General features: G+C 46.2%; 2 protein-coding genes across 5 annotated transcripts; one reads left to right on the forward strand and one right to left on the reverse strand.

The window, feature by feature from the left end:
* Window positions 1–7,236: 7,236 nt before the first annotated feature.
* On the reverse strand, window positions 7,237–34,782 carry LOC141271981 (uncharacterized). The gene is made up of 7 exons (XM_073682241.1): window positions 34,685–34,782; window positions 21,497–21,646; window positions 21,188–21,367; window positions 20,981–21,104; window positions 20,803–20,897; window positions 13,076–13,166; window positions 7,237–9,544 (listed from the first exon to the last, which is right to left on the reverse strand). The coding sequence occupies exons 2-7, from the start codon at window positions 21,572–21,574 to the stop codon at window positions 8,091–8,093; spliced, it is 2,022 nt and encodes a 673-aa protein (XP_073538342.1). The 5' UTR covers window positions 21,575–21,646; window positions 34,685–34,782; the 3' UTR covers window positions 7,237–8,090.
* Window positions 34,776–105,758, forward strand: LOC141271995 (uncharacterized). 4 transcript variants are annotated; one of them, XM_073682265.1, is made up of 7 exons: window positions 34,776–34,857; window positions 90,898–91,046; window positions 91,176–91,355; window positions 91,439–91,562; window positions 91,646–91,743; window positions 100,205–100,280; window positions 103,427–105,758. In XM_073682265.1, exons 2-7 carry the CDS (start codon window positions 90,969–90,971, stop codon window positions 104,533–104,535), a joined length of 1,665 nt encoding a protein of 554 aa, XP_073538366.1. In that variant the 5' UTR covers window positions 34,776–34,857; window positions 90,898–90,968; the 3' UTR covers window positions 104,536–105,758. The 4 variants fall into 4 exon arrangements, with proteins under 4 accessions (XP_073538366.1, XP_073538367.1, XP_073538368.1 ...); XM_073682266.1 differs by having other exon boundaries at window positions 103,469–105,758; XM_073682267.1 differs by having other exon boundaries at window positions 103,502–105,758.
* The last annotated feature ends 38,421 nt before the right edge of the window (window positions 105,759–144,179 follow it).

Consider the following 144,179-nt stretch of genomic DNA (forward strand, 5'->3'; position numbering starts at 1 on the left):
CTGCGTGGTGACAATGGGCCTCAAGGGTGTCTTCTGGCTGGCACGGTCCTTCCTCCTTAGGTGACAAGGGCCACAGTCTCTGCACCACTTTTCTACAGCCCCTCTCATGCCGACCCAAAAGAACCGTCCTCTTAGCAGGAACTCCAGTTTCTTCCAACCGAAGTGCCCCGCTCTGTCATGGTAAGCCCCCAGGACCATAGCTGCATCCCGCCTTGGAACCACGACTTGCCAGGTCAGCTCGTGCGTCCGGTGGTTGACAATCCTTCTGCACAGCTTGCCTTCATAGAGGAACAGCTTGCTCTTCTCTTTCCATAGCTGCTTGGCTTCCTCTGGAGCATCCGGATCCATGCGGGCATCTTCCTGGGTCAGCAGATCTTTCACTAGGCGGATGGCAGGGTCACTATCTTGGGTCTCGGCCCAGCTGTGGTGAGGTAGGGGATTGATCATCACGGTTGTTAGATCCTCCTCCTTCACGCGGTGGGAGTATTGAGCTGCTCCATACCGGTGAAACGCGGGGAGTTCTACCTCCTCCAGCTCTTCTGGGTCTTCGTCACTTTCAGGTAAGTGAGGCATTCTCGATAGGGCGTCAGCGTTGGCATTGGTTTTGCCTGCCCGGTACTTGATCACGAAGTCATAATTGGAGAGACGGGCCATCTACCGCTGTTCCAGGGCACCAAGTCTTGCATTGTCTAGGTGTGTTAACGGGTTGTTGTCCGTGTACACCGTGAACTTTGCGGAGGCCAGGTAATGCTTGAAGCGTTCCGTTACGGCCCACACCACCGCCAAGAATTCTAGCTTGAAGGAGCTGTAATTCTCCGGGTTCCTCTCGGTGGGTCTCAGCTTCCGGCTGGCGTACGCGATCACCCTTTCTCTGCCCTGTTGGTTTTGGGACAGTACGGCTCACAGTCCCACATTACTGGCGTCTGTGTGGAGAATAAAAGGCTGGCCATAGTCAGGGTAGGCCAGGATCTCATCCCCCGTGAGGGCCATCTTCAAACGGCGGAAGGACTCCTCTTCCGGTTTATCCCACTTGAAGGGTGGCTTTTGGCTTCTGGACTTAGACTGTCCGATCAGGAGGTCCTGCATAGGAGCTGCCATCTTAGTGAACCCGGGGATGAACATTCGGTAGTAGCCTACCAACCCGAGGAACAATCTCACCTCTTTGATGTTCGAGGGGCTTGGCCAGCTCTTGATTGCCGTGACCTTGTCAGAGTCGGGGGCCACTCCTTCCGCTCTTACCACGTGCCCTAGGTACTGGACCTTTGGTTTCAACAGGTGACACTTCGATGGTTTCACCTTCAGGCCATAGCCTGCCAGGGCTTCGAACACCTCGGCCAGGTGCTTTAGGTGGTCCTCGTAGGTCTTCGAATAGACGATCACGTCGTCCAGGTAAAGGAGGACCGTCTCGAAGTTTCGGTGCCCTAGACAGCATTCCATCAGCCGCTGGAAGGTCCCTGGTGCGTTGCAGAGCCCGAAAGGCATGCAGTTGAATTCGCTCAGTCCCATCGGGGTGGTGAAGGCGGTCTTCTCCTTGTCAGCCTCTGCCACAGGAACCTGCCAGTACCCGCTAGTAAGGTCCAAAGTAGAAAAGAAGTTAGCAGATTTTAGGGTGGCTAAAGACTCCTCTATTCTAGGCAGCGGATATGCGTCTTTGTGGGTGATACGGTTGATTTGTCTATAGTCCACGCACATCCTCATGGTGCCGTCTTTCTTTTTCACCAGAGCCAAGGGGGCTGCCCAGGGGCTACAGCTATCTCTGATGACCCCAGCTTCCTTCATTTCTCTTAGCATGCCCTTTGCGATCTGATAATGTGCAGGGGGTACAGGCCTGTGTCTCTCTTTTATTGGTGGGTGGCTCCCCGTGGGGATATGGTGTTCTATCCCTTTTACTCTGCCAAAGTCTAGCGGGTGCTTACTAAAAATTCTCTCGTACTCCTGGACCACCCGGTAGACTCCTTGTTTTTGGTGCAGGGGAGTGGAGTCAGCACCCACATGGAGTTTCTGGCACCAGTCCTCCTTTTGTTTCTGGGAGCCATTACCCTCCGCCTGAGGAGATGGAGGCAAGGGTTCCACGGCCCTGATAGCTTTGTGTTCGACAACAAACAGTTTGGCAAGTGTAGCGTACCTGGGTAAGTGTACCTCTCTCTCCCCAATGTTGAGAATGCGAACGGGCACCCTCCCATGGCGGACATCAACCACCCCCCTGGCTGTCAAAATGGTGGGCCTGCTGTCTGAGTACACGGGTTCTACCATGGCTTGGTAGTCTCTACCTCTCAACCCGATTGCAGTCCGACACCAGATCATCATTTCACTTTTGGGAGGCATGGAAATGGGGAATGGGTCACTCAGTCTTACGCTACCGATCTCACAACCAGACAGTTCTACCTGCTGCCGTCTCATCAGGGCTTTTATCTCCTTGTTGAGGACTCTCTGTTGGCTGGAACTAGCATTCACCGCCACCTGTTGTAGAATTACAATTACCTCTGAAAGACAATTTTCAATCACGTTAGTACCCACAGTTATTTTAGGATGACTTTCACGATGGTCAATGTCCACAATAATTACTCCCTGTGCCGGCAGTTCAACTTTACCAATCTTAATGGTCATCTCCTTGAACCCCATCTGCGGCACGGGTAAGCCATTACTGGCGATGATGCTCAAGTTACTGTCTGGATACCGTGTGATATCAGCATCAGTCCAACACTGCTTAAAAAGTACATAAGGGATAGTGGTTACTTGCGACCCGGTATCCAGCAAGGCGCTCATGGGGATACCGTCCAGCACCACGGGTAAAACCGGGCGCCCCCCAACGTACTTAACACACCAATTATAAGGGCCTGGTGATCTTATGCCTGGGGGTTGGCCCTCTGCCCCAGGTTGGACCCGTTTAAATTACAGTACCTGGAAATGTGTCCGGGCTGGTTGCATCGACGGCAAATGGGCTGTCCATCCTCTGCGTAGCGGTCTGTGGGCCTCCCTCGGAATGATGGGATCCTCCTCTGTCGACGCCACGGGACATCCTCCGGACTTCAAGCCAGCTCGATGGGTCTTGACGGATCCACTTGCAAAGCCTGGACGGTCCTGGTCAACGCCGCGACACTCCTGGTCAGCTCCTGGACTTGGTGGTGCAGGTCTTTCGACGGGGCTTGGTTCAGGGCCTGTGCATCAGCCCCCACGGGTCCATAGAGGAGGGCGCCGCCTCTTGGTGGTAGGTGAGAGCAGGGCGCCGGGGGTTTATAGCGCCACTGGTTGCAGATTCACGGAGCACCCTTATGGCCCTGTCCTTAAATTGGGCAAAGGTCAGGTCGGGGTTCTGAAAGAACATGAGGAGCAGTTGGGCCCTGTGGGCACTAGACAGCAGACCTTCTATGAATTGTTCTGTTAGCAGCTTATCCGTTTCCTGCACACTGCCAGGGTCAGTTTGTTGAATAGCCCTCAAGGCTTCCTGCAGATTTAGAGCATAGTCTCTGATGCTGTCCTGTGCCCGCTGCTTACATCCATAGAACCTCATTTTAATCTCAGCGGAGGTACGTGTGTCAAAGGTACCCCGCAGCCGGGCCAGAATACCCTTCACAGTCCTTTTCTCCTCAGTGGGCCATGATTTTACCTCCCTTTGGGCTGCGCCAGTTAACTGCCCTGTTAGTATGCTGACCTTCTGTTCCTCTGTCAGGGGGTAGACTTGGAACAAACTGTACAGCCTTTCCTTAAAGTCAGTTAGGGCATGGGGCTCCCCTGAGTACTTGGGCAGCTAGGCCGCTCCAGGGATGTAGGGCAGGGAAAAGGGCATCACCGCTGCTGCAGCTGCGCTGGTGGTAGTGGGTGCCTCCGTGTCCAACATCTTTCTCCCCCCTAGTCAAGCGTGGCCTACCTTCCGACGATCCTGTTCTGTAGGCCGCGGCTCCGCTGATGCCGCTCTGGACGAGGACCTTGCGTCGCGTCCTGGTGACGTCAGCGTCGCTCTCTCTCCCTTCCAGGACCTTGCGCAGCGTCGGTCCGTGGGGCGGAGCTTCAGGTCTCACGCGCTTCCAGCGTCCACGCCCCTCTTCTTCCCGCGCGGCGTCCTGAAGATGGCGTCCGACGGCGGGAAAACGACTTCGGATGGCGGGAAAACAGCTGAAGATGGCGGGAACCGACTGAAGATGGCGGGAAATGGCTCCGGATGGCGGGACCGGTGGTTGCGGGCACAATATCCTGCCGACTACGCCAAAGCTGACTCGCCCCCTGGGCCGTTGGGCACTCAGATCCGGGCAATAGGGGAACGATGGGGGTAGTAGTGGCAACCCGGTTCCGTGGATCAGGGTGGTCAGGCCAGTGGTAGTCTGCTATGCACTATTCATAATGTCCGACTATGCCACCAGTGGATTTGCGGTCATTAGGAACAAGCCGCTGCAAGGCAGACCGCTGGGGCTGATGATGTATGCAGCTGGGATGGTGTGACTCCCCACGAGAAGACTGCGGCCCCAGGGCAGTGTAGTGGATGGTGGGAGTGATGGTAGTGAGAGTCCCAGTGCTGATAGTGCTGGAGGAGCAAGGAGCACACAGACAACAGGTTGCAGGCAGGGTCTTTACTAGAACAGGTAAACTGACCCACAAACAGTCCCGGCTAGGAGGGGACCTGGATGTCTGAGAGCAATGGGGAAATTGGCCCTGGTCAGGGTGAGAGTGTAGGCCTACCGTGCTTTCTGCGCTCCTTCTGGCTATCTCCTCCTTATAGGGTAACAGCCCACGTTTCCGAGCTCTCCGTGTATTCTCGCCTGTATGGCCTGCAACGTGGGTTCCTTTCTGCTCCCGGCCTGGTACGGCTTTACCGGTCCCTTCTGTTGTGGCAGAGCCTCCAGTCTTCTTAGGCCAAGGAATATACAGTCCCCTGCGGACTGGTTATCTGCTGTAGGATGTGGAATCCTCCCAACCTCAGACACCAAAGTCTGGTAAATTAAGTCCTTTATCTGCCAAGACAGGCTCACTTCGCCTCTTGTCTCTGGCTTGTGGCTCTCCTCCTGCCACACTTCCTCTTAGGTGCAATACAACTTTCTGTCCCTGCTCTGCTCTGGGACAAGTCTCAGTCCTGAGACAGGTCATCCGGTTCTCCCTAACCCTGCCCCCAGCACCAGCTTTTATAGGGGCAGCCTGCTCCCCCTACTGGCCTGAGACAGGAGGTACTGCATGCTAATGTTCCCCTGACCAGAGAACCTCCTCCTTGCTCTCAGACACAGCTTTATTACACTTGTGACACACACCCTACCTACCGAGTACACTGGACCGTACTTGACATCTGCACCAGTAAAGGTATTGAAGCGAATCCCCTGTCTCTGTCAGTTACTCCTGCTGCGCCATCCCGACTGCACCACAAGTCCCAGCAGATTTGTCCCGGGCATCTCCCCTGCTGTGATAACATTGTACCCCAAGACATCAGACTGTCACCTACTGTGGTAACCTTGAAAAGGAAGCTGAAGATCCACTTCTTCTGACAAGCGTACATTCTGTGGTAACCCTCGCTCCAGCATACCGCAGCATGACCAGCTGTACCCTGACCTACTGTATCCTCACCGATCCCTTGTAGATTATTTGTGTGCCCTCACAGGCAGGGTCCTCTCTTCCCTTGTACCAGTCGGTGACCCCTTTTCACATGTAAAGCGCCACGGAATAAATGTCTCTGTAATAGTAATAATAATTATAGTACTTCTACTCTGGGTCAATTGATAGCACTTTCCTGGTGTCTACCCCTAATTTGATGTGTTTTGGCAGCTTTTGGGCCCATTTGAAGGTGCTGTATATGCGTTTTTTTTGTCCCCCGATTAAATCCTATGGCATTCGGAAATGTTCGACGAACATTCGACGAATAAATTTGGCGAATGTCTAAATATCCAGCGAGCATTTCCGAACCGAACATTGAAATGTTCGCTCATCTCTAGCCACGACCCATCTTTAATGGTCTTACTGAGGGAAGGAGGTTGTTGGCCAAAATCTTGCGATACCTGACCCCATCCATCCCCTCTTCAATATGGTGCCGTCATCCCATCTTCTTTGCAGAAAAGCACCCCCAGAGTATGATGTTCCCCCACCAAGCTTCACGGTTGGGACAGTGTTCTTGAGGTTTTACTCATCATTCTTCTTCCTCCAAACACGGCAAGTGGAGTTGATACCAAAAAGTTCTATTTTGGTCTCATATGACCACATGACCCTCTCCCATGCCTCCTCTGGATCATCCAGATAGTCATTGGAGAACTTCAAACGGGCTTGGATGTGAGCAGGGGGACCTTGCATGCCCTGCAGGATTTTCATCAATGACAGCGTAGTGTGTCACTAACAGTAATGTTTGAGACTATGGTCCCAGCTCTATTCAGGTCATTAACCAAGTCCTCCCGTGTAGTTCAGGGCTCTTTCCTTACCTTTCTCAGAATCACCCTTACCCCACGAGGCGATATCTTGCATGGAGCACCAAAGCAAGGAAGATTGACAGTCATCTTGTGTTTCTTCCATTTTCTAACAATTGCACCAATAGTTGTTGCTTTCTCACCGACCTGCTTGCCTATTGTCTTGTAGTCCATCCCAGCCTTGTGCAAGTCTACAGTGTTGTCGCTGGTGTCCTTAGACAGCTCTTTGGTCTTGGCCATGGTGGAGAGGTTGAAGAGTGATTGATTGTTCGGACAGGTGTCTTTTATACAGGTAACGAGTTCAAACAGGTGCAATTAATACAGGTAATGAGTGCACTTCTTAAAGAAAAACTAACAGGTCTGTGAGAGCAGAATTCTTGCTGAATGGTAGGTGATCAAATACATCTATCATGCAATAAAATGCAATTTAATTATGTAAAAATCATAAAATGTGATTTTCTGGATCTGTTTTTTAGATTTTGTCTCTCACAGTGTACTTACGATAGAAATTACAGACCTCTCCATTTTTTTTAGGTGGAAAAACTTGCAAAATCGGCAGTGTATCAAATACTTATTTTCCCCACTGTATTACACACTTAAACTATGATGGAAACCATGTGGAGGAGTAGGGTGCACAGTTTCCTTGTTTAGATGTCCCGTTTGAGCACTGCAGTCTATTCTTACTGTGAGTCCTCTCACCTCATCTCTGACTCGAAGCACTATGCAAAGAGGAGATCATGACGCACGTGGGAAGATTCCAGGATTCTCAAGAAATAAATTTTAATGGTCTACTGCTCAGCAAAAGGCCCCAATGTTGGGTGGGATCTTCATAATTGAATTTCACAGAAAAATGCACCTAAAATTTACAATTTATTGATATCATTTAAAAATTCACAGTATTCAAGAAAAAGAAACAAAAAAGCAAAAAAAAAATTGTTTTTTTTTCTGCAGGAAATAGGCACAGCGGTAGTGTCCATGGGTCTTTGAGTCCTTTTACATATATATATTACACTCCGCAACATTAACATTGCAACACCAAGAAGGAAATATTTTGGAATTATAGAAATCACAAGATTGTTAGATATGTTAATGATATGAAAATAATAAAAAAGGAAACAAAATTTTCAGTTTTCAGGTATGAATATCATGCGCAAAAATACACGCACTAACATGCTGTTGCATGTTATCAATAAGGTCATTAATTGTTGTCTGAAGACTAATATAAAAAGGTTTGTGAATATAGCTCACTCGTTCAATATATGTCTATTGTTTAATCTGGTTCCTGGTCAGTCCACTCCACTATGCACTGATAAAGCTTGTGCAGGAATCAAGCAACTTTGTTCAAAGTTATGAAAAGAGTTTTTTCAATCCAGCAAAGTGAATTCACTTAGCTGGATTGAAAAACATCTTTCTATCACTTTGTCTGAAGAATATTCTGCCATGCTGAATGCATTGGGGCATACAAATCGTCAAAATCCGCTACTGGAAGATGCATTTGCAATTGCAGATGAGTGACATTTCAGGTGTGATCGATGGGAGACAAGTCCTGAGACGCTGCAGGCCATGATAGCATGTTTATACCATGTTTTTCTTTAAAACGTTTTCCACATTCGGAGAATGAAAACACCTTGTTTTCCCTTCATGACTTATCTGATGAGTAGCAAGATGGGATTTTTGTGTAAAACGTTTCCCACATTCTGGACACGAAAATGGCTTCTAACCTGTGTGAATTCTCTGATGTCCAACAAGTTTTGCATTCTGATTAAAACATTTCCCACATTCTGAACATGAAAATGACTTCTCCACTGTATGAGTTCTCTGATGCTTGACAAGTTCAGATTTCCTCAAAAAACATTTCCCACATTCTGAACATGAAAATGGCTTCTCCCCTGTGTGAATTCTCTGATGTGTAACAAGTTCAGATTTCCTAGAAAAACATTTCTCACATTCTGAACACGAAAAAAATGGCTTCTCCCCTGTGTGCTTTCTCTGATGCGTAACAAGTTCAGATTTCCGAGAAAAACATTTCTCACATTCTGAACTCGAAAATGGCTTCTCCCCTGTGTGAATGTTGTGATGTCTATCAAGTTTTCCTTTCTGACTAAAACATTTTCCACATTCTGAACACGAAAATGGTTTTTCGCTTGTGTGAATTCTCTGATGTGTAACAAGTTCAGATTTCCTAGAAAAACATTTCTCACATTCTGAACACGAAAAAAATGGCTTCTCCCCAGTGTGATTTCTCTGATGTGTAACAAGTTCAGATTTCCGAGAAAAACATTTCTCACATTCTGAACACGAAAATGGCTTCTCCCCTGTGTGAATTCTCTGATGTTGAACAAGTTCACCGTTCGTAGAAAAACATTTCCCACATTCTGAACACGAAAATGGCTTCTCCCCTGTGTGAATTCTTTGATGTCTCACAAGACTTTCTTTCCGATTAAAACATTTCCCACATTCTAAACATAAAAACGGCTTTTCTCCTGTGTGAATTATCTGATGTGCTACAAGTTTGTATTTCATACTATATTGTTTCCCACATTCTGAACATGAAAATAGCTTCTGCCCTGTGTGAATTCTCTGATGCATCATTAAAACTGATTTTTGTTTAAAACGTTTTCCACATTCAGAGCATGAGAATGCCTTGTTCCCCTCATGACTTATCTGATGCCTATCAAGATGTGATTTGTCTGTAAAACATTTCCCACATTTTGAACATGAAAATGGTTTCTCCCCTGTGTGACGTCTCTGATGTCGAACAAGATAAGATTTCCTAAAAAAACATTTCCCACATTCTGAGCACGAAAATGGCTTTTCCCCTGTGTGAATTCTCTGATGTTGAACAATTTCAAATTTCGTAGAATAGCATTTCCCACATTCTGAACATGAAAATGGCTTCTCCCCTCTGTGAATTCTCTGATGTATAATGAGTTTTGCTTTCTCATTAAAAAATTTTCCACATTCTGAACATAAAAATGGTTTCACCCCTATGCAATCTATTTTATGTTCAACAGCTCTTCTGTGACTTTTGTTTTGCAAATTTGTCTTTGATGAAGCAGAAGTAAGGACCTTGGCTTGAGGTGTATCTGGTATAATGACATGTTGTTCACATGTTTCTGTTGCAAAATCTGAGAATATCAAATGTCCTTCTGAGCTCCTAGTACAGTCATCTGCCAAGAATAAAACTGATGTTATAATTTTTTAATAACAGTGCAATGGAATTATATTAATATTTATAATATTCTATATATCATTTCCATACAAACTGTAATACAATCGAATTACTAACAGATTAAGGCTGTGTGCCCACGATGCGTTTTTGGTGCGTATTTTGGTGCGCATTTGTAGCGCATAAACGCTCCAGAAACGCATTGCATACCTTATCCCATGACTTCCTATGATATTCTGCAAGTTCTGTGCACATAGTCCGTATTTTTTCTGCGCAGATTTTACTCGCAGAAAAAAATACGGACATGACCAATTCTTGTGCGTTTCTGCATGCGTATTTGCCTATACAATGCATTGGAAAAACTCATGGCAAATACGCATGCAAATACGCGTCAAATACGCGTCAAAAACGCATGTAGAAAACGCATGCGTTTTTCTGCCAAGGAGATGCAGAAATGCTCAGGAAAATTTCTGCTTCATTTCTGCATCGTGGGCACTAAGCCTATGACCATAAAAGAGGGATTGATAGCTTATGATTTTTTAAAGTTTCAATTGAAGCCTTCTTCTCTGTAGGTTGATGCTTCACTGTGCCCAACACCAATCGTTCCAAGTTACATGAGAAAACTCACAATGGGTTCTGTAATTAATTTTATTAGGTCATTCCAGCTGATACACTCAGTGTCTCCCACTCACACACCACCTCCTCATCTCGCCTCCTATCTGTCGGTATCCCCCAAGGCTCAATTCTAGGACCCCTGCTCTTCTCCATCTACACCTTCGGCCTTGGACAGCTCATAGAGTCTCACGGCTTTCAGTATCACCTCTATGCTGAAGACACACAGATCTACCTCTCCGGACCTGCTATCACCTCCTTACTAACCAGAATCGCACAATGTCTGTCCGCTATTTCATCTTTCTGCTAGATTCCTAAAACTTAACATGGATAAAACTGAATTCCACCATCTCACTCAACCCCCCCACCTGACCTAACTATGAAATTCAATGGCTGTCCACTCTCCCCAGTCTCGCAAGCTCGCTGCCTCGGGGTAACCCTTGACTCTGATCTCTCCTTCAAACCACATAACCAAGCCCTTTCCACATCCTGCCGACTCCAACTCAAAAATATTTCCCGGATCCACACATTCCTCAACCATGAATCTGCAAAAACACTAGTAAAAAGCATGCCCTCATTATCTATCGACTCGACTACTGCAACCTCCTGCTCTGTGGCCTCCCTTCTACCACTCTCGCACCCCTGCAATCTATCCTAAACACTGCTGCCCGACTAATCCACCTGTCTCCCCGCTATTCCCCGGCCTCTCCTCTCTGTCAATCCCTTCACTGGCTCCCCATTGCCCAGAGACTCCAGTTCAAAACCCTAACCATGGCATATAAAGCCATCCACAACCTGTCTCCTCCACACATCTGTGACCTAGTCTGCCGGTACTTACCTGCATGCAACCTCCGATCCTCACAAGATCTCCTGCTCTAATCTCCTCTTATCTCCTCTTCCCACAATCGCATACAAGATTTCTCCCGTGCATCCCACCTACTCTGGAACGCTCTACCCCAACATATCAGACTCTCGCTTACCGTGGAAACCTTCAAAAGGAATCTGAAGACCCACCTCTTCAGACAAGCATACAACCTGCAGTAACCACCGCTCCACCATACCGCCATCTTTACCCTCACCTACTGTATCCTCATCCATCCCTTGTAGATTGTGAGCCCTCGCGGGCAGGGTCCTCGCTCCTCCTGTACCAGTCGCTGACTCATTTTTGTTCAAATTATTGTACTTGTTGTTTGTTAAGTATACCCCTTTTAAACCTGTACAGCACCAAGGAATTAATGGAGTTATAATAATAATAATAATAATAATACACTCTGACAGGCTCAAACAATAATAGTAAAGCCTCCATGTTTCAGAGCTGGTATGAGGTTTTTATACTTTGTTTTTGTTTCTCCACACATAACACTTCTCATTTAATTGAAAAAGCTTTATTTTGGTCTCATTGTCCAAGTAAACATTGTTTCAATAGCCTTCAGGCTTATCCAGGTAATCTTTAGTAAACTGTAAACCAGTAGCAATGTTCTTTTTGAAGAGCACTGGCTTTTTCCTTGCATTGTTTTTCAATGTCCTACTGATGGTGGACATATGAATATTAACATAGGCTAATGTTAGAGTGACCTTTAGTTCCTTGGAACCTGCCTTGGGTTGCTTTGTGACATATCAGACTTTTATAGGATTTGCTATTGGAGTGATCTTTGTTAGTCAACACTTCTGGGGCACAGTATTAACAGTCTGCTATTATCTCCATTTCTGTATACAATATCTGACTGATGATTGGATGAGTCCAAACTATAGAAATAATTTAGTAAACTTTTACAGCTGGATGAACATCAACAACTCCTCTTCTGAGGTCCTCATAAATCTCCTGTGTTTGTGATATGACATACTTCGACAAACATGTAAAGATCAGACTTTAATAGATCTTTTAGTAAAACAGGACGCCCACTTACTCTTGAGATATATAGTGATATTTATCATCCTTTTTAAATGGTGAAAAATAATCCAAGTGTAATATTTTTTACTTGTTTGTTTGATTTGGTTCTTTCCATCTACTTTTAGACATGAGTGAAAATCTGATGCAGTTTTAGGCAAATTTATGCAAACATATGGAAAATTATGAAGGGTTCACAAACTTTCAAGCATCACTGTAAGTCTATTGACACCTTTGTGTGCAAAAAATATCTACATGTGTGGCTAAGTTTTTTGCATTTAACTTTCCTTCTCATGAAAAACTATCATAGAAGGTTTTTTCAAAATTTCCATGTTCAAAGGGAGGGTGGTTCCTCATTGCTGATCACATACTATGTTTTGATTTCATATGAAGTAGCAAAGTATAAGCCCATTCCCCTTCCAATTCTACATCACTGAAAAGTCCCTGGGCAGCCCAGATCTAACTCCTCTTCAACTCTTGAACCAGCTGCTCACACCCCCTTGCTTTCATCTCTCATCCTTGTTTCCTTTTATTAGTGACATAGGATTGTAGCTCTAATGATGACTCATGCAAGGAAAAGAGATTTCATGCTTCTACACGGAGCTTAGAAGGATTGAGCAAGTTTGTTTTTCATCACCTAATGAAAAACAGAATAAATAACTGAATAGAAGGAATTAATGAGCCATTGTAAGTACATAGCGTTATATAATTTGGTGATTACCCATATATTAATTATATAGTATGGTAATTACAATATATTAAGAGGATAAACACTTTGTTTGGACTACTTCTTTGACTGGCATTTGCCTTTCAATGAATTTGGAGCATCTTACCTCACTACGACCCTTCATTAAGACTGGTGTGCACAGCGCAAATCTTAAACAAGCGGCCACTACATTTTTAAGCATAAAGTCCACATCAAAATTTCCTTGTGATCAAACTCTAAAAACAATTCCAACATATGAAGTTCTTATAAAAGCCAGTAAAGGAGTACAATCTGTGACTTCTCTGCATTTAGTGGTTACTACTCACCTGGGTAGTCATATGTAGGAATCTCCTCTTTACACTGCTCATCACCCCTCACATATGTCTCTGTAGTATTAATATGGATCAGATCTTCACCCTGAAAGAAATATTGTAAAAGTCACAGACAAATGAAGAAGTCGCATGACATGATTCAAGGGATGGAAGGCCTCTCATATGATAAGAGGTTGAAAACATTGGGCTTGTTTAGCTTAGAAAAGAGGCGCCTCAGAGAAGATCTCATTTACATGTATATGTTTGGTCAGTACAAAGGACTAGCACATGACTTATTCCTTCCAAAGACCATACTAAGGACCAGGGGGCACTCATTACGGGTGGAAGAAAGATGATTCCGGAACCTAAACAGGAAAGGGTTCTTTAGGCTATGTGCCCACGATGCAGAAATGAAGCAGAAAATTTCTGCAGCATTTCTGCATCTCCCTGGCAGAAAAAACGCATGCAGATTGTGCATGCGTTTTTCCTGCAGAATACATGCGGATCCACATGCGTACCCACATGCGTTAACGCATGTGTTTCCGCATGCGGACTGACAAGCACTTTCCAGGCGATAGCATCACTTGGAAAGTGCTTGACAACTAGGTCACACTGTATAAATCCATGCAAAAGGCATTGATTTATATAGTGTGACCGTAAAAATAAAAAAATAAAGCTATACTTACCCCCGATCCCCCGCCGCGTGTGCTGTCGCTCTCGTCCTGGCTTCTTCCGGGTTGCCGGCATCTTGCGAGACCGCCTGCGGTCATCTCAGGTCCTGGAAGGAGAAGCGCTGCCGGCAAGCAGAGAGAAGCCGCAGGACAGGTGAATATAAACTTTATTTTTTATTTTATTCTTTTTTTTACAGGTACAATGGTACCCAGGTCTGGATGAGAGTCTCCTCTCCTCCAGAACTGGGTACCATCCACACATAGAGACGCATAGAATCCGCTTGTACAAATGTACAGAGACGGATTCTATGCGTCTCAATGCAAGTCAATAGCGGCGCTTCCGCAAAATTAATGAACATGCTGCGGATTTATTTGCGCTGCAGAAACGCTGCGGAAAAATCCGCAGCATGTGCATTGACATTGCGGAATGCCATTGGGGACCATGGGGTGTGGATTACCATTCGTGTTTGATGCGTTTCCGCTGCGGAAATTCCGCAGCATAAATGCATGAAAAACGCATCGTGTGCACGCAGCCTTACAGTCAGAGCACTCAGACTGTGGAATTCCCTATCACAAGAGGTAGGAATGGCAGACACTATAACAGGTTTCAAAAAAGGCTGGATGATTTCCTCGATAACATAACATTGTGTGCTACAGTCAAATTAGGCAAAATGTTACACCGATAGTAGTACTTTTAGTACGGTAATAGTAATTATGTAACTAGTATCATAATTAGGTTTGATCCAGGGTTATTGTACTGATCGCCTTTTCTCTGGGTCAAGAAGGAATTTTTCCCCTGTGACACAAATTGTCTGAAGGTGTCCTGGGGTTTTTGCCTTCTTCTGGATCAACAGTATAGGCACAGGATAGTATTAGTTAGTAAGTTAGTATTGTGTTAGTGTAGGGAGTATAATAGGGGGAGGAAGGTTGAACTTGATGACCTAGGTCTTTATTCAACCTACGTTACTAAGTTACTATGATTCAAAAGAACAGAAAAGATCATAAATGAACTTGATGATCAAAACTGACGTGACAGCAGCAGTTATCACATACCTGTATAGATCCAACCTGCTAATTCTAACCAGCAGTTTCCCTAACCAGGAAATTGTGAGAAGATCCAGACAACATCTAATGTCTATGATCAGCTTTATCCTGTCATCTCCACCAAGTATAAAACATACACTGAATGGCCACATTGTGAGAAGATCCAGACAACATCTATGGTCTATGATCAGCTTTATCCTGTCATCTCCACCAAGTATAAAACATACACTGAATGGCCACATTGTGAGAAGATCCAGACAACATCTAATGTCTATGATCAGCTTTATCCTGTCATCTCCACCAAGTATAAAACATACACTGAATGGCCACATTGTGAGAAGATCCAGACAACATCTAATGTCTATGATCTGCTTTATCCTGTCATCTCCACCAGATATAAAACATACACTGAATGGCCACATTGTGAGAAGATCCAGACAACATCTAATGTCTATGATCTGCTTTATCCTGTCATCTCCACCAGATATAAAACATACACTGAATGGCCACATTGTGAGAAGATCCAGACAACATCTAATGTCTATGATCAGCTTTATCCTGTCATCTCCACCAAGTATAAAACATACACTGAATGGCCACATTGTGAGAAGATCCAGACAACATCTAATGTCTATGATCAGCTTTATCCTGTCATCTCCACCAAGTATAAAACATACACTGAATGGCCACATTGTGAGATGATCCAGACAACATCTAATGTCTATGATCAGCTTTATCCTGTCACTCCACCAGATATAAAACATACACTGAATGGCCACTTTGTGAGAAGATCCAGACAACATCTAATGTCTATGATCAGCTTTATCCTGTCATCTCCACCAGATATAAAACATACACTGAATGGCCACATTGTGAGAAGATCCAGACAACATCTAATGTCTATGATCAGCTTTATCCTGTCATCTCCACCAAGTATAAAACATACACTGAATGACCACATTGTGAGAAGATCCAGACAACATCTAATGTCTATGATCAGCTTTATCCTGTCATCTCCACCAAGTATAAAACATACACTGAATGGCCACATTGTGAGAAGATCCAGACAACATCTAATGTCTATGATCAGCTTTATCCTGTCATCTCCACCAAGTATAAAACATACACTGAATGGCCACATTGTGAGATGATCCAGACAACATCTAATGTCTATGATCAGCTTTATCCTGTCACTCCACCAGATATAAAACATACACTGAATGGCCACTTTGTGAGAAGATCCAGACAACATCTAATGTCTATGATCAGCTTTATCCTGTCATCTCCACCAGATATAAAACATACACTGAATGGCCACATTGTGAGAAGATCCAGACAACATCTAATGTCTATGATCAGCTTTATCCTGTCATCTCCACCAAGTATAAAACATACACTGAATGACCACATTGTGAGAAGATCCAGACAACATCTAATGTCTATGATCAGCTTTATCCTGTCATCTCCACCAAGTATAAAACATACACTGAATGGCCACATTGTGAGAAGATCCAGACAATATCTAATGTCTATGATCAGCTTTATCCTGTCATCTCCACCAAGTATAAAACATACACTGAATGGCCACATTGTGAGAAGATCCAGACAACATCTATGGTCTATGATCAGCTTTATCCTGTCATCTCCACCAAGTATAAAACATACACTGAATGGCCACATTGTGAGAAGATCCAGACAACATCTAATGTCTATGATCAGCTTTATCCTGTCACTCCACCAGATATAAAACATACACTGAATGGCCACATTGTGAGAAGATCCAGACAACATCTAATGTCTATGATCAGCTTTATCCTGTCATCTCCACCAAGTATAAAACATACACTGAATGGCCACATTATTAGAGACACCTATCTAGTAGCAGGTTGGATTTACTTTGGCCTTTAGGGACTCAGCAATTTATCGCGTCAAAGATTCTATAGTTCTGCAGGATTTTAGGATTTTAGGCCCATGAGGACATGATAGCTTCTTGCATTTGCAGAAAATTTGCTGGAAGTCCTTTCAAGCATTAAACATCCCATTTTACCTCGTCCCTGAGATGCTCTATAGGATTCAAGGGAATCTGTCACCCCTGGGACATCTAAAGCTTACTAATATGGGCATACAGGTGATAGAAATGTTAAACTAGTTCTATCTGTATGCCTCATATTAGTGAACTTGTTGTTCAGAAATCTTATTTTATATCTTTATGCTAATGATTCCTTCTAGGCCCCGGGGCGTGGGGCGCCCGGAAGAAATCCCTGCCTCCTCTCTTCATTATAATAGTACCTCTCTCCCCTGCACGTCACACTTGGTCTCATGATGTCAAAATATAAACAGCATGACGAATAGAACTGTTTAAATACCAATTCTAATTGAACCCCGAAATGTATTGGCTGATTTATGGATCAAACACCTTTTGTGAATTTTGCCATTAAGCCCCTTGTTAGAGAACAGCAAGTAGTTCAAAAAGTACTGAAACATTGAACAGTTGGACATGAACATTGAAAAAGTTTAGAGATAGTCACATTAGGTTCACCTGAAAAGGTTACAGTGCATTTTAGGTGTATCCTGAAATTTCACCCGAAAGCTAAATATTTTTTATTTTTTTATTGTATGATGTAAACTTTCAAAGTGCAAACATTTAAAAGCAAAGATCCTAGCAAACCAAAACCTATTAGATCGTAAAGACTTGAATGAGTATATCATAATTCAACAGCATTAATATAAAAATACAAATATAATCATCTTTTTTACATATGATTTATTATATATTTGTTATATACATTGGTGTGAAAAAGTGTTTGCCCCCTTCCTGATTTCTTATTCTTTTGCATGTTTGTCACACTTAAATGTTTCAGATCACAAAATAAATGTAAACTAAAGACAAAAATAACACAAGTAAACAAAAAGTGAACTTTTTAAATGAAAGTCTTTATTATTAAGGGAAAACGAAATCCAAACTTACAGAGCCCCGTGTGAAAAAGTGATTGCCCCCCCCCACCTTAAAACATAAATTAATTGTTTGAGAAGCTGAATTAAATTTCCCTATCCTGATTACTGTCACACCTGTTCTCAATCAAGAAATCACTTAAATAGGACCTGCCTGACAAAGTGAAGTAGACAAAAAAATCCTCAAAAGCTAGACATCATGCTGCAATCCAGAGAAATTCAGGAACAAATGAGAAACAAAGTAATTGAGATCTATCAGTATGAAAAAGGTTATAAAGACATTTCTAAAGCTTTGGGACTCCAGCAAATCACAGTGAGAGCCATTATCCACAAATGGCGAAAACATGGAACAGGAGTGGCCGGCCGACCAAAATTACCCCAAGAGCGCAGCGACGACTTATTCATGAGGTCACAAAAGACCCCACAAAAACATTCAAAGAACTGCAGGCCTCACTTGCCTCAGTTAAGGTCAGTGATCATGACTCCACCATAAGAAAGAGACTGGGCAAAAATGGCATGCTTGGCAGAGTTCCAAGACAAAAACCATTGCTGAGCAAAAAGAACATAAAGGCTCATGTCAGTTTTGCCAGAAAACATCTTGATGATCACCAAGACTTTTGGGAGAATATTCTGTGGAATGAAGAGACAAAAGTTGACCTTTTTGGGAGGTGTATGTCTCATTACATCTGGCGTAGACGTAACACAGCATTTCAGAAAAGGAACATCATACCAACAGTAAAATATGGTGGTGGTGGTAGTGTGATGGTCTAAAGCTGTTTTGCTGCTTCAGGACCTGAAGACTTGCTGTGGTAAATGGAACCATGAATTCTGCTGTCTACCAAAAAATCCTGAAGGAGAATGGCCGGCCATCTGTTCGTGACCTCAAGCTGATGCGCACTTGGGTTATGCAGGAGGACAATGATCCACACCAGCAAGTCCTCCTCTGATTAGCTTAAGAAAAACAAAATTAAGACTTTGGAGTGGCCTAGTCAAAATCCTGACCTTAATCTGATTGAGATGTGGAATGACCTTAAAAGACAACTCATGCTCGGAGGCCCTTCAATGTTGCTGAATTACAACAATTTTGCAAAGATGAGTGCGCCAAAATTACTTCAGAATGTTGTAAAAGACTCATTGCCAGTTAAACGCTTGATTGCAGCTGTTGCTACTAAGGGTGGCCCAACCGGTTATTAGGTTTAGGGGGCAATCACTTTTCACACAGGGCCCTGCAGGTTTCTTTTTTCCTTAATAATAAATACCTTCATTTAAAAACTGCATTTTGTGTTTACTTGTGTTATCTTCGTCTAATATTTAAATTTGTTTTGTGATCTGAAACATTTAAGTGTGACAAACATGCAGAAGAATAAGAAATCAGGAAGGGGGGCAAACACTTTTACACACCACTGTATTTGTTAATGATTATTTTGTTCGTTTTTTTTTAAATAATGTATTTATTTATTGTATTTATATATTAATGTTGTTAGAAATATGATACTTATTCAAGTCTTGTAACTAAGAACTAATGAAGACAGGTGTGGTTTGTTACAATTGTTGCTTTAAATTGTTCACACTTTGTAAGTTCAGATTATTCCATGAAGAAAAACTAGTAAAGTTCAAAAAGTCTTTCCCTACCCCACTTTCGCGTCTGTCTGTATGTCATTTTATTGGATAAGAAATAAAGAAGATTTTTTTGTAATATTTTAAAGGCAGTGCTGGACTATGTTGTGGAAATCTTTGTTCACTTTGTTGTAAGAACTTAGTTGGAGATTGAGAGAGGTGGAAGAGAGAAGAAGTGAGAGACTGAGAAGCAATGAGAAGATTGGATCAGGGTGTGTGATAAGGAAGGATGAGGACAACGTGTTTCTAAACTGACCCCGATACTGATACGTGGCTGAGACAATGGAGTACAGCTGGTAAGACTTGGCACCAATTACAGTATCCGGTAAAAAAGAAGTAAAAGCTACTCTAGTGGAAATGGGCCAAAAGTACAAAAAGGCCCAGGTTAGTTTTTATGGACCCTGAGACGGCAAGGACAAAGACTTGGAGTTTAAAAAAAAGTCTAGATAGTCAAGCCGGGTCACGTATTGTACACTGGAAGTGGACAGCATGGAAAAGGAGTCAGAAAAGATGAAGGGCCAGAGAAAGCTAATAACTGTAACTACTGGTTACTGTATGAAACTGTTAACCATGTTCCTCTGTTGGAAACAGAAGATTTGATTGACAAGTTATGTACCTGCTCTTCTCTATATTTGTAGTACATCATTAAAGTTCAGTTTATTTTCATATCATGGCTTTAATCATTATTTGTCAATACTTTATAGCTGGAGTTCCTGTGTCATCTGAACGTACGTGGCCATAGAGGGAAACATCTGCAAAAGTTAACAATATGCACATCATGGAACTCGTTTCACTGGTGTCTAGGATCAGAATAGCCTGTGTGACCCTTACACTGAAAACAATCCATGAACTACATGATCCTTATGGAATGGGTCATTGTCCTATCCAACAGTAAACAGATGCTATGAAGGAATGAACTTGTTTTTGTGTCACAATGTTTAGGTAAGGTCTAGTGTCTAAAAATTCATCAACAGGTAACCAAGGACCCGGGATGAACCCATTCCTCGCACAATTACACCACCAGTCTGAAATGTTGACACCAAACAGGAAGGATACACGGATTTATGCTGCTTGTGCCAAATTCTGACTCTTCCATCATCAGGATGAAACAGCAACCAAGATTCCTCCAAATAATGTTTTCCACTGCTCAGTGATATCATTTTTGCCTAATGAAATTTTATTTCTTTTGGTTTCCCTAAGACAGCAATGACACTGGAACTGGTCACCTGCTGCTACAGCCCATCTATTCCTAGGGATGATGAATGTATTCTAATATATTATATATGCTGCACTACACGGTCATGTGTCTAACAGGTTTCGGATGCAAGTGTGAAAGTGTCGCTAATTAATTGGCCATTCAGAGTATAATACTACTGGATAAAGAAAGACTGAACACAAGACCTTCACAGCCTTCTATGCATGATAGGGAAGATATAATGACATCTTCTCTCCATCTACCTGATGATCCTGAGGAACATTTGGATTTTCTTTACTGTCCTGTGGAAGAAGAGGACGGGGACATCTCTCTGGTGTTTTCCTCTTACTGGATAAAACTGGAGGAAACACATACAGGGACTGAATTCATTCTTTACATACAGATAATTATAGGCCATGTGTATTTAGTCTTGTCTATTACCTGGTGATGTGAGGGGCTGGGGAACCTCCATCATGACGTCCTTGTACAGATCTTTGTGTCCTTCTAAATACTCCCACTCCTCCATGGAGAAATAGATGGTGACATCCTGACACCTTATAGGAACCTGACACATACAATGATACCGTCATCCCCCCGATCCCTTCATAGCGTTACTGTATAATGTCCCAGCATTCCCAGCAGTGTCACCTCTCCAGTCAGCAGCTCAATCATCTTGTAGGCGAGTTCTAGGATCTTCTGGTCATTGATGTCCTCATATATCAGGGGGTGAGGTGGAGGCCCCATGATTGGGCTCAGGGGTCTTCCCCATCCCTCAGACACAGGGGCCTGACAGCGCTCACTAGAGGTCTTCTTCACTACTGTGTAATCCTGGTTATGGAGAGACACATTAATAAATCTCACTACAGACATTTCCAGAGTCCTCACCTCTCCAGTTCTGTCCATCTGTTATTCCCATAGATAAGAATGATGTAATGTGACGTCATCAGAATCTCTCACCTCTCCAGTAAGCCGGAAGAGGATCTCTAGGGTGAGGTGTAATATCCTCTCCGCCATCTTGTCCCTGTCCCTATCCATCCTTGATGGGTCAATCAGGAAAATTCTCTTATATAGAAGATCTCCACTGAGAGGATCCGATATTGTAGGGACCTGAATGGGAAGAAGATGACGATGTAACATCATAAAGATCCCATCTAAGAAATCTCCGAAGCTGTTACCGGCTTCACATGATCACTACATCCAGCCATGGGCAAAACAAGACAAAGTTATAAATTGCAAGGAACATCCACAGAGATCGGGACGGCAGAACCGGGGAAGTCAGCAACAGATAATGAGAGAACATTAACATCTCCTAATAGTGACAACATGAGGGGGTTAATGTCTCCTGCGCCCAGTAATGGGGAATTTCCACAGACCTCCACCTGCAGAGCCGCACACTAGATCTATGGCTGTGGCTGAATCCTAGTGGGTGATGGGATCTGCTCCCTCCGTCCTCCAGGTGTCAGTCATGTTCCCGTTATCACACAGGGTCTGTTCCTCTCATTCTCGCTGCCATCATTACCGAACACTCAGCTCCTCCAGCTTGTTGTCTTACATGTGGCCGCTTCCTTCATGGGAAAACCCTTCACTTCCTGCAAACTCTAGAATGACACTTCCTCTAAATGTGACTGATCACATGACTGTGACATCATCACAGACGCTTCTCAGGCTTTTTGAGAATAGAATCGACAACAATCAAGTTTGATGCAACTGACCACAACCAAGTTTATTTGCTGAATTTGCAATTTAGTTAAAAAAAGTAAAAAACGGTACAAAAGAAAATCATTGGCAGCTGGTTATCAGCTTCTCGGCAAAATCCTGAAGGATGACCTGTTCTTGCCTGATCAGTGCTTGAAGGTACTCTGTAAGCTCAGAATGACAGTTCAAACTAAGCCCCCCTCACTCGGTGCTTCACAGAAGAGCCAATCGTTTATACAGCTCTTGCAAAAATTAAGAGACCACTGAACAGTTTTCTATTGGAAAGCATGGAAAGACGCATGAAAGCTGTGATTAAAAATCATGGTTAGTCCACCAAATATTGCCAAATATTGATTACACAGTTAAAACATGAGTAATTTGAGGTCTGAAAGCACGGTTTCTTTTTTAGTATTTTGACGCTTTATCATTTGCTGCAAATAAATACAAATTTTTTTGCTTTGAATTTCGGAGACATGTTGTCAGTAGTTTCTAGAATAAAACCACAATGTACATTTTTTTTTAATCAGATATTTTTTATTAAAATATTTTCCAACATTACAAATAAACAACAGTGAGACATCACCAAACTGGTAGTGCCTCTCAAAGCCCACCCATTCCCCTTCCCCCCACCCATTACAACCCCAAGAACCATATGACAAGAGCAAATTTTGTTATTACAGACCGTGTACTGTCATATAGCTTGCTTGGCCGTTAAGGCATTGATAAATTGATCCAAGGATATATAGCATAGCATCCTACAATCAGCAATTAGTTATACAGAATATGGGAGACCACAACATTTCAATCTCAAGTGATATTTAAATTAGACATGACATAATGACCATGAAACGTGCTCCATTTACCCCAGATTTTGTCAAATTTACATATAGCCTTCCGTTTTTTGTACACTCCCTCTTCTAATCTTAATAAAAGACGCATTCTATCCAGGAATTCTTGGAACCTGAGAGGGAAGGGATCCAGCCAATGTGCGGCTATAAGCTTTCTGACCTTGTATAGAGTCCTCTTAATGGCTATTATTTCATCCTCTTCACATCCTATTATGTCCACATGACCTAATACACATACTTTAGGATGTAGGGGTAAATTACACTCAAACACAGTATTAATATATTGCACACACTCATTCCAAAATACAGCGACCCTCCTACACGTCCACATCATATGCATAAGATCTGCTCCTTCCTCTCCACATTTCGGACACATACTGTCATTCCTTACCCCAATGCGCTGCAGAAATTTGGGGGTTCTATATACTCTATGTAATAAATACAACTGTGAAAGTCTATGTGCTTCACATGTAGATAATGTCGGAACACTCTCCACCACATCTTCCCACTTCTCTGAGGATATAGTACCAATGTCACATTCCCACCTCTCCTTGACATTTAAGGGTCTGTCCCACTGAAATTGCTGCATAAGTATCCCGTAAATTCTGGATATCATTCCCTTCCCACCTCTATGGCATAGTAGCGTATTAAACAGTATATGATGTTGGATTTTACTCTGCATATGTCGTGGCTGTACAAACCATGCGTGCCTCAATTGGAGATAAAAGTAGAAACTGGTTTGTGGGACACAATATTCGTCCTTTATCTGTTGGAACGATTTAAGTATTTCCCCCTCTAATATTTGCGCCACATTAGTTATTCCCAATTTTTCCCATATTCCGAATCCTTTCAATTTATGGATCTCTGGAAGGCCCGCATTATGCCACAACGGAGTAAACGGGGTAAAGCCTTTCATTCCCAACAACAGTTTGATTTTCTGCCACGTTTTCCCCATAAGTGCTAGGGTCGGGAGGTGTCGCCTAGCATCCCACCCCGAGATTCCTGTTTCTAAAAAGGAGATAATCGGCAGATTGTGTGAAAGTAGGCGTATCAGTTTATCCAGGTTCCCCTGAACCAACCCGAGCTGTTGAGTCTGAGAGGCCAGAAAGTATATCCATGGATTAGGTGCGGCTAGTCCCCCCTGATCTTTGGGCCTTTGAAGTGTATTCAAACTAATTCTGGCCACCCCTTTTTTCCAGATCAGCTCCCGAAACAATGCCTGAAACTTAAAATATTCTCATGGGGATCCAAACAGGTGAATTATGAAGGATATATAATAATTGGGGCATTAACACCATTTTAATTAGATTAGTTCGACCTACCACTGATAAGGGAAGTTTACTCCAAGTATTGGCCTTTTGTTGAAACTTGGCAAGCAGCTCAAGTAAATTTAAAGGAATATAATCTCCGATAGATGCGGTCACTCTAACTCCGAGATATTTGAATTCCCGCACAACCTTCAAGCTGGTACTCCCTACCTTCGTATTCTGAGACAAACCACCAACCGGCATAAGGACCGATTTGTCCCAATTCATCCGCAAGCCAGAATAATCTCCAAACTCCGTTATTAGATTCATAGCCGCCATCAGAGATTGCTCCGTGTCACCCAGAAACAACAGAAGGTCGTCGGCATATAAGGCCACCCGCTCCTCCAGTGTTTTGTAGCAGAACCCCTGTATTTCGCTGCTGGAACGAAGCTTAACAGCCAACGGCTCCACAGCCAGGGCGAATAGTAGGGGGGACAACGGGCAGCCTTGACGCGTGCCTCTGCCCATTTCAATGTTACCAGAAAGATTGCCATTAATTCTAATCCGAGCTACCGGATTGCTATATAAAAGTTGCACCCAGGCTCGAAATTCAGCACCAAATCCCATCTTTCTCAAAACAGCCCATAAGTACTCCCACTCGACACTATCAAAAGCCTTAGCGGCATCAAGCGACAGCACTGCCCTACCACCCACATTGTGTGGCTGCATTTGTAGGTTAAGGAAAAGCCGACGCAAATGAATTGCCGTTGACTTGGCCGGTATAAATCCAGTCTGGTCTTCTGCAATCAGGTACGTAATAACCGCCCCCAATCTGGTAGCCAGGATCTTAGCTAGAATTTTTACATCTACCGAGAGTAAGGATATTGGCCTATATGATTCAGGGTTTAGGGCATCCTTTCCAGGTTTAAGCAAAAGAACTATGTTAGCCTCCCTCATTGAAGTCGGCAAGGTCCCCCTCTCCTTTGCTTCCCTAAAGACTTCCAGTAACCTGGGAAGTAAAACCCCCCCCCCCCCCAGCCTCCTTATAAATTTCTGCGGGGATCCCATTCGCACCAGGGGCCTTGTTATTTTGAAAATCTTTTAAAGCTTCCTGCATCTCCTCCAGTGTAATTGGTGCATCTAATTGTTCTCTTTGGCTATCTGTCAGGCATGGTATTTGCATATTATGAAGGTATAGATCTATGTCCCTTTGCTCGTTAGTCTGTTTGGAGGCATATAATTGTCTGTAAAACTGAAAAAATTCTTCCATTATAGCTTTTGAGTCAGTAATTACCGCACCCCTAGGATCCCTGATGGCTGCAATCATAGGAGCCCCAGTCTGGGCCTTAGCTATAGTGGCCAGCAAGTGTGCTGCACTTTCTCCCTCCACATAAAACTGTTGTTTAAGAAAGAATCGTTTATGTTCTGCTTGTTTCAATATATGATCATTCAGTGTATCCTGTGCCCGTATCCAGTGTTCCCTATTCTCTATAATTGGGGACCCAACATACCTCTGTTCCAGTATGTCTACTTCTCTCCGCAACTCCTGGGTACGAGCCCTGTTTCTGGATTTAACCACGGAAATCTCCTTAATCAGGATCCCCCTTAAGAACGCCTTCATGGTTTCCCATACCATATTTAAAGGAGCAGAGCCTATGTTGTCTTTAAATAAATAATCTAATTTACCTGCTAAATCCAACTGTTCCCCAAACACGTCCAGCCAGTAGGGATTAAATCTCCAGAATATTCTTTTATTTGTAATGCCAGAATCTACCCCCAAAACTACCAATAATGGGGAATGATCAGATAACATTCTTGTGCAGGATTCTACTTTAGTAACTAAAGGGACTAGGTGACTATTTCCCAGAGCCAGGTCAATTCTGGACAGAGAAGAATAGGATGCTGAATAACATGAATACTGCTTAACATTTGGGAATCAAGCCCGCCACACATCTACCAAGCTAATTTCCTGTAGGACCATTGCCAATGAAGTCTCTTGAGCAGCCCCTCCCTTCACATTACCCCTATACTTATCAAGCTCAGCATGTAGGTATATATTAAAATCCCCGATGCCTAACAGGGGTATGGTAGCAAATTCCGTTATCCATGGGAATATTTGGCGCAAAGTCTGTATAGAGAAAGGTGGAGGAATATATAGAGCGATTAGGCAAATTCTAAGTCCAGCCACTCTGCACACTAGGCACACATACCTACCCTCCCTGTCACAGATACTTTTTTCACATTCAAAGGGTAAATTCGGATGAATCAATATACTAACCCCCCTAGAATAAGTACTATGTGTAGAATGATAGGCCGGCCTCCACCAAAGATTGCTCAGTGCTGTAGCGGCCTCCATATTGCAATGCGTCTCTTGCAGACAGATTATCGAGTCCCGATATTCCTTAAGATATTTAAGTGCCGCAAATCTTTTGCTGTGATCTCCCATACCCCTGACATTCCAGGATACTACATTAATCTGCTTGACCATGCTTCAACAATTGAAAATGGACCGTCACATACATCCCTCCGCACCCACTGGTGCGTCTGACCATCAAGATTATAGTATTGTATTAATACACAAAGTAAATTCTGTTCTTTTACCCCCCCTCACTACCTCATTTAACATCCCCCCCCCCTTAATCAAATGAATACCAAAGCCGTACTATGTAGAGTCTGGTGTTTAGCCTCATGCAGCCTAGTAGGCCTTAAGCACACGAGGCGCCGCAACATGAGTTGCATCAGAGACTCCCTCATTTCCCCCCCACACAACGTTCCCAGAACATTCAAACGGCAGAGTGTCTTATCCCTGCTTACACATTGTAGGTGAAACCAGCACCTCAACAACTATATAAGTATATTGGCCTGCCCGAGGTATATATGAGAGCCAGGTTATGAGCAGTATACAATAACTGTAAAATAACAATCATAACATTTATGGACATAAATTCAGTAGGCAACAGAGGAGTATTATCCACTAGAATTCAAAATCCCTGGATTATTTTATTATATTCTGTCAAGGATCCTCACAAAATTGGCGTCAGCCAGCTCGGATTTGTCTCTCTTTAAAGTCCAGACACTTTACAGCCTCTTTTGATGAATCAAAAAAATGAGTTTCACCCAGTGCTATGACTCGCAGCCGTGCAGGATATAGCATTGCATAGGGTACTTGAAGTGTTTTCAATCTGCGCTTGACATCTTGAAATTGGGCGCGTCTCTTTTGAACCTCCACAGAGAAGTCAGGATAGAAGGATACTCTCGCCCCCTCTATACATAAGTCATTAGCCGACCGCGCCAATTGCAGGATTTTATCTCTATCACGAAAATGCAGCATTTTAATTAAGACTGTACGTGGCATTGCCCCAGGAGGTGGAGGTCTGGTGGGGACCCTGTGTGCCCTCTCAATAGCGAACATTTTAGAGAATTTATCTTTTCCAAAGGATTGCAGCAGCCATGTCTCAAAAAAATCCACCGCTTCTCTGCCCTCTGCTTTCTCAGGCACACCCACAATACGCACGTTATTTCTTCTTAGGCGATTTTCAAAATCATCCGTTTTGTTGAGTAAATAGTTGATAGAGTCAGTAGCTGTTTTAAGTGTTTTAGTCATAGGAGTCACAGTATCTTCCAAATCCCCCACTCTACCTTCTGTTGCAGTGAGGCGCTCCCTTATTTTCTGCAAGTCATGGCGTATATGAGATATGTCTATTTTCACAGACCCTATATGTTCAGTGAGATCTGCTTTGCTATGTGAGATGGCCAGCAGCACATCTTTTAAAGTAGGCTCATCATCCTTTGTCACTGTGTCAGCATCACTGGTAACCTGAGCCTCTCTGCTGGGGGCAGTAGTTGGAATGGGAGTCTGTATTTTCCTTTGATATGGCTTCTCCTGTGCCTCCCCCGCTGCCCTCTCCACATCCCCCTCCGTTACCGTGCTTTTTAATGACTGCACATTCTGATCGGGTGCAGGCTCCTCAGCTCCTCCGCCGTGTGCATATTTGGAAAGTCGGATCGCCATCTCCATGCGCTTCTCCCACTGCCTCGGAGTCTCGGTCCCCGCCTCAGAGGCCGCGGCGCCATTTTGGCCCTCGTGCTGCGATGCGCTGGCCGCCTGTCTCTGCTTGCTGTCTCGCCGGATCATCCCGTACTGCACTGCCGATTGCTCCCCCGCACTCCTGAGACCCCAGGGCACCTGGTAAGTCCTCTCAAATGTAGTGTTTCCCTCGGGCAGGAAGGATTACAGGACAGGGTTACAGGAGCTCCTCTGCCTCACGTCTGCTCACATACTCGGCCAGGCCACGCCCCCCCACAATGTACATTTTACTCAAAAATATACCTATAAAGAGAAAAATCAGAGAAACTGAAAATTTTGCAGTGGTCTCTTAATTTTTGCCAGAGCTGTATATTGTACACCTTCCCACCTGCTTGTTGTCCCTCTATCTCCCCACCCCTTATTTGATTGACAGCTCTGGCTTCATAGAGCCAGAGAAGGGTGGAGATAGAGGGAAAATAAGCAGGTTGGAAGGTGTATTCAATGTTTGGCCCCGCTGTGAAGCATCGAGCTCCTGTACTTTGTTGGAATAGTCATTCTGTGCTGGCAGATACCCTGATGCCCTTTGAAGTTGATCACAATTTCTGTCTATTTGTTTGACTCCCCGCTTTTTGCAGATTGACCACATGGTTTCTGGGAAGTTTCCTGTCCATGAAGCCAAACGTCCATTTTTTTTTTAACTGAGCCACTGAGTTATTAATTTTGTCTTGTGATATGGACTCCATCCAGAAGTGAGCTGGGCCCAGGGGCTCAGGGCATTTGCCCCCTGGGCTGCTCTAACAGCAGCTGCGCAGGGGCGCCAGGCCACCTGTTTTTTCATTGGCGAGGCAGGCTCTGTGCCTTTAATTGTGCGTGTGCCGACCCAGTCATATCACAGTTACCAAACACAGCCGTGGGGATATCTCCTAAAGTGACTTCACTTCACACAGCGTGCCCTGCACTGCTACTTTCCACAGGAGAGAAGCTTCAATGAAGCATTCAGACTAAATGGGAAACAAATCAGGGGGAGGTAAAAACCTTCCTAAGATGTGTGTATGTAGGGGTATACTTATGTCAGTTTATATGACTTTTAGTATACAGTATAAGTCTTCAAATATGCATATGAGTGTATGTGTATATATCTGTGTACATATTTGTGTGCATGTTCTTGCATGTGTCTATGTGTGTTTGCGCATATCTGTGAGTTTACGTGCTTTAGAGTGCATGACTGTGTGCGCATGTCTGTAGGTCTGTGTGCAGGTCTGCATACTGTATGGAAGCATGTTTACGTATATGTGAATATCTACAATTGTGTGTACATACCTGTGTACTGTATGTGTGCACAGGAGTGTATCTGCAGGGCTGTGTAGTGGGTAAGCCAAACCACCGACTCAGACTCCTCAATTTCCCTGACTTGCGACTCCGACTCCAAGACTTCGACTCCACAGCACTGCCTCACAACTGAGCATGTACAAAAAGTGCAGCACAGATTCATCTCAACTAAAAGCCTAAATCCTTAGATCAGGAACAGAATACACATTTCTAGGACATTTCATATCTTTCCCAAATTCTTATGACAACATTTACAGCACATACGCGTATGGGGTTGTGCACACATCTTCTTCTGCAAAGTGACTTTGGAGCTAAGTGGAAATTATTTCAGAGGCAGTTAGTCAGGGCAGTAATCAGGTAACCCACACTTTGACTGCTTACTCTCTTTTAACTATGTTTTTGCTAATTTTCACTTTTTCCTCTATATTCCTCCCCTTTCTACTAATCCCAAACACTTAGTAATGAACTCTTCATCTCTCCCTCCATCATCCCCATCCACCTCACCTCCTCCTCAGAACTATTTCTCAACATTCAATCCTGTGTCTCAAAACACAGACAACCACCCTATGCCCTCTCCTGCTCCCACCTGCTAACACTTTCTCTGCTCCTCCTCACTGCCGGCGACATATCTCTGAATCCTGGTCCTCCTCACCATATCCCTCACTTCTACCTCCTATCCACGATCTACCACAAACTCTTGCAACCTTTCTAACCTCATACCCATCCACCTAATCCCCACTTCCCCAGTTGCACTAACAGGAGCTCTATGGAACGCTTGCTCCGTCTGCAACAAGCTTTCCTACATCCATGACCTTTTCATTACTAACAAACTTTTCTTCCTCGCCATCACCGAAACCTGGCTAACTCCCTCTGACACAGCCTCCCCAGTCACACTTTCATATGGCGGATTCCACCTTTCCCACCCCCCAGTCTCAGCGGCAAACATGGTGGAGGCGTAGGTTTTCTCCTGTCAGATACCTGTGCCTTCACCCAAATCCCACTACCGCCCTCTGTCACTCTCCCTTATTTTGATGTGCACTGTGTGCGCATTTACTCCCCCTTCAACCTCCAACTGGCTGTCATTTACCACCCCCAGTGCCAGCCACCACTTTCTTCGACCACTTCACTACCTGGCTGCTTCACTTCCTCCTTCAGCTTGCTCAATGGTCTTCCACAGCCACTCATAAAGATGGCAACACACTAGACCTCATCTTAACCCCATTCTATTCCCTATCTAACCTCTCTAACTCTCCTCTCCCTCTCTCTGGCCACAACCTACTTACATTCTCTGCCATCTCCTCTCCAGGTTCACAATCCCCACTCCACAAACTTGTACACCCTCGCAGAAACCTCAAACACCTTGACCTGCACTCACTCTCTGAATCCCTCCTCCCTCTTACAGACATAAATTCCTTACACGACGCAGATGCTGCAGCTGCTTTATATAACACCACAACAGTTGCAGCTCTCGACTCAGTTGCCCCTCTCACACATACCAAAGCTCGCACATTCATTAGGCAACCCTGGCACACCAACCTCACTAAAGAACTGCGACGGGCCTCCAGGGCTGCTGAGCGGAGATGGAATAGGTCACACTCCATCGAGCACTTCATCGCATTCAAACAATCCTTTACTATTTTCAAGTCCACACTCACAGCAGCAAAACAAACCTACTTCTCATCTCTCATATCCTCCCTGTCTCACAACCCTAAACAGCTATTCAACACTTTCAATTCTCTCCTCCATCCCCCAGTGCCTCCTCCCTCTCCTCTCATCATAGCTGAAGAGTTTGCCTCATTCTTCAAGCAGAAGATTGACAACATCAGACAAAGCTTTTGCCCAAAGTCCCCACAGCCCCTCCTCATGTCTACTCAACCTTCCTCCTTCAAACTCCCCTTCTGCACAATTATACCTCACAACCTGCGAACTTGACCCAATCCTGTCCCACCTCATCCCTAACCTTACCAGTCTTCATTCCAACCCTAACCCACCCCTAACAACCAGTGTCTTTCCCTCATGTTTCAAACATGCCTCAGTCACATCCATCCTCAAAAAGCCCTTCCTAGACCCATCCTCTCAGACTATCGCCCCATATCACTTCTCCCCTATGCCTCAAAACTACTGGACCAACATGTCCACCTTAAACTGTCCTCCCACCTCTCCTCATGTTCCTTCTTCGACCGACAATCTGGCTTCGGCCCGCACCACTCCACTGAAACTGCCCTGACTAAAGTCACCAACGACCTACTAACCGCCAAATTCAAGCGACACTACTCCGTCCTCCTCCTCCTGGACCTGTCACCTGCCTTCGACACAGTGGACCATTCCCTCTTACTACAGACTCTCTCATTTCTTTGCATCATGGACTTGGCCCTATCTTGGATCTCTTCATACCTAAGAGACCAGACATTCAGTGTCTCCCACTCACATACCACCTCCTCATCTCGCCCCCTATCTGTCGGTGTCCCCCAAGGTTCGATTCTAGGACCCCTGGACTTCTCCATCTACACCTTTGGCCTGGGACAGCTCATAGAGTCTACTGGCTTTCAGTATCACCTCTATGCTGATGACACACAGCTCTACCTCTCTGGACCCTATATATCCTCCCTACTAACCAAAATCCCACAATGTCAGTCCGCTATCTCATCGTTCTTCTCTGACAGATTTCTAAAACTTAACATGGATAAAACAGAATTCATCATCTTTCCTCTTCTCATTCATACCCCCCATCTAACCTATCCATCAACGTCAATGGCTGTTCACTCTCCCCAGTCCTGCAAGCTCGCTGCCTTGGGGTAACTCTGGACTCTGATCTCTCCTTCAAACAACATATTGAAGTCCTTTCCACTTCCTGCCGACTCTAACTCAAAAATATCTCCCGAATCCGCACATTCCTCAACCATGAATCTGCAAAAACACTAGTGCACGCCCTCATCATCTCCCACCTCGACTACTGCAAACTCTTGCTCTATGGCCTCACTTCTAACACTCTTGCGCCCCTCCAATCTATCCTAAACTCTGCTGTCCGACTAATCTACCTGTCCCCCCGCTATTTCCCGGCCTCTCCCCTCTGTCAATCTCTTCACTGGCTCCCCATTGCCCAGAGATTTCAGTTCAAAACCCTAACCCTGGTATACAAAGCCATCCACAACCTATCTCCCTCAAACATCTGTGAACTAGTCTCCCGGAACTTACCTGCACTCAACCTCCGATCCTCACAAGATCTCATTCTCTACTCCCCTCGTATCTCCTCTTCCCACAATCACATACAAGATTTCTCCTGTGCATCCCCCTACTCTGGAACTCTCTACCCCAACATATCAGACTCTCGCTTACTGTGGAAACCTTCAAAAGAAACCTGAAGACCTACCTCTTCCGACAAGCCTACAACCAGCAGTAACCACCGCTCCACCATATCTCTGCATGACCAGCTCTACCCTCACCTACTCTATCCTCACCGATCCATTGTAGATTGTGAGCCCTTGTGGGCAGGGTCCTCGCTCCTCTTGTACCAGTCGCCGACTCATTTTGTTAAGATTATTTTAAGTGTTTTTGCTATGTATACCCCCTTTTTCACATGTAAAGCGCCATGGAATAAATGGCGCTATAATAATAAATAATAATAATAATATTTGTTAAATATTAATTACGGATTTCAGACTATTTTTAGCTCAGTGTAAGTTAGTGCCATATATGAAAAACAGATGCTATGAGAAGCCTATATAACCCTGTAAGTCATAGAGAGGGGGGCTCTTGCCACTACACACTACATCAGATGAAGGATCTACACGCTGAGGAAAACAGATGACAAGGCCTAGACACATGGACCATCCTGACATGTGCTTGACAAGACAAAGACAGATGGAACCTACCACCCAGGATCCCAGAAAAAGATGGGTGAATCTCAACTAATAAGCTAATAATGGACAATCACTTTGTAACTATTTCACCTATTTTATGTAATTACAGCAATTATTCTTTTTAATGAACAATCCAATAATAAACTGCTACATTTTTTTATAAGAATATATCGTGATATATTCTTTGATCAATCGCATCTGATAAACAGTCCTCCATATAACATATACATAAATAAGTATATTTTAACAATATTGCACTGAACTACTGTACCAAATTTATTATATATTTTAGGAGTCTCAGTCAGTCCATTTTATAACGAATCCAACTCCACCAAAATGGACACTGAATTCAACACCACGACTCCGACTCCACAGCCCTGGTATCTAGGGGGAGGAGTCGAGGCATTTGCCTTGGGTGCAGCTGGCAGGAAAGTGCCATTGGGCAACCTGATGTGGTGGTCCGAGGTGTCTCACCAGAGGCTTAATTTAGCCACTTCCTCCATAGAGGGATTCGGCTGTTTTCTGAGCTGGCTGTCAAGCTGACAGCCCACTCAGAGAAGGTGTAACACACCGGCTCCCAGAAATCAACTATACTTACATCTTTCAGACACTAGTACAATTGAAGCCCTGGCCGCCGCCACTTCCACATCAGTGTGACATCAGTAGCGTGATCACGTAATGTGATCACGCTGCTGACGTCACTTTCGGGCGCCACATGGGCATGTAGAACATCGGTGTGGTAAGCGTTCCACTAGAGCTAAAGAGACAGAAGATTTATTATAATTGGGTGGTGTTGAAGGAGAAATTTGAGGAGGCAGTTTGGGGAGAATGTGTGAAGAAATAGTATGGTGAGCGAAGGTGGGGATGGGTGCGGACACAGTATGGGAAGCGAGGGTAGGGGGGGTTAATGTGTGAGGAAACCGTCCCAGGAGTAAAATAGAGCTGCGGAACAGTCACTCTGCATCAGCCAACAAGCAGAGCAAGAGTAGAGGGGACAGGCACCGACACGGATGTCACAAGCTGTGGTTACATCTTAATGGATGAAAGAACCTGCTCCCTCCGTCCAGCAGGATTACTGTATCTACATTCCCCGTTATCACACACAGTCTGTTCCCGCTCATTCTCGGTGCCATCTTTACCTGACACCACTGCACTCAGTGTCTTCAGCTTCTTCTCTTACATGACGCCATGTTCTGAAAATTCTAGAATGGCTCCTCCCCCCTCCATGTGACTGATCACATGACTGTGACATCATCACAGGTCCTGTGCGCACAGAACAGCCATATATGTGGTGGGGGCTCTGCAGGTGGAGGTATGTGGAGATTCCCCATTACTATTAACCCCTTCAGTGCTGGTGACATTTTTATCCTCGTTCTTATGTAAGTTACTGACGACCATTTCTTCTTTTTCTCTGGAGCCAGAACTTCTGCTTTCCTGTTATAAATAATGACTCGAGTAAATCCCCCTCATGGTGGCTCCCCGGGACCCTTTTAGTTTCCTTGCTCTTTGTAGTTCTGAGGGTCTCCTCCATATTTCTGAAGTCCTTGTGACCTGAGCAACTCCTGTAGTGTGTAGTGTGAGGCAGTGACTGGGATCGTATACAAGGGACGTTGTATATCCCCCAGAATGTGCACAGAGACCTATTAAACCCGTTGAAGTGCATTGCAGTCACAGACACACCTGCGGCTGCAATTCAGGAAAGAAGGTGAGCATTGACCTGGTCAGGCTATCTGGCTAAGGCAGATTAAGTAAAACCTGGCAGGGCCTTCATTTCTTGGAGGATGCTACAGGAAGGCAGTGGTGCGGCCTCCTCCCTCCAACTCGGGTTTTCCAGTGGCTCTTGCCACAGGTCCTTTAAAAACCCTGCATTAAGGGTTAGTGTTGTTCAGTGTTGGGACCTGCTAGGAACATAGCAGGAAAAGCTCGGTGGGCCTGTGTGTAGCTGAACCTATGCCTGGGAAGGCTTGGCACCCATCAGGCCCTGAGCGGCCCGGCGTGGAGGTTGCCCAAGGCAACTTTTGTTATGGACTTATGTTAACCTGGCTGTGAACCGGAGGACTTTCTGTTTACCCATAAGTTTCTGAATAAAAGCTGTTTATGTTGGACTTGGTTGGGTCACTGCCTCAGTTCCTGCACGGTGTGAACACCGCCGCCTTACAGTAGGGATTCATGCTCTCAGGTAGGCATTAGATAGCGTTCACACAGGCAATGCGGTTTGGTCCAAACTTGCAGTTTTAATGTTTTCTTAAAACTCCTATCGATTCAAAACCAAAACAAAAGTATAACAGCAAATAAATAGTTCATTCAGCAGGCACATATATGTCAGGGTGGGCTCACCCAAACAGTCCTCTCCTTCTCCCGGAGCAAACTTTACTCAATAAGAGGTACAGTCCTACCCATCTCTGTATCACCTTCAGCCAGAGCTACAGTAGCTTTAAGCACCAAACAGAAGTATTTAACTCTATGCACAGTTCCCACTGAACAGCTACAGCTTCTACACATTACTTGGCATCTCCAGCACACAGACTGCTCAGCTTTTCTAGCTAACCCATGCAGTCTTCAATCAGAGTGAGACTCTTGCTTGTCTCTATCCCAGTTAAAGCTCACATTTTGGCTGGTCACGCACCAGCTTCATCACACTGCACTCTGCTCAAGATCCAGCAGACTGACACACGATGAACTATTTCCTAGTTCTTGTAAAAAATCTAGGCAGGTACATTTACTCAAAACCCTGCAGAGCTGGGATTTATCCCAGTCCTACCTGGCTTTACTTCAAGTGATAATCTCTACCAGCAGCAGAATCTAGATAATTGTGAGAGGGCTCCCTCTATCACCCCATTTCCCCACCCATGACCCAATGGCCTCTTGTTCTGCCAGCTCTAGTGGCCTGTGTGAAACTGACAGGTCAGAAGTATTGCTGCATATCAGACCAGCGATTAAAGTGGAAAAGTGTTCTAATCCTATAGTGGGACTAAATATAAAAGCAAATAGAAACAGTTCAATAAAATTTGTAAAAGTGTAAAAAAAAAAAATGAGGCTTTAAAAAAACACTGGAAATTGTTTTGCCATTTATGCAAAAACAGTACTAAACAAAATAAATAAAAAGCTCTGGCCTGATATTCTGACTTGCTTCCTCTAGTTGCTGTTTGTCAGTGAGTTCTTCCTTTTCATTATTGATGAGCAAACATGCTCGGATAAGGGGTTAACCGATCACGCTCGAGTGTTATCCGAGTATCTTGGGCGCGCTTGTATATTATGTTCGAGTCCCTGCTTCTGCATGAATTGAAATCAAGGACTCCTCAAATTTTGTTTATGGACAGGACAAAAAAGTGCCCTATTTTTACAGACTGTCCAGGAATTTCTGGGTGGGTAGCAACCCAGCAACCTGGTTAGGTAATGCAAAGAATAACATTACAACAGCCTTTTTGTTCCCAGTGTCAAGGTAACCTATATTCCAGATCTTCTGCTGTTACTAATTTCTCTGCTTGGATGCAAATATCATCTTCAGGGAGGATATTTGCATATTTAAATTCCCAGAGGAGCATTGCATGGTCTGCACGTATCCTGGCTTGGTACTTTTCACAAGGAGAAATAATCACCATTGGACCTTTTTGCTCATGCAAACACTCCAGCACCAAATTCCATTGCAATGTTTCAAATCAGGTGGTGCTGAATCACATACTGTAGTTCTGTTGCTGCAAATCCTGAAGGATTTTTTTTTGCCACGTTAGAATAGATGAAATACCCACAGACTCTCCTGGCCACAAGCTTATTCAACTTCGCAAAAGAAATTTTGCATGATCAAATTGAAGACGTGTGCCATACATAGAACATGTTACTTTTCCCAAATGCAGTGCTGCCACGTTGTTTCTGGCCGGGTCACTTATTTAGTTGTCCAGTTGTAGTTGACAGAGGGCCATCCCTGTGACATTTGCTGCAAGAATGAAAAGATCAAGGGTAAATAATGGATGCAATATTCTGCAATGTTGCTGTTGGGGACAAAGAGACAGTATGTCCATTGTGAATCCACTGTGAAGGAGATGTGACTCGCCCCCTGGGCCGTAGGGCACCCAGAACCGGGCTTCAGTGCAATGTTGGGGGTAGTAGTGGCAACCCGATCCCGTGGCTCAGGGTGGTCAGACCAAATGCTGTGGCAGTCTATTTGTAGGGTTTTGAATGTCCGACTATGCCACCCGTGGATTGCGGTCAGGGATGACCGCCGCTGCAAGGCAGACCGCTGAGGCTGATGTTGGTATGCAGCACAGGGATAGGATAACTTCCCACGGGAAGAGTGTAGCCTCAGGGCAGTGTAATAGGATGCTGGGGGTGATGGTGCAAGCCGCAATAATAAGGGTTCAGAGTCTGCTTCAAACAGTCCAGGGTCTTTATTGTAGTTAGTACAAATGACCCAACAGGAGTACAGGGTAGGAATGGGCCCGGGTGTCTGAGAGCATTAGGGCGAGCCCCACTGGTCAGGGTGAGTGGGTAGGCCTACCGTTCTCTCTCTGCCCTTGCTGACTATCCCCCTTTTCGTGGTGTGATAGCCCACGTCCCTGAGCTGGCCGTGTACTTCGCCTGTATGGCTTGCGACTCGGGCCTTAGGTACCTGTTGCTTCTCCGTGCTGTACTGGTCCCTCTGTGTGGTGGAGCCTCCAGGCTTCTTAGGCCAAGGAACCTGAAATTCCTTGCAGGTTGGTTATCTGCTGCCGGGCTTGCAACCCTGACAGCCTCGGACCACAGTGTCCGGTTGTGTAGTTCTCTCTCAGCCAGGACCGGCTCTCGTCGCCTCTGTCCCTGGCTCACTGCTGCTCCTCTGCCTCCCGGACTCCTCAGCTGCTGCTGACCTGTCCCTTTCCTCTGGGAACCCTTCTGGATGCTTCAGAAGTGGGTCCTGGTCTCTAATGGTCCCTGACCAGGGAACCTCCCTCCTGCTCTCAGACACAGCCTTTAATATTTGTGGCATCCAGGCCTGGGGTGACACATTCCCCCTTAGTAAATTTTAGTACTCCGGGACTAAACAAGAAACACAAATACAGGGTATAAGTGCATGACCATAAACACAACAGGGAAGGAAATAACAAACAACAGCACATATTGAGTTCTTTAGGTCACAGTGTGGTCTGTGACCGGGTGTCCATATCACCACAAAAGAAGAGGGTCACAGTATGATCCGTGACCGGGTGTCCATTTCACCCAATAAGGCGAAGTTTTTAAGCGATGTGGGGACCTGTCTCCATAAACCCCAAGTTCCTGGCCTTGGGCGTGATGACAAGGCTGAGCTACCTACTTTGGGCCACAAAGGGGGCCACGCCGGACAGGTTTTTCTTCTGTGGCCAACTTCACAAGAGGGCACCAGGTGCAACTATCTACATGGCAGTTCCGGTTATTCACTGTCCATAACCTGTCAGTCCATTGCATCTAGGAAAACTGGAGAAACATTATTAATAACCAGGGTACAAACATAACACATTAAATATATACGTTATACATTTAGATCTTCCAGCGAGCTGGTATTTGACTCCTAGTGCTCCGGGTTGACCTCCGTAACCCATTGTCTGGTGGTGGTCTAACCTGGCTTTCCCCACTAGTATTAAGGGTACAGCTACTAGCTGGGTTTACAGGCAGGGCAGGCAGCTGTCTGTGGGTCCTTTGGCTTACCGCAGGCATGGCAGGCTCACTGTCAGCAGAGGGTTGACTCTCCTCCGCTGCTGGCAAGGGTTCTTCTGCCTCGGGGGCTGCTTGTTCTTCTTGTTCTTCCTGCTCTCCTGTAGGCTCTTGCTGGGTAGGCTGAAGGAAGTGTAGGACGGGTACCACTATGGCATCGTTTACTCGAGTCCAGGTGCGGGGGAACTCTCCGAGAACTGTGCTGATCATTTCTTCCTTGTCCTCAGCGGGTTCAAGGTCATCTTGATCTTCACTTGGACTCTGCAGTTTTAGGTGGTCTCTGTAGACAGTGCTAGTGGTTTCTCCTCCATCCTTGGTAATTACACATACCGTCGGGTTGTTGTGGTCGGACTGCAGTACTGTGTATGGGTCTCTCTCCTACTGGTCGTCCAGCTTGTGAAGCCTTCTCTTCCACTTCAGGACCTGCTCACCAGGTTCCAGGGGACCAGCAGGGGCGTTTTGGTTGAAGAGCCTCTCTTGCTTTTCTCTCGCTTGAGCCAGACTCCTCTCCACACTCTCCTGTACCTTCTTGTACTGTAGCCGCCGTTTCGTATCCCAGTCCGCGTCTGGGGAGGTGTCCTCGGGTGTCAGGACTCCCATCTCCAGGTCTATCGGCAGCTTACCTGGTCTTGCGCGCATCAGGTAAGCCGGGGTGCAATTTGTAGCATTCACAGGGATATGGTTGTACAAGTCTATTAGGTCTGCCAGCTTCTCCGGCCACAGGCTGCGTTCTTCCAGGGGCAACGTCTTGAGGAGATTAATGACGATATTGTTCATTTTCTCACACAACCCGTTGGTTTGCGGGTGGTAAGGCGTTGTCCGAATTTTCCTACAGCCGTAGAGGTTGCAGAACTCCTGGAATACTTCAGCCTCAAACGCTGGACCTTGATCTGTCAAGGCCTGTTCCGGATACCCGTGTGGACGGCAGAAGTGTTGCTGGAAGGCTCTGGCCGCTGTTTGGGCTGTCAGGTCTTTAACAGGAACCACTACCTGGAACCGGGAGTAATGGTCCACAATCGTGAGGGCATAGATGTAGCCGGACCGGCTTGGAGCCAACTTCACATGGTCCAGAGCTACCAACTCAAGAGGCTGCCTGGTGACGATGGGCCTCAAGGGTGTCTTCTGGCTGGTACGGTCCTTCCTTCTGAGGTGGCATGGGCCACAGTCCCTGCTCCACTTCTCTATGGCCCCTCTCATACCGATCCAGTAGAACCGATCTCTCAGTAGGAACTCCAGTTTCTTCCACCCGAAGTGTCCCGCTCTGTCATGGTAGGCCTCCAGGACCATTGCTGCATCTCGCCTTGGGACCACTACCTGCCAGGTCAGTTCGTGCGTCCGGTAGTTGACAAGCCTTCTGCTCAGCTTACCCTCGTAGAGGAATAGCCTGCTTTTCTCCTTCCATATCTGCTTGGCTTCCTCTGGAGCGTCCGGGGGAGGGCTAGTGTCTGCCTGGGTTAACAGGTCTTTCACCAGGCGAACTGCAGGGTCACTATCTTGCATTTCAGCCCAGCCGTGGTGGGGTAAGGGGTTGAACATGACGGTGGTTAGGTCTTTGTCTTTTACTCGGTGAGAATACTGAGTGGCCCCATACCGATGGAACGCAGGGAGCTCTATTTCCTCCAGCTCTTCCGAGTTTTCTTCTCCTTCGGGTAGGTGAGGCATTCTTGATAGGGCGTCTGCGTTGGCGTTGGTCCTGCCTGCCCGGTATTTGATTGTGAAGTCATAATTGGATAGCCGGGCCATCCACCGCTGTTCTAGGGCATCTAGTCTTGCATTGTCCAGGTGTGTCAGCGGGTTGTTGTCCGTGTACACAGTGAACTTTGCGGAGGCCAGGTAATGCTTAAACCGTTCTGTGACGGCCCACACCACTGCCAAGAATTCTAGCTTGAAGGAGCTGTAATTCTCCGGGTTTCTTTCAGTGGGCCTCAGCTTCCGGCTGGCGTACACGATCACCCTTTCTCTGCCCTGCTGGTTCTGTGACAGTACGGCTCCCAGCCCCACATTGCTGGCGTCTGTGTGGAGGATAAAAGGCTGGCCTTAATCGGGGTAGACCAGGATCTCATCCCCCGTGAGGACCATCTTCAACTGGCGGAAGGACTCCTCTTCCAGCTTGTCCCACTTGAAGGGTGGCTTGTGACTTCTGGATTTAGACTGGCCTATCAGGAGGTACTGCATTGGAGCTGCCATCTTTGAGAACCCGGGGATGAACCTTCGGTAGTAGCCTACCAACCCGAGGAATTGCCTCACTTCTTTGATGTTAGAGGGGCTTGGCCAGCTCTTGATGGCTGTAACCTTGTCGGGGTCGTGGGCTACTCCCTCTGCACTCACCACGTGTCCTAGGTACTGGACCTTCGGTTTCAACAGGTGACACTTTGAGGGTTTCACCTTCAGGCCATAGCCTGCCAGGGCTTCGAACACCTCTGCCAGGTGTTTTAGATGGTCCTCGTAGGTCTTCGAATAGACGATCACGTCGTCCAGGTAAAGTAGGACCGTCTCGAAGTTTCGGTGCCGTAGACAGCATTCCATCAGCCTCTGGAAGGTCCCTGGTGCGTTGCAGAGCCCAAAGGGCGTACAGTTGAATTCACTCAATCCCATCGGGGTGATGAAGGCGGTCTTCTCCTTGTCAGCCTCTGCCACAGGAACCTGCCAGTACCCGCTAGTAAGGTCCAAAGTAGAGAAGAAGTTAGCTGATTTTAGGACTGCTAAAGACTCCTCTACCCTAGGTAACGGGTACGCGTCTTTATGGGTGATACGATTGATTTGTCTATAGTCCACGCACATTCTCATGGTACCGTCTTTCTTTTTTACCAGAACCAAGGGGGCTGCCCAGGGGCTACAGCTATCTCTAATGACCCCAGCTTCTTTCATTTCTCTCAGCATGCCCTTTGCGTTCTGATAATGTGCAGGGGGTACAGGTCTGTGTCTCTCTTTTATCGGTGGGTGACTCCCCGTGGGGATGTGGTGTTCTACTCCCTTTACTCGGCCGAAGTCTAGCGGGTGCTTACTAAAAATTCTCTCGTACTCCTGAACCACCCGGTAGACTCCTTGTTTTTGGTGCAGGGGAGTAGAGTCAGCACCCACATGTCGTTTCTGGCACCAGTCCTCCTTGTGTTTCTGGGAGCCATTACCCTCCATCGGGGAAGATGGAGGCAAGGGTTCCACTACCCTGATAGCATTGTGTTCGACGGCAAACAATTTGGCTAGTGTAGCGTACCGGGGCAAGTGTACTTCCCTTTCCCCGATGTTTAAGATCCGGACGGGCACCCTTCCATGGCGGACATCAACCACCCCCCTGGCTGTCAAAATGGTGGGCCTGCTGTCTGAGTACACGGGTTCTTCCATGGCTTGGTAGTCTCTCCCTCTTAACCTGATTGCAGTCCGACACCAGATCATCATTTCACTTTTGGGAGGCATGGCAATGGGGAACGGGTCGCTCATCCTCACGCTACTGATCTCACCACCAGACAGTTCTACCTGTTGCCGTCTCATCAGGGCTCTTATCTCTTTCTGGAGGACCCTCTGTTGGCTGGAGCTCGCATTCATCGCCACCTGCTGCAAAATCACAATTACTTCTGAAAGACAGTTTTCAATCACATTAGTACCCAAGGTTATTTTAGGGTGACTTTCACGACGGTCAATGTCCACAATGATCACTCCCTGTGCCGGCAGTTCAACCTTACCAATCTTGATAGTCATCTCTCTGAACCCGACCTGCGGCACGGGTTGGCCATTGCTGGCGATGATGCTTAAGTCATCGTCTGGATAACGTGTTATATCAGTGTCACTCCAGTACTGCTTGAAAAGTACGAAGGGGATGGTAGTCACTTGAGACCCGGTGTCCAGTAGTGCACTCATGGGGATACCGTCCAGCACTACGGGTAAGACCGGGCATCCCACACGTACTTATCGCACCAATTAGACGGGCCTGATGACCTTATGCCTGGGGGTTGGCCCTCTGCCCCAGGTCAGACCCATTTAAAGTACAGTACCTGACTATGTGTCCTGGCTGGCTGCAACGGCGGCAAATCGGCTGTCCATCCTCGGTGTAACGGTCGGCGGGCCTCCCTCTGAACGACGGGATCCTCCTCTGTCGACGTCACGGGACATCCTCCGGACTGGAAGCCAGCTTGATTGGTCTTGATGGTTCCATCTGCAACGACTGTACGGTCCTGGTCAATGCAGCCACACTCTTGGTTAATTCTTGGACCTGATGGCGCAGGTTGGCAGGCTGGGATGGATTTAGGGCCTGCGCATCAGCCCCCACAAAGTCTGCGGGGTAGGGCGCCGCCCCCTGGTGGTAAGTGATGGCAGGGCGCCGGGAAACTACAGCGCCACCTGGTGCGGGTTCTCGGAGCACCCGGATGGCCCTATCTTTGAACTGCGCAAAAGTCAAATCGGGGTTCTATAGGGCCATGAGGCGCAGCTGGGTTCTGTGGGCGCTGGACAGCAGACTTCTATGAACTGGTCAGTCAACAGTTTATGGGTGTCCTGCACGCTGCCAGGGTCAGCTTGCTTAATTGCTCCCAGAGCTTCTTGCAGGTTCAAGGCATAGTCTCTGATACTATCTTGGGCTCGCTGCTTACAGCCATAGAATCACATTTTGATTTCTGCTGAGGTACGGGTATCAAAGGTACTCCGCAGCCGGGTCAGAATGTCCTTTACAGTCCTTTTCTCCTCATCTGACCATGATTTCACTTCCCGCTGGGCTGCACCGGTTAGCTGCCCCGTCAGAATGCTCACTTTCTGTTCTTCTGTCAGGGGATAAACTTTAAATAAACTGTGCAGTCTTTCCTTAAAGTCAGTTAATGTATGGGATTCCCCTGAGTATTGGGGCAGCCAGGCTGCTCCGGGGATGTAGGGCATGGAGAACGGCATCACCGCTGCAGCAGCCACGCTGGTGGTAGAAGGTCCCACCGCGTCCGTCATCTTCCTCCCCCCTAGTTAACCGTGGCCTACCTTCCGTTGATCCTCTTCTGTAGGCCGCGGCTCCGCTGGTGCTGCTCCGGGCGAGGACCTTGCGTCGCGTCCTGGTGACGTCAGCGTCGCTCTCTCTCTTTCCAGGACCTTTAGCAGCATCGGTGCGTAGGGCGGGGCTTCAGGTCTCGCGCGGTTTGAACGTCCACGCCCCTCTTCTTCCCGCACGGCGTCCTGAAGATGGCGTCCGATGGCGGGAAAACGGCTGAAGATGGCGGGAAATGACTGAAGATGGCAGGAAATCTCTTTTTAAGGTATGTGTACAGTCTTTTTCAGGCGCGCAATACCCGTTTGTGGCGGGTTGGTCACAATCCTGCCGACTACGCCAAAGCTGACTCGCCCCCTGGGCCGTGGGGCACCCGGAACCGGGCTTCAGTGCAATGTTAGGGGTAGTAGTGGCAACCCGATCCCGTGGCTCAGGGTGGTCAGACCAAATGCTGTGGCAGTCTATTTGTAGGGTTTTGAATGTCCGACTACGCCACCCGTGGATTGCGGTCAGGGATGACCACCGCTGCAAGGCAGACCGCTGAGGCTGATGTTGGTATGCAGCATAGGGATAGGATAACTACCCACGGGAAGAGTGTAGCCTCAGGGCAGTGTAATAGGATGCTGGGGGTGATGGTGCAGGCCGCATTAATAAGGGTTCAGAGTCTGCTTCAAACAGTCCAGGTTCTTTATTGTAGTTAGTACTAATGACCCAACAGGAGTACAGGGTAGGAATGGGCCCGGGTGTCTGAGAGCATTCGGACAAGCCCCACGGGTCAGGGTGAGTGGGTAGGCCTACTGTTCTCTCTCTGCCCTTGCTGACTATCCCCCTTTTCGTGGTGTGATAGCCCACGTCCCTGAGCTGGCCGTGTACTTCGCCTGTATGGCTTGCGACTCGGGCCTTAGGTACCTGTTGCTTTTCCGTGCTGTACTGGTCCCTCTGTGTGGCGGAGCCTCCAGGCTTCTTAGGCCAAGGAACCTCAAATCCCTTGCGGGTTGATTATCTGCTGCCGGGCTTGCAACCCTGACAGCCTCGGACCCCAGTGTCCGGTTGTGTAGTTCTCTCTCGGCCAGGACCGGCTCTCGTCGCCTCTGTCCCTGGCTCACTGCTGCTCCTCTGCCTCCCGGACTCCTAAGCTGCTGCTGATCTGTCCCTTTCCTCTGGGAACCCTTCTGGATGCTTCAGAAGTGGGTCCTGGTCTCTCTAACCCTGCCCTCAGTTCCAGCTTTTATAGGGGCAGCCTGCTCCCCCTACTAGCCTGGGACAGGAGGTGCTGCATGCTAATGGTCCCTGACCAGGGAACCTCCCTCCTGCTCTCAGATACAGCCTTTAATATTTGTGGCATCCAGGCCTGGGGTGACACATTCCCCCCTAGTAAATTTTAGTACTCCGGGACTAAGCAAGAAACACAAATACAGGGTATAAGTGCATGACCATAAACACAACAGGGAAGGAAATAACAAACAACAGCACATATTGAGTTCTTTAGGTCACCCCAGGCTCCCTCCTGCTCTCAGACATAGGCGGATTATGATGAGGGCAATCCGGGTTACCGCCCGGGGCCCCGAGCCTGCAGGGGGCCCGCGGCTCCGGGCGGGGTGTCTAATGCCGGATTGCCCTCATTATATGTGCGGGCCGCCGCGGCACATACCGGTAGCAGTGGTGGGAGGGGGGGCCCCGGACCGCTCCCCCAGCAGCGGCGCACGGCCGCTACTTCTTCATCGGCCGGGCCAGCACTGCAGCAGTTAACTTCCCTGTGCTGGCCCGGCCACGTAACTGCTAGGAGACACGGCCCTGTGCTCGGCCATGTCTCCTAGCTGTGACGTCACGCAGTGCGCGCCCGGCCTGCACTGCTACAACGGAGAAGTCGGAGCAGGCAGGAGGAATGGAGCCGGGGGATGGTGAGTCTGTGTGTGTATGTGTATGTGTGTATGTGTGTGTGTGTGTGTGTGCAGGCAGATATCATTGTGTGATGTCTGTTTATATGTATTTTTGTGTTTCAAATGTGTTTATGCGTGTATGTACGTGTCTGTATATGTTTGTGTGTGTGCGTGACTGCATGCGTGACTGCGTGCAGCCTCCTGCTGAGTATAGTTGGCGCCGTGCGGCCTCCTGCTGTCTCTGGGGGGAGTGCCGTGCGGCCTCCCACTATGTATAGATGGCGCCGTGCGGCCTCCCGCTGTGTATAGATGGTGCTGTGCGGCCCCCTGCTGTGTATAGATGGCGCTGTGCGGCCCTCTGCTGTGTATAGATGGCGCCGTGCGGCCCCCTGCTGTGTATAGATGGTGCCATGCGGCCCCCTGCTGTGTATAGATGGTACCGTGCGGCCCCCTGCTGTGTATAGATGGTACCGTGCGGCCCCCTGCTGTGTATAGATGGCGCCGTGCGGCCCCCTGCTGTGTATAGATGGCGCCTTGCGGCCCCATGCTGTGTATAGATGGCGCCGTGCGGCCCCCTGCTGTGTATAGATGGCGCCGTGCGGCCTCCTGCTGTGTATAGATGGTGCCGTGCGGCCTCCTGCTGTGTATAGATGGCGCCGTGCGGCCTCCTGCTGAGTATAGATGGCGCCGTGCGGCCTCCTGCTGAGTATAGATGGCGCCGTGCGGCCTCCCGCTGTGTATAGATGGCTACGTGCGGCCTCCCGTTGTGTATAGATGGCTACGTGCGGCCTCCCGCTGTGTATAGATGGCTACGTGCGGCCTCCTGCTGTGTATAGATGGCACCGTGCAGCCTCCCGCTGTGTATAGATGGCTACGTGTGCTCAATATTGAGTCATACAATTAATGTAAGGCTATGAGCCCACGATACAGAAATGTTCCGGATTTTTTTGAGCGTTTCTTCATCTCCCTGGCAGAAAAAACGCATGCGGATTTTACATGCGGATTGTACATGCGGATTTTACATGCGGATTGTACATGCGTTTTCCTGCCAGGGACATGCGGATGTGAAGCGTTCTTCACTTGCATTTCCGCATGCGGGTTGACAAGCGCTTTCCAAGCGATTTTAGCATCACTTGGAAAGTGCTTGACAACTTGGTCACACTATATAAATCCATGCAATCAGAAAAGAATGGTAAAAAATAAAAAATATATACTTACCTTCTGATGGCCTGCCGACCTCAGCGGTCGCGTGACCCGTCACCTGACTAAATGACGTCATGGCAGGTCCTTTTCAGACCGTCGCGAGCAACCGGCAAGCCAGGACGCATCGGATAAAGACACCGGGGGCCATCAGAAGGTAAGTATAATATTTATTTTTTATTTTATTCTTTTTTTACAGGTTCCATGGTACCCGGGTCCAGAGGAGAGTCTCCTGTCCTCCACACCCGGGTACCATAAGCACATTGAAACGCATGGATTCTGCATGTACAGATGCAGTGATGCGGATTCCATGCGTTCTAATGCAAGTCAATGGCGGCGAAAACGCTGCGCTTCCGCAAAATAATTGGTAATGCTGCGGATTTTTCCGCAATGATAATCGGCAGCATGTACACAGCACATGCGGATTATCATTGGGGAACATGGCAGACCTTCTACCAAGCGTTTTTTAAGTGGTTCTGCAGCGGAATTGCCGCTGCGGAAACGCTTAAAAAGCGCATAGTGGGCACACAACCTAAAAAAAATATTCTAATTAATATTGTGCCAAATTAATTTCACGTGAACTATCACATGATCTATCACAGGGGATCATGTGACATGTCATGTGATAAATCCGGTGTGTGTGTGTGGGGGGGGGGGGCGGCGCCTTCTAAACTGCCCGGGGCCCTTGCTACTCTTAATCCACCCCTGCTCTCAGACACAGCCTTTAATATTTGTGGCATCCAGGCCTGGGGTGACACATTCCCCCTTAGTAAATTTTAGTACTCCGGGACTAAACAAGAAACACAAATACAGGGTATAAGTGCATGACCATAAACACAACAGGGAAGGAAATAACAAACAACAGCACATATTGAGTTCTTTAGGTCACAGTGTGGTCTGTGACCGGGTGTCCATATCACCACAAAAGAAGAGGGTCACAGTATGATCCGTGACCGGGTGTCCATTTCACCCAATAAGGCGAAGTTTTTAAGCGATGTGGGGACCTGTCTCCATAAACCCCAAGTTCCTGGCCTTGGGCGTGATGACAAGGCTGAGCTACCTACTTTGGGCCACAAAGGGGGCCACGCCGGACAGGTTTTTCTTCTGTGGCCAACTTCACAAGAGGGCACCAGGTGCAACTATCTACATGGCAGTTCCGGTTATTCACTGTCCATAACCTGTCAGTCCATTGCATCTAGGAAAACTGGAGAAACATTATTAATAACCAGGGTACAAACATAACACATTAAATATATACATTATACATTTAGATCTTCCAGCGAGCTGGTATTTGACCCCTAGTGCTCCGGGTTGACCTCCGTAACCCATTGTCTGGTGGTGGTCTAACCTGGCTTTCCCCACTAGTATTAAGGGTACAGCTACTAGCTGGGTTTACAGGCAGGGCAGGCAGCTGTCTGTGGGTCCTTTGGCTTACCGCAGGCATGGCAGGCTCACTGTCAGCAGAGGGTTGACTCTCCTCCGCTGCTGGCAAGGGTTCTTCTGCCTCGGGGGCTGCTTGTTCTTCTTGTTCTTCCTGCTCTCCTGTAGGCTCTTGCTGGGTAGGCTGAAGGAAGTGTAGGACGGGTACCACTATGGCATCGTTTACTCGAGTCCAGGTGCGGGGGAACTCTCCGAGAACTGTGCTGATCATTTCTTCCTTGTCCTCAGCGGGTTCAAGGTCATCTTGATCTTCACTTGGACTCTGCAGTTTTAGGTGGTCTCTGTAGACAGTGCTAGTGGTTTCTCCTCCATCCTTGGTAATTACACATACCGTCGGGTTGTTGTGGTCGGACTGCAGTACTGTGTATGGGTCTCTCTCCTACTGGTCGTCCAGCTTGTGAAGCCTTCTCTTCCACTTCAGGACCTGCTCACCAGGTTCCAGGGGACCAGCAGGGGCGTTTTGGTTGAAGAGCCTCTCTTGCTTTTCTCTCGCTTGAGCCAGACTCCTCTCCACACTCTCCTGTACCTTCTTGTACTGTAGCCGCCGTTCCGTATCCCAGTCCGCGTCTGGGGAGGTGTCCTCGGGTGTCAGGACTCCCATCTCCAGGTCTATCGGCAGCTTACCTGGTCTTGCGCGCATCAGGTAAGCCGGGGTGCAATTTGTAGCATTCACAGGGATATGGTTGTACAAGTCTATTAGGTCTGCCAGCTTCTCCGGCCACAGGCTGCGTTCTTTCAGGGGCAACGTCTTGAGGAGATCAATGACGATATTGTTCATTTTCTCACACAACCCGTTGGTTTGCGGGTGGTAAGGCGTTGTCCGAATTTTCCTACAGCCGTAGAGGTTGCAGAACTCCTGGAATACTTCAGCCTCAAACGCTGGACCTTGATCTGTCAAGGCCTGTTCCGGATACCCGTGTGGACGGCAGAAGTGTTGCTGGAAGGCTCTGGCCGCTGTTTGGGCTGTCAGGTCTTTAACAGGAACCACCACCTGGAACCGGGAGTAATGGTCCACAATCGTGAGGGCATAGATGTAGCCGGACCGGCTTGGAGCCAACTTCACATGGTCCAGAGCTACCAACTCAAGAGGCTGCCTGGTGACGATGGGCCTCAAGGGTGTCTTCTGGCTGGTACGGTCCTTCCTTCTGAGGTGGCATGGGCCACAGTCCCTGCTCCACTTCTCTATGGCCCCTCTCATACCGATCCAGTAGAACCGATCTCTCAGTAGGAACTCCAGTTTCTTCCACCCGAAGTGTCCCGCTCTGTCATGGTAGGCCTCCAGGACCATTGCTGCATCTCGCCTTGGGACCACTACCTGCCAGGTCAGTTCGTGCGTCCGGTAGTTGACAAGCCTTCTGCTCAGCTTACCCTCGTAGAGGAATAGCCTGCTTTTCTCCTTCCATATCTGCTTGGCTTCCTCTGGAGCGTCCGGGCCAGGGCTAGCGTCTGCCTGGGTTAACAGGTCTTTCACCAGGCGAACTGCAGGGTCACTATCTTGCATTTCAGCCCAGCCGTGGTGGGGTAAGGGGTTGAACATGACGGTGGTTAGGTCTTTGTCTTTTACTCGGTGAGAATACTGAGTGGCCCCATACCGATGGAACGCAGGGAGCTCTATTTCCTCCAGCTCTTCCGAGTTTTCTTCTCCTTCAGGTAGGTGAGGCATTCTTGATAGGGCGTCTGCGTTGGCGTTGGTCCTGCCTGCCCGGTATTTGATTGTGAAGTCATAATTGGATAGCCGGGCCATCCACCGCTGTTCTAGGGCATCTAGTCTTGCATTGTCCAGGTGTGTCAGCGGGTTGTTGTCCGTGTACACAGTGAACTTTGCGGAGGCCAGGTAATGCTTAAACCGTTCTGTGACGGCCCACACCACTGCCAAGAATTCTAGCTTGAAGGAGCTGTAATTCTCCGGGTTTCTTTCAGTGGGCCTCAGCTTCCGGCTGGCGTACACGATCACCCTTTCTCTGCCCTGCTGGTTCTGTGACAGTACGGCTCCCAGCCCCACATTGCTGGCGTCTGTGTGGAGGATAAAAGGCTGGCCTTAATCGGGGTAGACCAGGATCTCATCCCCCGTGAGGGCCATCTTCAACTGGCGGAAGGACTCCTCTTCCAGCTTGTCCCACTTGAAGGGTGGCTTGTGACTTCTGGATTTAGACTGGCCTATCAGGAGGTACTGCATTGGAGCTGCCATCTTTGAGAACCCGGGGATGAACCTTCGGTAGTAGCCTACCAACCCGAGGAATTGCCTCACTTCTTTGATGTTAGAGGGGCTTGGCCAGCTCTTGATGGCTGTAACCTTGTCGGGGTCGTGGGCTACTCCCTCTGCACTCACCACGTGTCCTAGGTACTGGACCTTCGGTTTCAACAGGTGACACTTTGAGGGTTTCACCTTCAGGCCATAGCCTGCCAGGGCTTCGAACACCTCTGCCAGGTGTTTTAGATGGTCCTCGTAGGTCTTCGAATAGACGATCACGTCGTCCAGGTAAAGTAGGACCGTCTCGAAGTTTCGGTGCCGTAGACAGCATTCCATCAGCCTCTGGAAGGTCCCTGGTGCGTTGCAGAGCCCAAAGGGGTGATGAAGGCGGTCTTCTCCTTGTCAGCCTCTGCCACAGGAACCTGCCAGTACCCGCTAGTAAGGTCCAAAGTAGAGAAGAAGTTAGCTGATTTTAGGACTGCTAAAGACTCCTCTACCCTAGGTAACGGGTACGCGTCTTTATGGGTGATACGATTGATTTGTCTATAGTCCACGCACATTCTCATGGTACCGTCTTTCTTTTTTACCAGAACCAAGGGGGCTGCCCAGGGGCTACAGCTATCTCTAATGACCCCAGCTTCTTTCATTTCTCTCAGCATGCCCTTTGCGTTCTGATAATGTGCAGGGGGTACAGGTCTGTGTCTCTCTTTTATCGGTGGGTGACTCCCCGTGGGGATGTGGTGTTCTACTCCTTTTACTCGGCCGAAGTCTAGCGGGTGCTTACTAAAAATTCTCTCGTACTCCTGAACCACCCGGTAGACTCCTTGTTTTTGGTGCAGGGGAGTAGAGTCAGCACCCACATGTCGTTTCTGGCACCAGTCCTCCTTGTGTTTCTGGGAGCCATTACCCTCCATCGGGGAAGATGGAGGCAAGGGTTCCACTACCCTGATAGCATTGTGTTCGACGGCAAACAATTTGGCTAGTGTAGCGTACCGGGGCAAGTGTACTTCCCTTTCCCCGATGTTTAAGATCCGGACGGGCACCCTTCCATGGCGGACATCAACCACCCCCCTGGCTGTCAAAATGGTGGGCCTGCTGTCTGAGTACACGGGTTCTTCCATGGCTTGGTAGTCTCTCCCTCTTAACCTGATTGCAGTCCGACACCAGATCATCATTTCACTTTTGGGAGGCATGACAATGGGGAACGGGTCGCTCATCCTCACGCTACTGATCTCACCACCAGACAGTTCTACCTGTTGCCGTCTCATCAGGGCTCTTATCTCTTTCTGGAGGACCCTCTGTTGGCTGGAGCTCGCATTCATCGCCACCTGCTGCAAAATCACAATTACTTCTGAAAGACAGTTTTCAATCACATTAGTACCCAAGGTTATTTTAGGGTGACTTTCACGACGGTCAATGTCCACAATGATCACTCCCTGTGCCGGCAGTTCAACCTTACCAATCTTGATAGTCATCTCTCTGAACCCGACCTGCGGCACGGGTTGGCCATTGCTGGCGATGATGCTTAAGTCATCGTCTGGATAACGTGTTATATCAGTGTCACTCCAGTACTGCTTGAAAAGTACGAAGGGGATGGTAGTCACTTGAGACCCGGTGTCCAGTAGTGCACTCATGGGGATACCGTCCAGCACTACGGGTAAGACCGGGCATCCCACACGTACTTATCGCACCAATTAGACGGGCCTGATGACCTTATGCCTGGGGGTTGGCCCTCTGCCCCAGGTCAGACCCATTTAAAGTACAGTACCTGACTATGTGTCCTGGCTGGCTGCAACGGCGGCAAATCGGCTGTCCATCCTCGGTGTAACGGTCGGCGGGCCTCCCTCTGAACGACGGGATCCTCCTCTGTCGACGTCACGGGACATCCTCCGGACTGGAAGCCAGCTTGATTGGTCTTGATGGTTCCATCTGCAACGACTGTACGGTCCTGGTCAATGCAGCCACACTCTTGGTTAATTCTTGGACCTGATGGCGCAGGTTGGCAGGCTGGGATGGATTTAGGGCCTGCGCATCAGCCCCCACAAAGTCTGCGGGGTAGGGCGCCGCCCCCTGGTGGTAAGTGATGGCAGGGCGCCGGGAAACTACAGCGCCACCTGGTGCGGGTTCTCGGAGCACCCGGATGGCCCTGTCTTTGAACTGCGCAAAAGTCAATCGGGGTTCTATAGGGCCATGAGGCGCAGCTGGGTTCTGTGGGCGCTGGACAGCAGACTTCTATGAACTGGTCAGTCAACAGTTTATGGGTGTCCTGCACGCTGCCAGGGTCAGCTTGCTTAATTGCTCCCAGAGCTTCTTGCAGGTTCAAGGCATAGTCTCTGATACTATCTTGGGCTCGCTGCTTACAGCCATAGAATCACATTTTGATTTCTGCTGAGGTACGGGTATCAAAGGTACTCCGCAGCCGGGTCAGAATGTCCTTTACAGTCCTTTTCTCCTCATCTGACCATGATTTCACTTCCCGCTGGGCTGCACCGGTTAGCTGCCCCGTCAGAATGCTCACTTTCTGTTCTTCTGTCAGGGGATAAACTTTAAATAAACTGTGCAGTCTTTCCTTAAAGTCAGTTAATGTATGGGATTCCCCTGAGTATTGGGGCAGCCAGGCTGCTCCGGGGATGTAGGGCATGGAGAACGGCATCACCGCTGCAGCAGCCACGCTGGTGGTAGAAGGTCCCACCGCGTCCGTCATCTTCCTCCCCCCTAGTTAACCGTGGCCTACCTTCCGTTGATCCTCTTCCGTAGGCCGCGGCTCCGCTGGTGCTGCTCCGGGCGAGGACCTTGCGTCACGTCCTGGTGACGTCAGCGTCGCTCTCTCTCTTTCCAGGACCTTTAGCAGCGTCGGTGCGTAGGGCGGGGCTTCAGGTCTCGCGCGGTTTGAACGTCCACGCCCCTCTTCTTCCCGCACGGCGTCCTGAAGATGGCGTCCGATAGCGGGAAAACGGCTGAAGATGGCGGGAAATGACTGAAGATGGCAGGAAATCTCTTTTTAAGGTATGTGTACAGTCTTTTTCAGGCGCGCAATACCCGTTTGTGGCGGGTTGGTCACAATCCTGCCGACTACGCCAAAGCTGACTCGCCCCCTGGGCCGTGGGGCACCCGGAACCGGGCTTCAGTGCAATGTTAGGGGTAGTAGTGGCAACCCGATCCCGTGGCTCAGGGTGGTCAGACCAAATGCTGTGGCAGTCTATTTGTAGGGTTTTGAATGTCCGACTACGCCACCCGTGGATTGCGGTCAGGGATGACCACCGCTGCAAGGCAGACCGCTGAGGCTGATGTTGGTATGCAGCATAGGGATAGGATAACTACCCACGGGAAGAGTGTAGCCTCAGGGCAGTGTAATAGGATGCTGGGGGTGATGGTGCAGGCCGCATTAATAAGGGTTCAGAGTCTGCTTCAAACAGTCCAGGTTCTTTATTGTAGTTAGTACTAATGACCCAACAGGAGTACAGGGTAGGAATGGGCCCGGGTGTCTGAGAGCATTCGGACAAGCCCCACTGGTCAGGGTGAGTGGGTAGGCCTACTGTTCTCTCTCTGCCCTTGCTGACTATCCCCCTTTTCGTGGTGTGATAGCCCACGTCCCTGAGCTGGCCGTGTACTTCGCCTGTATGGCTTGCGACTCGGGCCTTAGGTACCTGTTGCTTTTCCGTGCTGTACTGGTCCCTCTGTGTGGCGGAGCCTCCAGGCTTCTTAGGCCAAGGAACCTGAAATCCCTTGCGGGTTGATTATCTGCTGCCGGGCTTGCAACCCTGACAGCCTCGGACCCCAGTGTCCGGTTGTGTAGTTCTCTCTCGGCCAGGACCGGCTCTCGTCGCCTCTGTCCCTGGCTCACTGCTGCTCCTCTGCCTCCCGGACTCCTAAGCTGCTGCTGACCTGTCCCTTTCCTCTGGGAACCCTTCTGGATGCTTCAGAAGTGGGTCCTGGTCTCTCTAACCCTGCCCTCAGTTCCAGCTTTTATAGGGGCAGCCTGCTCCCCCTACTAGCCTGGGACAGGAGGTGCTGCATGCTAATGGTCCCTGACCAGGGAACCTCCCTCCTGCTCTCAGATACAGCCTTTAATATTTGTGGCATCCAGGCCTGGGGTGACACATTCCCCCCTAGTAAATTTTAGTACTCCGGGACTAAGCAAGAAACACAAATACAGGGTATAAGTGCATGACCATAAACACAACAGGGAAGGAAATAACAAACAACAGCACATATTGAGTTCTTTAGGTCACCCCAGGCTCCCTCCTGCTCTCAGACATAGGCGGATTATGATGAGGGCAATCCGGGTTACCGCCCGGGGCCCCGAGCCTGCAGGGGGCCCGCGGCTCCGGGCGGGGTGTCTAATGCCGGATTGCCCTCATTATATGTGCGGGCCGCCGCGGCACATACCGGTAGCAGTGGTGGGAGGGGGGGCCCCGGACCGCTCCCCCAGCAGCGGCGCACGGCCGCTACTTCTTCATCGGCCGGGCCAGCACTGCAGCAGTTAACTTCCCTGTGCTGGCCCGGCCACGTAACTGCTAGGAGACACGGCCCTGTGCTCGGCCATGTCTCCTAGCTGTGACGTCACGCAGTGCGCGCCCGGCCTGCACTGCTACAACGGAGAAGTCGGAGCAGGCAGGAGGAATGGAGCCGGGGGATGGTGAGTCTGTGTGTGTATGTGTATGTATGTGTGTGTGTGTGTGTGTGTGTGTGTGCAGGCAGATATCATTGTGTGATGTCTGTTTATATGTATTTTTGTGTTTCAAATGTGTTTATGCGTGTATGTACGTGTCTGTATATGTTTGTGTGTGTGCGTGACTGCATGCGTGACTGCGTGCAGCCTCCTGCTGAGTATAGTTGGCGCCGTGCGGCCTCCTGCTGTCTCTGGGGGGAGTGCCGTGCGGCCTCCCACTATGTATAGATGGCGCCGTGCGGCCTCCCGCTGTGTATAGATGGTGCTGTGCGGCCCCCTGCTGTGTATAGATGGCGCTGTGCGGCCCTCTGCTGTGTATAGATGGCGCCGTGCGGCCCCCTGCTGTGTATAGATGGTGCCATGCGGCCCCCTGCTGTGTATAGATGGTACCGTGCGGCCCCCTGCTGTGTATAGATGGTACCGTGCGGCCCCCTGCTGTGTATAGATGGCGCCGTGCGGCCCCCTGCTGTGTATAGATGGCGCCTTGCGGCCCCATGCTGTGTATAGATGGCGCCGTGCGGCCCCCTGCTGTGTATAGATGGCGCCGTGCGGCCTCCTGCTGTGTATAGATGGTGCCGTGCGGCCTCCTGCTGTGTATAGATGGCGCCGTGCGGCCTCCTGCTGAGTATAGATGGCGCCGTGCGGCCTCCTGCTGAGTATAGATGGCGTCGTGCGGCCTCCTGCTGTCTCTGGGGGGGGCGCCGTGCGGCCTCCCGCTGTGTATAGATGGCGCCGTGCGGCCTCCTGCTGTGTATAGATGGCGCCGTGCGGCCTCCCGCTGTGTATAGATGGCGCCGTGCGGCCTCCTGCTGTGTATAGATGGTGCCGTGCGGCCTCCTGCTGTGTATAGATGGCGCCGTGCGGCCCCCTGCTGTGTATAGATGGCGCCGTGCGGCCTCCTGCTGTGTATAGATGGTGCCGTGCGGCCTCCTGCTGTGTATAGATGGCGCCGTGCGGCCTCCTGCTGAGTATAGATGGCGCCGTGCGGCCTCCTGCTGAGTATAGATGGCGTCGTGCGGCCTCCTGCTGTCTCTGGGGGGGGCGCCGTGCGGCCTCCCGCTGTGTATAGATGGCGCCGTGCGGCCTCCTGCTGTGTATAGATGGCGCCGTGCGGCCTCCCGCTGTGTATAGATGGCTACGTGCGGCCTCCCGTTGTGTATAGATGGCTACGTGCGGCCTCCCGCTGTGTATAGATGGCTACGTGCGGCCTCCTGCTGTGTATAGATGGCACCGTGCAGCCTCCCGCTGTGTATAGATGGCTACGTGTGCTCAATATTGAGTCATACAATTAATGTAAGGCTATGAGCCCACGATACAGAAATGTTCCGGATTTTTTTGAGCGTTTCTTCATCTCCCTGGCAGAAAAAACGCATGCGGATTTTACATGCGGATTGTACATGCGGATTTTACATGCGGATTGTACATGCGTTTTCCTGCCAGGGACATGCGGATGTGAAGCGTTCTTCACTTGCATTTCCGCATGCGGGTTGACAAGCGCTTTCCAAGCGATTTTAGCATCACTTGGAAAGTGCTTGACAACTTGGTCACACTATATAAATCCATGCAATCAGCATGGATTTATATAGTGTGACCGTAAAAGAATGGTAAAAAATAAAAAATATATACTTACCTTCTGATGGCCTGCCGACCTCAGCGGTCGCGTGACCCGTCACCTGACTAAATGACGTCATGGCAGGTCCTTTTCAGACCGTCGCGAGCAACCGGCAAGCCAGGACGCATCGGATAAAGACACCGGGGGCCATCAGAAGGTAAGTATAATATTTATTTTTTATTTTATTCTTTTTTTACAGGTTCCATGGTACCCGGGTCCAGAGGAGAGTCTCCTGTCCTCCACACCCGGGTACCATAAGCACATTGAAACGCATGGATTCTGCATGTACAGATGCAGTGATGCGGATTCCATGCGTTCTAATGCAAGTCAATGGCGGCGAAAACGCTGCGCTTCCGCAAAATAATTGGTAATGCTGCGGATTTTTCCGCAATGATAATCCGCAGCATGTACACAGCACATGCGGATTATCATTGGGGAACATGGCAGACCTTCTACCAAGCGTTTTTTAAGTGGTTCTGCAGCGGAATTGCCGCTGCGGAAACGCTTAAAAAGCGCATAGTGGGCACACAGCCTAAAATAAATATTCTAATTAATATTGTGCCAAATTAATTTCACGTGAACCATCACATGATCTATCACAGGGGATCATGTGACATGTCATGTGATAAATCCGGTGTGTGGGGGGGGGAGGGGGGGGGCGGCGCCTTCTAAACTGCCCGGGGCCCTTGCTACTCTTAATCCACCCCTGCTCTCAGACACAGCCTTTAATATTTGTGGCATCCAGGCCTGGGGTGACACAGATGCATAAATAATAGACTGCTCAAAAAAATAAAGGGAACACTTAAACAACAGAATATAATTCCAAGTAAATCAAACTTCTGTGAAATCAAACTGTCCACTTAGGAAGCAACACTGATTGACAATCAATTTCACATGCTATTGTGCAAATGGAATAGACAATAGATGGAAATTATTGGCAATTATCAAGACACCCTCAATAAAGGAGTGGTCCTGCAGGTGCGGACCACAGACTGATGTTTTGGTCACCTTTGAATGTTGGTTGTGCTTTCACACTCGTGGTAGCATGAGACGGACTCTACAACCCATAGAAGTTGCTCAGGTACTGCAGCTCATCCAGGATGGCACATCAATGCGAGCTGTGGCAAGAAGGTTTGCTGTGTCTGTCAGCGTAGTGTCCAGAGGCTGAAGGCGCTACCAGGAGACAGGTCAGTACACCAGGAGACGTGGAGGGGGCCTCCGCCTTTTTGCAACGAGGAACAGGAGGAGCACTGCCAGAGCCCTGCAAAATTACCTGCAGCAGGCTACAAATGTGCATGTGTCTGCACAAACGGTTAGAAACCGACTCCATGAGGGTGGTATGAGGGCCCAACGTGTTATGATCTGCAACATGTACTAAGGAAAGATAAGGGAAAACTATCCCTACAGTAGAACTAAGCTGAATCCCTACGATGTAGCGGGCTGCCTGTCCCTAACGAACAGACCCGCCTTAGTCCTCGGCTAGTCTGAACGAAGACCTATAGCATAAGGGGAGAGGTCCCTAAAAGAACTAAGGACTGGGACAAAAATGGGACACCTCCTAAACAGAGAAGTTGTTGCAGAACACAAAAAGACAAACAGACAAAAAAATACTAGAGGTCCCAGAAGGACAAAACGAACTGACAGAGAAAGGCACAGAAGCACCTGGCTAGAGAAACAGTCAAACACTGAAGTCCAGCACAGCCAAAAGGGCGGAGCTGGAATATAAAGGCAGATGGTCATGTGACCGCAAAACACAAGATGGAAAAAACAAACAGGAAGGTTCTAACACGACGTCCACAGATGGGGGTTGTGCTCACAGCCCAACACCGTGCAGGACGCTTGGCATTTGCCAGAGAACACCAGGAGCTGGAATATAAAGGCAGATGGTCACGTGACCGCAAAACATAAGATGGAAAAAACAAGCAGGAGGGTTCTAACAGTACTCCCTCTTTTATGAGGATCCTCCAGATCCTTCAGGCCTATCCAGAAACCTCTTGTGGAAAGCTTTAACAAGCCTAGGAGCAGAGACATCATCCGTCCTTACCCAATAGTTGTCTTCGGGACCAAAACCCTTCCAGGAGGCAAGATACTGTAATCTCCCTCTATGCCATCTAGAATTCAAGATACGAGAAATTTCATATTCGCCGTCTTCCACCACAGGAGGAGCTGAAACAGTGGCATCCCTATCTGATACATCAGCCTTTATCAACAAGGAAACATGAAACACAGGATTAATCTTCCAGGAAGTAGGGACATCCAACCTAACAGCAGATGGGTTAACAACCTGAAGCACTTTAAATGGACCCACAAACTTAGGACCCAGTTTTTTAGAGGGAATTCTCAACCGCAGGTTCTTTGAGGACAACCAAACCATGTCATCAACAGTAAACAAAACCTCCTTACGTTTCCTGTCAAAATACTTCTTGGACTTCTTGTTAGCCTCTTGCAGGTTGCAACGTACATTAGTCCAAACTCTCTCTAAATCACCAGAAAAATTCTCCTCCTCCGGCACCGCCGACCCCAATTTGGAGAATGAACCAAAAGACAGATGTTTCCCCGTACAACAAAAAAAAGGAGAACACCCAGCAGAGGAGGATGTATGATTGTTAAGAGCAAATTCTGCGAGAGGCAGAAACTCAGACCACACCTCTTGATTGTCCACCATAAAACAACGCAAAAACTGTTCAACATCCTGGTTCTTTCTTTCAGTCTGTCCATTAGACTCAGGATGATACCCAGATGAAAATGACAAATGGACTCCCAACCTGTCGCAAAAAGCGCGCCAAAAGCGAGCCACAAACTGAGGTCCTCTATCAGAAACAATATCCGTGGGAACGCCATGGAGCTTGACAATCTCCTTAACAAACGCCTTAGCGAGTGTCTTGGCGCAGGGCAACTTAATGAATGGAACTAAATGACACATCTTACTAAAAGGGTCCACGACCACCCAGATGACAGGAAAACCCTCGGACACAGGAAGATCAGTAATAAAATCCATTGCGAGATGCGTCCAAGGTGCACTAGGAACCTCCAGAGGGCAAAGCAACCCCGCAGCAGGAGTATGTGAAGCCTTTGACCTAGCACACACAGTACATTGACGCACCCACTTGATGACTTCCTTCTGCCATCCAGGCCACCAAAAACTGCGACTGATAAGTCTCTTAGTCTCCGAAATTCCTGGACGACCTGCCAACCGAGACTCATGACACTCCACAGACAAATCTCTCCTAAAGGCTCTAGGCACGAACAACCTCCCATGGGGAGTGTTAGATGGAGCATCATCCTTACCTTTCAGAATCCCATTCTCCAAAACGGAATCCAATGCCGCCACCACAACTCCTTTCTGTAAAATGCTCTCCTCCTCCTCGGCACCGACCGTAGGAGAGAAGCTGCGAGATAAAGCATCGGCTTTAAAATTCTTAGTACCAGGGATATAGGTAACAGAAAAATGAAACCGAGAAAAAAAAAAGTGCCCACCTAGCTTGACGGGTATTCAAGAGCTTGGCAGCATCCAGATAGATCAAATTCTTATGATCTGTGAAAACCTGAATAGGAAATCTAGCACCTTCCAAAATATGACGCCAATGTTCAAACGCGAGTTTAATAGCCAGCAACTCCCGATTTCCAACATCATAATTCAGTTCGGTTTCCGAAATTTTTTTAGAAAAGAAGGCACAAGGATGTACTCCATCCATGTTCTCCTGAGACAAAACTGCTCCGACCCCCACCGATGAAGCTTCGACCTCGACCAAAAAAGGCTTGGTCTCATCAGGCTGCATAAGGATAGGGGCAGAACTGAACCTCTCTTTGAGATACTCAAACGCTTCAGTGGCCTCAGTAGTCCACTGGACCGTATTCACACCTTTCCTGGTGAGATCGGTCAGAGTCTTAACAATTACAGAGAAATTCTTAATGAATTTCCTGTATTAATTGGCAAAACCCCAAAATCTCTGTATAGATTTCAAACCAATAGGCCTAGGCCATTCCTGCACAGCCTGAACCTTCACAGGGTCTATCTCAAAGCCCTCGCTGGAGACAATGTAGCCCAAAAAACTAATTTTCTGCACAGCGAACTCACATTTCTCCAGCTTAGCAAAGAGTGAATTATCACTCAATAACTGCAAAACTTAACGTACACTCTGCCAATGGGACTCTATATCTGGTGAATAAATCAAAATGTCATCCAAATACACAACCACATTCTTACCAATCAAAGGTCTCAGGATGTCATTAATAAGGTTCTGAAAAAATGCAGGTGCATTATTAAGACCAAAAGGCATCACCAGATTCTCAAAATGACCTACCGGAGTGTTAAAAGCAGTTTTCCATTCATCACCCTCCTTCACTCTTAACAAATTGTATGCCCCCCAGAGATCAATTTTAGAGAACCACTTGGCCCCCACCAACTGGTTAAACAAGTCAGGAATTAACGGCAATGGGTAGGAATTGCGTATGGTAATCTTATTAATTTCACAAAAATCCAGACATGGACATAAACCCCCGTCCTTTTTTTTAACAAAGAAAAATCCAAATGCCACAGGCGACTTAGAACGTCTAATGTGACCAGCAGCCAGGCTAGTCTGTATGTACTCCTCCAAGGCCTTTCTTTCAGGGATAGTCATATTAAACAAGCGACTCTTGGGAAGAGTAGCTCCCGGAACAAACTCAATGGCGCAATCATATGAGGAGGTAAAACTTGTGACTCCTCTTCCAAAAAAAACACTTAAAAAATCTTGAATAGTTATAGGTAATTCCCCTTTTTCCACAGCCGCAATGCGACCATTACAACATTTATCATAGCACTTCGGACTCCAAGACTTAATCACATTAGACCAGTCCAGCAAAGGATTGAGCAGTTTTAACCAAGGCAATCCTAGAATGACCGGAGAGGGTAAATTATCTAATACAACCAAGTCCAAAATTTCTTGGTGAACTCCATTGATAGTGAGGGGAAATGCTGCAACCTTGTGAGTAATACATTTCAAGGGAGTGTTATCAATTGCAATCGCAGAAATAGGTGATGACAAAGGTTTGGATTTCAATTTAAGGTTTTCCAAAAACCCTTTATCAATCACATTAAGTGTTGAACCACAATCCACAAATACCTGAAATTCAATCAAATTTTCCTGCAAAGTAGTACTCCCAGAAAGAAATACTCCTGCAGAGCGTAAACAAGCTATACGGGCATAACTGACCTTTTTTTTTCTTTACTTAAACGAAGCTCACAATACTTAATCAAATGGTCAGCTTTACCACAATAAAGACACAATCCCTCGGCGAACCTCCAGACTCTTTCCTGAGAGTTAAGCGACTTCGCCCCAACCTCCATCGGTTCTCCGCCGTCAAAGCAGATTTTCTGGGGACTAGGACCTGGCATTACAGGAGTCTTTATCTCATTCTGTCTAAATCTCAGTCTCCTATCCACACGAACAGCTAATTGCATGGCATCCTGCACCAGATAAGCAAGGAATAGACATTTCAGAGCTGGATCATTCCATTTAACTTCTGAGGCCCATCTTCTGAAATGTGTGCAATAATTTTAAACATCACCTGACCCCTGATTCAAATGCTTGAGTTCTGCCTCAGCAGATGAGATTCGATCAGGATCATCAAATAATAGCCCCATAGCAGAAAAAAATTCTTCTACAGACCTTAAACATGGATCATTAGGTTGGAGAGAAAAGGCCCACCCATGTGGTTCTTTGCGCAAAAGTGACATAATAAAACCAGTGTGCTGTGATTCATTCCCAGAGGACCTTGGTCTCAAACAAAAATATAACAAACAAGCATTTTTAAAGGAAAAAAAATCTTGCTGTTTACCATAAAAAACATCAGGCAATCCTACCTTGGGTTCCACAAAATGCGCTTCAGAACAGCTACTCACGTGTTGCTGGAACTTGGCTACCTCCAGAGACAATCCCTGCAGGCGTTGAGCCAAATCCTGGATGGAAACCATACTGATCCCCGTATTTCTTTCATTTTAGCTTTTTTTTTGGGCTGGACTTACTGTTATGATCTGCAACATGTACTAAGGAAAGATAAGGGAAAACTGTCCTACAGTAAAACTAAGCTGAATCCCTACGATGTAGCGGGCTGCCTGTTCCTAACGAACAGACCCGCCTTAGTCCTCGGCTAGTCTGAACGAAGACCTATAGCATAAGGGGAGAGGTCCCTAAAAGAACTAAGGACTGGGACAAAAATTTGACACCTCCTAAACAGAGAAGTTGTTGCAGAACACAAAAAGACAAACAGACAAAAAAATACTAGAGGTCCCAGAAGGACAAAACGAACTGACAGAGAAAGGCACAGAAGCACCTGGCTAGAGAAACAGTCAAACACTGAAGTCCAGCACAGCCAAAAGGGCGGAGCTGGAATATAAAGGCAGATGGTCACGTGACCGCAAAACACAAGATGGAAAAAACAAACAGGAAGGTTCTAACACGACGTCCACAGATGGGGGTTGTGCTCACAGCCCAACACCGTCCAGGACGCTTGGCATTTGCCAGAGAACACCAGGATTGGCAAAGTCGCCACTGGCGCCCTGTGCTCTTCACAGATGAAAGCAAGTTCACACTGAGCACGTGACAGACATGACTGAGTCTGGAGACGCCGTGGAGAGCAATCTGCTGCCTGCAACATCCTCCAGCATGACCGGTTTGGCAGTGGGTCAGTAATGGTGAGGGGTGGCATTTCTTTGGAGGGCCACATAGCCCTCCATGTGCTCGCCAGAGGTAGCCTGACTGCCATTAGGTACCAAGATGAGATCCTCAGACCCCTTGTGAGACCATATGCTGGTGCGGTTGGCCCTGGGTTCCTCCTAATGCAGGACAATGCCAGACCTCATGTGGCTGGAGTGTGTCAGCAGTTCCTGCAAGATGAAGGCATTGAAGCTATGGAGTGGCCCACCCGTTCCCCCGACCTGAATCCGATTGAGCACATCTGGGACATCATGTCTCGCTCCATCCACCAACACGTGGCACCACAGACTGTCCAGGAGTTGGCGGATGCTTTAGTCCAGATCTAGGAGGAGATCCCACAGGAGATCATCCGCAACCTCATCAGGAGCATGCCCAGGCATTGTAGGGAGGTCATACAGGCACGTGGAGGCCACACACAATACTGAGACTCATTTTGACTTGTTTTAAGGACATTACATCAAAGTTGAATCAGACTGTAGTGTGTTTTTCCACTTTAATTTTGGGGGTGACTCCAAATCCAGGATTCCATTGGTTAATAAATTTGATTTCCATTGATGATTTTTGTGTAATTTTGTTGTCAGCACATTCAACTTTGTATAGAACAAAGTATTCAATGAGAATATTTCATTCATTCAGATCTAGGATGTGTTATTTGAGTGTTCCCTTTATTTTTTTGAGCAGTGTAATAATTTTTATTTCTATAGCGCCAACATATTCTGCAGCACTTTACATTTTATAGGGGACTTGTACAGACAATAAAGACATGACAGAATAACAATAATCACATAAACCAACAGATACCAGGAGGAGTGAGGGCCCTGCTCGCAAGCCTTCAATCTATGAGGAAGTAGGGGATACACGAAAGGTGGATGGTAACAATTGTTTGTATTGTATGTTCCAACCATCAATGTAATAAATAAGGTATATGTGTACAAGTACAGACACAGAGGGCTATTAAGTGTATGGGGGTGTGAACAGATGATACGAGGGTCCTGATTTGGACGTAACTTTTGCATGGGAAAAACAGGGATAGTTAAACAAGTGTGGTGAGGCGATTGGCCAATCTAAAGAAATCTGTTTCAGGGCACGCTTAAAACTGTGGCTATTGGGGATTAATTGAAGTGTCCTTGGTCGTACATTCCAAAGAATTGGTGCAGCACATGAGAAATCTTGGAGACGGGAGTGGGAGGTACGTATTATTGAGGATAGACTGTGACAAGGGAGGATATGTAGGGTGGTGCTGAAGCATGGAGCACTTTGTGGGTGAGAGTGACGAGTTTATATTGAACACTGTAATAAATGAGCAACCAGTGCAATGACTGGCACAGGGTAGAGGTATCAGTCTAGCGGTTGGAATATGATGCTGGCTACTGCATTCAGGACGGATTGGAGAGGGTAGAGTTTAGTAAGAGGGAGACCGATTATTAGAGAGTTGCAATAATCCAGACGAGAATGAATAAGGTCAACAGTAAGAGTTTTTGTAGAGCCAAAGGTAAGAAAAGGTTGAATTCTATAAATGTTTTTGACAAAAAAGAGAGAAAGGTAGACAGAGAGCGCACCGATCTAAAAGTAGTAGATAGCGGTGATATGAATATTTATAATGGTCTTTTGCACTCACCTTTATTTGGTCTTTCAATTCAGCTTACCGATCTCTAAGGATCACAAAGAAAGGGATTTTCTCGTTTCAGTTGGTTTGCTGCATACACCTGGTGGCTATTCGATAGCCCTGCTCGGGTTATCATACGAAAGAGATTTTGACAATAATGTTCATCCAAGCCAAATGCGCTCCCAAGAAGCCAGTGAATACTATGGGTCTATATTCTCCAAACGATCTTTATTCCTCAAGTAAAAACAACGTGTTTGGGACTTTGTCTCAAACAGAATATTATCCCAGCAGGCTTACGTATGCATTTTAAAAGTACTTTTGAGGATGATGAAATATTTACGGATGAATGGTATGATATTTTAGATGACTGTTCATGCAATCTTATGAAGTTGTTAATCAAAAAAAGAAATATGCTGGCAAAAACTTTCTCTGACTTGTGTGAAAATGATCTGAAAGAGTTATCTTCTTATAAAACCCTCCCAATATATGAGGCCCTAAATAAGGATACCAATAGAAATCTGGAGGTTTATGAGAACAATTTAATAGAGGCCAAAACTAAGAAGATAAGACGGGATTTTTTTGACCTAAAAAATCGGAAAATAGAAAATAATGGTCAGAGAGATAAAAAGAATCATACATTTGGTCAAACAAAATCGGTGACAAATAAAGAAAGGAATCGCCCAAATAAACAAGAGGAAATGGTGAGGGGACTGCGAAGCTTTTATAACACCAAAACAAGAACTTTTTTGGGGGAGAGTATACAAGCTACTACAAATATAAAAAATAAATACACACCCCATGAGGCAGGTGTAATCCCCCAAAAAATCTCTAAAACCCCCCCCCACAAATATTGTTATTAATGGACATATTAATAAGGACATAATTAAGCTAACGGCTTCAACACCGGAGATAAGTCCATTAGTTATATGTGGTAACATGACCAATAGGGCTAATATAAAACCAAGTACAATAGATGCAGTGGAAATAGCAAGTGAAGGGGATGAATCGAGCAATTGTCTGTTTGATTTCCCATCTATTTGCTCAGTATTGTCTTTCACAAGGACACAGGACACTATGGACACACCTTTGAAGGATAGTGTGGAAAATTCTGTATTGAATAGCGAATTCACTACACATGAGACATCTAGCTCACCTAACCTCTTTACTCCCGTGATACAAGCACCTTCACCATCTCCAGCAAACTCCAACGTCTCTTTTTTAGAGATGGTAGTAAAGAGACCACCATTGACAGAAATATTATTACCCAACATAGAAAGTTGTTCAACAATAGCAGCCCCAATGATAGCACAAGGAGGGGAAATAAATACAATATTGAAATATTTCCCCCAAACTGCAACAAAATCCCTAAAAAGAAAAGGAGGACCTGAGGGTCTAGAGGAGGAAGAAAAAAAAGCAGAGAAAGAAAAGACACTATAGAAAATAAAATTGAGAACAGCACTATAAAAATCTTCAACTTGTCAAAATATTCCCGAACAAAATCTGAAGAAGCCGTACTCTTAAAAGGACTAGGCTTCTGTCCAACTCAAGTAGCAAAAGCATTTGATCTTTTTTTTGGATTTAAATAAATATATACGGAAATTGACTCTATTGCGGCATTTTGCTATATGAGAACGCACAAATGGCTGCAAATCAGACCAGAAGGAACATAAAACTGTGGAGATAAACTGCTGAATACTTACACAAAATAAGTGGTGTCACAATCCAAGTTTAATCCGGTTCAACATCGAGGTAGTAATTTAGATGATTTTTATTCCCTCGTTGTAGAGGAATTCCAAAATATTGGCTCTCATCCGAGGACTATACAAAGTAATGATAATAAGGAATAAATGGGTGGTAAAATGGGGAAAAAAATCAACAAAAAAACAAATATATATAGAAATAATATCCCCAAAAATGAAAGAGAAGCTATAAAAAAACTGAAGGAAAATAGAAATATTGTGATAAGAGAAGCAGACAAAGGGAGGGGGGAATTGTGTTACAGGACAGGGATAAATATTTAAAAGAAGCTTATAGTATACCTTCAGATGAAAAATACTATAAGAAAATGGACTTCAATCCAGCAAGACAATACAATGAAGAATATCATAAACTAATCGATGATGCTTATAAAAAAACCATCATTAACAAAAAAGAAAAAAGATTTCTTACAAATAAAACTCCCAACGCAACAATATTCTATCACCTACCCAATAGCGGGCATTGGCTCACGTACGAGCCAAATGTCGCACTATATCGATTTATTTTTACAAGATCTAGTGAAAAATCTTCCTTCTTTTCTACTGGATTCTAATCAGTTTATTAAGGATTGTAGAGATATTATCTGGGAAGACGACTTTGTGTTTATCACTATAGATGTTAATGCCCTATATTCTAATATCAAACATGAATTGGGACTGAAAGCGGTAGCGCACTATTTGAATGGTATTACAAATATGCCTGAACTATGAAAAAAATTTCTTTTAGCTGGATTAAAGTTTATATTGGAACACAACTTGTTCACCTTTCAGGGTCGGTTGTATTGGCAGCAGCTCGGGACCGCGATGGGGACTCGGGTAGCCTCAAGTTTCGCTAATCTATTTATGGGGCTATTCGAGTCCTCATCACCTATCTGTCAAAGACCATACAGTGCACATGTAGTGCTATATCATCGCTATATAGACGATCTAGTAATTATATGGAGAGGTAGTGAGAAAAAAGCAGCAGAATTTATAGATAAAATGAATGCTAATTAGTAGTGATGAGCGATAGTGATGAACGAGCATGTTTTGTTAACCCATGTAAGGAATGTGTAAGAAGCAGACATTCCTCACATGTAATAAAGCTGTCAAAAAGTCGCAAATCATGCACACGGGAGCGATTCAAACATATCACCGAGCAGCTGTAAATACTCGGAGCTCGCCCGAGCATACTCGGCGAAAGGGTTAACAAAACATACTCGCTCATCACTACCTGCCACTCATTGTAATGCCGCAGTCATGTTGGTTGTGGCATTACAGTGATTGGATGGCTGCACAGGGTCATCAGGTCTATATCAGACCTGGTGCCGTCATGCTCTTCACAGTCACTCCGGATCAGACAGTGTAGGGAGAGGTGCAGCTGCGTCAGGGAGAGATTTGCTTGTGTATTAGGTAGTGTAGGGAGAAAAACCGTACATTACACTTATCCATCTTAACAAACAGTCTTTTTGAGGACTAACTAATCCATCTACAGAGATATCAGGAATGCAGGGTATATAGGCAGGCAGGCAGTGTATATAGCAGACTGCAGTGCATATAGCACAAGTGGCTCCATTCCAATTCTGCCTTCTGCTGCTGTTAGCTATTTCTATACAAAGGCCCAGGTCTCAGGGGCCAGGAATACTTTTTTTTGGATCTTAAGCCTCATTATTTGCTTAAAAAGCAATCCAGAGAACACCGTTTTTCTGCGCCATTTGCTTGTTGGCACTGCAGAATATAGCCAGGTCCTTTCTATATTACAGCGCTAGAAATTCAGCTATTTAAAATTGTGTTTTCTCCGTCACACGAATCACATATACGTTTTCAGAAAATACTGCCATTTTTGGCCTCCATTCCAATTTTTTTTCACTGTGTCAGCGACATTTTTAACACCGGTTTGTTGTTCAAACTAGTTACCTACAGGCCAGGTATTTAAAACTCTGTTTTCTCCGTCACGCGGATCACATATAAGTTCGCTCCAAACTCAGTCATTTGTAGTGAGCGTGGAAGATACTGTCCTCCATTTAAAATGGGCAAGGCACGTGGCAAGGGACGGGGAACTGGACGTGATGGTGATGGTGCATGCAGAGGCCGAGGACAAGGCCATGGGCAAGCTGAAATTGTGCCACAACAAACACCCACATCTTCTCGCCCGACCTTCCTGTCCCAATTCCTAGGGGACCGCAGCACACCACTATTGAACCCAGATCAGTGTCAAAAGGTTGTTGGTTGGATAGCGGATAATGCTTCCAGTCACTTAGCAACCACCACCACCACCACCGTGTCTTCCACATGGTCAAGTCTCAGTAGCCGTGAGTCTGGACCGCATATTCCTCACCCTGATCCTCCTTCCTCCCACCATGCCGAGTGCCCGGAGACAACTGATCCCACACTTGGACACTCTGAAGAGCTGTTCACTTTTCCAGTTATAGATTCGGGCCTCTCGCCCGGTCCACTTGAAGCGGGGCAAGAGGAGATCGCGTGTAGCGATGTCCAAATATTTGAGCAGCCACGGTCACATGAATGCGACAGTGGGAAAGTGTCACAAGAGGTGGACGATGATGAGACACAATTGCCAGAAAGTCAGGAGGAGGACCAGAGTGCGGAAGTGGAAGATGAGGTGGTGGATGATATAGCAACTGACCCAACCTGGCAGGAGGACATGCAGAGCGAGGACAGCAGCACACAGGGGGAGGGAGGCAGAGCACCCCAACAGGCAGGAAGAATCAGTGTGGTGGCCGCAGACAGAAGGCAGGCAATCATTCCCCGTAACACAAACACGAAGGAAGTTGCCTGTACAACTGTTAGGTCTTCACGAGTCTGGTTGTTTTTTAAAGACTCTGACGTTAACCCCACAAAGGCCATTTGCACCACCTGCCAGGCCAGCATCAGCAGGGGTGGCAAAACGACCAGTCTGACCACCACCAGCATGATCAGGCACATGGCAGCAAAATTTCTGAGAATACAATATATCTGAGGAAGACATGATCTTGTCGAAACGCGTTGTATTTACTTGAGGAATAAAGATCGTTTGGAGAATATAGACCCACGGTATTCACTGGCTTCTTGGGAGCGCATTTGGCCTGGATGAACATTATTGTCAAAATAAATGTTTTTGAGGTGTAGATGACATTAGCAGGTGAGTGATCAGATGTAGGGAGTGAATGAAAGATTTGAATCAAGTATGACCCCTAGACAGTGGGCATGTTGCTGGGGAGTAATGGTGGAGTCACACACGGAAATGGTAATACCGGGCATAGGTAGGTTGCAACCTCGTGTTGGAACCAGACATTGTGCTCAACCGTAGAGGTGTAGCCTGCTGCAGTTCTGTATCCTTGTACCTTAATCATTGACTCAGTGGGCCATGAAAGACTAGTACCTGATGACTAGTGAACTTAGACATGTGGTAGTCGAGTTTCCAAACGAATGTATTACTGGATGCATATTGATGTTTCCTGGCCAAAAATATGGATAACTTGAATAAAATGGAGGAAGAGCATGGCAAGCAGTAGATGATAATGGTGATGATGACCACCTGGATTGGCCACTTTAAAGACAACAATGATGAGGAGGAGGACAGTCTTGCTAACATCGCTAGCCAGTTTCTTTTTCCCACGTGAGCTGGTTATACTGCTTCATGTGGTGGTGGAGAGCCGCAGTTCTTAGATAATTTGTGCCAGGACATCCATGACTTTATTTGTGGCTGCAGAACTTACACACTGCAATAGAGCAATCTCCTGACAATCTCCTGACAAAATAGAAAATAATTCCATCACCAAGTATGCCCATACATAGTCAGCACCATCTCCACATCCACGACCAGACACTTTTGAGCCAACAGCAGCTGAGGCTTCACTCCCTCCTGAGTTGAGTGCAGTAAAAGCAGATCTGCCTCTGGATTTTTAGTACAAGTATCAGCTTTTTAGCTCTATTTTTTTGTATTTTTTTATTTTAAAGCACCACTGATTCCACAGTGCTGTACATCTGTACATGTGAAAAGAGTTTACATACAAAAGACAAATAAAAATTACAATATAAGACTGGTAAAGAGCTGGAGAAGGCTAGAAGAGCTTACAGTGTAAAAGGGCTTACAGTCTAGTCTCCAATTTCACCATTATTCTCTAATGACAACACTGTCTCATCCCTTGATCCTGTTCCCAGGTCCTGTCCACCATGTGTGGGTAATGTCCTGTGCTCCTTGTTATCCCCATACCATCTCTACATTTTCCCTGACTAGAGTGCCACTATGAGTGTAGCTGCCACTATCAATGCTACCATCATGGCAGCCAGTCGCACTACTGCTATAACCACCAACTCAGCTTGGTGATTGAGCCATGTTCTTCACCTCCTCTGTCCTATTCCCATCATGCACAAATGCTGAATGTTCTCATCCAAAGCGTCAACTGGAAAATGTTATGTGGCCTTGGAGATAAGGCACCTGACTAGGTGGCAGAGAAGACAGAGATGTCGTAAACTGATAAGGCAGCTGAAGAGGAGGAGTGTGCAGAACACTGATTCAAACTGATGATGTCACTGTCAGAGGTAACATAATCAGGCTGTGACTGAGATGAGTGTTGTGTCATATAGTCTGTAATGTCCTCCACTTCCTCCCCACTAATACTCTTCCTGGAGTCAAAGGAGAATTGTGACCTGCATTTGGTAGCACTACTAACTGGGTGGTTGGCGTCTCAGTGCTGCTACTTGTGACTCATTCTTATTGCCAGATGCTGTAGCATGTTTTTTTCTTTCTTTTACATTACCCTAATCACTGCAATTGCCATTTTTTCTTTTACTATACATTTTTAATTATACTAGATTTATCTTTTGTTATTTGCATATACTGAACGTCAGCAACCACACCGGTCTTACCTAAAAAACTTGATCTCTTTGATATCTCTCCTTATCAATTAAACCTGCATTATTTTTTTCCTGACACACTATTCATCACTGTTGTGTTGTCTCATGTTAGCTGTATAGTTTCTGCAGTGTTTTATGCTTTTCTCCCTCTATCTCTATGACAAAACTATGACCTGTGACGTCTACTCAATATCCAGATTCACCACAATATGGCTGCTGCATTTCCTCTTTCTGCTTTTATAGACTATGCTAGTTCCTCATGATTGGCTGTGCTGTACCGGTTGATATAATAGCTTCAAGCTTTTGTGAAACGCGCTTCGGGTTTTTTGGTGGGTGAGCCTTAAATGTCTTGATTATTATATGCACTATTTGCTCTTTATGTGACTCTATTTATGGGGAATTCTTTTATTTGGCACTCCAATCTAAACTACTGTGTGACTACTATTTGATATTAAATCTCTTTATTTATCATCTGGGTAATATATACATAGATGTATCTGACTCGCCCCCTGGGCCATGTTGTGCAGCGTTGCGCATGCGGGGGAATACCCGGAGCCGGATCCGATGGGGGTTGTAGTCTCCGAGTGGCGGGGACCCGGTCCGCGCCCAGGGTGGTCAAACTAAGTGGCGTTATTGATATGATGGTATTAGTGTCCGACTACGCCACCCGTTGAATGCGGCTATGAAGCCGCCGCTGCAGGGCAGTCCGCTGAGGCCGGTGGTACGGATGTGCAGCGTGGATGGTATAACCCCCAACGGGAGGGGTATAGCCTCAGGGCAGCTGATGAAGCAGGAAAAGATGATAGTGGTAGTGGTGGTGTGACAAGGAAGCTCAGAGACGTGCAATTGCAGTTTTCACAGCTTTACTCACAGTTCAGTTCTTTATCAGGTCCCTTGTGTACAGCTAGGACCACCCGAGCCGTGCTGCGTCCACCAGGTGCGGGACTCGGCCAACTCCCAGGCAGTTCCAGAGCGTGGTCCTGAGCTCCCCTCTCTTCCTTTCTACTGGCCGTCCCCACCAGGGATCCACCTTTGTCCGGCTCCCTCGGGCCTTCTGGTGGTGAAACCTTTCCCGGCTTCCCTGACCCTATACGTGGTTTGCCTTCCTGGTGGATATGGCGAGGGGTCGCGCCAAAACTTGTCCACGACTTCCGGTTCCTGGCTGAGGATATTTGGCCTCCACCAGTTTGGGATCCGGTACCCTGTTCTGCCAACCCTTCACCCGTTAGCTCGTGGGATCTCAGGGTTCCCTCTTCTCTTGTGTCTCTGGGCCTCTCTTGGTGTTCCTGTTTCTCCTTCCTCTGTCTCTCTGCTTCAGGCCTCCACTCCAGGCCTGACTCTGGAGCTGGGCCCAGACTGAGCCACAGCTCCCTGTCAGCCCTCTCTGGCTGAGCTCCTCTCTAGACTGACCCGGACTGGACCCTGATCTAAGATGGTGCCCCCCTTATATACTCCCTTCTGACACCCGAGCCCAGGTGACTAGCACCCAATGGGCTCCTACCTATGCCCAGAGTCCCTCCTCTCTCTGCTCCTACACCACTGGGATGTTCCTCCCCCCCCCCACTCCAGCCGGGGACAGAAGCTGTCGTACCTGCACATCTATCTGGTGGGAGTACCGTTGGTCTGTCCCCCGGAAATGGGGTGAGTGTAGTGCATGCAGCTAACTGAGCTCAGTTCCACGCTCCATCCTTACCCGGGAGTGGAATACCACACCTCTGGTTCGAGGTGCAATACCCCTGTAGCAGCCGAGTCCTCGGGGTGCTACATATCCTTTGCACATTTTTTTTTATAGTGATTGGTGTCTGTTTACTATAGAGGTTTCCCTATTGACTCACCCAACAACATGTCTCTCCGTCTGTCATAATGGATATCTACATGGTTTTTAAACAATAATTAATATCAATCATTATTTTTAATATTGGTATTTACTTTAGTTCAAGAACTGTTTTGTTGCTTGCGGTTTCAATCTTCTGCAATGTATAAAATGACGGAGGCTATTTTAGTTTTATTGTGCAAAAATATATGATATTATGCAAATTCCCCTGATTCAGTTAATTCCTAAATTAGAAGCAAATTCCCAATGAATAAACTCACTTATCTCTATTTATATCTCCTCATGTTTCTTATTATTTCGAAGTGATGCACAATACAAAGTTATATTGTGGTACCGTGTTAGCCAAAAAAATCGATATAAATACTTTTATGCAACAGAGAAAGAAAAATTTGGGAATTCAAATTGATAAGGATGTTCAATTCACTGACAACAGGACTCAATATAACACCTGGGTTTATGACTCACTACATGGACACAATTCACACCTCCAGACAATTAAACATTCCCATGGCCTCTCATTTTGCAACCAAAAAAAAAACTAATTTGATCTCCCTAACTTATCAGTAGGAGGCATCACAACTAGTGTTGAGCCACCCCCGTAGTGTTCGAGTTCGGTTCGGTTCGTCGAACACCCGTGTGTTCGCCGAACTGTTCGTCGAACTGTTCGTCGAACACCTTCGAACACCGTTAAAACCAATGGCAGGCAAACAAAAACACATGGAAACACATAGAAAACACCTTCAAAGGTGTCCAAAAGCTGACAAACTGCTCAGAAGACACAACTAACACATGGAAAAGTGACAAGTACATATAGTCATGCGAAAAGAAAAGAGGTGGAGGAGTAAAAGGAGGGGGAGACACAGATATAGGCATGTCATGCCCTTCTAAAATCCAAAAAGTGAGAAGCCGACACGTTCAGTCCGCTCCTGCCCGTGCCACCTCCGCGTCGTCGGGTTTGTGCCAGAGCCGCGGTGAACCCTGACGGCCAGTCCCCCTCTCCCAATACTGGTGCCTGTCCGCTGGTGGGTCGAGCGAGCCCCCCTGTGGTGGAGGCAGCTCTAAGCTTTTTAATTTAAATTGTCTCTCTAATTTGAATGAATACACTTTAAATCCATTTACAAGGATCTATTGGAGGGCAAGTCTCATGCCAGCAGCCGCGTAATTCCAGCTCCAGTAGCGTCCACTAAAGCTGCTGCAGTTAAAAAGCTTTTATAAGGATCGAGCTCGGCTGTCCACCGCAAGGCATCCTACTGCCAGTCCCAGCCCCTATGCCTTGGGGCGCCTCCTGATGCTCTTCACTGAGTATCCCGTGGTCCCGAAGCATTTCCTTTGAAAAAATTAAGTGTCCAAACTACAGGTGGTGTAGCTTGCTTAACAGCCGGGATAATCCGCTGACTAGCAGACACTGCTACTAGGCACAAAGTATTTCCTGGGCTAGATGCAGTTAAAAATTTGTAATTAGATACTCTCGTTGGATGCTGAGAAAGCATTCCATAGAGTCTCCTGGCACGCCATATATGATTCTCTTAAAAAGCTTGGGGTAGGGGTCTAGGGGACCCTTTTATAGCCAAAATCACGGCCCTGTATCGCAATACGTCACCTAGGCTGCAGATAAATGGAACTGTAGCACCCTGAGGGCTCGGTTGCTACAGATGCATTGCACCTCACCCAGAGGTGTGATATCTCACTCTCAGGTAAGGATGTAGTGTGGATCAGGACCCGACACCTGCATGCATTACACCACATTGCCGTGGGGCAGGGCGACCAATATGCCCCTGAGATGGGCACGACAGTCCCTGTCCCTTGCTGGAGTGGGGGGAGGGAACACTGAGGAAGGGGAACCCTGTAGTGCAGGAGCAGGGAGGAAGCAGTTCCTGGGTGCATTGAGAAGGGAGTATAAAAGGTGGGCACCATCTTAGTTCAGTGCAGAGAAGTCTGAGCAGAAGTGGCAGGGAGCAGGGACTCTGCATAAGCTCTGCTCCGGAGGCGGGCCTAGTAACAGAGGCCCAGGCCTGGAAGAGGGAGAAGGAAGGAAGAGGAGCGGAGAAGGCTCCAGGAACGAGGAACGAAGGGATCCCAGGGGTGCGGACGGGCGAGTCGCCACCGCACGCCCGAATCCACCTGCGTGGAGGGGTCAGGCCAAAGGGGGAGACCGGTCCCCGAAACTAGTGGAGGCAGGAAACGACCCTCAGCTAGAAACAGGAGGCTGTGACATTTTATGTGGCGCAGCCCCTCGCTACACCCGCTAGGAAGGCACCACATAGGGTCAGGGAAACTGGCGCCAAGTTTACCAAGAGGAGGCCCGAGGCAGCCGGACAGAAGGGTTGGTAAGAAAGGCCAGACAAAGGACACACAAAGGGGGTCCTGTGAAGCGCTCCAAAGTTATCTGGGAGTTGTCTGAGCCCCTCACCTGGTGAGCACAGTACGACGTGGGCAGCCGTTACCTGCAGACGTGGTCTGGATAATAAGAACTGTGAGTAAAGGCCCTGGACTGCATCACTGACTCCGTGTCGTTACTGCTGCTGCCCTGCACCATCACCCCCATCCTCCGCATACACTGCCCTGAGGCTATACTCCTCCCGTGGGGAGTTATGCTACGCTCTGCTGCACCCACAACACCAGCCTCAGCGGTCTGCCCTGGAGCGGCGGTTCACTCTGACCGCAATCCACGGGTGGCGTAGTCGGACATTTAAACATCAAAACCACATAAATAGTTCCGCCACTGGTTTGACCGCCCTGAGCCACGGAACCGGGTCGCCGCCACGGAGACTACAACCACCAGCATCCACCAAAAAGGGTCCGGCTCCGGGTGTCCCAAGGCCCAGGGGGCGCATCAGAACATTTTCATCACCTTTCACAATCACCAATGGGACAAGGCAGGGATGTTCTCTGTCCCCTCTCTTATACATCCTAGTGACGGAGCACCTGCTCTCATCAATTCGCCATAACCCCAATATTAGGTGGATTGAGGTGGGAGGCACCGAGTACAAGTGCTCTCTATTTGCTGATGATGTCCTAGTATATATCACTCAATCACATATATCCATCCATGCTGTTATGGCTGAAATAGATCACTTTGTTACATGGTCAAATTTTAAAATCAATGCAGCGAAGTCTGAGGCCCTCGATGTCTCCCTCCCCAAATCCATATAGGATTCCATCCAGTCCAACTTTCCCTTTGCCTGGCCCTCACAGGGTATCAAATACTTAGGAATTCCTATTCATAGAGACCTCTCCCATCTATATTATCTTAATTTTGGGCCCTTTATTGAACAACTCCATACAGACCACGGTTGGCAAGTTAGAACTGTAAGATTCACTACGTGAACCACTGGTGTTTTGTGGAAAAGCACATGTACACTGTGTTCCAAATTATTATGCAAAAAGTGTTTAGGAGTGATAAGGGAAGAATTTGTTTGTTTGTCAGTTAAACTCATTGATGGTGATGTGTGTCAGGGCTCTTTATATCACTGTAAGCAATTGCAGACACCTGTGCTAATTAGTTTGGCAGGTGTGTCCAATGAAAGGCAAGACTACTTAAGAAGGCTGTCTCACATTATTAAGCAGCCTACATTTTCTGCCAAAATGGGAAAGAAAAAGGATGTGTCGGCTGCTGAGAAGCAACAAATTGTGGAGTGTTTAGGTCAAGGCATGACTACAATCAACATTGTGCGATGATCAGGATGAAGTGTCTTGGCAATCAAGAAGTATGTAGCTGATTCACAGTACACACGTGTGCGTGCTGATAAGGGCAAATTGAGGACTCTTTCCTACAGGCAATTACGTCAGGTTGAAAGAGCAGCGGCAAAAAAGCCTTGTCATAGCAGCAGACAAGTTTTTGAAGCTGCTGGTGCCTCCAACGTCCCCCGAACAACAAGATGCAGGGTCCTTCAGAGGTTTGCAGCTGTGCATACGCCATCCTGTCGACCTCCTCTATCCACTTCACACAAGCAGAAACGGCTCCAGTGGGCCAAACATTACATGAAGACTGATTTCAAAACTGTTTTGTTCACGGATGAGTGCCGTGCAGCGCTCGATGGTCCAGATGGATGGAGTGGAGGATGGCTGGTTGATGGACACCCCACGCAAACACGGCTACAGCGCCAACAAGGAGGAGGTGGAGTAATGTTTTGGGCTGGAATCATGGGGAGAGAGATTGTCGGCCCCTTTAGGATCCCTGAAGGCGCTAAAGATGAACTCCATAATGTATGTGGATTTTCTCAAACAGCACTTCCTGCCATGGTTCAAGAAGAAGAACCGTGTATTTCACAGCAAGATCATTTTTTTGCATGATAATGCACCATCTCATGCTGCACATAAAACATCTGCATCTCTGGCTGATATGGGCATAAAAGGGGACAAACTTATGGTGTGACCCCCATGCTCCCCTGACCTCTACCCCATTCAGAACCTTTGGAGCATCATTAAAAGGAGTGTCTATGATGGCGGGAGGCAGTTCACATCTAAGCAACAGCTCTGGGAGGGTATTCTGTCCTCATGCAAAACAATTGAAGCAGAAACCATCCAAAACCTGACAAATTCAATGGACGAGAGAGTTCAGAAGCTCCTTTCGAACAAGGGGTCCTATGTGAAAATGTAACATCACCTAGAATAAAGTTTTGAGTTGAAAACTGTTTGATTTCAGTTTCTAACAACCTGCTAATGCTTATAATTTCAAAAATGACCATTTTTTTTGTCTTTATTAAAATGAAAAGGTTGATCGAAAAGTTTGGGGGATCTAAGAATGTGGCAACCCAGTAGTCATGATTACTTTGAATTCTGACAATATGAGGGTCATGCTGCAGGTAGTGCAGCAAGAAGGCACTTATGTGTCTTGCGCATCTCGGAGCCCCAAAATTATTTTCCGGGCTAGATGCAGCTAAAAATTATTATTAATTTTAAATCTGGTGAAGCTTTAGTATAGATGGCCTAATAGGATCAGTGCTGCACACTGCTACAAAGCCCAAATTATTTTCCAGTCAAGATACAGATAAACATGATTAGTAATTTTAAATCTGGTGGAGCTTATTATAGATGGCCTAATAGAATCAGTGCTGCACACTGCTACAAAGCCCAAATTATTTTCCAGCCAAGATACAGATAAACATGATTAGTAATTTGAAAGCTTAAAACGGTTGGTAGGGTGATTTTAACCAATCATCAAGCTTTTACTCTCCCCAGGATGACACAGGGGTAGAAAAGTCGTTTCGGATCCATGATTTGTTCATCTTTATGAACGTGAGTCTGTCTACATTATCAGTGGAGAGCCGCGTGCGCTTATCTGTCAGCACACCACCAGCAGCGCTGAACACACGTTCAGACAGAACGCTGGCTGCGGGGCATGACAAGATCTCCAAGGCATAAGTGGCTAGCTCCGGCCATTTATCCAGATTGGAAGCCCAAAAAGAGCAAGGGTCCAGTGACACAGTCATGGCTTCAATGTTTACTTGGAGATACTCCTGTACCATCGTCTCTAGGCGTTGACTATGTGTCAGACTTCTTGTCTCCTGTGGCCTTGCAAAGGATGGGCTAAAAAAGTGGTGAAATGATTCCGCAAAATTGATGTTACCAGCAGATACTGTAGTTCTGTTACGGTTTGAGTGCTGAACACTTGACGGTCCCACGGTTGGCAAGTTGGAACTGTGAGATTCACTACGTGCACCACTGGTATTTTGTGGAAAAGCACATGTAAGATTCTGCAACAGTCTCTGCTGATACTCCGGCATGCGTGCATCCCTTTCTATGGCAGGAATAATTTCTGCAAATTTACTTTTGTACCGGGGATCTAACAGTGTGGCAACCCAGTAGTCAGGATTATTTCTAATTCTCACAATTCGAGGGTCATGTTGCAGGTAGTGCAGCAAGAAGGCACTCATGTGTGTTGCGCATCCAGGAGCACCAAGTCCCTGTTGTGTTGGTGGCGAGGTAACAATCATGCTTCCTTCCTCTCTCCTCTCCCCCCAACCTCGCACAACAGAAATGTGATCAAGGTCTCCCTCATCTGATGAGTCTTCCATCAGTTCGTCCTCCACTTCTTCCTGGGCTCCTGCACCTTCCTCACTAGTTTGGCTGCTACCATGCACCCTGGTAAAACGATCTCCCCCACCCTCACATGCCTGCCACCTTGGTGCTGCCGACCGTCTGGACCTTGCAGATGTTAGCCCTTCCGCATACAACTCCTCCTCCTCTACTTCCTCCACCTCCTCTTGTGCCACAACCTGACTCCGAATTCTGTTTAACATGTGCTCCAGCATGTAAATCACCGGAATAGTCATGCTGATAATGGCATCGTCAGCACTAAACATCTTCGTCGCCATTTCAAAACTGTGCAGAAGGGTGCATAGGTCCCTGATCTGAGACCACTCCTCCAGCGTGATTTGCCCCACCTCTGGATCTCGTTGGCCCAGGCTATACGTCAGAACGTATTGCACCAGGGCTTGTCGGTGCTGCCACAGTCGCTGCAACATGTGCAGAGTTGAATTCCACCGGGTAGGCACATCGCATTTTAGCCGGTGAAGTGGCAGGCCCAACGACTTCTGTAGAGATGTAAGTCGCTGAGCTGCGGGATGCGAACGGCGGAAGTGAGCACACAGCGACCGTGCCCTCTGCAGAAGGCCATCTAGTCTGGGATAGTGGGCTAAAAATTGCTGGACAACCAGGTTCAACACGTGAGCCATACAAGGCACGTGTGTGACATTGCCCCGGCGAAGGGCCGCACCCAGGTTTGCAGCATTGTCGCACACGGCCTTCCCTGGTTTCAGGTCCAGTGGAGACAACCATTCATGAAATTGGTTCTCCAGAGCTGACCACAACTCCTCAGCTGTGTGACTCACATTTCCCAGACATTTCAATGTAAAAACCGCCTGATGACGTTGAGCCCTACTGCCAGCATAGTAAGGAGGTGTGCAGGATCCCTTCTGCGCAGTTAGAAAGCTTGTGGCATGACCAGACAGGCTTTGGGTGCAGGTGGAAGACCGAGAGGAGGTTGAGGAGGCAGAAGCAGTGGAGGAACTTTGACATAAAGAGGATTGACGCACAACTCGTGGGGACGGCAAGACTTGGACAGCAGCCCCTTGTCCTGCTGTCACCATAGTTACCCAGTGCCCAGTCAGCGACATGTAACGCCCCTGTCCATGCTTACTCGTCCAAGTGTCTGTGGTGAAATGCACCCTGTCACACACAGAGTTTCTCAAAGAAGCGGTGATGTTGTGTGCGACATGCTGGTGGAGCGCAGGCACAACTTTCTTTGAGAAGTAGTGCCGACTGGGCATCTGGTACTGGGGCACTGCGACAGACATAAGGTCTCGAAAATCCTCTGTGTCCACCAGGCGGAAAGGCAGCATTTCTGTAGCCAAGAGCTTGCAGATGGTGAAATTCAACCTCTTAGCTTTCTCATGGCTAGGAGGAAATGGTCTTTTACTTGTCCACATCTGAGGGACCGAGGGCTGGCTATTGTGCTTAGATGGGGTTGATAAGGGTGTCCCCGGCAAACTGCCGGTCTGTGAGGAAGATGCAGGCGGACATGTTAGGTTGCCTTGATCCAAAGGTGGTGCTATCGATGTCGGACAGCGCTCAACACCAGCTGGTGTTACCACCTCCAAAGAAAATGATGACCTGCCAATCACGCTGGCTGTTGCGGGTAAAGAGGTGGCAGGTCTGCGCCCCAAAACAGGTGTGACTGCTGTCCCCCCAGTCACAGAGGATGAAGAGGCTGCGGATGCACAAGATATGGCAGACGGTGGTTGGCCCGGCCGGCTAGGCCGCATTGTAGCACACTGAGCTTCCCACTGCAACTTATGCTTCATGTCCATGTGCCGGTTCATGCATGAAGTACTCAAACTATGTATTTTTTGGCCTCTACTTAGCTTTTGCTGACAAATGTTACAGATAACATGAGTTGGGTCATCTTTATCGATCTGAAAAAATGCCCAGGCTATGCAAGGCTTAGCACCCATGCGACCTGAAGAGCCACCACGACTTGTGGTGAGAGGCAGAGTTGTGTTTGAGGATGCAGTTGTTGACATGCTTCCAGTACTACGTCTCTGTCCAGGAAGGCGCAACCTGACCTCGTCGTCACTAGCATCTTCCTCCACCTCCTCTGCTGACCTCATCTCTTGGCTGACTGTGGGTTGACAGTAAGTGGGATCTCCAACCTCATCATCATCACCCTGTGCGTTATCACACCCGTCGTCCTCAGAGCCAACCTGTTCCTGCCCTGACAAAAAACTAAAGTTGTCGCTCCAATCAGGTATTTGAGTCTTATCATCGTCTTCCTCATTGTCTCCACCAACAGGAGTTACAGTTTGGGAATGAGGGTCTACATCAGGGGTCTCAAACTCGGCTGGGTATATGGGCCGCACATGGAAAAAATTTGAATTTGGGGGGCCGCATTCTTTGTTCAATGTGACATTTTTAGTGATACCATTTTTTTTGTATACACCTTTTGAACATTTTTGCCGTGTTTATTTTTTTATGGCTTGGGTCGTTATGGATGTGGCAATAATAAACGTGCACTTTTTTGTGTTTACTTTAGTTTACATATAAAACAGCATTTTTAGTGCCCAATATTTTTTCATGCTTTATTTTATTTTTTATTTTTTTTACTATTTTATTTCCCCCAATTGGCCACATACAGTAATATTGTCTTACAATTAGCATCATATAGTAATAATGGAAAACATCTTGTAGTAATGTTCCCCATCCAAGTCCCCATCTTGTACGAATGTGCCCCATCCAGGTCCCCATCCTGTGGCAACGTTCCCCATCCTGGCGCCCATCTTGTACTAATGTGCCTCATCCAGGTCCCCATCCTGTGGCTATGTGCCCCATCCAGGTCCCCATCCTGTGGCAATGTTCCCCATCCAGGTCCCCATCTTGTGGCTCTGGTCCCCATCTTGTGGCTCTGTGCCCCATCCAGGTCCCCGTCCTGTGGCTATGTGCCCCATCCAGGTCCCCGTCCTGTGGCTATGTGCCCCATCCAGGTCCCCGTCCTCTGGCTATGTGCCCCATCCAGGTCCCCTCTTGTGGCTATGTGCCTCATCCAGGTCCCCATCCTGTGGCTATGTGCCCCATCCAGGTCCCCTCTTGTGGCTATGTGCCTCATCCAGGTCCCCATCCTGTGGCTATGTGCCCCATCCAGGTCCCCTCTTGTGGCTATGTGCCCCATCCAGGTCCCCGTCCTGTGGCTATGTGCCCCATCCAGGTCCCCATCTTGTGGCTATGTGCCCCATCCAGGTCCCCATCTTGTGGCTATGTGCCCCATCCAGGTCCCCTCTTGTGGCTATGTGCCCCATCCAGGTCCCCGTCCTGTGGCTATGTGCCCCATCCAGGTCCCCTCTTGTGGCTGTGTGCCTCATCCAGGTCCCCATCCTGTGGCTATGTGCCCCATCCAGGTCCCCTCTTGTGGCTATGTGCCCCATCCAGGTCCCCGTCCTGTGGCTATGTGCCCCATCCAGGTCCCCATCTTGTGGCTATGTGCCCCATCCAGGTCCCCATCTTGTGGCTATGTGCCCCATCCAGGTCCCCTCTTGTGGCTATGTGCCCCATCCAGGTCCCCATCTTGTGGCTATGTGCCCCATCCAGGTCCCCTCTTGTGGCTATGTGCCCCATCCAGGTCCACATCCTGTGGCTATGTGCCCCATCCAGGTCCACATCCTGTGGCTATGTGCCCCATCCAGGTCCACATCCTGTGGCTATGTGCCCCATCCAGGTCCCCTCTTGTGGCTATGTGCCTCATCCAGGTCCCCATCCTGTGGCTATGTGCCCCATCCAGGTCCCCTCTTGTGGCTCTGTGCCCCATCCAGGTCCCCTCTTGTGGCTATGTGCCCCATCCAGGTCCCCGTCCTGTGGCTATGTGCCCCATCCAGGTCCCCATCTTGTGGCTATGTGCCCCATCCAGGTCCCCATCTTGTGGCTATGTGCCCCATCCAGGTCCCCTCTTGTGGCTATGTGCCCCATCCAGGTCCCCATCTTGTGGCTATGTGCCCCATCCAGGTCCCCTCTTGTGGCTATGTGCCCCATCCAGGTCCCCTCTTGTGGCTATGTGCCCCATCCAGGTCCCCATCTTGTGGCTATGTGCCCCATCCAGGTCCCCTCTTGTGGCTATGTGCCCCATCCAGGTCCCCATCCTGTGGCTCTGTGCCCCATCCAGGTCCCCTCTTGTGGCTCTGTGCCCCCTGTGCTGTTCTTCACACACATAAAATAGAAAAAAAAAGAAGATGATTCTCACCTGTCCTCCGTTCCCTCGGCGGCCTTCCTGCAGATGTGGCCCGCAGGCACCACAGAGTCAGACCCCTTGACGATCCCGACCTGGTCCAGGAGGAGCCGCCGACAGCAGCGCTGCATTGCCGCACAGAGACCGTCTCCCAGCACTGCATTTCCAATGTCAGCCGCCGGCCAATCAGAGGCCAGCAGCTGACATCTGCATATGGCAATGACGTCATACTCGCTGCGCCGACACGCAGATATCAGCTGCTGGCCTCTGATTGGCCGGCGGCTGACATTGAAAATGCTGTGCTGGGAAACAGTCTCTGTGCGGCAATTCAGCGCTGCTGTCGGCGGCTCCTCCTGGACCAGGTCGGGATCATCAAGGGGTCTGTGCCTGCGGGCCGCATAAAGCAGCCTCAGGGGCCGCATGCGGCCCGCGGGCCGCGTGTTTGAGACCCCTGGTCTACATTATGGTCAGAACCTTCTGCGTCTGGTCCTGGATCCGACTCATAAAGATTCTGGGCATCAGTGGAGATCATTTCCTCGTCTGGATTCACAGAAGCGCTGGAGTCGACCTCTGATTCCCAGGCTATAGTATGAGTAAACAGCTCTGCAGACTCAACCATCTGTTCTACCTCATACTCAGACGGGCAGCTGGAGATTTGGGAGCTGTGAGGAAGCAAGTGCGATTGGGGTGACACCTTTGAGGACTGGAGTATTTGTGATGTTGAAGTTGATGTGGAGGAGAGCCCACTTAAAGGAGCACTTGATATCCGTTGAAGCACCTGCTGTTTTTGTGCCTCATCTGGAATTTGTAGCGATTGGCGTGGCCGTAAGAAAGGGATCTTATCACATTGTCCGCTAAAAGAAGTAGACATTTTAGTTTGGCTGGAAGATGGTCTTTCTTCTGCAGATGTTACTGTTGCTTTAACACCTACCCCACGGACACAACCTTTTTTCCCCTTCCCAACACGCCTATTCCCCTTTCCACCAGCAGCAGGCCTTTTTCCACTCATTTTGGTGGTTAACTAATTCACAACTCTGGAGTTGTTTGCACAAAAAAACAATGGATGGGAACCGAGCAGAGCTGAGTGGCCAAACTGTGGTATTAGGCCAAAACTATTGGCTGGGTTAGATGCAGAAAAAAATTATATTCAATTTGCAACCTGATGGAGGTCAGTATAGATGGACTAATAGAACAAGTCCCACACACAGCTAGAAGCCCAAATATTTTTTCAGAGGTAGATGCAGAAAAAATTTTTATTCAGTTTGCAACCTGATGGAGGTCTGTATAGATGGATTAATAGAACAAGTCCCACACACAGCTACAAGCCCAATATTTTTTCAGAGGTAGATGCAGAAAAAAAATACATTCAGTTTGCAACCTGATGGAGGTCAGTATAGATGGACTAATAGAGAAAGTCCCACACACTGCTAGAAGGCCAAATATTTTTTCAGAGCTAGATGCAGACAAAAAATTATTTTGAATTTGCAACCTGATGGAGGTCAGTATAGGTGGACTAATAGAACAAGTCCCACACACTGCTAGAAGGCCAAATATTTTTTCAGAGCTAGTTGCAGAAAAAAATTATATTCAGTTTGCAACCTGATGGAGGTCTGTATAGATGGATTAATAGAACAAGTCCCACACACAGCTAGAAGCCCAAATATTTTTTCAGAGGTAGATGCAGATAAAAATTATTTTTAATTTGCAACCTGATGGAGGTCAGTATAGATGGACTAATAGAGAAAGTCCCACACACTGCTAGAAGGCCAAATATTTTTTCAGAGCTAGATGCAGATAAAAATTATTTTTAATTTGCAACCTGATGGAGGTCAGTATAGATGGACTAATTGAGAAAGTCCCACACACTGCTAGAAGGCCAAATATTTTTTCAGAGCTAGATGCAGATAAAAATTATATTCAATTTGCAACCTGATGGAGGTCAGTATAGATGGACTAATAGAACAAGTCCCACACACAGCTAGAAGCCCAAATATTTTTTCAGAGGTAGATGCAGATAAAAATTATTTTTAATTTGCAACCTGATGGAGGTCAGTATAGATGGACTAATAGAGAAAGTCCCACACACTGCTAGAAGGCCAAATATTTTTTCAGAGCTAGATGCAGATAAAAATTATTTTTAATTTGCAACCTGATGGAGGTCAGTATAGATGGACTAATAGAGAAAGTCCCATACACTGCTAGAAGGCCAAATATTTTTTCAGAGCTAGATGCAGATAAAAATTATATTCAATTTGCAACCTGATGGAGGTCAGTATAGATGGACTAATAGAACAAGTCCCACACACAGCTAGAAGCCCAAATATTTTTTCAGAGGTACTGTAGATGCAGATAAAAATTATTTTTAATTTGCAACCTGATGGAGGTCAGTATAGATGGACTAATACAACAAGTCCCACACACAGCTAGAAGGCCAATATTTTTTCAGAGGTAGATGCAGAAAAAAATATATTCAGTTTGCAACCTGATGGAGGTCAGTATAGATGGAGTAATAGAACAAGTCCCACACACAGCTAGAAGCCCAAATATTTTTTCAGAGGTAGATGCAGATAAAAATTATTTTTAATTTGCAACCTGATGGAGGTCAGTATAGATGGACTAATAGAGAAAGTCCCACACACTGCTAGAAGGCCAAATATTTTTTCAGAGCTAGATGCAGATAAAAATTATATTCAATTTGCAACCTGATGGAGGTCAGTATAGATGGACTAATAGAGAAAGTCCCACACACTGCTAGAAGGCCAAATATTTTTTCAGAGCTAGATGTAGATAAAAATTATATTCAATTTGCAACCTGATGGAGGTCAGTATAGATGGACTAATAGAACAAGTCCCACACACAGCTAGAAGCCCAAATATTTTTTCAGAGGTACTGTAGATGCAGATAAAAATTATTTTTAATTTGCAACCTGATGGAGGTCAGTATAGATGGACTAATAGAGAAAGTCCCACACACTGCTAGAAGGCCAAATATTTTTTCAGAGCTAGATGCAGAAAAAAATTATATTCAGTTTGCAACCTGATGGAGGTCAGTATAGATGGACTAATAGAGAAAGTCCCACACACTGCTAGAAGGCCACATATTTTTTCAGAGGTAGATGCAGAAAAAAAAATATTCAGTTTGCAACCTGATGGAGGTCTGTATAGATGGACTAATACAACAAGTCCCACACACAGCTAGAAGCCCAATATTTTTTCAGAGGTAGATGCAGAAAAAAATATATTCAGTTTGCAACCTGATGGAGGTCTGTATAGATGGATTAATAGAACAAGTCCCACACACAGCTAGAAGCCCAATATTTTTTCAGAGGTAGATGCAGAAAAAAATATATTCAGTTTGCAACCTGATGGAGGTCAGTATAGATGGACTAATACAACAAGTCCCACACACAGCTAGAAGCCCAATATTTTTTCAGAGGTAGATGCAGAAAAAAATATATTCAGTTTGCAACCTGATGGAGGTCTGTATAGATGGATTAATAGAACAAGTCCCACACACAGCTAGAAGCCCAATATTTTTTCAGAGGTAGATCCAGAAAAAAATATATTCAGTTTGCAACCTGATGGAGGTCAGTATAGATGGACTAATACAACAAGTCCCACACACAGCTAGAAGCCCAATATTTTTTCAGAGGTAGATGCAGAAAAAAATATATTCAGTTTGCAACCTGATGGAGGTCTGTATAGATGGATTAATAGTACAAGTCCCACACACAGCTAGAAGCCCAATATTTTTTCAGAGGTAGATGCAGAAAAAAATATATTCAGTTTGCAACCTGATGGAGGTCAGTATAGATGGACTAATACAACAAGTCCCACACACAGCTAGAAGCCCAATATTTTTTCAGAGCTAGATGCAGAAAAAAATTATATTCAATTTGCAACCTGATGGAGGTCAGTATAGATGGACTAATAGAATGATGCTATGCCCAAAAGATTTTACTTCACTAGGTGCAGTAAAAAAATTGGTATTCTATACACAGGTGGTATATCTTGCAACACAGATAGGCTACTCCACTGACTAACACACTCTGCAATAGGCCAAAAAGGATTAGCTTTGCTAGATTCAGCCAAATGCTGTGAAAAAAAACTTGCACAGCACTGGCACAGACCTGCCTGGCAAAAACTGATAGGAACTGATGTAACCTAGTCCTGAAAAGGACTCCAATTACAATTAGTCTTTACTCCCACAATCTATCTATTTAAGAGCACAGACCTGCCTGATAAAAGTCGTAGGAAATGCTGTAACCTAGTCCTTAAAAGGACTGCAATCACAACTATTCCCTACTCCCAAGCTATCTGTAGATTTGTGCGAAAATTGGCTTGAAATTAACAAGGTATAGCGCACACAGCAACAGCGGTGCCGTCTAACACGCAGCTGCAGCAGTGAGAAAATGGTGGCGACGGGGAAAATGGCTGGGTCTTATAGGGCAAGGACATGTGACATACACTGCCAATGACACATGCCCTTGCTTGTGTGAAAAAAAGCACTTCGCTCCGTGTGTGCGCTGCTGATAGGCTGACAGATTGCACCTCCCCACTGTAAATGCGGGAAAGAGAAAAAAAAAATGGAGATCTTCATTGTTCCTGCAGAGATCCATCCCCTGCCCCTCCCCCCACCCCGCTGTACACTCAAACTGCGTATTAACATTAATTTTCATCATTACTGAGAAAAAATCCAGTTATGATTTTGGTGCACGAACAGTTATCGAACATAACCTCGAACAGCCGAATTTTTCTCAAATTGTTCGTGTTCGCCGAACGGCTCGAACACCGCCCAAAACAGCTCGAATTTGAGATTGGCGAACAGTTCGAGTAGAACAACGCTCATCTCTAATCACAACTTACACCTCATGAACAAATGTCTTGTTGTAACATCTCTTAAATGTTGTGCCTTTTGTCTTATGAATTCGGTTGTAATCTTGCCTGACGAAGGAGCCTCTGTGCTCTAAAAGCTTGCCTACAGTTATATGAAAAAGTTTGGGCACCCCTATTAATTTTAAGCTTAATGTTTTATAAAAATTGGTGTTTTTGCAACAGCTATTTCAGTTTGATATATGTAATAACTGTTGGACACAGTAATGTTTCTGCTTTGAATTGAGGTTTATTGTACTAACAGAAAATGTGCAATCTGCATTCAAACAAAATTTGACAGGTGCATAAGTATGGGCACCCTTATCATTTTCTTGTTTTAAATACTCCTACCTACTTTTTACTGACTTACTAAAGCACTTTTTTTGGTTTTGTAACCTCATTGAGCTTTGAACTTCATAGCCAGGTGTATGCAATCATGAGAAAAGCTACTTAAAGTGGCCACTTGCAAGTTGTTCTCCTGTTTGAATCTCCTCTGAAGAGTGGCATCATGGGCTCCTCAAAACAACTGTCAAATGATCTGAAAACAAAGATTATTCAACATAGTTGTTCAAGGGAAGGATACAAAAAGCTGTCTCAGAGATTTAACCTGTCAGTTTCCACTGTGAGGAACATAGTAAGGAAATGGAAGAACACAGGGACAGTTCTTGTTAAGGCCAGAAGTGGCAGGCCAAGAAAAACATCAGAAAGGCAGAGAAGAAAAATGGTGAGATCAGTCAAGGACAATCCTCAGACCATCTCCAGAGAGCTGCAGCATCAACTTGCTGCAGATGGTGTCACTGTGCATCGGTCAACTATACAATGCACTTTGCACAAGGAGAAGCTGTATGGGAGAGTGATGCGAACGGAGCCGTTTCTGCAAGCACACCACAAACAGAGTCGGCTGAGGTATGCAAAAGCACATTTGGAGAAGCCAATTTCTTTTTGGAAGAAGGTCCTGTGGACTGATGAAACCAAGATTGAGTTGTTTGGTCATACAAAAAGGCGTTATGCATGGCGGCAAAAAAACACAGCATTCCAAGAAAAACACTTGCTACCCACAGTAAAATTTGGTGGAGGTTCCATCATGATTTGGGGCTGTGTGGCCAATGCCGGCACCGGGAATCTTGTTAAAGTTGAGGGACGCATGGATTCCACTCAGTATCAGCAGATTCTTGACAATAATGTTCAAGAATCAGTGACAAAGTTGAAGTTACGCAGAGGATGGATCTTTCAGCAAGACAATGATCCAAAACACCGCTCCAAATCTACTCAGGCAGAGGAACAATTACAATGTTCTGGAATGGCCATCCCAGTCCCCAGACCTAAATATCATTGAACATCTGTGGGATCATTTGAAGAGGACTGTCCATGCTCGGCGACCATCAAACTTAACTGAACTGGAATTGTTTTGTAAAGAGGAATGGTCAAAAATACCTTCATCCAGGATCCAGGAACTCATTAAAAGCTACAGGAAGTGACTAGAGGCTGTTATTTTTGCAAAAGGAGGATCTACTAAATATTAATGTCACTTTTCTGGTGAGGTGCCCATACTTATGCACCTGTCAAATTTGGTTTGAATGCAGATTGCACATTTTCTGTTAGTACAATAAACCTAATTTCAAGGCAGAAACATTACTGTGTCCAACAGTTATTACATATATCAAACTGAAATAGCTGTTGCAAAAACACCAATTTTTATAAAACATTAAGCTTAAGATTAATAGCGGTGCCCAAACTTTTTCATATAACTGTATATATTTTTTTTTTTTTTTCTTTTCTGGTTAGCCAATAAAGGTATCACTCCGAGAATACTTTTGTCATTTTTGGCATAAAAGTATTTACATTTATTATTTCGAATAATTATATCATCCTACATGGGATCTTTATGACTTTATATCGGCCTCTCTTCCCATCCAGGTCCCTACAATATCAGATCCACTCAGTGGAGATCTTCTATATAAGAGAATTTTCCTGATTGACCATCAAGGATGGATAGGGACAGGGACAAGATGGCGGAGAGGATAACACACCTCACCCTAGAGATCCTATTCCGGCTTACTGGAGAGGTGAGAGATTCTGATGACGTCACATTACATCATTCTTATCTATGGGAATAACAGATGGACAGAACTGGAGAGGTGAGGACTCTGGAAATGTCTGTAGTGAGATTTATAAATATGTCTCTCCATAACCAGGATTACACAGTAGTGAAGAAGATCTCTAGTGAGCACTGTCAGGCCCCTTTGTCTGAGAGATGGGGAAGACCCCTGAGCCCAATCACAGGGCCATCACCTCACCCCCTGATACATGAGGGCATTGATGACCTGAAGATCCTAGAACTCACCTACAAGATGATTGAGCTGCTGACTGGAGAGGTGAAACTGCTGGGAATGCTGGGAAATTATACAGTGACGCTATGAAGGGATTGGGGGGATGACGGTATCATTGTATGTGTCAGGTTCCTATAAGATGTCAGGATGTCACAGTCTATTTCTCCATGGAGGAGTGGGAGTATTTAGAAGGACACAAAGATCTGTACAAGGACGTCATGATGGAGGTTCCCCAGCCCCTCACATCACCGGGTAATAGACAGGACTAAATACACACGGCCTATTATTATCTGTATGTAAAGAATGAATTAAGTCCCTGTATGTGTTTCCTCCAGGTGTATCCAGTGAGAGGGCAACACCAGAGAGATGTCCCCGTCCTCTTCTTCCACAGGACTGTAAACAAGAAAATCCCAATGCCTATCAGGATCATCAGGTAGGTGGAGAGGTGTCTTGAGATCTCCTTATGATGTGTAGAAGGTTGAGAAGGTCTTGTGTTCAGTCCTGTTTTATTCATCCTTGTTATACACCGAACAGCCAATTAATTAGAGACACTGGTCCTTTGCTGATTGGAGCTTTCTTGCATGGAAATTAGATTTGTTACTGTATCTAAAATGAAGTTATCAGTTTTCAGTGTGAATCTGCATCAGAGTAGGAAAATCAAGCTTTCTAAGTGACTTCATATAACCCATGGTCCTTGCTTCTAGATAAGCCAGGGCCAGTATTTTAATAACTAATATTCTCATGAGGTGCTATAGTATCAAGAATATGCTGAGAATGAAAAACATCCAATCAGAGGGGAATCGTCCTGGGGAACAGGTAGTGCAGAGTCATAATGTCCAACTAACATGTCCGAATCGTTATTGCTTAGCAAAGATGGGCTATATAACAGAAGATGACTAGAGATGAGCAGATCGATCAGTGAAGAGTCGAGTTCCAGTCGAATATAAAGAAATTTGAGTGTTCGTGAGAATTCAAACATTTTGAGATTCAATTCGCGGTTCGCAAAAAAAAGCCTTGCCCGACACCATTTCCCACAATGCTGAAGCATCAGACAGCGGGTTAATGTCTTTTTGTATGGCCACACGGTCTTCCCCATAATGCCCTTAATAATAATTTTTATTAATACAGCGCCAACATACTCCACAGCACTTTACAATTAAGCGGGGGCGTGTACAGACAATAAATTCAATACAAGGTAAGACAGTTTAACCCCTTTACCCCCGAGGCTGGTTTGCACGATAATGACCAGGCCAATTTTTACAATTTTGACCACTGTCACTTTATGAGGTAATTACTCTGGAACGCTTCAACAGATCCCACTGATTCTGAGAATGTTTTTTCGTGACATCTTGTACTTCATGATAGTGGTAAAATTTATTTGACATCACTTGCGTTTATTTGTGAAAAAAATGGAAATTTGGCGAAAATTTAGAAAATTTCGCAATTTTCAAACTTTGAATTTCTATGCACCTAAATCAGAGAGCTATGTCACACAAAATAGTTAATAAATAACCTTTCCCACATGTCTACATTACATCAGCACAATTTTGAAACCCACATTTTTTTTGTTAGGGAGCTATAAGGGTTAAAAATTGACCAGTGATTTCTCATTTCTACAACAAAATTTACAAAACCATTTTTTAGGGACCACATCACATTTGAAGTCACTTTGAGGGGCCTTTATGACAGGAAATACCCAAAAGTGGCACCATTCTAAAAACTGCACCCCTGAAGGTGCTCAAAACCACATTCAAGAAGTTTATTAACCCTTCAGGTGCTTCACAGGAATTTTTGGGATGTGGGAGAAAAAATTAACATTTTTTTTTTCACAAAAATGTTACTTTAGACCCCAATTTTTTTATTTTTCGCAAGGGTATCATTAAAAAATGAACCCCAAAATTTGTTGTGCAGTACCTCCTGAGCACGCTGATAACCCATAAGTGGGGGAAATCCACTGTTTGGGCGCACGGCAGGGTTCGGAAGGGAAGGAGCGCCATTTGACTTTTTGAATGTAAAATTTGCTTGAATAATTAGCGGGCGCCATGTTGCATTTGGGGAGCCCCTGATGTGCCTAAACAGTGGAAACCCCCCACAAGTGACCCCATTTTGGAAACTAGAGCCCACAGGAAACTTATCTAGATGTGTGGTGAGCACCCTGAACCCCCAGGTGCTTCACAGAAGTTTATAACGTTGAGCCGTAAAAATAAAATTTTCACATTTTTCCAACAAAAATGTTTTTCAGCCTCCAATTTTGCATTTTCATAAAGGTAACACTAGAAATTGCACCATGCAATTTGTTGTGCAATTTCTCCTGAGTAAGCCAATACCCCATATGTGGGGGAAAACCACTGTTTGGGCGCACAGCAGGGTTCGGAAGGGAAGGAGCGCCATTTGACTTTTTGAATGTACAATTTGCTTGAATAGTTAGCGGACGCCATGTTGCGTTTGGGGAGTCCCTGATGTGCCTAAACAGTGGAAACCATCCCAAGTGACTCAATTTTGCCAACTACACCCCTCAAGGATTTTATCAAGGGGTATGGTGAACATTTTGAACCCAGAGGTAAGACGCAAAATTTGGTAACATTAGGTCATCATATTGAATAAGTTATCATTAGTCTTGAGTGCAAGTGCTCGCTACTTGAGTTTGCATCGGGTACTCGGGTATGCACCAAGTATCGCGGGTGCTCAAGTGACATGCTCGAGTCCCCGCCCGAATGTTTCACAGTTATTAGACACCCAAAAAAAAAACATGCGGGGACCGCTCGCCATATCGTCGTCATTTTTTTTTCTTTACTTCTGAAAAATCCCAACCTCAACACAAGCCTAACCCCAACAATAATACAACCCCAACCCTAACCCAAGCCTAGCCCAACCCTAACCTTAGCCTAACTCTAACCCTAGCCCAACCCAAACCCTAGCTCAACCCTAACAATAACTCAACCCTAGCCCAACCCTAACCCTAGCACAACCCTAACCCTAGCACAACACTAACCCTAACCCTAGCACATCACTAACTCTAGCACAACCCTAACCCTAGTGTTTATTTTTTAAGCAGTTCCTCGTGCGGTATAAGTGATTAGACGACTTTATTCTTTGGGTCGGTGCAATTATAGCGATACTAGATTCATATCGGGTTTTATGATTGACAGCTGTCACACACTAAAAAAACCTTTTTTTTGCAAAGACTAGTTTTTGCATCGCCATATCTTGAGAGCTATAATTTTTCCATATTTCGGCCAACAGAGTCATGTGACTTTTTTTTTGCGGGACAAGTTGACGTTTTTATTGGTACCATTTTCGGGCACGTGACATTTTTTGATTGCTTTCTATTCCGATTTTTGAGAGGCAGAATCGCTTTATTCTGAGAGCTATAACTTTTTTATTTTTCAGCCATTGGAGCTGTATGGTGGCTTGTTTTTTGTGGGACAAGATGACATTTTCAGCAGTACCATTTTTATTTACATTTGTCTTTTTGATCGCGTTTTATAACATTTTTTGTGTGGCGGTATGATGATAAAGCATCATTTTATGTTTCGTTTTTGTTTTTTTACTGTGTTCACTAAAGGGGTTAACTGGTGGCAGGGCCGGCGTCAGCACCCGGCGTAACCGGGCAAGTGGCGGGGCCCTGCACCATCAGAGGGGCCCACTCATTATCGGGGCCTGGGCAGCTTCCCCGGCATCTGTGCAGGGCCACCGGTGCTGTTCAAGCCCTGCTCTGCTTCATGCAGCAGCAGCAGTGTGCGGTCAGTGTGCTGCTGCTCCACTAATCAGGCCCAGTGCTGTCACTTTCAAGACATGGCCGCGTGCTGTGCGCAGTGCGGCTGTGTCTGTTAGTAATGACACGCAGGGGCGACACTGCACCTGTAATTGTGCTTGTCTGTCTCACCTGCCGCGTCATTACTACCAGACACAGTCGCACAGCGAGCGGCCATGTCTGAAAAGTGACAGCACTGGGCCTGATTGGTGGAGCAGCAGCACACTGACCGCACACTGCTGCATGAAGCAGAGCAAGGCTCGCACAGCACCGGCGGTCCTGCACAGATGCCGGGAACGCGGCCCTGACGGCGAGTGGGCCCCCCTGATGGTCCAGGGCCATGTGACACGCCTGAGGCCCTGCACTGCCACATGACTGAGGAGCTGGACGGGACACAGGCCAGGGGGCAGGTGAGCGAGCTTTCCCAATCCCCATATAAAAAATATTTCTTGTGTGTGTGCATGTACAATGTGAATGTCTGTGTATGTCAGTGTGTATGACTGTGTATATATATTTATGTCTGTTTTATATGTGTTTTTAAGAATGTGTTCAAATATGTATGTGTATGTATCTGTGCGTGTCTGCGTATTGTGTGTGTATATCTGTCTACCATGTTCATGTGTGTATGTGTGTGCATGCCTGCGTACCGTGTGCATGCGCATGTCTGTGCGCTGTGTGCATGTCTGCGTATAGTGTGCGTGTCTGCATATTGTGTGCGTGTCTGCGTATTGTGTGTGTGTGTCTGCATATTATGTGTGCGTGTCTGCGTATATTGTGTGTGTGTCTGCGTATTGTGTGTGTCTGCATATTGTCTGTGTGTCTGCGTATTGTGTGTGTGTGCATGTCTGCATATTGTGTGTGTGTGTCTGCGTATTGTGTGTGTGTCTGCGTATTGTGTGTGTGTCTGCGTATTGTGTGTGTCTGCATATTGTGTGTGCGTGTCTGCATACTGTGTGTGCGTGCGTACTGTGTGTGCGTGCGTACTGTGTGTGCATGTCTGCGTAGTGTGTGTGCATGCATGTCTGCGTACTGTGTGTGTGTGCGTGCATGTCTGCGTACTGTGTGTGCGTGCATGTCTGCATACTGTGTGTACGTGCATGTCTGCGTACTGTGTGTGTGTGCATATCTGCGTACTGTGTGTGCGTGCATATCTGCGTACTGTGTGTGCGTGCATGTCTGCGTACTGTGTGTGTGCATGTCTGCGTACTGTGTGTGCATGCATATCTGCGTACTGTGTGTGTGTGCATGTCTGCGTACTGTGTGTGCGTGCATGTCTGCGTAATGTGTGCGTGCATGTCTGCGTACTGTGTGTGTGTAAGGTGCCCCAGCGAGGTAGTCGTGGGCGAGCTGTAGCTCCCTCTCGCTATGGCACCCTACAGACAATACGTGTCCTCCCTCTGAAGTGTGGCTGTGTACGTAGTGCTCTTCACTTACTTCAAGCCATCCGATCGCGGCTGTCTCCAGGCATTTTTCTTCTGGGACCAGGGCAGCAATAATTTCAGAGTACACGAGGTTCTTAACCAGAACTTGGACTTTACTTGGGGAAGAGGAATATGTACAATATTTACAGGCAGATATAATGGATAAGGCCCGACAGGTTATCATCTCTCTCACAGGTGCTGGTAACTCCTTCAGCCCTGGTTCCCTCTTTAAGCGAAGCATCTCCGTGACTCTATCTCTAGCCCGACAGAGACTCTTCTGTAACACCAACAGTGATCTGGATCTGATATCTCCCCCACGTCTTAGCCTGGAGTCCTATTTAACTTCCTCTGCTTCCTGCAGACTAGAAGTGCCCCGGGTCCTCAATACTTCTCTGTTGAGTTTCTCCGGCCAGCTTACAGGACTCTTGCTCTTGCGTAGGGAGGCTTTCACACTGGTGATCCCACTGTCTGAGGGTATGGAGCTCCCGTCTACCCTAGCAGCCACTTATATTCAGGCTGCCCGCACGATTCCCCATACTGTCTCTTAATGAAGAATCACTTCCTGATTCTGGAAACTAAACAGAGATTTTCCTAATGTGCCCACCCTCAGTGAGCTGTCATCACACAACATTAACTCATCCCTGTCTGTAACACTGCTAGCAGACTCAACCTGACATCTGCACCCAGGACAGTGGCATCTTGTGGCTGTTTACAGGTACTGCAGCCCACAATGAATTATGCCAGGAACAAGCTCTATATCACTCAAGGCTTGATCCGAGCACTAAGTTCCCCCTCTTCTCTACTGACTGGACCACTGAAGCTAACCCCTTAGCTTGGCCTACCACAGTTCAGAGAGGATTAACTAAGGGAACATTTTCCTTAACTACTTCAGTGCCTAGGGAAGGCTACATCCTTCCCCACTATTACATGTGCATGCATGTCTGCGTACTGTGTGTGCGTGCATGTCTGCGTACTTTGTGTGCGTGCATGTCTGCGTACTGTGTGTGCGTGCATGTCTGCGTACTGTGTGTGCGTGCATGTCTGCGTACTGTGTGTGCGTGCATGTTTGCATATGTGAAGAATGAGGGGGCAGGCTGGGCCCTGTGTTGTGTACCTATATTTCTCCGCTGTATCTGTGCATCATGAATCGTGGTATGTGCTAAAGGGGCCCACTGAGACTCTTTCGACCGGGGCCCACAAAAACCTGGAGCCGGCCCTGACTGGTGGGACAGTTTTATAGGTCAGGTCGTTCCGGACGCGGCTATACCATATGTGTGTACTTTTATTGGTTTATTTTTTTTTCATAAGGTTATTTATTTATGGGTACAATATACATATATTTTTTTATTATTATTTTAATTTTTTTAAATATTTTTACAACTTTTTTTTTATATTTTTTTTCACTTTTTGATCTTTTACACATTTTCACACTATGGGACTTTCACTTTTTGCAGCCTGATCGGCTGTATAGCACTGGAATGCAGCACCATCCCTGTGCTATACAGCCTGTCAGCGCTGCACAGGGAGAAGTTACTTTGGTCTCACACTGCGCATGACCAAAGTAACTTCCTGCCTCCTGGTGACCAGGATGTTGTCATGATGACATCGGGTTACCATGACAACAACCGGGACCGGACTTAGACGCCGCAGGACGCCGGCAGAGAAGGTAAGTATCGCGCTTACGTCCTCTTGTCACCGGAATGATGCGATCGATTTTGTTCGCAGCATTTCGGGGGTTAATGCGCAGGGAGTGGTGCGGGACCACTCCCTGCACATAGCACCGGGTGTCAGCTGTGACAATCAGCTGACACCTGGCGGCGTACTAATACGTATCTGGCCCATAAGGGCCAGGGCACAGATACGTATTAGTACGCCTTGGGCCGGAAAGGGGTTGAACCGTTACATTAGGAGTGAGGTCCCTGTTAACAAGCTTACAATCTAAAAGGAAATGGAGGGTGACACCTTACGGATCATCATACCTCATACATTTGTGGTCAGTACCTGGGCCATCACAGATCAGTGCTTCCTAATGGAGCATAGTTTTTATGGCAGAGTCATTTTCCATTTCCAGAGTTTCCTGCAAAGTGTAAGCTCTTATGGTCAGCAGGGTCATCACATATTTTCTGTAAAGTGTAAGCTCTTATGGTCAATGGGGTACTATGTGACTCTTTTGGAGAGTATAAGTTTTATGGTCAGCAGGGTATTCTCTCCCCCCTGTAGAGTGTAAGCTCTTATGGTCAGTGGTGTTTTTTCTTCTCTCCCACTCGTGTATTTTCTGTAGAATTGCAAGCCTTCCAGTATTGATATTCACACAAATTTATTCACCGCAAATCAAGTTTTTTCTGAAAATTCGGTGAAGTCAAATTTGAAAAGATCCACTTGGCTATAGTAGGAGATTACTACTATTTGTATAGGTTGGTCACTCAAAGAATCTAAGTAAACCATCATCTGTCATGTTGTAGTAAGGAAAAATCTGCTACATGCATGGGGGAAAATTGAAACCCCGACATAATGTTTCACATGATGCTTCGAAACTGCCCGCCAGATAATTTGAAAGTGCCATTACCGCACAGACCTTTGGCTTCTGCAAGTGAGATAGCTTAAGTTTGGGTCGTGAAGAGCACCAGATAAAAGTGGTCAACAGGGAATGGAGCACATTGACAAAACCCTTTTAGAAAATATAAGCATTTGGCTGTGGAACCATCTTTGTTTGCTTTATACAACCGACCACATAAAGCAGTAGTTTGACCTAGGTATTAAGTATGGATATAGCTAGGTTGATAAGTGCAGTCAAGTTCTTCTCCTGAAACAACGTGATCTTTATTCATGTAAATTCCTAAATATTTTAATGAGGACACTAACAGTAGTGCCTGAGGAATATTATAAGGAAGGGGAATAACTGCATGAGAATTGGATAGCAACATTAACATATATGGACAGGGGGTGAAATAAGTATTGAACATGTCACTAATTTTCTAAGTAAATATATTTCTAAGGTGCTATTAACATGAGATTCTCATTTTCTTCAAGCAGTGTGAATCCATGCACCCTTACTGTTAAGGATCAAAATTTCAAATTTCAGGCAGGAGGAAGTGGAGTAATGGTGTGAAGAATTTTTTCTTAGCATAGCCTGGTCCTTCAATATCTCTGAATGGATGTTTGGACACTATGGCTTACCTTAGCATTTTGGCCAACCAAGTTCATCCTTTCGTGGCAGCAGTTTACCTTAAGGTAGAAGGACAATGCACCATGTCACAATGGTACAATAGTCATGGATTCCTTCAAGGACATGGCAGCAGGGTTTTCTTGCTTCCCCAGCCTTCACAGTCTCCTAAAGTTAATCCTCTAGAGAATTTCTGGGACGAGGTAGAATTGGTTGTTCAGGCCATGTCAGGACCTCCATTTAATTTGCTGCAAGCTATCCTGTCGGCATGGGTCAATAGTCCTGCAGAACTACTTCACGTAGTGGATTCTGACAAATTTATTGCTGAGGTTCTGAGGGCCAAAGGTGATCCAACACAATAACAAAGGGGTTTCTCTAATAAGTTGGCCATTCAGTGTATGCTTGGATTTACAGGTTGGATTTATACAGGAGATCTGCAGCTATGTGATAACTGCATTTGTCATTTTTGGTCGTCTTGTTAACTTATGATCTTTTCTGCTCTAAATCATTTCACACAACTTCTCCATCTGTCTATGACTTTTACACTTTGTTTCAGGATAAAGATCTGACCCATATTAATACAGGGATATATGTGAGGGGTGATGAGCAGTGTAAAGAGGAGATTCTTACAGGTGAGTAGTGACCACTAAATGCAAAAATGTTACTCAGTTATTGGTTGGTACAATTATGACTTGAATTTTTAGGGTTTTGGGGGGGAATTTTATGCTTAAAGATTCAGCACTTTAACTAAAAACACACTTTTTTCCACTATCTTTTATGGTCAGCTCTTCGCTTCTGACCTGCTGCAGAGGCGAAACATCTGTATTCACAATGCCATCCATGTGTCATCTGAGTGCTGTATGTTCTTCACTGAACAGTTGATATAAGAAGCTTTGAAAAACCTCTATATTTCTTTAAATGTTTTGAGACCTATGGCTCAGTTCAGTTTCTGAAGTCCTATAGATTTGCATCTTATACCGGTCTGGCAGTGCATGGGCGAGATTATGCTAAACAATCTTAGAAAGTGAAGAAGGAAGGGGGAGCAGAGTTTGAGTTTCGCTAGTTCATGAGAAATCAAGACAATGTGACCAGCACCCAGAGGAAAAAGTTTGAACATGAAAGAGGTGAAAAAGTAAACAACTGGGACGTTTTCTGATGAGAAAGAAAGCTCAATGCACAATGACAGATAAGTGTAACTTTATTAACTGTAGTAACTTGAGCCGACCATACACATTAAATGGCTGGCGGACGAGTCTCCCAAACACAGCAGCATTCGCTTGGCGGAGAGCTCCTGTGTTCTCTGTGAGAAAACCACCGGCTATAGGTCGACTGGCAGGCTTATCTTTTGGAGAACAATGTGATCGGCAGTCCAAAATAGGACATACCTAATCGACATATCCATTAACATTAGACGATCAGCCGAACCCGCCAATATCTGGGGGTTCAGTCAACATCAGTCTAATGTGTACGGGGGCCTTTAGTCACATTGTATGTTTATTTTTTTTTTCTACAGAGGTGTCCATAGCCTTTAAGGTACAGTAAGTACAGTTAAAACCAGAAGTTTACGTACACTATATAAAAAGACACACATGCATGTTTTTCTCAATATCTGACATGAAATCAGAATAAACTTTTCCTGTTTTAGGTTAATTAGGATTACCATAATTTTTAATATTTGCCAAATGCCAGAATAATGAGAGAGAGAGAATGTTTTAAGGCATTTTTATTACTTACTGCAAAGTCAAAAGTTTACATACACTAAGATTACTATGCCTTTAAACAATTCTGGACTGCCTATATGATGATGTCATGTATTTGGAAGCTTCTGAGTTTTTTTGGCAACATCTGAGTTAATTAGAGACACCCGTGTGGATGTATTTTAATGCACACCTAAAACACACTGTTTCTTTGTGTAGCATCATGGGAAAGTCTAAAAAAATCTGCCAAGATATCAGGGAGAGAATTGTGGATTTGCACAAGCCTGGCTCATCCTTGGGTACAATTTCAAAATACCTGAAAGTGCCTCATTCATCTGTACAAACAATTATACACAAGTACAAACAAAATGGGAATGTCCAGCCATCATACCACTCAGGAAGGCGATGGGTTCTGTGTCCCAGAGATGAACGTGCTTTGGTTTGACATGTGCATATCAACCCAAGGACAAAAGCAAAAGACCTTGTGAAGATGATGACGGAAGCTGATAAGATTGTGTCAATATCCATAGTGAAACGAGTACTGTATCAACCTGGGCTGAAAGGCCACTCTGCCAGGAAGAAGCCATTACTACAAAAGAAACATAAAAAAAGCCAGATTAATGTTTGCAAATGCACACAGGAACAAAGACCTTAATTTTTAGAGACATGTCCTGTGGTCTGATGAAACTGAAATTTAACTTTTTGGGCATAATGCCCATCGTTACGTTTGGAGGAAAAAGGGAGAAGCTTGGAAGCCTAAAGACACCATCCCAACTGTGAAACACGGGGGAGGCAGCATCATGTTGTGGGGTTGTTTTGCTGCAGGGGTAACGGGTGCAGTTCACAAAATAGATGGCATCATGAGAAAAGAAGATTATGTGGCAATACTGAAGCAACATCTCAAGACATCAGCCAGGAACTTAAAGCTTGGGCGGAAATGGGTCTTCCAAATGGACAATGACCCAAAGCATACTGCCAAAATTGTAACAAAGTCGCTTAAGGATAACAAAGTCAATGTTTTGGAGTGGCCATCACAAAGCCCTGATCTCAATCCTATTGAAAATTTATGGGCAAAGCTGAAAAGGCAGGTGCGAGCAAGGCGACCTACAAACCTGGATCAGTTAAACCAGTTTTGTCAGGGGGAATGGGCCCAAATTCCGACCAACTATTGTGAGAAGCTAGTGGAAGGAAATCTCAAATGTTTGATCCAAGTCATTCAGTTTAAGGGCAATTGTATCAAATACTAATGACATGTATGTAAACTTTAGACTTTGCAGTAAGTAATAAAAATGCCTTAAAACATTCTCTCTCTCATTATTCTGCCATATGACAAATATTAAAAATTATGGTAATCCTAATTGACCTAAAACAGGAAAGGTTTATTCTGCTTTCATGTCAGATATTGAGAAAAACATGCATATGTGTCTTTTTATATAGTGTATATAAACTTCTGGTTTCAACTGTAGATGATCTATGGAAAAAACAGGGACCGGCAACCATGTCATGCAGAGGACACTGCTACACACACTTTTTCTGATCCTTCGATTGTCCCATTTTTGTATATTTGTGATGAAAGATAACATTGCTGTTGGCTTTCATAACATATAAATAAGTGGTAAAGAACTTTCTTTCTTATATCAATTGGTTAGATATACTGAGAAAATACAAAACCCGAAATTTGCTACACAGCCATGGCTTTTTGTACATGACTATACTGCTCCTCCTATGTTCCCTGCTGTGTGATAGACTTCATGTAGCTGTCGGGGACATCAACTAATAGCACTGACTTACCCTCTGCTTTATGAGTCTCTACTAAACATGTTACTGGAACCAATTGTTAACAAGCACAGTGAAATATGTACATGTGGAGAAGATGACTTCAAAAGAGAAGTGAGAGAGCACAACCTGGTATCTTAATATCATAATTTCCTAGTCCTTGGTTTGTGGTTTATTGTCTTGGTCTATAATTGAATTGTATTACAATTTGTTGGGAAATTTCATAAAATATAGAATATAAATATTAATAGAATTTCAATGCAGTGTTATTGAAAAAAATATTAAATCAGTTTTATTCTTGGCAGATGACTGTACCAAAAGCTCAAATGGAAACTTGATATTTTCAGATTTTACAGCAGATAATCATGGTATCTCAACAGATACATGTGAAGAGCATGCTGTTATCCAAGATAAACCTCCTGTCCTTCACAGCAAAAATCTATCATCTGAACCTTTTCAAGAGGTCCTTTCTTCTGCTTCATCAAAGACCAATGTGCAAAACAAATGTCACAGAAGAGCTGTTGAACATCAATTACCTCATGTAGGGGAGAAGCCATACTCATGTTCAGAATGTGGAAAATGTTTTACACAGAAATCAGATTTTCTTAGGCATCAAAGAAGTCACACAGGGGAGAAACCGTTTTCATGTTCAGAGTGTGACAAATGTTTTACAGAGAAATCAGATTTTGTTGTACATCAGAGAATTCACAAAGGGGAAAAGTTGTTTTCTTGTTCAGAATGTGGGAAATGTTTTAATCGGAAAACAAACCTTGTTGCGCATCAGAGAATTCACACAGGAGAAAATCCATATTCATGTTCAGAATGTGGGAAATGTTTTAATCAAAAAACAAATCTTGTTACTCATCAAAGAATTCACACAGAGGAGAAGAGATTTTCATGTTCAGAATGTGGGAAATGTTTTAATCAGAAGGCAAATCTTGTTTCTCATCAGAGAAGGCATACAGGAGAGAAGATAGGTCACACAGGAGAGAAGTTATTTTTATGTTCAGAATGTGGAAAATGTTTTTATCATCACCATGTTTTTGTTAGACATCAGACAATTCACACAGGGGACAAGCCATATTCATGTTCAGAGTGTGGAAAATGTTACAGCGAGAAATACAAACTTGTTACACATCAGAGAATTCACACAGGGGAGAAGCCATATTCATGTTCAGAATGTGGAAAACATTATAGGGAAAAATACAAACTTGTTATACATCAGAGAAATCACACAGGGGAGAAGCCATTTTTATGTTCAGAATGTGGGAAATGTTTTACAGAGAAGACAGATCTTATTAGACATCAGAGAATTCACACAGGAGAGAAGCCATTTTTCTGTTCAAATTGTGGAAAATGTTTTAATCGGAAAATAAATCTTGTTAGACATGAGAGAACTCACATAGCAAAGTAGCCATTATTTTTTTGTTTTTTATTAATAACTTGTACAAGAAAAAATACAAGGTATAGTAAAGTTACATGTCTACAGGAGAAAGGATACACAACTGAAAATGGTAAATGCGTTTTAAAAATGTATACGTTAAGAATTGTAACCATTTGTTATTCGAAAAGCAATGAGAATCAAAATAATACACCTGTGTAGAAACCAGATGTCTAAAATTTTTAACATTTTATACAGTGTATAACTTTCTTCCATCAGATTTGACATTAGCCATGGAGATAAGCTGCTATAAATTATCAGGACAGTTGCCAAGTAACTATTCAATATCCGCCTTGTCTCCTCTAACTTATTTAGATAAGACCAGGTGCCCCATAGCAGAGGCACTAATTGGGCTCCCACCCCCCAAAACAGAAAAACAATTATTGTCAAGGTAGGTGTATAGGTTCATTCATGGAAGGTCCTACCTTCCAACTTTTAAAGACGGAAGTGGGAAATGTATTGTGGCACCACAGAAATAATGTACCTGCCGATGCCCCTCAGAGTCCCCACCTACTACAATACCCCTTATATGGTGTCCACACAGTATGAGGCCCCCAAAGATGCCACCTACATGGAAGGATTGCTCCACAGTTAATTCCCTGACACATTTTGCTCCTATAGTACTGACCCACATGTGCAGTTTGATGTCTTCCATGGTGCATTCCCCCACACAATATAATGTTCCTAGAGTGGAAGCCTCCATAATTCCCTCACACAGGTTATATTGCCCCGAAAATATAGTATTAGGCCCAAAAAGTATGAGGATGCCACAGTTTCCCCAATATAGAACGATGCCGTCTCCATTCTCCCCAATACTGTATGATACCCCAAAGTGGCTCGATTACAGTATAATGGTTCCATTATGCCCCATAATACAGTATTGTGCTCCTCCTCCCCAACAGAAAAATGCATTGACACAGTAATAAAAAAAAGTATCTAGCACAATTTTCACGATGTGCTGCTCCAGTCTGTGCTGGGTGCGAAATGCACTTTTTGCTGTGTAAGTCAGACACACAGGGTAAATGGTGGAGCAAGGAGCTGATGGCTCTCTGCCTTACCATTGTATTCAACTGTATCTGCATAAAGTATACAACTGAGATGAAAACCCTGGAAAATCAAAGTTTCCTTGGCAAATGTCCCGTTATATACAGAAGTGTCTGCTCACGCCTGATGTCAGATTCAGTGGAAGAGAGCAGCGTTGGACAATCGCTTCCAAAGTTGTTACCAATCATTATTAAACTTCTGATTGTAAAACTTGTGTTTGGATCTATATGTCCTCATTATTTAGCTGTGAAGATATTGCCTATGGAGCTGTGTGAATACGGGTAGATTTTGTATGGAAATAGTGAAGGAAGAATTACATAGTGCATAGAACGGTTCAAAAGAGATGATTTGCAATGTGAATCTGTTTTCTGTTAGTCCTGTCAGTGTCACAAAACAAGAGGGAAATCTTCACCCGCTGATAGGACAGGTGGAAATTTGAATTGATATCTAAGCACTATATAAGGTGACCCTAACTTAAGCCCTTTGTGAATCTTACACTTTTATTATCAGGCAAAGAATATTATAGGGAGGAAACCATCTTCTACTGATGGGACTATTGTAAAATAGATTTACATCTTAAATGATCAGCACAACATGTGAGAGTGTAGCAAGTGTCATGACCGCAGGTGGCGCACATGGTTCATGGACCCACTGTGCCACATGGTCTGGGCTTACCTAGGAAGGGGAGTAGCTAAGCGGCTACCTGGTGTTCACCTGAGCTCCTGTTGGTAGAGTCAGGCTTGAGCTGCAGGCAGCCGCTAGGTACCACTCCTAGTGAGTCCCCGATACCGCAGCTGCTGACCCCAAGGATCAGGTATGCTGACAAAGGCTTGGGCTCCATTCAGACTATGCAGGTTCTGGATTCTCAGGCAAAGCGATACCGACACGGGAAGACCAACTGCACAGATCTCAAAATTGACTTCCAAGGAGAATCTCTGCTGTAGATCTTTCACAAAGTCTTACACTGAGTGGAGAGAATAGTAATAGAGGTCGAGTAGCATACAGCAATACTTGATCAGGAGGTTCTAGGCCTAGAGAATCTTACTAAATTCCTGAAATGTATCTCTAAAAATAGTTTTTTTAAAGCAGTGACTATCGTATGTCTTATTCCAGAATTTGAAGCTCGTTCTTACCCTTTACAGAAATTTAGCTAAAGTGATTTACTTCAAAGATTCAGTGATGACCACAATTTGTATCTCTCATTTCTGTTTTATGATGCTAATACCCTCTTTAGACAAAAAGAGGATTGGAACTTTAGTGCTACCTATTGGAAGTAGCAATCCTAAAAGTCAATATCCACCTTATAAAGGGCCTCACCACATGACTTAGCATAAGGAGCCATCTCCATTTTCAGACACGTGGTGTTTGCACCTCATCAGTGCAGAGTAGGAAATAACTGTTGTGGTTGGGTTAGAGACCTCTAACAGGGGTCCTAAGGGATAACATTGCTCTTTGTGGATAGTGCCAAGTCGGATAAGGAGTTTTTACTAAGAATTTTTACAACATTTACAACAAAAAATTCAAGCTGTGAAGGTAATACAATTTGAGATGAATATTCACAAGAAAAGTACAATTCAAGAATAACGGGAATAAAACCAAAAATAGAAAGTAGGCAGAGGCCGGTTTGTCAGTTCCTCTCCATATTGTGGGATTGGGAGTGAAGAAAGGTTGACGGCGAAGTAGAATATATTCTGGCATTTTATATTCGAACAGTTGATCCTGAACATTTGACACATAGCAATAATGTAAAGATTAAATGTTTTAGTTAAATGGCTTGGCCACTAATTTATAAGTCCCTTTCATGTAAACTGCCACAGATGGGCTCTTTTTTACATACCTTGCTTTCAAAAATACTTCTGTAACCGGAGAATCTCCTGGTTTCCTGTGATGTTACGTCAGATTCTCCCTGAGTTCATGGCTCTGGAATCTGATGCGACTTCACAATTAATATGACTTTTTCATGCAAGTGGATGGGCAGTGCTCTATTTACCAGAATCACAGAATGCCACAGACACAGCTCTCCCTGACACATTTCTCACTCCAGAGTTCTACCTTGTATCTGTAAGAATACAACACAGTGTTTGTGTGCATATATGTCTTATCTTTCTACCTATATTTATACTGTTACACACGTGGTTGTGGAACCACTGTGCCATGGTCCGGGGACAGCCTGAAGGGGCATAACTAAGCGACCAACTGGTTCTTCACTTCCCCCTGATGGAGTGGTTAAACTTGAACCCAGGTGGACGCCAGGTGCTACTCCTGCACAGACCCTGTAGCCGCAGCAGTTGACCCCCAAAGGGGCAGGAGAGCAGGACCGGCCAGGAACTGGTAAGCAGGAGGACGTGCTGCTGCTTAAAAAGAACAGGTTCTGGATCAGGAACGGACAGGATAGTTTCAGGAACACAGGGCAGACTCGAGAGCACGGTCGCAGGTGTAGGTTCTGACTGGACAGGTGAGGGTAGCGGTATAGTACAAAGCAGATCAGGCTCAGGACTAGGTATAGCCTGGACAGGCTAAGAAACAAGTTACAGTGGATTGGGCAGGACGAAAATCAGACAGGGTCTGGTAGACAGGATCAGATTCAGGGAGCACAGGTACAGGGACTTTACAACTAGGTAGCAGGATAGCACACTGATACTAATTTTGCTAAGGCACCTCCCTATAGAGGAAGGTGCCTTAAATAGTTGATGTCTCTCAGACAATGGCTAGGGACATTTTCAGAAGCGCATGGCCCTTTTTAAGAAGCCAGAAGTGCGCACCCTAAGCATTCTCCCAGGAGACTTGCATGCCACGCGCAGGCCCTGAGAGGAAGCAGATGTGGTGGGGGCCAGAACAGAGAGGGTGAGTAAACTCCTGCTGGGAGGAGGGAGAGGGAATGTGCAGGGATGCCGGTGCTGTCATTACAGTACCTTCCCTTTATGCCCCCTCTTCTTCAAGCCTGCAAGGAATTTCTGTAGACTAAGTGGGGCATGAATATTTTCCTTGGGTTCCCTGGATCTTTCTTCAGGTCCAAATCCCTTTCAATATACTAATAAAAAGTTTTTTCCTTACTTCAAGGCTAAGATATTCTTCAATTGAATAGCTATGATCTGCTTAACAAACGGCAGAAAATTTTCCTCAGTATTAACAACATATAACAGCCATGAGGTATCTCTTAAAATATAACCTTTAATAAATCTCTAAAAGGAGAGTATAAAATAAATACCTCCAAAATCTGATACCAGTCCTTAATTACATCTTATATCCAAATTGACAAGTATTACCTCTCAAGATATACCAAACAAGAGGCAAATAATGCCAAAAAAAACCAAGATTATTCTAAAACATTTAATCTAAACAGCCCTATTAGAATGTAAACATATGACCTCCAAAAGGCCAATAATTTCCAACCAATCTTGGTCAGTAAATGAAAAAAATACAGTGTTATCAAATATTAGAACTGCTACTGCCCCAGAAGAGGAAGCATCTACCTCCAGAGAGAATGGTTTGTTTATTTCCGGTCGATGTAGTACTGGAGTGGAGGAAAAGGCCTGTTTCAGTGAGAGAAAAGTGTTCTCAGCCTGTGGAGTCCATACCTTTGGATTAACACCCTTATGGACCATAGCAGAAATGAAAGCAGTCCGGGATGAGAGATGCGGAATGAATTGTCGGTAATAATTGCTGAATCCTAGGAATCGCTGGAAAGCTTGAACGAACGAAGGGCGCGGCCACTTGAAAATAGAAAACATTTTCTCCGGATCCATCTTTAAGTCCATGTCTGAGATGATATAACCTAGGAAAGGCGGAGAAGATTGTGCAAAACTTTTTCAAATTTAGCATACAGGCAATTGTCCCTAAGTCACTGCAGGACTTGGCGAATGTTAAGTCTATGAGAGGACAAATTTGAAGAGAAGACCAAGATATTGTCCAGATAATCCATGACATAAGTATAGAGGAGATTGCGGTAGATGTCATTCACGAATTATTCGAAGACAGCTGGGGCATTGCTCAGCCCAAACTGCATAACTAGGTACTCATGACTGTCCCGGGTATTGAAAGCCATCTTCCATTTCACCCTGGAGGGGCGTAACTAAACAACAACCTGGTTCTTCACAAGGGCCACTGATGGAGTAGTTATACTTGAACCCAGGTGGACGCAAGGTGCCACTCCAGGACAGGTCCCAGAGCTGCAGCAGCTTACCCCCAAAGGGGCAAGCAAACAGGACCGGCCTGGAATATAGGTTCAGGGTCACAAGTGCAGGTTCAGACTGGACTGGTGAGGGTAGCTTGTAGGTGTGGACAAAGCGGATCAGGCTCAGGACTAGGTAGAGGCAATACAGGCTCAAGAACAGGTTACAGTGGAACTGGCAGGATCAAGATCAGACAGGATCAGATTCAGGGAGCACAGGTACAGGGACCTTAGAATTAGGTAGCAGGATAGAACACATATACTAATGTTACTAAAACACCTGCCTATTGGGGAGGGTGCCTTAAATAGCTGATGTTTCCCAGCCATTGGCACGGCCCCTTTAAGAAGCAGGAAGCACGCTCGCACCTGCCCTAAGCATCCGTCCAAGAGACCTGCATGGCTTGCGCAGGCCCTAGGAGTAAGCAGACGCAGCAGGGACTGGAACAGAGAGGGCGAGTACATGTTGGCGTCCCTGCTGGGAGGAGGGAGTGGTAACATGCAGGGACGCCGGCGCTGTCTTTAAATGCATATACAGTGGGGAAAATAAGATTAGATACACTGCCGATTTTGCAAGTTTTCTCACCTACAAAGAATGGAGAGTACTTTAATTTTTATCGTAGGTACACTTCACCTGTGAGAGAAAGAATCTAAAAATAAAAAAACAGAAAATCACATTGTATGAGTTTGAAAAAATTAAATTGCATTTTATTGCATGAAAGCAGTATTTGATCACCTACCAACCAGCAAGACTTCTGGGTCTCACAGACCTGCTAGTTTTTCTTTAAGAAGTCCTCCTACTGTGCACCCATTACCTGTATTAATTGCACCTGTTTGAACTTGTTACCTGTATAAAAGACACCTGTCCACACACTCAATCACACTCCAACCTCTCCACCATGGCCATGTCCAAAGAGTTGTCTAAGGATACTAGGGACAAAATTGTAGATCTGCACAAGGCTGGGATGAGCTGCAGGACAATAGGCAAGCAGCTTGTTGAGAAGGCAACAACTGTTGGCACAATTATTAGAAAATGGAAAAAACACAAGATGACTGTCAATCTTCCTTGGTCTGGGGTTCCATGCAAGATCTCACCTCACCCATTTGAAGTTCGCCAATGACCATCTGGATGATCTAGAGGAGGTATGGGAGAAGGTCATGTGGTCATATGAGACCAAAATAGGACTTTTTGATATCAACTCCACTTGCTGTGTTTGGAGGAAGAAGAAGGATGAGTACAACCCCCAGAACACTGTCCCAACTGTGAAGCATGGTGGGGGACATCATACTTTGGGGGTGCTTTTCTGCAAAGGGAACTGGACGACTGCACCGTATTGAAGGGAGGATCGATGGGGTCACGTGTCACGAGATTTTGGCCAACAACCTTCTTCCCTCAGTACGAGCATTGAAGACGAGTTATGGCTGGGTCTTCAAGCATGAGAATGACCCAATACACACAACCAGGGCAACTAAGGAGTGGCTCCATAAGAAGCATGTCAAGGTCCTGGAGTGGCCTAGCCAGTCTCCAGACCTGAACCCAATAGAAAATCTTTGGAGGGAGCTGAAACTCAATATTGCCCAGCGACAGACCCAAAACCTGAAAGACATGGAGGAGATCTGTATGGAGGAGTGGGCCAAAATTCCTGCTGCAGTGTATACAAACTTGGTCAAGAACTACCGATGAGCGAACCTTTCAAGGTTCGATTCGGTTCCGTTTGACGAATTTCCCAATGTTCGCTGAAAAGTTCGTAGACAATATCCGAATCCCATAGTATTCAATGGGAGGCAAAACCAAATGCATATACAACACCTTCAAAGGGGCCCAAAAGCTGCCAAGATAGCTCAAATTAGGGGCAGACACCAGGGAGAGTGGCATCAATTGACTCAGAGTATAAACAGTATAATTATTATTTATTATTATAGTGCCATTTATTCCATGGCATTTTACATGTGAAAAGGGGTATACATAGCAAACAACAAGTATAATAATCATGAACGAGTCACCGACTGGTACAGGAGGAGAGAGAACCCTGCCTGCAAGGGCTCACAATCTACAAGGGATGGGTGGGGATACAGTAGGTACAGTAGGTGAGGGTAGAGCTGGTCATGCAGCGGTATGGTGGAGCGAGGGTTACTGCAGGTTGTACGCTTGTTGGAAGAGGTAGGTCTTCAGGTTCCCTTTGAAGGTTTCCACGGCAGACGAGAGTCTGATATGTTGGGGTAGAGAGTTCCAGAGTAGGGAGATGCACGGGACAAATCTTGTATGCGATTGTGGGAAGAGGAGATAAGAGAGGAGTACAGAAAGAGATCTTGTGAGGATCAGGTGTTGCATGCAGATAAGTACCGGGAGACTAGGTCACAGATGTATGGAGGATGCCAAAGTTATGGTGTTGAACTGGAGTCTCTGGGCAATGGTGAGCCAGTGCAGGGATTGACAGAGGGGAGAACCAGGGGAATAGCGGGGTGACAAGCGGATTCGTCAGCCAGCAGAGTTTAGCATAAATTTGAGGGGTGCAAGCGTGTTAAAAGGGAGGCCACAGAGCAGGAGGTTGCAGTAGTCGAAATCAGGCAGTGTTTAAATTAATATTCCATTGAGATTGCAATCACACAGCTCAAGAGTTGTGGACAACTATCCAGGCTGATTTTGAGCAATGGCTGTCTCCACTGAACCTGGAGCCAGGGAAGGACATGTGCAATAACATTGCAAAGCTGGTGGTGTGCCTACCCTGGGGCAACCTCACACATGTCCCTTGCATGGCTCATGTCCATAACCTGGTGGTACAGCTATTTCTCCATCACTATCCTGGTCTGGATGCGCTGCTACAGAAACCATGATCGCTATGTGCTCACTTCCGCCATTCGCACCCCAAGGGTCATCGACTTGCATCGCTACAGAGATCTTTCGGCCTACTGGTTGATATGCAATGTGCCAAAATGGTGGAATTCAACTCTGCGCATGTTGCAGCAGCGACGAGCTCTGGTGCAATATGTCATTTAGCATAGCCTGGGTGTCACGCTAGGTGTGGGAAAGACTTAGTTCAACACAGAGGGAAGAGGAAAAGGGAGCCCAAACAATAGGGAAAGGGGGAAGTGGAGACCTAGTCTGAACTAGTGTCACACTGTCTCAACCAACGTCCCAATATTGGCTCTGCGCCAATCACCAGCGCGTGCCTTGCCCTGACTTTCCCTGGTGTATGGCTAAGGCTAGGGATGGCAGGAGATGAGCACTAGTCGATCTCCGCTAAACTCTATAGACAACAAGGGTAGACAAACAGGGGGAGATTGCTTTACTTTAGACGACTCCGGACAAAAGCCAACTCGGCCTCAAGCTCCAGAGAGGATGAAGTACTGCTCTAGCTAAGCCTTCACAAGTAGAAATTAATAACCGGCACCTCCCTCTCAGATACACCAGGTATATATACACCCAGACCAGGAGCTAATTAGCAAGAGGGAGGTAGCCGCTGGGGCCTAGAGATAGCCAGCCTCTAAGCAGATGTTTGTAATGCCAAATGTAGAGATCTCCTGCAAACAACCGCAGGGCGACTGTCTGTCACCTCTGATACACCAGTGACACTGGGCCAACTCAGTACAAACAGTGCAAATCACGGTTGCGGAGTTAGCACAGATGAAGGACCTCTGCACCATTCTTCACAGTTTTGAAATGGCTACTAAGATGGTTAACACTGACGATGCCATCATCAGCATCACTATTCCGCTCATCTACATGCTGGTGCACACTTTAAATAGTCTGTGGGATGAGGTGGGTTGAACTGGTGGATGAACTGGAAGCAGAAATATCTACAGGTAACTATGACATAGTGGGAATAACCGAGACATGGTTAGATGAAAGCTATGACTGGGCAGTTAACTTACAGAGTTACAGTCTGTTTAGAAGGGATCGAAGAAATCGGAAAGGGGGTGGAGTCTGTCTATATGTAAAGACTGTAACATACCTGGCGGCGTCCTTGCATAGTGGTCCATCTCCCACTGTGCAAGAGCGCGCACTTGATTTCCAGTCCGGACTATCACTTTGGCTTCTTTCCATATGGTCTGCTTTGCTCTGCTCTGTCTGCTTAGGGCGACGCCCGCTGAACTTCCTGTTTCTTATAGCTACTGCAGACACACCCCTGATGCTTCCTCAGCCTATTGCTGTCTGTCACCTGGTATTTAACCCAGCTCCTCCCTGGAATCCTTGCCTGAGCATCTTGTTCTGTCAGTTGGCTTCTAGTCACTGATGTGCCAGGTCCTGTCTATGTTTCTGGCCTTGCGGTATCAGTTCCCGTGTCTGAACTGAGTCCTGTCTGTGTACTCTAGCCAGCTGCCTTCCCTGTAGGCTGTATTTCCAGGCCCGTGTGAACACGCTCTTAGCCTGTTCCTTCTGCCCTCTAGGGGCCGCATACCTAGATCTGTTGTCTGTGTCTTTTCCCAGTGTCTGTTCCTGCCCTAACTATCTTCCTGCCTGTTTCCCATCTCTCTACGCCCATATCTTCCCTTTTTCTGCAGAGTCTGAACTCGTACCTAACTCCTGCTCGTTGTCACTGTACTTCCGTTTGTGAGCTTGTGGTCCACTCGCTACTTCACTGCAAGTACCCTGTGGGTATCTGGTTCTGCCTTTCCCTTCCTGTCTGTTCCGTGTGAACGGAGCCCTGTCCCCTCTGCCCTGCCTTGCTCACCGCTCCGGCGGTTTCTGCCTGCTCTGCCTTGTTCACCGCTCCGGCGGTTCTTGCCTGCTCTGCCTTGCTCACCGCTCCGGTGGTTCTTGTCTGCTCTGCCTTGCTCACTGCTCCGGCAGTCTCGCTCTGCTCTGACCCTTTGCTCACTGCTCCGGCAGTCTCGCTCTGCTCTGACCCTTTGCTCACTGCTCCGGCAGTCTCGCTCTGTTCTGACCCTTTTCTCACTGCTCCGGCAGTCTCGCTCTGCTCTGACCCTTTGCTCACTGCTCCGGCAGTCTCGCTCTGCTCTGACCCTTTGCTCACTGCTCCGGCAGTCTCGCTCTGCTCTGACCCTTTGCTCACTGCTCCGGCAGTCTCGCTCTGCTCTGACCCTTTGCTCACTGCTCCGGCAGTCTCGCTCTGCTCTGACCCTTTGCTCACTGCTCCGGCAGTCTCGCTCTGCTCTGACCCTTTGCTCACTGCTCCAGCAGTCTCGCTCTGCTCCGATCCTTTGCTCACTGCTCTGGCAGTCTCGCTCTGCTCCGACCCTTTGCTCACTGCTCCGGCAGTCTCGCTCTGCTCTGACCCTTTGCTCACTGCTCCGGCAGTCTCGCTCTGCTCCGACCCTTTGCTCACTGCTCCGGCAGTCTCGCTCTGCTCTGACCCTTTGCTCACTGCTCCGGCAGTCTCGCTCTGCTCTGACCCTTTGCTCACTGCTCCGGCAGCCTCGCTCTGCTCTGACCCTTTGCTCAGTGCTCCGGCAGTCTCGCTCTGCTCTGACCCTTTGCTCACTGCTCCGGCAGTCTCGCTCTGCTCTGACCCTTTGCTCACTGCTCCGGCAGTCTCGCTCTGCTCCGACCCTTTGCTCACTGCTCTTTCAGTCTCGCTCTGCTCTGACCCTTTGCTCACTGCTCCGGCAGTCTCGCTCTGCTCTGACCCTTTGCTCACTGCTCGGCAGTCTCGCTCTGCTCTGACCTTTTGCTCACTGCTCCGGCAGTCTCGCTCTGTTCTGACCCTTTGCTCACTGCTCCGGCAGCCTCGCTCTGCTCTGACCCTTTGCTCACTGCTCCGGCAGTCTCGCTCTGCTCTGACCCTTTGCTCACTGCTCTGGCAGTCTCGCTCTGCTCTGACTCTTGCTCACTGCTCCGGGAGTCTCGTCCTGCTCCACTCTTGCTCACCGCTCCAGGCGGCCTCGTCCTGCTCTACTCTCGCTCATCGCTCCAGGCGGTCTCGTCTTGCTCTACTCTTGCTCGCCGCTCCGGGCGGCCTCACTCTGCTGTGTTTGTCCACCGCATCTGCGGTTCTGTTCCTGAGTCCCAGTCTGTACTGGGACCTATCCACTCTGTGCTCCAACCTGTCGTACCTGCCAGTACCTCCCTGCCCGTTTGCATACCAGTCGTGCTTGCCAGCATCCACCCGTCTGCATACCAGCCGTGTCTGCCTGTACCCACCAGTCTGTGTGCCAGCCTAACCTGCCTGTTCCTGTATTCCCCGGTGTGGGTCAACAGCCGTGTCCGGGATCTGACCTGGAGTAGCACCTGGTCCCTCCTTGGTGCACTGGCGTCGTATGCCGTCGTGCGACCTTGGTCGGATCGGGTGGATACTTAGTTACGCCCCTCCAGGCATTCACTCTCCGGCACGGTCCAGTGGAATCACTACATATACACGCACACGCAAGTCAGTCTTGGCGTGTGCATTACAAAGACGTGTCTAAAGCCTACAATACGGGAGGATGTATGGGAGGGAAATGAGGAGGTCGAGTCCTTATGGGTGGAGATACATGGGGCAAAAAACAATAATAAAATTATCATAGGAGTCTGTTATAAACCACCAAATATAGCAGAAGCCACGGAAAGTCTTTTAATGAGACAAATAGACGAAGTAGCAAAAAATTACGAGGTGATTATTATGGGGGACTTCAACTACCCCGATATAGACTGGGAAACCGAAAGCTGTAGATCTCAGAAAGGAAACAGGTTTCTGTCAATTATCAAAGACAATTATTTGTCACAACTTGTGCAGGAACCAACTAGAGGGACGGCCCTTTTAGACTTAATATTAACTAACAGGCCAGACAGAATAACTAAGGTGCAGGTCGGGGGGCACCTGGGAAATAGTGACCACAACATTATACAATTCCACATGTGCTTCAGTAGGGTGCCCAGCAAGGGAGTCACAAAAACACTGAACTTCAGGAGGGCAAAGTTTGATCAGCTAAGAGATGCCCTTCACCTTATAGACTGAGATAGTATCTTCAGTAATAGGAGCACGGATAGAAAATGGGAAATTTTCAAAACAGTCCTACATAGTCACTGTAGAAGGTACATACCTTATGGGAATAAAAGGGCGAGGAATAGGAGGAAGCCAATGTGGCTAAATAAGGAAGTCAAGAGGGCAATGAAAAACAAAAAAAGGGCTTTCGGTAAACTTAAACAAGAAGGCAGCGAGGAAGCGCTAATATCTTATAGGGAAAAAAACAAAATCTGTAAGAAACAAATAAGAATAGCAAAAGAGGAGACAGAGAGACTAATTGCCAAGGAAAGTAAAACGAATCCCAAACTATATAAACAGTAAAAGGATTAAAACTGATGGAGTTGGCCCATTGAAAAATAACCTGGGTAAAATCATAGAGGGCCATGAGGGTAAAGCAAACCTACTCAATAGCTTCTTCTCCACTGTTTTCACAAAAGAAAACAATTTATCGGAGGAAATGCAGAGTGATAAAGTAAACCCTCCGCTAAATATCACCCACCTAACCCAGGAGGAAGTTCAGAAACGCCTAAATAATATCAAAATAGACAAGTCACCAGGCCCAGATGGCATACACCCCCGGGTACTAAAAGAATTAAGTAATGTGATAGACAGACCACTGTATCTTATATTCAAGCACTCTTTATGGACAGGGACTGTCCCACTAGACTGGCGCCAAGCAAACGTGGTACCAATATTCAAAAAGGGGTCTAAAATTGACCCTGGGAACTATAGACCAGTAAGCTTAACGTCTGTTGTGGGTAAATTGTTTGAAGGATTTCTTAGAGATGCTATTGTAGAATATCTTAATGATAATAACTGTCTAACTCCATATCAACATGGATTCATGAGGGATCGCTCCTGCCAAACAAACCTGATGGCCTTCTACGAGGAGGTGAGCTCACAGCTGGACCGGGGAGAGTCAGTGGATGTTGTATACCTTGAGTTCTCCAAAGCGTTTGATACCGTGCAACACAAAAGGTTGGTATATAAAATGAGAATGCTTGGTCTGGGGGATAATGTGTGCAAGTGGGTAAATAGCTGGCTGAGTGATAGAAAGCAGAGGGTGGTTATCAATGGAGTAAGCTCAGGGTGTGTCAGGGTTACTAGCGGGGTGCCTCAAGGGTCTGTCTTGGGCCCTATATTATTTAATATATTTATTAATGATCTAGTGGAAGGGTTGCATAGTAAAATAGCAATATTTGCAGATGATACTAAACTTTGTAAAGTAGTTAATACAGATGAGGATAGGGCACAGCTACAGGAGGATTTAGATAAATTGGGGAGTTGGGCCAAAAAATGGCAAATGGGGTTCAATGACGATAAATGTAAGGTCATGCACATTTCAAAGAAAAACAGCAATCACCCATACATATTAAATGGGAAACCGTTGGGGAAATCTGACATGGAGAAGGACCTGGGCGTCTTGGTTAACAGCAAATTAAATTGGAGTGCCCAGTGTCAGGCAGCAGCTGCGAAGGCAAATAGAGTCATGGCATGCATCAGAAGAGGAATAGGGGCATATGATGAGAACATTGTTCTTCCTCTGTATAAAGCGCTGGTAAGGCCGCACTTAGAATATTGTGCACAGTTCTGGGCTCCGGTGCTCAGGAAAGACATATTGGAGCTAGAGAGGGTACAAAGGAGGGCGACTAAGGCAATAAAGGGAATGGAGGGACTAGAATACCCAGAGAGGTTGTCAAAATTAGGCCTATTTACATTGGAAAAGAGAAGGCTTAGGGGAGACCTCATAAACATGTATAAATACATCAGGGGGCAGTACAGAGATCTCTCCCATGACCTGTTTATACCAAGGATGGTGACAAAGACGAGGGGGCACACTATGCGTCTGGAGGAAAGGAGGTTCCTGCACCAGCATAGAAGGGGATTCTTTACGGTCAGAACCGTGAGACTCTGGAACTCTCTGGGAGAGGAAGTGGTGATGTCCAACTCACTTAATGAGTTCAAGAGAGGCCTGGACGCCTTTCTTGAGAACAATAAAATTACATCTTATGCTTATAGTTAATTAATCCAGGGATTTAATCTGACTGCCAGATTGGAGTCGGGAAGTGAATTTTTCCTCAATGATGTAAATTGGCCTATACCGCATGGTTTTTTTTTGCCTTCCCCTGGATCAACGCTGCGGAATAGCTGCAGTGAACAAGAAATAGGCTTAACTGGATGGACGCTTGTCTTTTTTCGGCCTTATAAACTATGTAACTATGTGGTGGTCGCAGTAGAAGAGGAGTAAGCAGAGGAAGATGCGGAAGGGATAACAATATCTCTAAGTTCCAGACTGTTGCCGCACAGGCGGTTGCTAAAGGACGTTGGATTACAGCGATCAAGGGGGGCTCATAGTACCAGACAAACTGTTAGTGAAGGTGCAGGAGCAGAGGACCAAATGGAGGAGGAAGAGGTGATGGGCGCGCAACAGTCAGGAGATGAAGAGGATAATGATCCTAACTCTGTTGTCCGTGGTTGGCAGGAGGGGAACGCAAGAAGCAAGCTTGAGTGTTAACCCTCCACCAACACACTATGGACTTGGACCTCATGGAAGTGCCCGACACATGAGCGCCTTCTTGCTTCACTATCTGCAACATGATTGTTAAGATTAGAAATAGTGCTGACTGCTGGGTTACCACTATGTTAGATCCATGGTAGAAGAGTACATATTGCCAGTTGCTTCCCCCTGAAAGGGACGCACCCATGCTGGAGTATCGAAAAAAGGCAGTAGACAATCTTAAAATTGATTTTCCTCAAGATAGCAGTGAGGCACACAGTGGCCATTACAGTTCTAGACTTCCAACCCCGTGAATGTTGAGTCATCAACGTAAAAACATTGGAAGAGTGACCTGAGCTCGTCTGTCACGCCTTGAAGCTTTTGTCATGTCCAGCAAGCCAGTGTTCTCTCAGAACGTGTCTTCAGTGCTGCTGGTGGTGTCCTGATGGATAAGCACATCTGGCTGTCCCCTGAAAATGTAGACCGCCTAACTTTCATCAAGATGAACAAGTCATGGATCTCCAAGGATTTTTGCACCCCAATCGCAGGCTGTGCAGACTAGGCAATGGTGTCGTTTTTAGTGTGCTGCATTGATCTCACGTTATTGCAGTCTGTGACACCTTTGTTGTGGCTTCTGGGCCTGCTGTTGCTACTGCTGCTGATGTTACTTACAATTTTTTGAAATGTGGAGACTTCAAGTTGGGTACCCATCTAGTGGGGTGCTTTCAGTGGAAGGGGTGTCAGAGCCCCATTATACTATTTCTACTCTGGGGAAATTGATAATGTCTGTAAATCGCTGTGGAATTAATGCCGCTATATAAGTGAGTAAAATAAATAAATGAAAATTGATGCCACTTTAGTGGTGCTGCCCATAATTTTTGGAAATGTTTGGACTCCAAGTTGGGTCTCCTTCATGTGTGTTGCCTGAATTTGGAAGAGTTCTCAAAGTACCAGGCCTACACCTAACACTCATCCACCTGTTACTCATCAAAGTTTAAGCTAGAAATGCTGGTCCAAGCCCTGTCCCAAGCTTATGTGGCCTGATTTCAGGACCACACTATTAGCAGGTAAGGAGATAATCCTTTCTCAGTCCTGCAGCATGTGGTGTCAAAATGGTAGTGAGTAGTGTTGAGCATTCCGATACTGAAATATCGGGTATCGGCCGATATTCGCGGTATCGGAATTCCGATACTTAATTCCGATACTTTTGCAATATCGTATACCGGAATCGGAAGTTCCCATAATGCAATGAGCCATTTTCATTTTATTCAGCCAATGAGGATCCTAAGAAGTGTGGGCACATCCTGTTAGGCATGTAGGCATATTAACTAATGGCATGGCTGTGATTGGCTGCTGAAATGATGTCATCATGCACTATAAAAGCCGCCACCGCCATTTTGAGCTCACTCTGCTGTGAATTCAGTTAGGGATAGGACGCTGTTGTTCTGAGGGACAGTTTTAGCTACCTATTTGGTCTATTCTGCTTTACCCAAGCTACTTTATAAATCGCTGTGCCTTGCAGCGCTAGTGCACAGTTCTCTGTGCTGTTCACCGCTTTCTGCAAGGTCTGTGTGTGTGAGTGCAGCTCACCCTGTAGTGTGTGCTTCAACCACGTCTGGTTGTAGTGCACTCAGTGTGTGTCACTGCCTTATACATTGTCCTTTTTTGCCAATTCATAATTTTTCCTGATATCTCCTATTAGTGTGGTGGTTCCATCCGTATTCAGCTAAACTGGTTCCAAACACACTATATAGGAGTAGATAGAGAAATTTTTTTGGTCTTGCAGCGCTAGTGCACAGTGCTCTGCATCTGTACTGTTCACCGCTGTCTGCAAGGTCTGTGTGTGTGAGTGCAGCTCACCCTGTAGTGTGTACTTCAGCCACGTCTTGTTGTAGTGCACTCAGTGTGTGTTACTGCCTCATACATTGTCCTTTTTTGCCAATTCATAATTTTTCCTGATATCTCCTATTAGTGTGGTGGTTCCATCCGTATTCAGCTAAATTGGTTCCAAACACACTATATAGGAGTAGATAGAGAAATTTTTTTGGTCTTGCAGCGCTAGTGCACAGTGCTCTGCATCTGTACTGTTCACCGCTGTCTGCAAGGTCTGTGTGTGTGAGTGCAGCTCACCCTGTAGTGTGTGCTTCAGCCACGTCTGGTTGTAGTGCACTCAGTGTGTGTCACTGCCTCATACATTGTCCTTTTTTGCCAATTCATAATTTTTCCTGATTTCTCCTATTAGTGTGGTGGTTCCATCCGTATTCAGCTAAATTGGTTCCAAACACACTAGATAGGAGTAGTTAGAGGAGCCTTTCTGCAGCATTGGGCCCTGCAGCCCCAGCCAGATTAGTATTAGCCTATTTTTTGTAGCCTCATCTATTGCATTGTAGGTTACCTTCCTACATTGTAATAGCTACAAAAAGTTTGTGATACTATCGGTATTACATCTTTAGGCACATCCAGTGTCTTTTTGTGACAAAAAAAAATAAATAAAGTTCACCAAACACTCCACTTTACAGTTGTGTAGGCCACATTAGCTCATATTAAAGTCTAGTCCACATTTTATAAAATTAGTGTTTCTTATACCTGTTAGCAGCTGTTCAGGAATAAGCACACTAAGCCCTTAGTACTTTTCTGCCTATCTTTATCAGTCTACCAAGATGAAGAAGGCAGGGAGTAAGGCATGTGGTCGTGGGCGTGGGCGTGGAGTTTCTGCAGGGAGAGGACGTGAGGATTCTGTGCCTGCAGGGAGAGGACGTGGGGATTCTGTGCCTGCTGCGGGCACCAGTGACTCAGCATCCCCCAGTTTTACCAGGGAACAGTCCTTTATGCGCAGCTTTGTAGGAGCTAGCCGTACCCCACTGCTGCGGGAGGACCAAATTGAAGCCGTTGTCGGATGGATGGCAGCTAACGCATCGACTTCAATTAGTTCCAGATCCTCTCAGGTCCTGAGCACTGAAGAGCACCGATCTGTCTCTTCACCACCTGCCAAATTGCCCAGGCAGTCAGAGAGCCCTGGACAGGAGCCATCTCTACTTCTGTTCTCTGAATCTCTTGGCTTGGAAAGAGGGGGCCAGCCAAGCAGAATTCGAGAATTTGAAGAAGAGGTAGTATGCAGTGATGCGCAACCGTTTTGTCTCTCTGAATCTGAAGAGGCGGGTGGGCCACTGCCTATGGTCAGCAGCACACCTCAGTACGCATCTGATGATGAGACTCTGGTGCCACTTTCTGGTGCGTACTGTGCTGTCGAGACTACCCAGGAGAAGCAGTTGTTTGAAGAGGGTGGTGTAGATGATGAGGTCCTTGACCCATCATGGCGTGAGGGACAGGAAGGTGGTGGGAGCAGCTCTGAGGAAGAGATTCCCCAAACAGCCCAAAAAGGAGGGAGAGGGAGGGGGCAGACTTGGTTGCCTGTAGCCTCCACTTCGGCACCCATTAGGAGCATGGCTCTTCCAAAATCCAAAGCGGGCGCTCCCAAGACTTGCAGTGCCTGGTCCTTTTTTGACACAGTTGCAGATGACATTTGCTTTGTCAAATGCAAGCTGTGTAATCAGAAGGTGAAAAGAGGGAAAAGTATCAGCAACCTCAATACCACAAATATGTGGAAACATGTGCGGACCAAGCACGTGGTGGAGTTACAAAAACACACTGAAGACCTAGGCCAACCTACAGCGCCACCTACCACCTCTTCAGCTCGTGTTGTAGCCTCTTCCTCCAGCTCACACACAGCTGGTTCGGCTTCCTCACAGGATCGCCATGGAAGAATCTCTGGCACTGTTGTACAGAGACACAGTGTAATTCCACCCACAACACCACTTTCCCAGTCATCCTCAAACTCCCAGGCCAGTCTACAGCCATTGTTAGCACAGGCATGGGAGAAAAGGCGCCCATACTCGGCAAACCACCCCCGAGCACAGGCTCTGAATGCTGGCATTGCTAAACTACTGGCCCTTGAAATGCTATCATTCAGGCTGGTGGAGACTGACACATTCCGTAACTTTATGGCATTGGCAGTCCCACAATACAACGTGCCCAGCCGCTTTTATTTCAGCAGGCAAGCCGTCCCTGCCCTGCAACATCATGTGGAGGGAAAAATTAAACATGCGCTACAAAACGCCGTCAGTAGCAAGGTCCACCTGACCACCGATGCGTGGACCAGTAAGCATGGACAGGGACGATACCTTTCCCTCACTGCCCATTGGGTAAATGTTGTGGAGCCGGGTACAGATCTTGAGAGTGGCGCTGTACGTGTTCTGCCAACTCCAAGGATTGCAGGAATCCAGTCTGTACACATTGACTCCTCCTCATACTCCAGTTCCTCTGAATCAGCGCTGCAGGAGCCGTCACGGTCTACCTCCACATCGACCCGTGAACTATGATGACCGATAAGAGCACAGCCGTGGCCCAACGTCAACAGGCCGTATTAAAATTAATTTCTTTGGGGAATCGAAGCCACACAGCGCAGGAGCTCTGGAATGCCATCAAGCAGCAGAGCGACGCGTGGTTTGTGCCAGCGAATCTCCAGCCAGGCATTGTAGTGTGTGACAATGGCCGAAATCTGGTGGCAGCTCTGGGCCTAGGCAACCTCACTCACATCCCATGTCTGGCACATGTGCTCAACTTGGTCGTGCAGAGTTTTTTGAGGGACTATCCGGATCTTGATGCACTGCTGCACAAGGTCCGCATAGAGTGCGCTCACTTGCGGCGTTCCAGCAACGCAAGATCACGCATTGCAGCTCTGCAGCGCCAATTACGTCTTCCGGAACATCGCATCATATGTGACCTACCCACCAGGTAGAATTCAACGTTACATATGTTGGAGAGGTTGTGTGAGCAGCAGGCAGCAGTAATGGAGTACCAGCTGCAGCAGGCGCAAACAAGTCGCAGTGCGCGCTGTTCACACTTCACCACCACTGAGTGGGCCTCTATGAAGGACATTTGCCACGTTTTGCGTGCCTTCGATTATTCCACGCGGATGGCGAGTGCAGATGATGCACTAGTCAGCATGACTATCCCCCTTATCTGCCTGCTTGAAAAAACACTGCAAGCACTAAGGGACGAGGTTTTGGAAGAGGTGGAGGATGAGGAGTCACAAATGCCATCTGCTTCTCTACAGTCTGCGCAACGTGGTTCCTCACAAAGGCCTAGGTAGGGGACACTTTGTGAGGAGGATGAGGAGGAGTCAATGGATGAGGAAGACATCTGTCCAGAGGAGGGAGGTACACAATGCTCTAGTAGTCAGTATCTAGAGCGAGGGTGGGGTGATGCAGAGCAGGCAGAGATCACGCCTCAAGCAGGGGACAGCGTTTCTTGGCCAGTTGGCAGTCTGCAGCACATGGTTGATTTCATGCTGCAGTGCCTGAGAAACGACCACCGCATCGCCCACATTCTCAACACGGCTGATTATTGGGTGTCCACCCTCCTAGATCCTCGCTACCGGGACAACTTACAAAGCCTCATAACACCGTTGAACCGGGAGCGTAAAATGCGGGAGTACCAAGACGCACTGGTGCATTCCATCATGTTCTCCATTCCAACCGAGAACAGTGCTGCTAGTGCTTTACAAAGCAGCTCAGTGCGTCGAGGCAGTGGAGGAAGCTCTGCACAAAGAGGGAGCAGAAGCAGCGCCTCAGCACAAGGCAAGACCAGTATGGCCGAAATGTGGCAAAGTTTTGTGTACCCGCCGCCACAAATGTCTACACCATCACAGACGGCTCCAGTCAGCAGGAGGCAACGTTTCCGTCAGATAGTGACAGACTACATGTCTTGCCCTCTTAGTGTACTCCCAGATGGCTCTTCTCCCTTCAAGTTTTGGGTCTGTAAGCTGGATACATGGCCAGAGCTTAGTCAGTATGCATTGGAGGTGCTAGCTTGCCCTGCTGCTAGTGTATTATCGGAACGCGTCTTTAGTGCCGCAGGTGGTGTACTAACAGACCGTCGCATGCGACTATCCTCCAATAACGTTGACCGGCTTACTTTTCTCAAAATGATCAAGGCCTGGATCTGAATTTGCCAGTCTTCTTCCAGAATAAATAATTGGTTGGCAACAGTATCCAGGTCTCCTGTTGTGTTCATGTTTCTACCACCTGAACTGTAATCCCTGTGTTAGAACCTTGTTCTTAGGTTTTTTTTCCTTTGCTGGTCACATGACCTTGTTGGCCTATTTAATCCTGCTCCGCCCTTCTGGCTTTGCTGGACTTCATTGTATATCTACTTTCTAGCTAGCCTGTGCTCTGTATCTAACTCTGTTAGTTTGCTTGGTCTACAGACCTCTATGTTCTATATTTGTTGTTTGTTCGTCTGTCTGCTACTATTTCTGTTAGGAGGTGTCCATTTTCCTCCCAGTCCTTAGTACTTGTAGGGATTCCTTCCCCACATCTATAGGTCTCCGTACAGACTAGCTTAGGACTTTAGCAGGTCTGATCGCAGGATCAGGTCCCCTGTTACATCGTAGGGATTCAGCTGAGTTCTATCGTAGGGACAGATCTCCTCTCTTTCCTTAGCTCTGGTAGCAGAACATAACAGTAAGTCCAGCCCGCAAATTCTCTAAGGAAAGATTTTTCTGTTCCATCATGGTGTCGGTTCAGGATTTGGCTCATCGCCTGCAGGGACTCTCTCTGGAGGTGGCCGAGCTCCGTCAGCACGTGAGTAGCTGTCCTGGAGCACATTTCTTGGAGCCTAAGGTATGTTTGCCGGATTTATTTTTTGGTGAACACCGAGAATTTTTTTCATTTAAAAATGCTTGCTTATTGTATTTTCGTTTGAGACCTAAGTCCTCTGGGGATGAATCCCAGAGCGTAGGGTTCATAATGTCACTTTTGCGCAAAGAGCCTCAGGAGTGGGCCTTTTCTTTGCAACCTAGTGATACATGCTTCAGATCAGTGGATAGTTTTTTTTCTGCTTTGGGACTATTATATGATGATCCTGACCGTGTCGCATCAGCTGAGACTGAGTTGAGACGTTTAAAACAGGGATCAGGTAATGTGGAAAAATATTGTACTCATTTCCGTCGTTGGTCTACTCAAACAGGGTGGAACGATTCTGCTCTGAAAAGTCTATTTCTTGCTGGGCTCAGTGAAAGGGTTAAAGACCTGCTAATTGCTTATCCTACACCTGAAGATTTGCAACAGGCTATGCAATTAGCTATACGGGTGGATAGAAGACTGCGTGCAAGGGTTAATGAGAGCAAATCCTCTGCTATGTCAGTTTCTGGTTATGAGAATGTGTGTACTAACAGTGGTGAACCGATGGAGATTGGATCGGTGGCACCTCGCTCTCAAGAAAAAGACCGTCGATTTTTTGAAGGCTTGTGTTTCTATAGCGGAAAATCTGGTCATTTGATTAAAGGCTGTGAGCTTCGTATGAAGAAAGAAAAAAAAATGGTCAGTCATGCCCGTATTGCCTGTTTAAATTCCAAGGGTGTATTTTTAGCTGCTTCCACGATTGCTCAGGAAAAATTAATGGAATTTCGGGTGTTTGTCGATTGTGGGTCTACTCTGAATGTAATTGATGGGGGATTCGTGGAAAGACTCAATTTAAAACCTGAACCTTTATCATCCCCCATTGCTGTGGTTTCTGTGGATGGTTCCCCTTTGAAGAATATTACTCTCAAGGTCTGTGAATTTCCTCTCACTATTAATGGTGTTCACCATGAGAAATTGGATTTGGTAGTGTTGAATAACTTGCCTTCTCCAGTAATATTGGGACTGCCCTGGTTAAAATTTCACAATCCTGTACTGGATTGGTCTACCAGTGAAATTAAATCCTGGAGCCATAAATGTTATGACAAGTGTTGTAACGGGCGTATTGCAGCTTTGGATAGGGGAGAATTGCCTGTTCCTATTCAGGATTTTTGGAGAGTTTTTTCTGAGAAGGAATCGCAGGTTTTGCCTCCCCATAGAGACTATGATTGTTCTATTGAATTTGTCCCTGGAGCGACTCTTCCTAAAAGTCGTTTATTTAACCTTACTATTCCTGAGAGGAAGGCTTTGGAGGAATACATACAGACAAGTTTGGCCGCCGGTCACATTAGGCCCTCTAAGTCTCCTGTGGCGGTTGGATTTTTTTTTGTAAAAAAAAAGGACGGCGGTTTACGTCCTTGTCTGGATTTTCGTGAGATTAACAAAATTACTGTACGCAATCCTTACCCACTGCCATTGATTCCTGATCTGTTTAACCAGTTAATGGGGGCCAAGTGGTTCTCTAAAATTGACCTTAAGGGGGCATACAATCTGTTGCGCATGAAGGAGGGTGACGAATGGAAGACTGCTTTTAACACTCCTGTGGGTCATTTTGAGAATCTGGTTATGCCTTTTGGTCTTACTAATGCTCCTGCATTTTTTCAGAATCTGATTAATGACATCCTTAGACCTTTGATCGGTAAAAATGTGGTTGTGTATTTGGATGACATTTTGATTTATTCGCCGGATCTGGAGTCTCATTGGCGGAGCGTGCGTGAGGTATTACAGTTATTAATGGACAATTCGCTTTTTGCTAAGCTGGAGAAATGTGAGTTCGCTGTACAGAGAATTAGTTTTTTGGGCTACATTATCTCCAGCAAAGGTTTTGAGATGGATCCGGTTAAGGTTCAGGCCGTGCAGGAATGGCCTAGGCCTATTGGTTTGAAATCGATACAGAGGTTTTTGGGTTTCGCCAATTACTATAGAAAATTCATAAAAAATTTTTCTAGTATTGTCAAACCTCTGACTGATCTCACCAGGAAAGGTGCTGATGCGGTTCAGTGGTCTTCTGAGGCCATTGAAGCTTTTGTGTATCTCAAGGAGAGGTTCACCTCTGCTCCCATCCTTATGCAGCCTGATGTTACTAGGCCGTTTTTGGTTGAGGTTGATGCTTCCTCTGTGGGGGTTGGCGCAGTATTGTCTCAGGATAACGGGGATGGATTACATCCCTGTGCCTTTTTTTCAAAAAAATTTTCGGAGACTGAACTGAATTACGATATTGGTAATCGGGAATTATTGGCTATTAAACTCGCATTTGAACACTGGCGCCACTTCTTGGAAGGTGCGGAATTTCCCGTTCAGGTTCTTACGGATCATAAAAATCTGATATATCTTGATGCTGCCAAGCGCCTGAATGCCCGTCAGGCTAGGTGGGCACTGTTTTTCTCGCGGTTTAATTTCTCCGTTACTTACATCCCTGGTACTAAGAATGTTAAGGCGGATGCCTTGTCTCGCAGTTTTTCTCCCATAGTCGGTGCTGAGAAAGAGGAGAATATTTTACAAGAAGGTGTTGTGATAGCTGCTTTGGACTCCGTTTTGGAAAATGAGATTCTTAAAGCACAGGAGAATGCCCCTTCTAACACTCCTCATGGGAGGTTGTTTGTGCCTGGGACCTTTAGGAGAGATTTGTTTGTTGAGTGTCACGAATCTCGGTTGGCAGGTCATCCCGGAATCTCTGAGACCAAGAGACTGGTGGGTCGCAATTTTTGGTGGCCTGGATGGCAGAAGGAAGTCATTAAGTGGGTGCGTCAATGTACTATATGTGCTAGATCTAAGTCCTCACATACTCCTGCTGCGGGGTTGCTTTGTCCTTTGGAGGTTCCCAGTGCTCCTTGGACACATTTGGCTATGGACTTTATAACTGACCTTCCCCCCTCTGAGGGTTTTACTGTCATCTGGGTGGTCGTGGACCGTTTTAGCAAGATGTGTCACTTGGTTCCTTTCGTCAAACTGCCCTGCGCTAAAACTCTCGCTAAGGCCTTTGTCAAGGAAATTGTCAGACTTCATGGCGTTCCTACTGACATTGTTTCTGATAGGGGTCCTCAGTTCGTGGCTCGTTTTTGGCGTGCCTTTTGTGATAGGTTGGGAGTTCATTTGTCGTTCTCGTCCGGATATCATCCTGAATCTAATGGCCAGACAGAAAGGAAAAACCAGGATGTTGAGCAGTTCTTGCGTTGTTTTGTGGCAGACAATCAAGAGGGGTGGTCTGAGTTTCTGCCACTTGCTGAATTTGCTCTGAACAATCATACATCTTCTTCTGCTGGTTGTTCGCCTTTTTTTTGTTGTTCTGGGAGACATCCGTCGTTTGGGTCGTTCTCCAAGTTGGGATCTGCCGTGCCTGAGGAGGAGAATTTTTCCGGTGATTTGGAGAGAGTTTGGACGGATGTGCGTGGTAATCTTCAGGAGGCCAACAGAAAATCTAAAGACTACTTTGATAGGAAACGACAGGAGGTATTGTTCGCTGTTGGTGACATGGTTTGGTTGTCCTCTAGGAATCTGCGGTTGAGGATTCCTTCAAAGAAATTGGGTCCCAAGTTTGTAGGGCCCTTTAAGGTGCTTCAGGTTGTCAACCAATCTGCTGTTAGGTTGGAGGTTCCTACCTCCTGGAGAATTAATCCGGTATTTCATGTCTCTCTGTTGAAAAAAGCTGTTGTATCGGATTGTGACGCCTCTGCCTCTGTTCCTCCGGTGGTGGAGGACGGGGAATATGAAATTTCTCGCATCCTTAACTCTAGACAGTATAGAGGTAGTTTGCAGTATCTTGTGGCCTGGAAAGGTTTCGGTCCCGAGGATAACTCTTGGGTGAGGTCGGATGATGTTTCCGCGTCCAGACTTATCAGAGCGTTTCACAGGAGATTTCCTGATAAGCCTGGTCCTAGGGGATCCGGAGGATCCTCTTAGAAGGGGGGGTACTGTTAGAACCTTGCTCTTAGGTTTTTTTTCCTTTGCTGGTCACATGACCTTGTTGGCCTATTTAATCCTGCTCCGCCCTTCTGGCTTTGCTGGACTTCATTGTATATCTACTTTCTAGCTAGCCTGTGCTCTGTATCTAACTCTGTTAGTTTGCTTGGTCTACGGACCTCTATGTTCTATATTTGTTGTTTGTTCGTCTGTCTGCTACTATTTCTGTTAGGAGGTGTCCATTTTCCTCCCAGTCCTTAGTACTTGTAGGGATTCCTTCCCCACATCTATAGGTCTCCGTACAGACTAGCTTAGGACTTTAACAGGTCTGATCGCAGGATCAGGTCCCCTGTTACATCGTAGGGATTCAGCTGAGTTCTATCGTAGGGACAGATCTCCTCTCTTTCCTTAGCTCTGGTAGCAGAACATAACACCCTGAGCTCCAACACCGCCAGTTGGCGCTCGGAAGTGCCGTCTGCACAGTCAACACTTGCTGCCGTGTTATTGGGGTTCAGTAACGTCAACTGTTCCCCTGCTGTGCGGACGGCAATTTCTCCTGCTCTGTCCACATTCTCACTACTACAGATTTTAAAGTTGCTCCAATTACACCTCTGGCTCCTCTGTTTTCAGTATTATCCCTGAGCTCCAACACCGCCAGTTGGCGCTCGGAAGTGCCGTCTGCACAGTCAACACTTGCTGCCGTGTTATTGGGGTTCAGTAACGTCAGCTGTTCCCCTGCTGTGCGGACGGCAATTTCTCCTGCTCTGTCCACATTCTCACTACTACAGATTTTAAAGTTGCTCCAATTACACCTCTGGCTCCTCTGTTTTCAGTATTATTCCTGAGCTCCAACACCGCCAGTTGGCGCTCGGAAGTGCCGTCTTTAAAGTCAACACTTGCTGCCGTGTTATTGGGGTTCAGTAACGTCAGCTGTTCCCCTGCTGTGCGGACGGCAATTTCTCCTGCTCTGTCCACACTCTCACTACTACAGATTTTAAAGTTGCTCCAATTACACCTCTGGCTCCTCTGTTTTCAGTATTATCCCTGAGCTCCAACACCGCCAGTTGGCGCTCGGAAGTGCCGTCTGCACAGTCAACACTTGCTGCCGTGTTATTGGGGTTCAGTAACGTCAGCTGTTCCCCTGCTGTGCGGACGGCAATTTCTCCTGCTCTGTCCACATTCTCACTACTACAGATTATAAAGTTGCTCCAATTACACCTCTGGCTCCTCTGTTTTCAGTATTATCCCTGAGCTCCAACACCGCCAGTTGGCGCTCGGAAGTGCCGTCTGCACAGTCAACACTTGATGCCGTGTTATTGGGGTTCAGTAACGTCAGCTGTTCCCCAGCTGTGTGTCCGGCAAATTCTCCTGCTTTGTCCACATCCACTGTACTACTGATTTAAAACTTGCTCCAATTACACCTCTGGTTCCTCTGTTTTTAGTATTTACCCTGGGCTCCAATACCGCTAGTTGCTGCTCAGAAGTGCCGTCTGCACAGTCAACGCTTGCTCCAGTGTTATTGGGGTTCAGTAACGTCAGCTGTTCCCCAGCTGTGTGTCCGGCAAATTCTCCTGCTTTGTCCACATCCACTGTACTACTGATTTAAAACTTGCTCTAATTACACCTCTGGTTCCTCTGTTTTTAGTATTTACCCTGGGCTCCAATACCGCTAGTTGCTGCTCAGAAGTGCCGTCTGCACAGTCAACGCTTGCTCCAGTGTTATTGGGGTTCAGTAACGTCAGCTGTTCCCCAGCTGTGTGTTCGGCAAATTCTCCTGCTCTGTCCACATTCACACTACTACAGATTTTAAAGTTGCTCCAATTACGCCTCTGGCTCCACTCTGTTTTTAGTATTTACCCTGGGTTCCAGCACCGCCAGCTGTTTCCTAGCAGTGTCTTTGGCACGGGTACTCCCTCCTGCCCAGCCTGGTTCCAGCACGCCAGCTGTTTCCGGGTAGTGTCAACGTCACTTTGCCTCCAATGCGTTGTCCTGTCGTGTTGCGGTCGGGTTAGCCGACTCTATGGTGCCTGCAGTTTAGGTGACTCCTATGTGGGCTGCAGGATCTGGCAATGAAGGCTGGTTCCATAGTGCCAATAGGACAAGCACCCCCTGTAGGACTGTGGGTTTTGGTAACTGCAGCCGGCTTGCGGCCTTGAAACTTTTTTTTACATGGGTACCTTCTGCTACCCATCCGGGTTCCAGTACCGTCAGCTGGTTCTCGGCAGTGCCTTTGGATTAGGTGCCTCCTTCTCGGTATCCAAGTTCCACCAACGTCTGCTGGTCCTTGGTAGTGCTTTCTGGCACAGGTACCTCCTGCTTAGTAACCGAGTTCCAGTACCATCAGCTGGTCCTCGGTAGTTCCATTGGCTCTTGTACCTTCTGCTACCCATCCGGGTTCCAGTACCGTCAGCTGGTCCTCGGTAGTTCCTCAGCCTTCTTGTACCTTCTGCTACATTTCCAAGTTCAAGCTTTTTGAAATGGTTCTTGGTAATCACTCTGGATCTCCCTGACGAGGACCCTGAAGACGAGGAACCTGAAGACCAACCCGAAGAAGACGAGGACCCCGAAGACGAGGACCCTGAAGACGAGGACCCTGAAGACCACCCCGAAGAAGACGAGGACCCTGAAGACCACCCCGAAGAAGACGAGGTGTTAGAACTCTCCTGTTAGGTTTTTTTTTAGTTTGCTGGTCACATGACCATTTTTGCCTATTTAATCCGGCTCTGCCCTCCTGGTCTTGCTGGACTTCATTGTATTTTCTACTCTTGAGCTAGCTTGGTGCTCTGTTGCCGTTCTCTGTTAGTTTTGCTAGGTCTTCTGACCTCTATGCTTTTTGTTGTGTGTTTGCCTTTGACTGCTATTTCTGCTAGGAGGTGTCCAACTTATCCCAGTCCCTAGTTCTTGTAGGGATCCCTCCCTCACATCTATAGGTCTTCGTTCAGACTAGCCGAGGACTTTAGCGGGTCTGATCGCAGGATCAGGTTCCCCGTTACATCGTAGGGATCTAGTTTAGTTCTATTGTAGGGACAGTTCTCCTGTCTTTCCTTAGTCCCTGTAGCAGATCATAACAGTAAGGCCAGCCCTAAAAGAAAAAAAAAAAAAATTTTCTCTAAGGAAAGACCTCCAGTTTTCCATCATGGTCTCGGTTCAAGATTTGGCTCAACGCTTGCAGGGACTCTCTCTGGAGGTGGCCAAGCTCCAACAACACGTGAGTAGCTGTTCTGGAGCACATTTTGTGGAACCAAAGGTACGTCTGCCTGATTTATTTTTTGGCGAACAACAAGATTTTTTTTCTTTTAAAAATGCTTGTTTATTGTATTTTCGTTTGAGACCCGGATCCTCTGGTGATGAATCACAGCGCATAGGGTTCATAATGTCACTTTTGCGCAAAGATCCTCAGGGATGGGCCTTCTCTCTCCAACCTAGTGATCCGTGCTTTAGATCAGTGGATAGTTTTTTTTCTGCTTTGGGTTTGTTGTATGATGATCCTGATCGTGTCTCATCTGCTGAGTCTGAATTGAGATGTTTGAGGCAGGGATCAGGTAATGTGGAAAAATATTGTTCTCACTTCCGTCGGTGGTCTGCCCAGGTGGGGTGGAACGATTCAGCTTTGAAAAGCTTGTTTCTTGCAGGGCTAGGTGAAAGGGTTAAGGATTTACTGATTGCTTATCCCACACCTGGAAACTTGCAGGAGGCTATGCAATTAGCTATACGGGTGGACAGGAGACTACGTGCAAGGGTTAATGAGAGCAAATCCTCTGCTATGTCAGCTCCGAGTCTTGAGAGGGTCTGTGCTGACAATGGAGAGCCGATGGAGATTGGGGCGATGGCACCCCGCTCTCAGGAAAAAGATCGCAGGCTTTCTGAAGGCTTGTGCTTCTATTGCGGAAATTCTGGTCATTTTATTAAGAACTGTGTGCTTCGTATGAAGAAAGAAAAAAAAATGGTCAGTTATGCCCGTATTGCCTGTTTAAATTCTAAGGGAGTATTCCTATCTGCCACTACTGCTGCTCAGGATTAATTAATTGAATTTCGGGTATTTGTGGATTGTGGTTCTACTCTGAATGTGATTGATGGGGGATTCTTGGAAAAACTTAGATTAGAACCTAAAACTTTGTCATCCCCTATTGCTGTGGTTTCTGTTGATGGCTCTCCCTTGAAGAGTGTTACTCATAAGGTCTGTGAATTTCCCCTCACTATTAATGGTATTCATCAAGAGAATTTGGATTTGGTGGTATTGGATAATTTGCCTTCTCCAGTAATATTGGGGTTACCCTGGTTAAAATTGCACAATCCTGTACTGGATTGGTCTACCAATGAAATTAAGTCCTGGAGCCCTAAGTGTTATGACAAGTGTTGTAACGGACGTATTGCTGCTGTGGATAAAGGGGAATTGCCTGTACCTATTCAGGATTTTTGGAGAGTTTTTTTCTGAGGAGGAGTCACAAATTTTGCCTCCCCATAGAGACTATGATTGTACCATTGAATTTGTCCCTGGAGCGACTCTTCCTAAAAGTCGTTTATTTAATCTTACTATTCCTGAGAGAAAGGCTTTGGAGGAATACATACAGACAAGCTTGGCCGCCGGTCACATTAGGCCTTCCAAGTCTCCTGTGGCTGTTGGATTTTTTTTTGTAAAAAAAAAAGATGGCGGTTTACGTCCTTGTCTGGACTTTCGTGAGATTAATAAAATGACTGTACGCAATCCTTACCCACTGCCATTGATTCCTGATTTATTTAACCAGTTAGTGGGGGCCAAGTGGTTCTCTAAAATTGATCTCCGGGGGGCATACAATTTGTTGCGCATGAAGGAGGGTGATGAATGGAAGACTGCTTTTAACACTCCTGTGGGTCATTTTGAGAATCTGGTTATGCCTTTTGGTCTTACCAATGCTCCAGCATTTTTTCAGAATCTTGTTAATGACATCCTTAGACCTTTAATCGGCAAAAATGTGGTTGTGTATTTGGATGACATTCTGATTTATTCGCCTGATCTGGAGTCTTATTGGCGGAGCGTACGTGAGGTATTACAGTTATTAATGGACAATTCGCTTTTTGCTAAGCTGGAGAAATGTGAGTTCGCTGTACAGAGAATTAGTTTTTTGGGCTACATTATCTCCAGTGAAGGTTTTGAGATGGACCCGGTTAAAGTTCAAGCTGTGCAGGAATGGCCTAGGCCTATTGGTTTGAAATCGATACAGAGGTTTTTGGGTTTCGCCAATTATTACAGAAAATTCATAAAAAATTTTTCTATTATTGTCAAACCGCTGACCGATCTCACCAGGAAAGGTGCTAATGCGGTTCAGTGGACTTCTGAGGCCATTAAAGCTTTTGTGTTTCTAAAGGAGAGGTTCACCTCTGCTCCCATCCTTATGCAGCCTGATGTGACTAAGCCGTTTTTGGTTGAGGTTGATGCTTCTTCGGTGGGGGTCGGTGCGGTGTTGTCTCAGGAAAACAAGGATGGAGTACATCCCTGTGCCTTTTTTTCAAAAAATTTTTTCTGAGACTGAACTTAATTACGATATTGGTAATCGGGAATTGCTGGCGATTAAACTCGCATTTGAACACTGGCGTCACCTCTTGGAAGGTGCTGAATTTCCCATTCAGGTTTTCACTGATCATAAAAATCTGATCTTGATGCTGCCAAGCGCTTGAATGCCCGTCAGGCTAGGTGGGCACTTTTTTCTCGCGGTTTAATTTTTCCGTTACTTACATCCCGGGTACCAAGAATGTTAAAGCGGATGCTTTGTCTCGCAGCTTTTCTCCCATGGTCGGTGTTGAGGAGGAAGAGGAGAGCATTTTACAAGAAGGTGTTGTGATTGCTGCTTTGGACTCCGTTTTGGAGGATGAGATTCTTAAAGCTCAGGAGAATGCCCCATCTAACACTCCCCATGGGAGGTTGTTTGTGCCTAGGACCTTTAGGAGAGATTTGTTTGTTGAGTGTCATGAGTCTCGGTTGGCAGGTCATCCAGGAATTTCTGAGACCAAGAGACTGGTGGGTCGCAGTTTTTGGTGGCCTGGATGGCAGAAGGAAGTCATTAAGTGGGTGTGCCAATGTACTGTGTGTGCTAGATCCAAGTCTTCGACTGCTCCTGCTGCGGGGTTGCTTTGCCCTCTGGAGGTTCCTAGTGCACCTTGGACACATCTGGCTATGGACTTTATTACTGACCTTCCCCCCTCTGAAGGTTTCACGGTCATCTGGGTGGTCGTGGACCGTTTTAGCAAGATGTGTCACTTGGTTCCCTTCATCAAACTGCCTTGCGCTAAGACACTCGCTAAGGCCTTTGTCAAGGAAATTGTCAGACTACATGGTGTTCCTACTGACATTGTTTCTGATAGGGGACCTCAGTTCGTGGCTCGTATTTGGCGTGCCTTTTGTGACAGGTTGGGAGTTCATTTGTCGTTTTCATCTGGATATCATCCTGAGTCTAATGGCCAGACAGAAAGGAAGAACCAGGATGTTGAGCAGTTCTTGCGTTGTTTTGTGGCAGACAATCAAGAGGGGTGGTCTGAGTTTCTGCCACTTGCTGAATTTGCTCTTAACAACCATACATCCTCTTCTGCTGGGTGTTCGCCTTTTTTTTGTTGTTCTGGGAGACATCCGTCTTTTGGGTCATTCTCCAAATTGGTTTCGGCTGTGCCTGAGGAGGAGAGTTTTTCCGGTGATTTGGAGAGAGTTTGGACGGATGTGCGTGGTAATCTTCAGGAGGCTAACAAAAAATCTAAGAGGTACTTTGATAGGAAACGGCAAGAGGTTTTGTTTGCTGTTGGTGACATGGTTTGGTTGTCCTCTAAGAATCTGCGATTGAGGATTCCTTCTAAAAAATTGGGTCCCAAGTTCGTAGGGCCCTTTAAGGTGCTTCAGATAGTTAACCAATCTGCTGTTAGGTTGGAGGTTCCTACGTCCTGGAAGATTAACCCGGTGTTTCATGTTTCTCTGTTGAAAAAAGCTGATGTGTCTGATGGTGACGCCTCTGCCACTGTTCCTCTGGTGGTGGAGGACGGGGAATATGAAATTTCCCGCATCCTAAATTCTAGACGGTATAGAGGGAGTTTGCAGTATCTCGTCGCTTGGAAGGGTTTCGGACCTGAGGATAACTCATGGGTGAGGGCGGATGATGTTTCTGCTTCCAGACTTGTCAGAGCGTTTCATAGGAGGTTTCCTGGTAAGCCTGGGCCTAGGGGATCCGGAGGATCCTCTTAGAAGAGGGGGTACTGTTAGAACTCTCCTGTTAGTTTTTTTTTAGTTTGCTGGTCACATGACCATTTTTGCCTATTTAATCCGGCTCCGCCCTCCTGGTCTTGCTGGACTTCATTGTATTTTCTACTCTTGAGCTAGCTTGGTGCTCTGTTGCCGTTCTCTGTTAGTTTTGCTAGGTCTTCTGACCTCTATGCTTTTTGTTGTGTGTTTGTCTTTGACTGCTACTATTTCTGCTAGGAGGTGTCCAACTTATCCCAGTCCCTAGTTCTTGTAGGGATCCCTCCCTCACATCTATAGGTCTTCGTTCAGACTAGCCGAGGACTTTAGCGGGTCTGATCGCAGGATCAGGTTCCCCGTTACATCGTAGGGATCTAGTTTAGTTCTATTGTAGGGACAGTTCTCCTGTCTTTCCTTAGTCCCTGTAGCAGATCATAACACGAGGACCCCGAAGACGAGGACCCAGAAGACCAACCCGAAGAAGACGAGGACCCCGAAGACGAGGACCCCAAAGACGACGACCCTGAAGACCACCCCGAAGAAGACCAAGAAGATGACCCTGAAGAAGTTGACCAAGAGGACAAAGAAGAGAAGACAAGCACCAAGATACAGAAGAACAAGAGACAGAAAACCAAGAAGCAGAAATACAAGAAGCTGCAGAACAAAAAGCGGAAGAACATTAAGCATAAGACTAAAAATCAGAGCAAAAGATAATATCTAAATTATAAGCAGAAGATGACTAAGCAGTGTATGGGGGTGAGTCCGTTCCTCCTCGCGGTGCCCCTGGAAAAGACCTGTTGCTGCAGGCCAAACTGAACGCGGACAAATCCTGTTGTAAATCTTTTGTGACGGGCAGAACGAAAGGTGTAATGTCCAACCTTTTATAGATAACAACTACAGGAATGCCTGTCACAAATAAGAATATGATGAAGAAGAAGAATATGAAGAAGATGAAGAAGTAGAATATGAAGAATGTAAAAAAAAAGAATAATACGAAGAAGGTGAAGAAGAAGAAGATGAAGAAGGTGAAGAAGAAGTGGATGAAAAAGATGCTGAGGATGATGAAGGAGAAAGTGTGTGAGAAGTAAAAAAGAAGGTGAAGAGCATGAAAGCAGTGAAACATAAATATCTGACAAAATATAAAAATACTTAACATAGTCAATATTTCCGTAACTCAGAACGTCTTAAAAAAAATATTAATTCCTGCTATTCCATTTGATTGGGCTAAACCTCTATGCCTTTATTGTCTCCCCCACCTCCCCCAATACATTCTACATTATTCTTAGTTGTTTTCCTTCATGTAGAATTAACCTACAAGGAAAGAAAGGGTTTATTTTCATTCCGATATTTCTGTCCCATTGACTTGCATTGGTTTCCGGTATCGGAATCGGCGATATCCGATACTTTTTCGGTATCAGTCCGATCCAATCCGATCTGATATTTCCCAATATCGGAAGGTATCGCTCAACACTAGTAGTGAGCAAGAAGAAGGAAGTGAGGAGGAGGAGATAGGAGGAGTTACAGACTGAAAGGTGTTGTGGGTTTATACAGGGATAATACATGTTATAACAAAGGCCAGTAGATGGCAGCAAAGTACAACAAATACAATAATCTTGTAACTTAGGCAATAGTCACAAAATGGCTGAAAGTCTTTGCAAACACTTAGCTGGACAGCATACTCCCCGTCTGAAATCCTTGGATTTCACTATATAAAAAGTCTTGAGGTGCAGGTGTTTTCCTGAAGTACTGAGGGATACCTCAACCTGAAAGACAAACAATGCATGCAATGCAACAATAACATATAAACAAGGTAGACAAATGTCTGTAACAGTTGCTGAAGTAATCCGAAGGATAACCCACCTTCGGATTGGAGAAGCCGCACTAGGCCAAACTGTCTCCAACCCAATTGTAATCCAGTGGTTCAAGTTCCAGTGCAATCAGAGCATATTAAATAGTCCGAAAGTTCCTTGAAAGTTCCAAGTTCAGGTTCCAGATGTGTTGGCGCAAACAAGCCTTGTCCATCTGGAGAAGTGTTCAAATTGCTGTCAGCCCAAGCCAACCTTCTCCTTGCATTTGGCGATGGGGGTACTGACATCAGAGCGAATCTTTTGGTCAATGTCTGAATCTGGAAGACTGAAGCTATCCTCCACGGCAGTCTCTTCACACTGGCTGAGAAGGAACTCCGGTCCTGTTAACCAAGAAGAATTTGCAAACGCACCAATAAACACTGACCTAGTAGCAAGGTCAGCAGGGTTAAGATGGGATGGAACATACTGCCATTGCTCAGGTTTGGAGGATTTCCTGATCCTTTCAACGTGGTTACTGACATAGACATAGAAGCGTTTTGTCTGGTTGTATATGTAGCCCAGAACAACCTTGCTGTCTGTGTAGAATCTTGTGTCATCCACGTGAATAGCTAGTTCACTCTGTATGAAATCTACAATCTCAATGGCTAGTACAGCCCCACAGAGCTCGTCTGGGTATGGTGTGCTCGGGTTTAGGAGCCAATTCAGCCTTTCCAAATAGAAATCCAACATGGGTTTCATTGTCAGAGTCTATAACCTTCAAATAGGCAACAGCTGCAATAGCTTCAGTAGAGGCATCAGAGAATATATGGATCTCTTTCCTTTGACTCGTAGCAAGGGATGCTGGAGTGTAACAACGTGGTATTTGGATTTTATCCAAGGCGCAAAGAGATTCCCTCCTTGACTTCCACTATAGTTGTTTGTCAGCAGGGAGTGGTAAGTCTCAGTCCTTAATAGACTCTGAGAGTTGTCTTAACAGAAGCTTGCCTTGTATATTCAGGGGTGCGACAAACCCGAGTGGATCGTATAGACTGTTCACCACTGACAGAACCCCATGCTTAGTAAATGGTCTTTTTGCACCACTAACCTGAAAGCTGAAGGAGTCCTTTAACAAGTTCCATCTCAAGCCCAGACTTCTCTGTACTGGTTGGTTGTCTGAACCTAGATTCAAGTCTCTGAATTCTGCAGCATGATCATTAGAGTGAAAGGCCTTCATAACAACAGCACTATTGGATGGAATTTTATGCAATCTTAAATGCGCTTTAGAAAGCATACCGTGTGTCCGTGTGAGCAGATCTATGGCTTATTCCGCTGTGGGCAGGGGTTTGAGACCGTCGTCCAGGTAGAATTCCTTTACAACAAACTGTTGGGCATCTTTCCTGAACTCTGCTTCGCCATCAGAGGCAGTTCTACGTAGACCGTATGTAGCAACTGCAGGAGAAGGCCGGTTTCTGAACACGTGCACCTTAGTGCGGTATTCAACCATTTCTTGTTGGTGTCGTTGTCTCCGTACCATAGAAAAGATCTGTGATCTTGTCGCACGATGAAACAATGGAACATTTGTTCAATGTCAGCAATAATGGTGACTGGCTCTTTTCTGAATCTCATGAGCACTCCCACCAGGTTATTAGTCAGATTGGGGCCAGTGAGGAGAACGTCATTCAGAGCTACACCATCATGTTTGGCGCTTGAATCAAACACCACTCTGATTTGTTTAGGCTTTCTTGGATGATATACTCCAAAGGAAGGTAGGTACCAACATTCTTCATTGGCTTGCAAGGGTGGAGCTGGCTCTGCGTGGTCATTGAAAAAATATTTTGTCCATAAAGGCTACAAAATGGTCCTTCATTTCATGCTGGTTTCTCAATGTTCTCTGCAGTGAGGTGAACCTGGATAAGGCCTGTTCTCGGTGGTTAGGAAGCTTGGTCCTTGTAGCTTTGAAAGGTAAGGGAGCAACCCAACGATCAGATTCGTTCTTGAAGAATCCAGTGTCCATTATTTTAATGAATTCCTTGTCTTCTATGGATAAGGCGACCTTGTTGTCATCTTGTATTGTGCGAAACACTGCTCTTCCCAATTCATCACCATAGGGAGTGGGGATTATGTCAGGCTCTTGGATGACATCAGAGAACCTTTCTTTCACTTCCTAATGATGAGAGCATGGTTTGAAGTGAGTTGTGCGACCATTTTGGAGTACATACGTTTTAAAGGAGTTGACTTCGGATGCCTTGTGACTCCTATCTAGACATACATTTCCCACGATTACCCAGCCTAGATAAAGTCTTTGGGCGTATGGAGCATCATCTGGGCCGTTGCATTGTTGGTGCATCTTGAGGACCCTTAGAATGTCCCTTCCTAGTAGGATTAGAATATCAGCATTCGTGTCCAGAGGAGGAATTTCATTAGTTAGGTGCCTCAACTGGGGATGATGAAGCGTGGCTTCCGGAGTGGGAATTTCTTCCCTGTTATCGGGTGTCTGGTCACATTCAATTAAAGTTGGCAAGGGTATGTGCACAATCCCCTTGATTGAAGAGATAATGTGCCCAGAGACTCTCCTACCAGAAGTCTCAATCCAACCAGAACAGGTGTTGAGGGTGTATGGAGCCATTTTTTTTTATATTGAAGATCTCAAAGAGTTTGGGCTTTGCTATAGACCTGATACTTTGCTCATCTATTATGGCATACATTTTGGAGGCCTTGTCGGGTTGTCCTTCTGGATAGACCTTGACCAGACATACCATGGCACAGCATTTTGGACCAGTCTCTTCTCCACATACTTCAATACATGAGGAGGAAACAAAAGTTGCAGCTGGATCAGGAACTTGTGGCTCCCCGCCATGCTTTTGAGCAGGATTGGATGCTGCAGAAGGTTGTGAATTGTGTGGAGCTGATATGGGATGCATGGATGTAACGTGTTTGTCACTAATGCATTCAGGGCACTTAACGGCCTTACAGTCCTTACCATGGTGGTCTGAGAAGGCGCAACACTTATAATATATCCCAAGCTCCTTGAGAGTATCTCTGCGCTCCTGCAATGTCTTTGCCCTGAGTCCACGGCATTCCTTAAGTGGGTGAGGTCTTTTGTGGATAGGGCACATACGGTTACTATCAATAGCTTTAGGAGCAATAGCATTTGTTTTAGGGAAGGAGGATGCAATAAGTGGAACGTCAGTCTTTCTCACAGATACTGTGCTCCTTAACTCTCTACGTTTGGTAATATTGTTATCATACCTTGTAGATGATGACGATGAAGCTGGTGGAGTAGGTTTGGTGAAGTCGATGCTGGAATCATTCTTCTTCCGAGCTTGATCACTGACGAACCTGTAAAAATATGAAAAGGGAGGAAAAGACACATTATGCTGTCTTTTATACCGTGAGCCTTGGTTTGCCAATTTATCCAGCATGCAGTGTGGCAACTTGAGAACTACTGGAGTCACGCCATGAACAGTATCAAGGTAGCTCAGTCCTGAAAAACGTGAATCTAATTTTGCCAATTCTATTTCCTTTAGCAGGTCGCTCAGGTCTTGATGTTTTCGATTGTCCTTGTTAGTTATTTTTGGGAAGGTTTGCAGTCTCTTAAATAAAGCTGGCTCTATGGCTTCTGATCTGCCGTAGATTTGCTCCAACCTCTCCCATGCGGCAATAAGACCTGCATCTGAATAGTCCACATGAACTGCCCTTATTGTCTTGATGTGCTCCGCTGATTCAGGGCCAAACCAGTTGACAAGTAAATCTAGCTGTTCCTTGCCGATGAGGTTAAGATCTTGGACTACTGCTTGAAAGGTTGATTTCCAGGCTCTATAATTTTTGGCACGATCATCAAACTTTGAGAGACTGATGTTTATTAACTCCCTGCGAATCATGTATCTGGCAAATTCAGACATGTCCGATCTCCTGGTTATAGTTGCAGGATTAACTTGTGGCATCCCTGGGGAATGTAAGTTCTCTGGATTATATGACTGAGACGGATCAGGACGAAATGATGGTGCATGAGGATTAAGTTGTGGTTTTGTTTCTGTAGGGTCTGCTGCCTGCGGCCTAAATTGTGAGTTAGTGCTGGAAGTTACGTTGTCAGCAGTAGGTGGCGACATTTCTTGGCTTGTGGGTGCATCCATGTTGTGGATTGGAGGTGGCACTGGTACAGATGGTAAATGTTTTAGCACATAGTCTGTAGTGCAATCAGCTGGATCTTCCACTTTTTCTGGAATGAGGTAGTCCATATCAGTATCATGACCTAGTGTTTGTTCAAGGACCTTAAGTTTAGCAAGGGCTGTTGCTTCATCCCTTTCTGCTTGGAGTATATTTAATTGGGCTTCCATCTGAGCTTCCTGTCTTTTTAATTGGGCCTCCATCTCTGCTTCCTGCTTTTTTAATTGGGCCTCCATCTCGTTTCTTTGGGCTATTATCTCAGCCTCCTTCCTATCAAAGGAGCTTCTTACTCTAGCTTCCTCTGCAGATGCACGGCTTTCCAGTAGCTTGTCAGACAATGTTGACTTCCTGGAATGAGATGATCTGGAAGACCGAGATGTGATTTTGGTTGACGTTACGACCTAACCTCTTGGAGGTGTGCAATGCGGAGTTCGGCCTTATCCTGGGCATCTCGCACTAATGCGGTCTTTTCTTGGAGAAGAGTCTCCCTTTCAGCCAGCTCCGCTGAGGCAACATCCATATCACAGTTACTCAGGAATGTGATGTGCTTAACAGTCTCTGGTGGCGATCATAGGCAGCAAACTATTCAATTTGGCGGTTAAATCAGCTGCATCATTGTTAGCGCGTGGAAGAGCTGCTAAATAGTGATCAACTCTGCCTCATAAATGATCTATGTTATCATGGAACTCATCTCTGGTTGTCTCTTACAGGTAAGAAGAGAATCCTTTCTCAGTCCTTGCAGCATGTGTTGTCAAAATGGTAGTGAGCAAGAAGAAGGAAGTGAGGAGGAGGAGATAGGAGGAGTTACAGACCAAAAGGTGTTGTGGGTAAAAACACAGGGATAATACATGTTATAACATATTATAACAAAGGCCAGTAGATGGCAGCAAAGTACAACAAATACAAAAATCATGTAACTTAGGCAATAGTCACAAAATGGCTGAAAGTCTTTGCAAACACTTAGCTGGACAACACACCTGGTTTCTCTGGACCACACTATTAGCAAAAATGATTGATCTGCTGGAAGGTCGATTTTCACAGCCACACAGGATCCTATCTAACTAGCTGACTGACAATCACCTAGTTAACTATCTCACTATCCAGTAGCAGCAGGAGAAGCCTCTCTGCGCTGTTACACTGACAAAATGGCACTAAAACAACATGTCTGCTCTTTAAATGGAGAGGTGTGAGGGGGTGGTTGAGGATTCCCA

Source organism: Phyllobates terribilis, unplaced genomic scaffold (assembly GCF_046119375.1).
Source record: "Phyllobates terribilis strain yellow unplaced genomic scaffold, ASM4611937v1 Scaffold_5__5_contigs__length_657084704, whole genome shotgun sequence".
In the NCBI taxonomy this organism is placed as follows: Eukaryota; Metazoa; Chordata; class Amphibia; order Anura; family Dendrobatidae; genus Phyllobates; species Phyllobates terribilis.

What these genes read in the sequence shown, in the direction of transcription:
- LOC141271995 (XM_073682265.1), top strand. Translation starts at nt 90,969, where the DNA reads ATGGATAGGGACAGGGACAAGATGGCGGAGAGGATAACACACCTCACC. An exon ending in TATTCCGGCTTACTGGAGAG is followed by an intron (nt 91,047 to 91,175) that starts GTGAGAGATTCT and finishes CTCCATAACCAG; the next exon opens with GATTACACAGTAGTGAAGAA. An exon ending in ATGCCTATCAGGATCATCAG is followed by an intron (nt 91,744 to 100,204) that starts GTAGGTGGAGAG and finishes ACTTTGTTTCAG; the next exon opens with GATAAAGATCTGACCCATAT.
- LOC141271981 (XM_073682241.1), bottom strand. Translation starts at nt 21,574, where the DNA reads ATGGATAGGGACAGGGACAAGATGGCGGAGAGGATATTACACCTCACC. An exon ending in TCTTCCGGCTTACTGGAGAG is followed by an intron (nt 21,368 to 21,496) that starts GTGAGAGATTCT and finishes CTCCATAACCAG; the next exon opens with GATTACACAGTAGTGAAGAA. An exon ending in TTGAGCTGCTGACTGGAGAG is followed by an intron (nt 21,105 to 21,187) that starts GTGACACTGCTG and finishes TGTATGTGTCAG; the next exon opens with GTTCCTATAAGGTGTCAGGA.